General features: G+C 42.3%; 2 protein-coding genes, 1 long non-coding RNA gene, 2 other non-coding genes and 1 pseudogene across 5 annotated transcripts in view; 3 read left to right on the plus strand and 3 right to left on the minus strand.

Moving 5' to 3' along the window:
* Positions 1 to 24,754: 24,754 nt before the first annotated feature.
* LOC107523600 (zinc finger protein 709-like) lies at positions 24,755 to 34,715 on the minus strand. Its single transcript, XM_060205019.1, has 4 exons — positions 34,596 to 34,715; positions 28,907 to 29,033; positions 27,412 to 27,469; positions 24,755 to 26,188 (listed from the first exon to the last, which is right to left on the minus strand). Exons 1-4 carry the CDS (start codon positions 34,608 to 34,610, stop codon positions 24,772 to 24,774), a joined length of 1,617 nt encoding a protein of 538 aa, XP_060061002.1. The 5' UTR covers positions 34,611 to 34,715; the 3' UTR covers positions 24,755 to 24,771.
* LOC132532514 (U6 spliceosomal RNA) lies at positions 31,472 to 31,573 on the plus strand. Its single transcript, XR_009544468.1, has one exon. It is a non-coding gene; the product is annotated as a U6 spliceosomal RNA (small nuclear RNA).
* Positions 34,716 to 43,182: 8,467 nt separating the features above from the next.
* On the plus strand, positions 43,183 to 120,940 carry LOC103128301 (heterogeneous nuclear ribonucleoprotein A1-like; annotated as a pseudogene).
* LOC132542449 (uncharacterized) lies at positions 83,522 to 91,581 on the minus strand. The gene is made up of 3 exons (XR_009553462.1): positions 91,360 to 91,581; positions 86,072 to 86,129; positions 83,522 to 83,746 (listed from the first exon to the last, which is right to left on the minus strand). It is a non-coding gene; the product is annotated as an uncharacterized LOC132542449 (long non-coding RNA).
* On the plus strand, positions 88,640 to 88,746 carry LOC132532496 (U6 spliceosomal RNA). The gene has a single exon (XR_009544450.1). It is a non-coding gene; the product is annotated as a U6 spliceosomal RNA (small nuclear RNA).
* Positions 120,941 to 130,538: 9,598 nt separating the features above from the next.
* Positions 130,539 to 138,924, minus strand: part of LOC132542419 (zinc finger protein 709-like) — a 14,300-nt gene continuing 5,914 nt past the window's right edge. Inside the window, exons 2-4 of the mRNA XM_060205015.1 lie at positions 135,529 to 135,655; positions 134,574 to 134,631; positions 130,539 to 132,035 (exon numbers count right to left, since the gene is read on the minus strand). Coding sequence (XP_060060998.1) covers positions 130,619 to 132,035; positions 134,574 to 134,631; positions 135,529 to 135,655 — 1,602 coding nt within the window. The 3' untranslated portion in view covers positions 130,539 to 130,618. The remainder of the gene's footprint in view (positions 132,036 to 134,573; positions 134,632 to 135,528; positions 135,656 to 138,924) is intronic.

The following is a 138,924-nucleotide window of genomic DNA, read 5'->3' on the forward strand; positions in this document are numbered from 1 at the left end:
AAGTGTCTTCCCCTTACTACTACCTCCCAGTCAATTTCTCTCTGGCTTACCAAATAAAATACAAGTATTTTAAATACAAAGAATAAAAAGAGAAATTTAGAGAGAATATGTACTTTTCAACTAGACAGATACAATTTCTGCAAAAAGAAAATAAAGATTCACATATTGTAGCATCCATTATTATTCCACTGTTTAACATTCACTGGTCTCTTCAGTACAAGTTCCTTACTAGGTCTGTAATGTGATTCTACAATGTCTACACTGATAAGAATTGTTTTTCTAATGCCAGTGACTTTATATGTGCAAAAATGTCTTATTGATTTGAATACATCTAAGCATTGTTGACATCTAAGTTTTCAGTATCAAGTGGATTTTTTTCATATATTAGGACTTATGATAAAGAGTCAAAATACTTACTCATATTCTGTATATTTATAGAATATTCAGAGGTATAGGTTCACATGACCCTCTGATCCCTACAATTATTTAGATATATTTTTTATATATTAACACAAGATGGGGACATGGAGAGATACAGAGACAATAAAAAGAGAAGATATCTCTAGCTGCTATAGTGCAGAGGCTCACACCTGAGAGCTATTATTATACTGAACCACAAGCCTCTGCATCATGTCTCAGGTTGCATCACTCTAATCTTTAGTACAGTTTATGCTCGAAAGATTTAATTTCCATTGTGAATATTTTCATGTGCTTGAAAATTAGTGGAACATCTGATAGCTTGATAATTTTCTTGGGGTTTTGTTTCACTGAATTCTTTCATGTCTACAAAGAGGACTAGAATAACAGAATGTTTTCAACACTGCTTACATTTATCAAATTTCTCTACATTCTGAGTTATTTCATGTTGACAAAGATAACTGGCCTGAATTAATGTTTTGCTGTTTACTTTCACTGGGTTTCTGTCCACTGTGAGATCTATCATGTCTCCAAGGTACATTGACTTAAATGAATGTTTGACTGGATTGTTCACATTCATGAGGTTTCTTTCTCTCCACTGTGAGTTCTATCATGTAAGTGAAGAACTACACTCCATGAATGCTTTACTTCATTGTTTACATTCATAGGGCTTCTCTCTACTGTGATTTCTTTCATGTTTCTGAAGATTACTGAAACAACTGAATGTTTTACTACACTGTTTACATCCATAGGGCTTCTCTCCACTGTGAATTCTTTCATGCCTCTGAAGACCACTGGAATAACTGAATATTTTACTACATAGTTTACATTCATAGGGTTTCTCTCCACTGAGTTTCTTCACGTTGCTGAAGATGACTGGATTGCCAGAATGATTTACTACATTGTTTACATTCATAGGGTTTCTCTCCACTGTGCATCCTTTCATGAGTCCAAAGATTACCAGAAGAACTGAATGTTTTACTATATAATTTACATTCATAGGGTTTCTCTCTACTGTGAATTATTTCATGTGCCCGAAGACTTCTGGATTGCCTGAATGTTTTACTACACAGTATACATTCATAGGGTTTCTCTCCACTGTGAATTCTTTCATGTGCCCAAAGACTGCTGGAACAAATGAATGTTTTACTACATATTTTACATTCATAGGGTTTCTCTCCACTGTGAATTCTTTCATGTGTCCGAAGACTACTGGAACAACTGAATGTTTTACTACACAGTTTACATTCATAGGGTTTCTCTACACTGTGAGTTCTTTCATGTGCCCGAAGATTACTGGACTGCCTGAATGTTTTGCTACATAGATTACATACATAGGGTTTCTTTCCACTGTGAATTCTTTCATGTGTCTGAAGATGACTACAACTACAGAATGTTTTACTACATAGTTTACATTCATAGGGTTTCTCTCCACTGTGAGTTCTTTCATGTGTCCGAAGACTACTGGAATAACTCAATGTTTTACTACATAGTTTACATTCATAGGGTTTCTCTCCACTGTGAGTTCTTTCATATGTCTGAAGACTACTGGAATAACTGAATGTATTACTATATCATTTACATTCATAGGGTTTCACTCCACTGTGAATTCTTTCATGTGGTTGAGGATGAATAGAATAAGTGAATAATTTGTTGTACACTTCATATTCTTGAGATTTTCTACCATTCTGACTATCTTTCCCCTCAGAGATTTTCACTGTTGTTTTACTGTAAAATAGTGAACAATTAATTAATAACATTTCAATGAATACAGTTGATTCTATTACCAGAATGCAGGACATTATTTTACTCAATAAGTCACAAAATCAGATATTAACAATATATTTCATTAAAAATGTATAATGAAAAAAATCACAAATATTCAAAATTATACAAAGATCTTCAGGGAGTCGGGCAGTTGTGCAGTGGGTTAAGCATAGGCAGCACAAAGTGCAAGAACTGGTTAGGATCTCAGTTCAAGCCCCCGGATCTCCACCTGCAGGGGAATCACTTCACAGGCAATGAAGCAGGTCTGAAGGTATCTCTATTCCTGTCTATCTCCCTGTGTCTCTCAATTTCTCTGTCTCTATCCATTAACAAATAAAAATTTTTTTAAACCTCGAATTAAAAGTTAAAAAATTGGTAAAAAAAAAAAAAAAAAGGCTGGGATTGGGAGTCAGGAGGTAGCACAGCAGGTTAAGCACACAAGGCACGAAGTGTAAGGACAGGGTGAAGGATAACAGTTTGAGCCCCTGGCTCCCCACCTGCAGGGGAGTCTCTTCACAGGTGGTAAAGCTGGTTTTCAGGTGTCTATCTTTCTCTTCCCCCTCTCCATTTTCTCTCCTGTCCAAAATCAATGACAGCAATAACGACAACAATAAAACAACAAGGGCAACAAAAGGGAATAAATAATTATTTAAGTGCACATGCTACAATGAGCAAGGAACTGGTTTGAGCCCCCACTCTCCACCAGCAGGGGGAAAGCCTTGAAAGTGGTGAGGAATGACTGCAGAAATCTCTCTCTTTCGCTCTGCCTTCATTTACATTCTGGCTGTCTCTATCCAATAAATAAATGAGAGAAAAACTGGTAAAAAAGTAAATACTTTCATATAAATATATTATGCCAAAACTAATGATTTCTTTACAGCTATTTTGTATGTATTAATTGAACCACAATTTGTTAATAGCAAGTTTTGGCTTTGTGTTGAAAATTTTCACTGAAAATATCGATCTTTTCTGAATTATATATAAGTATAGAAATTATATATAATTTCTAATTATCATAAAAATAGATATTCATACATTAGACTTTTTAAAAAATATTTTATTTATGAGAAAGAGAGGAGAGAGAGAAAGAACCAGACATCACTCTAGTACATGTGCTGCCAGGGCCTGAATTCAGGACGTCATGTTTGAGAACCCAATATTTTATCCACTCCGCTATCTTCCGGTCCACACGTTAGAGATTTTTAAAAAATATATATTTTCCCTTTTGTTGCCTTTGTTTTTTTTTATTGTTGTAGATATTATTGTTGTTGTCATTGTTAGATAGGACAGAGAAATGGAGAGAGAAGGCGAAGACATAGGGGGAGAGAAAGATGGACACCGGCAGACCTGCTCACAAGCTGTGAAGCGACTCCCTTGCAGGTGGCGTAATGGAGACTTGAACTGGGATCCTTATGCTGGTGCTTGTGCTTTGTGCCACCTATACTTAACCCACTGCGCTACCACCCAACCCCTAAGATATTTGTATTGTTTCTAAGTGTACTATTTTATAAATACTAAGTATCTTTACTCCCTTTTTAAGACTTCCATTTTCTTGTTACATGTGAGAAAGATTTCCCTATAAAGAGAAGAAAAGACAGATAATGTAGAACATCATTATGGTACTTTTGTTGCCAGTGACTCAGATGGGAACTTCAGTCATGTACGTGACGTCACATACATATTTCAGTCACTTGTCCAAGTATTCTATAACTTAGTCATGAAGTATTTTTGATGAGATTAGTTAAAAATTAATATATTTGTGGCAGTGTTTATAAATTTTATGCTTTTATTATAAATATTATTTTCTTAATAAATTGTATTAAAACAGCTGCTATGCAATTAAGTCAGGAGAGAGCACACAATTAAGAACCCATAAGTTGGGAGTCAGGCAGTAGTGCAGCGGGTTAAGCAAAGGTGCCACAAAGCACAAGGATTAACCTAACTTTCTGGGTTCGAGGCTACGGGACCCCATATGCAGGGAAGACGCTTTACAAGAAGTGAAGCAAGTCTGCAGGTGTCTACCTTTCTCTCCTCGTCCTCTCTCCATTTTTCTCTGTTTTATTCAACAATGACATCAATAATTACAATAATAAAACAAAGGCAACAAAAAGGAAGAAATAAATAAAAATAATTTTTTTAAAAAGAAGTCTACTACAGCGAAACCAAACAGGCACCAGATCTCGGTAAATTAAACAGAATCAAAATATTTTAAAACATAGTAGCTTTCTGGGTGGTACATCACATAGTAGTGTAAATTTAAATCTCACCTTTGTTTACTCCCATGCAACTTAGGCTGCTCTTTGATGGAATGTTCTTGTACTTTTTCTAAAATTACAAAATATATAAAGTATTAGAAATTACACAAATAGTGGTCTGGGAGATGGCACAGTAGCTAAGGCACTAGACTCTCAAGCAAGAAGTCCTGACTTTGATCTCCGGCAGCACATGTACCAGAGTGAGGTCTGGTTGTTTCTCTCATCCTGTCTTCCACAAGAAGTAGTAATTAAACAACAGAAAGAAATTATATAAATAGATCAATTTTTTTTTCACCAGAGCACTGCTCAGCTCTAGTTTATGATGTTGCAGGGGATTTAACCTGGGACTTTAGACAGATCCTTAGGCATGAGAATCTGTTTGTATAACCATTGTGCTATCTACCACTACCATGATTTTTTTAAAGAATTTATTTCTTGGGGACTCAGGCAGTAGCACAGCAGGTTAAGTGCATGTGGTGCAAAGTGCAAGGACTGGCCTAAGGATCCCAGATCGAGCCCCTGGCTCCCCACCTGCAGTGGAGTGGCTTCACAGGCAGTAAAGCAGGTCTGCAGGTGTCTATCTTTCATTCCCACTCTCTGTCTTCCCCTCCTCTCTCCATTTCTTTCTACCCTATTCAACAACATCAATAACAATAATAAAATAAGGGCAACAAAAGAGAATATTTTTTTAAAATTCTGATTTCTTTATTCTTGAGAAAGATGGGCAGAGAGAGAAAAAAAACAGAAATCAATCTAGTACATGTGTTGCCAAAGACCATACTCAGGACCTTATGGCTGAGATTCCAATGCTTTATCCACTGCACCACAACCTGGACCACAAGATTGAATTTGTGGTCCATCATGAGCCACAATCAAACACTGCTCACTTAACACTGTCTCCATTTACACAATGGTGGACAAAATGCCATTTGTTTTCTAGTTGAAAAATTAAAGCTACCTATTGAAAGAAAGTTCCTCAAGTTTTCACACATCACATCTCTGTAGAGTTTCTTCTCTGAAGGATTCAATAGTGCCCACTCCTCTTTAGTGAATATCACAGTTACATCTTCATAGGTCACTGAGCCCTAAAATATGTGCAATGTGTTCATGGGAGAAAATGCAAGTAACAGCAGATTAGCCATTCAGTCTCTACTTTAGGAAGCCTGTGAAGGATTGTCTCATCTGCAAACATGTCTTTGGTGACTTGAGAATCAAATACCTCTTAATTATGGTCTAGAAGTTGGTACAGTGATTAAAACAATGGCTTCTCACAAGGCCAAGTTCAATCCCTGGTATCTCATATGACAGAGAAATATCCCCATTCTCACTCTTCCCTTCTTTTTTTTTTTAAATTTTATTTATTTATTTATTCCTTTTGTTGCCCTTGTTGTTTTGTTTTTGTAGTTATTATTGATGTCGTTGTTGGATAGGACAGAGAGAAATGGAGAGAGAATGGGAAGACAGAGAGGGAGAGAGAAAGACAGACACCTGCAGACCTGCTTCACCACCTGTGAAGTGACTTCCCTGCAGGTGGGGAGCTGGGGGCTCGAATCGGGATCCTTTCCTCTGGTCCCTGTGCTTAGCGCCACCTGCACTTAACCCACTGCGCTACCGCCCAACTTCCTCACTCTTCCCTTCTATACTTTTGTAATTAGTTCATGATAGAACCTTAAGGTTGTGTGGGAGTACAACTGATAGGATGCTCACATTAACATATAAAAGGACCAAGATTCTATATATCCTAGTTCTCACATGCATGGGGGGGGGTGGGGGTAGCACAACATTCTTCACAAGTGGTGAAGTTTTGGACATTTCCTTCATTATTTATAATGTAAAGTTTATATAGGTAAAGAGAATTTGATAGGGAGAATGGAGTAGAAGGTAACTGAAATTGAACCTATATCGCCTGGGGACTTAGAGCTCAAAGTTCTTTCTCTCTCCTCCTATATTTCTCATAAATAAATAAAATATTAAAAAAGAAAAAAGGAAATGAAAGATCTCAAGCCATACAACTCTTTATTATTAACAGGTGCAGGGCAGGGTGCACCTGGTTAAGGGTACATATCACCATGACACAAGACATAGGTTTGAGACTTCCTTCCCTCCTGATTGGGGGACACTTCATGAGCAGCGAACAGGCCTGCAGGTGTCTCCTATCAAATAAAATGGAAAGAAAAAAATGGCATTCTGCAGGAGTGGATTCAAAGTTCTCACAATGAGCTCAGGAAATAAACCTGGTTTAGGGTTGGGCCATAGTGCAGGGAGGGACACCAGGGGACATAGATCTAACCAGGAAATACAGGAGAAGACCTATACCTTGGTGGCATAGCTGTGGGGCTGTGAAAGTCTCTTTTCATAACCACCGGACTATCTCTGCCACACCCTGCCTTATCTCTTGGTTAGGAGTCAGTGATTAAGTTAAAAGCCCTCAGGCTCCCATAGCCTACAGAGAAGTAAAAAAAGAGGCTTTTAAATCACTGAGCTCCAGATCAGGGATTAAAATACTATTGAAACAACTGTTAACTTCCACCAATGTGGAAGTTAATTACCTTACTTAGACACAAGTCAATCCAGGAAATAGTGATCAGTAATTTGAAAAGTACTAAGAGAGCACTAAGAACTTATAATATATAAAATGGGTAAACCAACAAGAATATTGGAGAAACTAACCAGGAGAACAGTCCAGCTAAAAGGCCCCCAAAGGGTGAAGCACAAAATAACGAGTTCAACATCAAAACATTAGCTAAGGAAATAATCACAGGAGTTAGTAAAGAGTTTGAAAGAATTTAAATCAGAAATACAGGAACAACAAATGGGACTCTGGAAGAAAACAGGAAGAAAACACTATCTCAAAGTTATTAGAGAGCTGAAAGCTGAAATAGCTGAGCTAAGAACACAACTAGCTGAACAAGCTAAAACAGTATCAGAACATGGAAACAAAATAGATGAACTCCAGAAAACAGTAGAGGGCAGAGATAATAGAATCAGTGAGGCTAAAGATAGAATTAGCAAGATTTAGGACGAATTAGAGACAACTAAAAAAGAAGTAAGAGATCTCAAAAAGAGATTAAGAGATGCTGAAAACAACAACAGAGACCTATGAGATGACTTCAAAAGAAACAATATATGCATTATTGGCTTACCAGAGGAAGAAAGAGAGGGAGAGGAAGAAAGAATTATTCAGGCCATAAGAGCTGAAAACTCTAGTCTAGACAACATCAAAGATGTAAAGATTCAAGAAGCCCAGAGGGTCCCAAATAGAATTAACCCAGACTTAAAGACACCAAGACACATCATGTTTAGAATGGAAAGGAATAAGGATAAAGAAAGGATCCTGAAGGCTGCAAGAGAAAAACAAAGAGTCACCTACAGAGGAAATCCCATAATATTAGCAGCAGACTTCTCCATACAAACACTACAGGCCAGAAGAGAATGGCAAGGTATCTATTGAGTGCTCAATGAGAAAGGTTTTCAACCAAGATTATTATATCCTCCTAGACTGTCATTCAGACTAGATGGAGGTATCAAAACCTTCTCAGACAAGCAACAGTTGAAGGAATCAACTATCACCAAGCCTGCCCTGAAAGAAGTTCTGAAAGGTCTTCTATAAACAGACCATCATAAATATGCCATCTATCAGAACACTCTAAAACTCTGCAAGAATGGCGTTAAAATATCTTCAAACTTTGATATCCATAAATGTAAATGGCCTGAATTCACCTATTAAAAGACACAGAGTAGGAAAATAGATTTAGAAAACACAACCCAACGATATGCTGTCTACAGGAAACACAACTAACTCAATAAGACAAACACAGACTTAAAGTAAAAGGATGGAAAATGATCATACAAGCCAATGGCCCACAAGGGCAGGAACAGCTATTCTCATATCTGACATGACAGACTTTAAAATAGATAAGATTGAAAAAGATAGGAATGGACACTACTTAATGCCCAGAGGATCAGTCAATCAAGAGGACTTAACAATTATTAATATCTATGCACCCAATGAGAAGCCATCTAAATACATCAAACGTCTACTGAAAGAGCTACAGCAATATATTAACAGCAACACAATCATAGTAGGGGACTTCAACACCCCACTCTCTCAATTTGGCAGATCATCCAGGCAGAAAATCAATAAAGACATAAGGGAGTGAATGTTATGCATGAACAAACTATTGTATTTACTGTTAAATGTAAAACATTAATTCCCCAATAAAGAAATAAATTTTTAAAAAGGCATAAGGGAGCTAAATTAAGAGGTAAACTAGAACTACTGGACATTTTCAGAGTCATTCATCCCAAGAAACTGGAATACACATTTTACTCAAATCCACATGGGTCATTCTCAAGGATAGACCATTTGTTAGGCCACAAAGACAGCATCAGCAAATTCAAGAGCATTGAAATAATTCCAGGCATCTTCTCAGACCACAGTGGAATTAAATTAACACCTAACAATCAACAAAAGATTAGTAACAGTCCCAAAATGTGGAAGCTCAACAATACACTTCTTAACAACTTCTGGGTCAAAGAGAAAGTCAAGGAAGAAATCAAAATGTTTCAAGACTTCAATGAAAATGAAGACACAAGCTATCAAAAAATTTTGGGACACAACTAAGGCAGCACTGAGAGGGAAGTTCATAGCTATACAAGCACACAATAGGAAACAAGAAAAATCACAAATAAACAGCCTGATTGCACATCTTAAAGACCTAAAAGAACAACAAAGGAACCCTAAAGCAACCAGAAGGACAGAAATCACTAAAGTTAGGGCAAGAAAATATCTAAAAGATCAATGAAAGTAAATGTTTGTTTATCAAAAGAGTGAACAAAATCAACAAAGCTTTAGCCAGACTCACAAAACAAAAAAGTGAGAAGACCCAACATTCTTTTTCTTTTATTCTTCATTTTTCTTTTCTTTTTTTTTTTGGTCTAGTTTAGATGATGCAAAATCTTACCCTGTATTAAAAGTTTTTTTTCCTCCCTGCCAGCTTCTATAAAGCAAACATCACACTGATACCAAAAGCAGACAGGGACACAACCAAAAAAGAAAACTACAGACCAATATCTCTGATGAACATAGATGCGAAAATACTGAACAAAATTCTAGCCAACCGGATACAGCAGTTCATCATGACCAAGTGGGGTTTATCCCAGGCATGCAAGGTTGACTTAATATATGTAAATCAATCAATGTGATCCACCACATCAACAAAAGCAAGACCAAAAACCACATGGTCATATCAATAGATGCAGAGAAAGCCTTTGACAAAATACAACATCCCTTTATGATCAAAACACTACAAAAAATGGGAATAGATGGAAAATTCCTGAAGATAGTGGAGTCTATATATAGCAAACCTACAGCCAACATCATACTCAATGATGAAAAAATGGAAGCATTTCCCCTCAGATCAGGTACTAGACAGGGCTGCCCTCTATCACCATTACGATTCAACATAGTGTTGGAAATTCTTACCATAGCAATCAGGCAGGAGCAAGGAATTAAAGGGATACAGATTGGAAGAGAAGAGGTCAAACTCTCCTTATTTGCAGATGACATGATAGTATACACGGAAAAACCTAAGGACTCCAGCAAGAAGCTTTTGGAAATCATCAGGCAATACAGTAATGTGTCAGGCTATAAAATTAACATTCAAAAGTCAGTGGCATTCCTCTATGCAAACACTAAGTTAGAAGATATTGAGATCCAGAAATCAATTCCTTTTACTATAACAACAAAAACAATAAAATATCTAGGAGTGAACCTAACCAAAGACGTGAAAGACTTGTATACTGAAAATTATGAGTCACTACTCAAGGAAATTGAAAAAGACACAAAGAAGTGGAAAGATATTCCATGTTCATGGGTTGGTAGAATTAACACCATCAAAGTGAATATACTACCCAGAGCCATGTACAAATTTAATGCTTATCCCAATAAAGATCCCAAGCACATTTTTTAGAATAGAACAAATGCTACAAATGTTTATCTGGAACCTTATAAGACCTAGAATTGACAAAACAATCTTGAGAAAAAAGAACAGAACCAGAGGCATCACACTCACAGATCTCAAATTGTATTATATTGCCATTGTCATAAAAACTGCTTGGTTCTGGAACATGAATAGACACACTGACCAGTGGAATAGAATTGAGAGCCCAGAAGTGAGCCCCCACACCTATGGACATCTAGTCTTTGACAAAGGAGCTCAGACTATTAAATGGGGAAAGCAGAGTCTCTTCAACAAATGGTGTTGGAAACAATGGGTTGAAACATGCACAAGAAGGAAACTGAACCACTGTATTTCACCAGCTCCGTGGGCCCCAAAGCGGGGCGAGGAGAAGCGGGACCCAGACCAACAGGGAGGCTGCGCACCTCCCCGACACACGCAGAGCCCCTTATCTTTAAGGCCAGTCACGCCGAGGCCTCGCCTGGCTCCCGCTGCCACCCGACACCCACCAGCTGCGACTGACCTGACGCTGCCATGAAACCGACTCGCACAGCAGACTCGCAGACAAATTGAGAGTCTGGGCAGGGTAATGGCGCACCTGGCTGAGAGCACATGTTACAGGCATGAGACTTAATTTATCTTCATTTATTTTTTGAAAAGAGACAGCCAGAAATCAAGAGGGAAGGGGAGACAGGGAGGCAGAGAGACACCTGCACTGCTGGTGGAAATGTCAATGGGTCCAACCTCTGTGAAGAATGGTCTGGAGAACTCTCAGAAGGCTAGAAATGGACCTACCCTATGACACTTCAATTCCTCTCCTGGGGATATATCCTAAGGAACCCAACACATCCATCCAAAAAGATCTGTGTACACATATGTTCTTGGCAGCACAATTTGTAATAGGCAAAACCTGGAAGCAACCCAGGTGTCCAACAACAGATGAGTGGCTGAGCAAGTTGTGGTATATATACACAATGGAATACTACTCAGCTGTAAAAAAGGTGTCTTCAGCCGATCTTGGATGGACCTTGAAAAATTCATGTTGAGTGAAATAAGTCAGAAACAGAAGGATGAATATGGGATGATCTCACTCTCAGGCAGAAGTTGAAAGAAGATCAGAAGAAAAAAACACAAGTAGCACTTTAACTGGAATTGGCGTATTGCACCAAAGTAAAAGACTCTGGGGTGGGTGGGTTATGCATGTACAAATTACTGTATTTACTATTGAATGTAAAACATTAATTCCCCAATAAAGAAATTTAAAAATTGAAAAAGATAGTGGGCGTGTGTCATCTGGAGACTCCACCAGAGCTAGAGGCCACATTCCTGAGAGTTTTGTCCCCTGGATCTGGCTGCTTGCAAAAGTCTCAATTCTGGGGGCCAGGTGGAGGCACACCTGGTTTAGCACATACATTACAGTACATAAAGACCTGGGTTCAAGGCCCTGGCCCCCACCTGCGGGGGGAAAACTTCACGAGTAGTGAAACAGGACTCAGGTGTCTCTCTGTCTCTATCCAATAATAAATCAATAAAATATTTCTGAAAGAGAGAGGCAGAAACTGCCTTCAGAGTCGCATATTCTCATGTCTGCTGTATCACTGGATATATAAGTCAACATTTTCTGCATGAAAGAAAACCACACACAAGAGAAGTGTGAATGCCAGGGATTGGGGGCCGGAGGGGAGGTGGTGATCTCCATGGGTGGCTCAAGCTGGGACAAGCCCTGGTCTTAGAGCTTCAGAAAGGCAGATGTCTTCGGCCATACCACCCTGAACACGCCTGATCTCGTCTGAAAGGCAGACATTCCAGTATGGCCGCAGCTTCAGCCATGGGGTCCACAAGGTTCCTCAAGGCACTGCCAACAATGACAATGGGGTGGACCTCGATTTGGGGGGTGGAGCCGAGGGGACAGGAGGCCTGTGTATCTCAGACCCTGCCGACACATGAACTGTCCCCTTGTCCCCCGGCTCCTATCCACCTGTCCGGAGCGGTGACCTCAAAGCAGGTCCAGAGACCCACCCTGGAGCACTTGCCTTCAAAGCCGCCAGCTGGATGCCCATGCTTGGCAGGAGGCAACCACGCCAGTGAGACCCACGTGGGAGTGCTGGGACCCACCCAGGGGAGCATGGGAGGCCACAGGGACCCCACCGGGTATCTGTGTGCTCAGTCTGGGTCCTACCTCCTTAGACCTGCTGTTCCTCAGGCTGTGCAGGCCTCCTGTTATTGGGATGCCAGGCAGCACCTGTGCACAATTCTATCACACTCTGTTAATGTGTAAATACCATTAAGTTAGATAGATCTTCTCATTAATTCTCAGTCCCAGTGACACCCCAGGAATTAACACAATTGATTTTCCAGTCCCTACTCATTATCCATCACCCACCAGAACTTGGTCACATTTCATCTGTTCTACCTGGGCCCCGGCATCATTTGGTGACTTCAGCATATATTCAAGTAATAAAGAGCAGTGGGCACGGCTGTGTCAGTCCTGGAAATTGGCTGGGAGGAAAGAAGAAACAAATACTAAGCAACGAGTCATCCTAGTGGCTTCTGGAGGGGAGGGATCAAAGGATGGGCCACCTGCAGGTCCAACCCTGCCCCAGGGGGCTGGGCAGTACATCAGTCATGGATCACTGTGTGACAAATACTCCAGAACCCAGTGGCTTGGGGGAAATGTTCATTTTCCTGTGGTTCTGCAGGTAGATAGAGCGGGGGTATCTCGGGCCTCAGCTTGTGCAGCTTGTGTCTACTTCGTGTGACTTTTCCTTCAGGAAAGTGGAAGGAAGGGATGGGCTGGAAAACAGCCTAACAGTTGTGCAAAAAGACTTTCATGCTCGAGGCACCAAAGGTCCAGCATCAATAGCCAGCACCACCATAAACCAGAGCTGAGCAGTGCTCTGGTTTTGGTATCTCTCTCTGTGTTTCTTTCTCTCTGTATCTAACTCATTAAAAAAATGAATAGAGGGAGTCAGGCGGTAGTGCAGCGGGTTAAGTGCATGTGGTGCAAAGCACAGACCAGCATAAGGATCCCGGTTCAATCCCCTGGCTCCCCACCTGAAGGGGAGTTTCTTCACAGTCGGTGAAGCAGGTCTGCAGGTGTCTCTCTTTCTCTCTCCCTCTCTGTCTTCCCCTCCTCTCTCCATTTCTCTCTGTCCTATCTAACAATGACAACATCAACAACAATAACAACTAAAAAACAACAATAAAACAACAAAGGCAACAAAAGGGAAAATAAATATAAAAAAAATTAAAAAAAATGAATAGAAGGAATCAGGCAGTCATGCAGTGGGTTAAGCACACATGTTGCAAAGTGCAAAAGGACCGGCAGAAGGACTCTGGTTCGAGCCCCAGCTCCCCATCTTCAGGGGAGTCGGCTTCACAGGCGGTGAAGCAGGTCTGCAGGTGTCTCTCTCTCCCCTCTGTCTTCTCCATCTCTCTCCATTTCTCTCTGTCCTATCTAACAAGGACAACATCAATAACTACAATAATAACTAAAAAAACAAAACAAGGGCAACAAAAGGGAAAATAAAGAAATAAATAGGGTAGTCCAGTAGGTGGCATAGTAGATATAGCATTGTACTCTCAAGCATGAGTTCAATTCCTAGTGGCATGTGTATCAGAGTGATGTCTGGTTCTTTCTGTCTCCCTCTTCCTATATTTCTCATTAATAAATAAATAAATAAGGGGTTGCTGGGTGGTGGTGCACCTGGTTGAGCGCACAGGTTATAATGCACAAGGACCCAGGTTCCAGCACCCGGTCCCCACCTGCAGGGGGAAAGCTTTGCAGGTGCCTCTCTGTCGCTCTTCTTCGCTATTTCCCCCCTTACTTCTAAATTTCTCAGTCTCTATCCAATAAATAAAGATAATAAAATAATAATAAATAAATAAATACTATCTTTAAAAATAAATAAATAAGTAAGCGCCAGGCAAAGGTACACTTGCTTAAGCACACACACTACAATGTGCAAGAGCCCAGGTTCAATCCCCTAGTGTCCACCTGCAGGGGGAAGCTTCACAAATGGTGAAGCAGAGCTGTAGCTGTCTTTCTCTCTATCACCCTTCTCAATTTCTATCTCACTCAATAATAAAATTTTTAAGTAATTAATTAATCAAAATTTTGATAGAGGAAGAAGTGGAGGGACTTCTCTGGTAGTCAGACATGGTTCCAAGTGGCAGGAACAAGGCCCTTCTGGACTTGGCTAGGAAGTTAGACAGCATCACTCCTCCCACATCCTATTGGTCAGAGCAAAGTCAAATGCCAACCCACGTTCAAGGCACTGGGAAAGGACTCCACGTCTGGTGAGGAGACTGGAGTGAGAGGCACAGCTGCCCCAGTCGAAGGCCCCAGCCCTTCAGCCAACACCAACCACCACAAGTGTGTGAGCCCAGTTTTTGAACTTCCAGACCTGCCACTAATGACTGCAGCCAGTCACGTGGGCCCAAGAGATATTGCAAAGCACAGTGTGGGGTGCTCAACACAGGTGCCTCAGCTGCCCATCTGGAGCCAGGCTCCCTGGTCCTCCAACAGTGGGAAGTTTTTCTCTCTTGTAGGGAAGTGGCTCTGTGGCCTGGGAGACTCTGCAGGGGATGATGTGCCGGACTTCCTTTCATAAGGTCCCAGTTCAATTCCCATCACCCAATGTACTTTAGTGATGCCTTGGTGTGCTCTTTGGCTGTTCTCTTCATAAATATGAAGAAGAGAAGGAAATGGAGCCTGAGAGATGGCTCACATGGAGCTTGACTCAGTACCCCACACAGGAGAGCCATAGCTCCAGAGCTAGGAACCCATCCATTCTTCGGTCTCTCTGCCTCTGTATCTAAAAGTCAGCCAAAGCAGTGAGACACTTGCAACAATAAAGAGAAAAGTGGCTTTCACAGAAGACCTGATTGTGGAGGGAACTGTGTGTCTGCATGAGCACCTCACTCTGAGGGAATTTTGTGTCAACTGAGCACCTCTCTGAAATGGAAACTGTGCGCCTGTCTGAGAACCTGAATGTGAAGGAACTGAGTGTCTGTTCGAGCATCTGACTGTGGAGGGAACTTTGTGTCTGTCTGAGAACTTGACTGTGGAGGGAATTGTGTGTCTGAGCACCTGACTGTGAGGGAACTGTGTATCTGTCTGACCACCTGACTGTGAAGGAACTGTGTATCTGAGCACCTGACTGTGAAGGAACTGTGTATCTGTCTGAGCACCTGACTGTGAAGGAACTGTGTATCTGTCTGACCACCTGTGAAGGAACTGTGTGTCTGTCTGAGCACCTGACTGTGGAGGAAACTGTCTGTCTGATCACCTGACTCTGGAGAGAACTGTGTCTCTGTCTGAACACCTGACTATGGAGGAAACTTTGTTTTTCTGAGCACCAGACAGTGAGGGAACTGTGTGTCTGACTGAGCACTTGACAATAGAGGAAACTGTGGGTCTCCCTAAGCACCTGACTGTGAGGGAAACTAGTGTCTCTCTGAGAAAGTGACTGTGGAGGGAACTGTGTGTCTGTCTGAGAACCTGACTTTGGAGGGAATTGTGTGTCTGGCTGAGCACCTGTATGTGGAGGAAACTGTGTGTCTGATTTGTAAACTCAGCCTAGCACAGGGGAGTTTACAGGAGAGAGGAGGGGAAGACAGAGAGGGGAGAGAAAGATAGACACTTGCAGACTTGCTCCATTGCCTGTGAAGTGACTCTCCTGCAGGTGGGGAGCTGGGGGCTTGAACCGGGATCCTTAGGCCAGTCCTTGTGCTTCACGCCATGTGTTCTTTTTTTTTATATTTATTTATTTATTTATTCCCTTTTGTTGCCCTTGTTGTTTTATTGTTGTAGTTGTTGTTGATCTCGTTGTTGCTGGATAGTACAGAGAGAAATGGAGAGAGGAGGTGAAGACAAAGAAGGGGAGAGAAAGATAGACACCTGCAGTCCTGTTTCACCGCTTGTAAAGCGATTCCCCTGCAGGTGGGGAGCCAGGGGCTCAAACCAGGATCCTTACACTGGTCCTTGTGCTTAGCGCCACCTGCGCTTAACCCACTGTGCTACCGCCCGACTCCCCACACCATGTGTTCTTAACCTGCTGCACTACTGCCCGGCTCCCCCAACAATGGGTTTTAATGTAGATTTTTTTCACCCATGTTGTTGATTGCTAAATGTAAGTCTGATCATCACACTGAATAAATGTGTCTTTAAAAAAACAAAACACTGTGCTACTGAATATGAATAAATATGAACACTGGACACAGAGCTGGCTCACACAGGAGAGCATTTGCCTTACTGCATATGAGATTTCAGGTCTGAGCACCCCACGGAAACATCACAAGGAGGGAAAGTTCCACTTTGGGTGGAGCACTGTGGTGGAATTCTGTTGGCCATTACACCACATCCATTGCATTGCTGTGGCCTATTTACATAATCACTGTTTTGCCTGAGTCCCGCCCTGCCTGCAGGGTATTGGTTTTATCCCCACTGCTTAGATGGAAGCTTGGTATCTTGAAGCTCTTTTTCTTCTCTCCACCCACTCTCCTGCCAATTTCCATTTCCGACCTGCCACTCCCATCTCAGAAGATATAAAAGGCAGTTTTTGTAATCAATAAACATTGCGTTGTGTTCCCACTCCAAGTCCCAGAGTTTCTCCCACGATGCTAGCCTGGCACGAGTTCCTGGTTCCTCTCCAGCATTTCTGAGTAAGCAGCAGCCCAGGTTGGCTCTGGTTGAGTTCTCTCCAACCCAGAGAGCACATGCCCGGGAAGAAATACCCTCAGGTTAGCCCAGCAGAATTCCTCCTCTCTCAACCTCTCAGAAACATAAAACAATGAAAAAGTCAACAACACATGAGTCCCGGGATCAGGCAAGCCCCAATTTTCTGGAGACCCCTCCCCCTGAAACTTAAAAAAAAATTATTTCAAAAAAAATAAACACTGAAAAAAACATAGGAAAGACAATTCCACACAATTCCCACCCCCCAGAACTCTGTATGACAGCTTTCCTAGTCTTTATCCCTCTGGGAGTATGAACCCAGAACTGTGGGATGCAGAAAGTGGAGGCCTGGCTTCTGGAATTGCTTCCTGCTGAACATGCACGTTGACATGTGGATCCATACTCCCAGCCTGTCTCTCTTTTTCCCTAGTGGGGCAGGGATCTGGGGAGGTGGGGCTGCAGGACACACTGGTGGGTTCCTCTGCCCAGGGAAACCTGTTGGCATTATGGCATCATCTGGAACCTGGTGGCTGAGAAGAGTTGACATATAAAGCCAAACAAATTATTGACTAATTATGAACCTAAAGAATCATGCGGATGAAGATTTGGAAGTCTCCACTGTGTAGCTAGTTAGTAGGCCTATTTTTGTTATATTCCAAAGGGCCCATGATTATACTAGGTTTTTTTTCTGAGCCTGAAATCTGATATGCAGGTGGACCCAAGTTATTGTCTGGGGAGATGATGTCATGGCTGGAAAAAGAGCAAGAAAGCTGGATCAGGGAAGCGTAGCTCCCAAATATGGGAAAGGTGTATAAATATTGTCAACCGTAAACCCCATCAATTTGATCTGGGGCCCATATTCAAAACAATTTTGAAGTGAAACCATATGTCTGGGGCATATTTGTGGTCAGTGAGTTAGCATAGCAGTTATACAACTAAAGTTCATGCTTGAGACTCAGTGTAACATGTTTCAGTCCTCAAAGTCACTATAACTCAGAACTCAGCATAGTTTTGGTAAGAAAACAATCAAACCCCACAACACTTCATCTCCACTATTCCTACCTTTGGGTCCATGATTCTTCAACAATTTGTTTGGCTTTGTATGTTAACTCTCTTTTCAGGCGCCAGGTTCCAGATGCCAACAGAATGCTGGCCAGGCTTCCCTGGACTGAAGACCCTACCAATGCGTCCTGGAGCTCAGCTTCCCCAGAGACTCACCCTTTCTAGGGAAAGAGAGAGGCAGACTGGGAGTATGGATCAACCAGTCAATGCCCATGTTCAGCTGGGAAGCAATTACAGAAGCTAGACCTTCCACCTTGTTGGTACGCTTTACATTGGTTTGGTCTCACTCCTCCCTGGCTCGGGGAGATTGTGGTTTAGCCCTTGCTAGTTTTGCGTTTCTCCCTTCTCCCCGTGCCCTATCCTATGTACTTTCTGAGTTCCTCTCCACTGCAGGAGGAGAAAGATGGCAGAGCACATTGCCCAGTCGTGAATAAAGATTAAACTGTGTTCTCAGCTCAGCTGTGTGTTTCTGGTATCTGTTACCCACCCATGAACCCAGCCCTAGCAAAACAACACCACCTTCTACAACCCACAACGACCCTGAGTCCATGCTCCCAGAGGGATAGAGAATGGGAAAGCAATTGGGGGAGGGGATGGGATATGGAGATAGGGTGGCGGGAATTGTGTGGAGTTGTACCCCCCATCCTACGGTTTTAATGTCTTCTTCCTTAAATAAATATTTTAAAAAGGGGAAAAAAAATCAAAAACACAGTGCAGGTAAATAGCTCTCCTTATGATTACTCAGTCTGTTTACTTTGCCCTAGTCGATATATCCATTTCTCCACTGTTCCTGAGTTAGAAATAGAGGCAGAGAAGGTGGTGACTAAGATCTTCCATGTGATCAGGCTTCTAGAGTTATTGGTGTGAAGTAACCTGTTGGAGCATTTTCTGTGGAGTCTCAGGGACAGCTGCTTATGCATAGGGGCAGATGAAGGAAGTAAGAGAATAGAGCTGTGGGAGCTGTTCTCTTTGATGTCTACCACACCTGGCATTGTCTAGAGACAGCCTGGGCAGCAGGGTAGGTGGGGAGTCAGCCATGCCAGAGGAGACAGGCAGTGGGGAAGCCCAGTAAGTGGCCTCAGCTCAGTCAAATGTGAGGCAATTGGACTAGTTAATGGGGCTGCTGGGAGGCTGTTGAGAGGAGTGTTGATGGCATCCAAGTTGAAGACAGTTTCACTATAAAGGAGAGAAGAGGGGCTCGGGGTGTTAGTGTAGTGGAGCCAAGAATAAGGACTGGACTAAGGATCCTGGTTCCAGTCTCCGGCTCCCCACTTGTACAGTGTTTGCCTCAAGCGGTGAAGCAGGTTTGCAGATGTCTGTCTTTCTCTTCTCCAGTCTTTCCCTTCTCTCTCCATTTCTCTGTTTTATTCAACAACTACAGCAATATAAACAAGGGTAACAAGAGGGAAAAAATGGCTTCCAGGAGCAGTGGATTCCTAGTGCAGTCACTGAGCCCCAGCAACAAGCCTGGAGGGAAAAGAAAAGAGAGAATAGAGCTCTGTGGTGACCCCAGCAGGAGTTTGGGGTTATTAGCACACAAATGACCGCAGCCTGAGGATGTGCTTCAGAGAAGGGAATGTATAGAAGCAAGGGACTTAGAGAATGTGAGTCTCTTTGGCTGAGGCTTCTTCTCCAGGTCAGATGCATCTCGGTGGAGGTGCTCCAAGCATCCATCTGCAATGTCTACTTCTCTTGGGAACTGAACACGTGTGACTCTGCTAGCTGGTAAACTTCTAGAACCCTCCATAGCCATGAGCAACCTTTCCCAGAGATTATAATTGTTTATCTTATGGGACTAACCTTTTGATAACTATATTCGGATGTTACAGACTTAACGTACGCTTAAGCCTTGATGATGAGGGTATTTTGCCTTTCACCTATTTCACCCTAATAAACATTGTATTATTTAAACCAGTTCCCAGCTCCTGCCATGAATCCTTTTATGCACCTCAGCAGCAGCCACAAGCAGCCCCAACCCCCAAACCCATTATTTAAGTTAATTTACAACAGAGCTGTGTTCTGAGGAGGGAAGTCTTTGATAGCATGTAAGGGAGCAACAATCATGGTTGTAGACAGTGAATCTTTGTTTTCATAGAGGAGTGGGGACCATGAAGCCAAAGGAGTTAAGAGAGAAAAGGCTTCATTCAGGGAAGTAATATGAGTGCTTCACTCAACTCAGGGCTTTGATATGAAAGGAAAATGAAAGATGAGACTGAAGAGTAAGAGTGGGCTTAGATGTCATCAAGTCAGTGACATTAAGCGTCGCCTTCTATTTAAGATTAGAAAAAGTTATGGTGTGGGAGGTAATGCAGTGGATAAAAATTGGGCCATTAAAACATGAGGTTCTGGGGACGGGTGGTGGCGTGCCTGGTTGAACGCATATGGTACAGTGAGCAAGGACCCAGGTTCGAGTCCCTGGTCCCCACCTGCAGGGGAAAACTTCACAAGCAGTGAAGCAGTGCTTCAGGTGTCTCTCTTCCTCTCTGACCCCCTTGCCTCTCAATTTCTGGCTGTCTCTATCCAATAAATAAAGATAATTTTAAAAATTAAAAAGAAAAACCATGATGTTCTGAATTCAATCCATGGAACAGTCTTTTACTTTGGTGCAAGACAACCAGACTGTAAATAATTAATCCTCCTAATAAATTAAGAAAGAAAAAGATTAAGTAGATGTCAACTGCTAGCAGAGAGATGGAAAAGAGGAACAGCCTTATTGACCAGAGGTGGGATCTTCATCAGATGGTCGAGGTCCCTCCAGGGTAGAGGGGCTTCAATCCTGTGCAAGGACAGAGCCATGTTCCTTCGCCAGATCATGTCCTGGTCATCTGCCTGCGATCCCCTCTCATTCCAGTCACTCACCAGAAGAGCTCCTGTTGTATGCTTTACATTGGGTAGTTCTCCCCCACCAAGAGAATTGGATCAATCCAGTTAGTTTCGCGGGCCTGCTTGGCACCGCCCCGAAGGAACCCCGCCAGAGTTCCAGAGTGACAGAGTTCAGGGGGTTCCTGAGTTCCAGAGTAAGAGAGAGTGCTTGTGCCGCCGCAAAGAGACAGCAGAGTTCTGTTTGGTGATTAGTTTGGTTTAGTTTATGAATCGTTGTTCTTGAATAAAGAAATACAGCTTCCCTGCCCAGCCATTGTCTCCGTGTCTCTGTTACCCGCCCGTGAAGCCAGCCCGGCCAGCTAGAGCCTCCGAATTTTTAACAAGCTCCCATCCTCAAATTCCTCCAAAGATTTGTTACTCAGAGGTGTGTCTCCTTCCTCCTTTAGCTCAAGAGACTCCTAAGTAATAGTGACACTGACAACCCCATAGTGCATGAAGTGCTGTGCACCCCCTACACAAACACACACAGTGACTGTATCCTACAACTTCAAGGTTGGTCTTATGGAGGGACCCATCCACCTACTTAAACAAGATAATCCTGGGTGGTTGTGGACCACATAGAAAGCAAACATTGTAGTGAACAAATCAGAGTTTGAGTCTCTACATGCAGGAAGAAAGCTTCACGAGTGAAGTAGAGCTGCAGGTGTCTCTCTTCCTGTTTTTCCCACTCTGTCGCTTTCTGGACACTCTATGCAATAAATAAATACATATAATTATGTGTAAACAAATGATCCTGTGGCAGTCAGTTGGGCAGAAGTGCAGCAGGTAAAGCATACGTGGCGCAAAGTACAAGGACCAGGGTAAAAATCATGGCTCGAGCCCCCGGATACCCACCTGCAGGGGAGTTGCGGTGAATCACATCTGCAGGTGTCTATCTTCCTCTCCCCCTTATTGTGCTCCCCTCCTCTCTCCAGGTCTTTCTGTCTGATCTAACAATGATGACATAATAACAGTAACTACAACATCAATAAAAAACTACACGGGCAACAAAAAGAAAAATGTTAAATATTTAAAAAATTAAAATACATAAATAATAATCCTGGCAAGTGTGGACCAATTTAGGAGAATTTGAAGAAGTCGCATGGCCTTTCTGGGCTTCAACTGTCCTTATGTTGAAGTAGGTACTGGACCTGCATTCTTCCAATTCTGATGGCATATTCCTGGCCTGTCCACTGCACATACAACACTCCAAGTGTCAAAGAGGTGGGAACAGCTCAAGGTGTGGATACTGGACTTTGGGACATAATTCCCATATGGCTGACGTCAGACTGGGACTATAGTAAGACTCACACAAACCCACAAGGGTGTGGTGTGTGGGAAGGGACTTAGTGTCTGCTGGACTCTAAGTCGACCATTGGAAGGTGACAAGAGACCCCTAAGGTTCCCCAGCCTCCCGCGTCAGGGGCCTAGGCTAACAGAGCTGTGTGGAAGAGACTGCGAGAGGGTCATGGCTAAGCCAGTCTGAACAGCTTAAGGGCGCAGCCCGCTCCTGCAGACATGCCAGGAACTGCTAGATGGAGCTCAGCCCTGGGGCCTGGATGAGAAGATGGCGCTTATCGTCGGGGAGCTGCCTATCCTGCATTGGAGCAGGACAGTCTGTGAAATGCATCAGCAGAAGAGAGCCTTGTCCAGTTACTGCAGTGTGAGGAACAGCAATCCCACCACCTGTGACATTTTGTTCACACAGGGAAGCACCCCTATGCAACATAGTTCAGGAGTTCTTGGCACGGCCGCGAGAGGAGGATGCAGGACAGAGCTGTGTGGTGATTAGTTTGGGTGAGTTTAGAATCGTTGTTTGTGAATAAAGAAATACAGCTTCCCGGCCCAGCCGTGTGTCCTCGAGTCTCTGTTTACCGCCGTGAAGCTAGCCCGGCCTGCTGGAGCCCCGAACTTTAACAACACAGCTGTATTCATTTATTTTTGCTTTTGGTTTCCTTGCAACTAAGTTTGTAGTGATGAACATGTTGACAAACCTATATGGAGGAGAGTTCTACATGTTTTTATCTAAATATTTGATGATTTTTAGCTATGAAATCATTTATCCATCGGGAGATAATTTTTTAAGTATTTTCTTTAATAGAATAGACAAAAATCAACAGAGAAGGGGGGAGAGGGGGCAAGACACTTGCAACCTGATAATCAAAATTAGATCTCATAAACTAGGACATGGGTAAAAGCCCCCAGTGTCCACATGCAGGGCACAAGCTTTCAGACTGGCAGTGCTGAAGGTGGCTCTTTCCCTCCCTTACTACCACCTCCCAGTCAATTTCTTTGTCTTACCAAATAAAATAAAAATATTTAAATAAAAAGTATAAAATGAGAAATTTAGAGAGAATATGTACTTTTCAACTAGACAGATACAATTTATGCAAAAAGAAAATAAAGATTCACATATTGTAGCATCCATTATTATTCCACTGTTTTACATTCACTGTTCCCACTAGTTCAAGTTCCTCTCTAGGTCTGTAAAGTCATTCTAGAATGTCTACGCTGGTAAGAATTGTTTTTCTGCCAATGATTTTATATGTGCAAAAACTGTTACTGATTTGAATACATCTAAGCATTGTTGACATCAGTAAGTTCTCAGTACCAAGTGGATTTTTTCATATATTAAACTAAGATAAAGAATCGAGGGAGTCGAGCTGTGGCACAGCAGATTAAGCACAGGTGGCAAAAAGTGCAAGGACCTTTCTAAGGATCCTAGTTTGAGCCCTGGCTCCCCACCTGCAGGGGACTTGCTGCTTCACAAGCAGTGAAGCAGTCTGCAGGCCTCTATCCTTCTCTCTGTCTTCCCCCTCCTCTCTCCATTTCTGTCCTATCCAACAACAATAATAATTACAATAAAACAAGGGCAACGAAATGGAATAAATGAATAACATAAATATTAACAAAAAAAGGATAAAGAATCAAAGTACTTACTCATATTCCTTACATTTATATTCAGAGGTACAGGTTCACATGGCACTGTAATCCCTATAATTTTATATTTACTTATATATTTACACGAGATGGACAGAGAGACCATAAAACAGAACATATCTCTAGCCCATGTAGTGCAGAGGCTCACACCTGAGAGCTATTATTGAACCACAAGCCTCTGCATCATGTCTCATGTTGCATCTCTCTTTAATCTATAGTACAGATTATGCTCAAAAGACTGATTTCTGGGAGTCGGGTAGTAGTGCAGCAGGTTAAGCACATGTGGCGCAATGCACAAGTACCGGGTCTGCAGGTGTTTATATTTCTCTCCCCATCTTCCCCTCCTCTCTCCATTTCTCTCTGTCCTATCAAATAACGATGACATCAGTAACAATAATAACTACAACACTAATACAAGGGCAACAAAAGGGAAGTTTAAAAAAAATTGATTTCCATTGCGAATATGTTCATGTGTTTCAAAATTAGTGGAACATTGGAAAGCTTTATAACTTTCTTGGGGTTTTGTTTCACTGTGAATTCTTTCATGTCTACATAGAGGACCAGAATAACAGAATGTTTTCAACACTGCTTACGCTTATCAAATTTCTCTCCGTTCTGAGTTATTTCATGTTGACAATGATGACTGGCCTGAATCAATGTTTTGCTGTTTACTTTCACTGGGTTTCTCTCCACTGTGAGATGTTTCTCGTCTCCAAAGAACATTTACTTAAATGAATGTTTGACTACACTGTTTACATCCATGAGGTTTCTTTCTCTCCACTGTGAGTTCTATCATGTGAAGAGAACTAGACTCCATGAATGCTTTACTTCATTGTTTACATTCATATGGCTTCTCTGCACTGTGAGTTCTTTCATGTTTCTGAAGATGACTTGAAGAACTGAAAGTTTTACTACACTGTTTACATTCATAGGGTTTCTCTCTACTATGAATTCTTTCATGTTTTTGAAGACTACTGGAACAACTGAATGTTTTACTACATAGTTTACATTCATAGGGCTTCTCTCCACTATGAGTTTGTTCATGACTCTGAAGATGATTGTATTGCCTGAATGTTTTACTACATAGTTTACATTCATAGGGTTTCTCTCCACTGTGAATTCTTTCATGTTTTTGAAGACTACTAGAACGACTGAATGTTTTACTACATTCTTTACATTCATAGGGTTTCTCTCCACTGTGAATTCTTTCATGTTCCCGAAGACTATTAGGATGACTGAATGTTTTACTACATTCTTTACATTCATAGGGTTTCTCTCCACTGTGAATTCTTTCATGTGCTCGAAGATTACTGGACAGCCTGAATGTTTTACTACATAGTTTACATTCATAGGGCTTCTCTCCACTGTGAATACTTTGATGTCTCTGAAGACTACCGGAACAACCAAATGTTTTTCTACACTGTTTACATTCATAGGGTTTCTCTCCACTGTGAATTCTTTGATGTGCCTGAAGACTAGCAGAACAACGGAATGTTTTACTACACTGTTTACATTCATAGGGTTTCTCTCCACTATGAGTTTGTTCATGACTCTGAAGATGACTGAATCGCCTGAATGTTTTACTACATAGTTTACATTCATAGGGTTTCTCTCCACTGTGAATTTTTTTATGTGTCTGAAGATAAGTGGAAGAACTGAATGTTTTACTACACTGTTTACATTCATAGGGTTTCTCTCCACTGTGAGTTTGTTCATGACTCTGAAGATGACTGTACTGCCTGAATGTCTTACTACATAGTTTACATTCATAGGGTTTCTCTCCACTATGAATTCTTTTATGTTTCGAAAGAGTACCAAAATCACTGAATGTTTTACCACACAGTTTACATTCATAGGGTTTCTCTCCACTGTGAGTTCTTTCATGTACCCGAAGATGAGTGTATTGTCTGAATGTTTTACTACATAGTTTACATTCATAGGGTTTCTCTCCACTGTGAATTCTGTTATGTGTCCGAAGATAAGTGGAAGAACTGAATCTTTTACTACATAGTTTACATTCATAGGGTTTCTCTCCACTGTGAGTTCTTTCATGTGCCCGAAGATGACTGGAACAACTGAATGTTTTACTACATAGTTTACATTCAGAGGGTTTCTCTCTACTGTGAATTCTTTCATGTTGTTGAAGATGAATAGAATAAGTGAATAATTTGTTGTATATGTCACATTCTTGAGATTTTCTACCATTTTGACTTCTTTTGCACTCAGAGATTTTCACTGCTGTATTACTGTAAAAATAATGAACAATTAATTAATGACATTTTAATATATAAAACTGTAATTGATTCTATTATCAAGATGCAGGACATTATTTTACATAATGAGCCACAAAATCAGACATTCACAATAGATTTCACTAAAAACATATACTGAAAATAATCATAAATATTCAAAATTATATAAATATCTTAAGGGAGTCAGGTAATAGCACAGCGATTTAAGCACAAGTGGTGCAAAGAGCAAGGACCGGTTAGGATCGTGGTTCAAGCTCCTGGCTTTCCACCTGCAGGGTAGTCGCTCTACAGGTGTTAAAGTAGTTCTGCAGGTGTCTCTCTTTTTCTCTTCCTCTCTACCTTCTCTCTCAATTTCTCTCTGTCTCTATCAATTAACAAATGAAAAAAAATTTTAAAAGATCTCAAATTAAAAGTAAAGTTAAAAAATTGGTAAAAAGTGGCTGTGCTTGGGATTCAGGAGGTAGCACAATGGGTTAAGCACACTTGGCGCAAAGCATAAAGACAGGTTTAAGGATCCCCGTTTGAGTCCCTGACTCCCAACCTACAGGGGAGTCACTTCACAGGTGTTAAAGCAGGTCTTCAGGTGTCTATCCTTCTCTCCCCCTCTCTCCATTTCTGTCATGTCCAAAATCAAGGACAGCAATAATGACAACAATAAAAAACAAGGGCAACAAAAGGGAATAAATAATTACATATTGAATAAAAGACTTTAAAAAAAGGAGGCAGTGATTATAAATTTTGTTTTTCTGTTTTTAATATTATTTTCTTAAAAATTGTATTAAAAGAGCTGCTATGCAATTAAGTCAGTAGAGAGCACACAATTAAGAGCCCATAAGTTGGGAGTCGGATGATAGCGCAGCAGGTTAAGCGTAGGTGCCACAAAGCACCAGGACCAGACTAAGAATCTAGGTTCGAGCCCCCAGGTACCCACATGCAGGGAAATCACTTCACAAGCGGTGAAGCAGGTGTGTGTCTTTCTCTCCCCATCCTCTCTCCATTTCTCTCTGTCCTATTCAACAATGAAAACATCAATAACTACAGCAATAAAACAAAGGCCACAAAGGGGAATGTATAAATAAATAAATAAATAAAGTAATTCTACAACAGGGAAACCATGCAGGCATCAGATCTTGGTAAATTACACAGAGACCAAGTATTTGAAAACACAGCAGCTTTCTGGGTGGTACATCATGCTTTACAGTAAATGTAACTCTCACCTTTGTTTACTCCCATGCAAGTTATGCTGCTCTTTGGTGGAATGTTCTTGTACTTTTTCTAAAATTACAAAATATATAAAGTATTAGAAATGATACAAATAGTCTGGGAAGTGGCACAGCAGATAAGGCACTAGACTCTCAAAAGATGAGGTCCTGAGTCTGATCCCTGGCAGCACATGTAGCAGAGTGATGGCTGGTTGTTTTTCTCCTCCTATCTTGCACATGAATAAATTAATTAATTTAAAAAGGAAAGAAATAATACAAATAGATTTAATTATTTTTATTTTCTTTACCAGAGCACTACTCAGCTCTGGTTTTTTTTTTTAATTTATTTTATTTTTATTTATTCCCTTTTGTTGCCCTTGCTGTTTTATTGTTGTAGTTATTATTGTTGTTGTAGGATAAGACAGAAAGAAATGGAGAGAGGAGGGGGAGACAGAGAGGAGGAAAGATAGACACCTGCAGACCTGCTTCACTGCCTGTGAAGCGACTCCCCTGCAGGTGGGGAGCCGGGGTTCGAGCCAGGATCCTTATGCTGGTCCTTGTGCTTTGCGCCACCTGCGCTTAACCCGCTGCACTACAGCCCGACTCCCTCAGCTCTGGTTTATGATGTTGCAGGGGATTGAACCTGGGACTTGACAGAGCCTCAGGCGTGAGAGTCTGTTTGTATAACCATTGTGCTGTCTACCCCAACCCTGAAATTTTTCTTAAGAATTTATTTCTTCAACAAGGGCAACAAAGGGAATAAATAAATAAAAATAAATATTAAAAAAAAAGAATTTATTTCCTGGGGAGTCAGGCAGTAGTGCAGCGGGTTAAGCGCACCTGGCGCAAAGCTCAAGGATAGGCCTAAGAATCCCAGTTCAAGCCCCTGGCTCTCCATCTGCAGGGGAGTCACTTCACAAGTGGTGAAGCAGGTCTGCAGATGTCTGTCTTTCTCTCCCCCTCTGTTGTCTTCCTCTCCTCTCTCCATTTCTTTCTGTCCTATCCAACAACAACATCAATAACAACAATAAAACAAGGGCAACAAATAGGAATAAAAAAATATTTCTTTACTCATGAGAAAAATAAAGACCCAGACATCAATCTAGTACACGTGTTGCCAAAGACCAAACTCACGACTTCATGGTCGAGAAATCCAGTGCTTTATCTACTCCGCCACCTCCTGGACCACAAGATTGAATTTGTGGTCCATTATGAGTCACAATCAAACCCTGCTCACTTAACACTGTCTCCATTTACACAATGGTGAACAAAAAGCGAAAAATAGAGAAAGACCCAGACACCAATCTAGTACATGTGTTGCCAAAGACCAAACTCAGGACTTCATGGTCGAGAAATCCACTGTGCCACCTCCCGGACCACAAGATGGAATCTGTGGTCCATTATGAGTCACAATCAAACCCTGCTCACTTAACACTGTCTCCATTTACACAATGGTGAACAAAAAGCCATTTGTCTTCTAGTTGAAAAATTAAGGCTATATTAGAGTTACCTAGTGAAAGAAAGTTCCTCAAGTTTTCACACATCACATCTCTGTAGAGTTTCTTCTCTGAAGGACTCAATAGTGCCCACTCCTCTTGAGTGAATATCACAGCTACATCTTCATAGGTCACTGAGCCCTAAAATATGTGCAATGTGTTCATGGGAGAAAATGTGACAGCAGATTAGCCATTCAGTCTCTACTTTAGGAAGCCTGTGAAGGATTGTCTCATCTGCAACCATGTCTTTGGTGACTTGAAAATTAAATACCTCTTAATCATGGTCTAGAAGTTGGTACATTGATTAGAACACAGCTCTCTTTCACGAGGCCCTGAGTAGAATCCCTGCCATCTCACATGACAGATAGATATCCCCGTTCTCACTCTTCCATACTATACTTCTGTAACTAGTAAATGATAAAACCTTAGGGCTGTGTGGGAGTACAAATGATAGGATGCTCACGTTGCCATATAAAAGGACCGAGATTCTATATATCCTTGTTCTCACATGTATGGCGTTGAAGGGAGGCACGGCACTCTTCACAAGTGGTGGAGCAGTCATGAACATTTTCTTCCTTCTTTATAATTTAAAGTTTATATGGGTAAAGAGAATTTGATAGGGACAGTGAAGTTGAAGGTAACTTGAATTGAACTTATAGGTATTTGGAGCTCAAAGTTGGTGTGTCTTCTATCTTCAGTTCTTCTCATTAAAAGGAAATAACCATTAATTTCATTTATTATATATGAATAACAATTTCATGTGACACACAGAGAAATAAAGATATCTCTACTTCACTTTCTACCCCACTTTTTCTTATTAAATTATCTTCACCTACATAAAACTCAAAAATATAGCTAAGAAAGAAAATGGCCAAAAACAACAAGGGCAACAAAAGGGAATAAATAAATATATTTAAAAAAAATAGAAAAAAAAAAGGGAGTCGGGCGGTAGCACAGTGGGTTAAGCGCATGTGGTGCAAAGCACAAGGACTGGCGGAAGGATCCTGGTTCAAGCCCCCGTCTCCCCACCTGTAGAGGATTCCCTTCACAGGCGGTGAAGCTGGTCTGCAGGTGTGTCTTTCTCTCCCCCTCTGTCTTCCCCTCCTCTTGATTTCTCTCTGTCCTATCCAACAACAATGACATCAATAATAACTATAACAAAAAAAAAAAAACAAGGGCAACAAAAGGGAATAAATAAATATATTTTTAAAAATTTAGAAAAAAAAAGAAAATGGCCACTGGGTGTAAAGAATTCATAATGAAGACACAGTGATCAAAAAAAAAAAGATGGGGGGAAAAAAGAACACATATGATGATTATGATAAGTTTGTTAGAAATGAAACATCTCATGGTCCAGGATGTCGTGCAGTGGTAAGTCTTTGGACTCTCAAGCATGAGGTGCCGAGTTCGATCCCCAGCAGCACATGTACCAGAATATCTGGTTCTTTCTCTCTCCTCCTATCTTTCTCATAAATAAATAAAGAGGGGGAGAGAAATAACCCTCGTGGCAGAAGAAAGTGGAGGCCAAGAAAGAGAACTGTTCCCCAGTAATCTACATTCTCCTCAATTCCGCTCTATCATAGGAAGTAAAATATAATTTATAAATACAAAAATATGCTATGAGGAGGAGGGAGCCGTTATGGAAAGTCTGTGGCAGTGAAAGGGTCTTATATCCCTTAAGATGTACTTGGATGTTACAACAGTAAACAAAAAAACCTATAGAAGTCATCCTCAGTACAGTACTTAAATTTCTGATTTGGAAATGTCTTCAGAGACCTGAGCTCAACATCAGTGATAGATAAATAAAAGGAAAAATGAACCACAAAGACTACATCAAACTGAAAATATTTGGTATAATGGCAAAACCTATCACCAAGACAAAGAGATGCAGAAGAAAAAAAAAACATATTTACATGCTGTACATCAAAAGGCTAATCAGCAATATATGTACTCACACAACTCAGTAGAGTAACATCAACAGCCACAGTAAATGTGCAGAAATACATTTATAATCTTTTAAATCAAGAAGATGTTTAGTCACAGGGCAATTAAAAATCGCTCACAATCCCTGTCAGATACATGTATATTACAACTATAAAGTTTCATTTTTAAAAAAGGAGTAATTTTGGGGTAGCTCTCTCCCTCTCCGTCTCTGGTGGGGTGGTCTCCAGGGAAAAGGTAACGGGCTGTTTTTTTCTCACTCACGACAGGGGTGACACGAAATAAAAGACACCAGGGGACTCTTAGCATGCCTAGAATCTGAGTCCTAGAGTCCCAGAATCCTAGCAAAGATGGGGGTGGTTCTCCCTAAGCTCTATCAGGCTTACACATGTTCCCAAAAGAGTAATTCTGGTTTAATAATCTTTTGTAGATTTACTTTGACAAAGGTTAGGAAAAGTACACGTGGAAACTAAGCAGAATTTTGTTAGGTCTCTGATATCTTGGGACAGACATCTTTTTCAATAGGAATAGTGGATTAATGCCATTACTTTTATCTGCAAAAATTAAAACATTTTCAACAGTTCTATGACACTAATCAACATAAGAATTATTCATCCCATATAGAATACTGGGTAGATGTGCTCGCTTTGGCAGCACATGTACTAAAATTGGAACGATACAAAGAATTGTATGGCCCATGCACAAGGATGACACAAATTCATGAAGTATTCATAAAAAAAAAAAGTGCTGGGTAGAGAGAAAAAGGCTAGGGGGTCAAGTGGTGGCACACTTGGTTAAGTGTTCACTTTATAGTGTGCCGAGACCCAGTTCAAGTCTCCTGTCCCCACCTACAGAAGGAAAGCTTCTTCATGAATTGTGAAGCAGGGCTGCAGGTTTCTCTCTATCTCTCCCTTTCTATCTCCCCTGCTCCATCCATTTCTCTTGGTCTCAATCCTTTATTAAATAAATAAACAAATATTATTTTAAAAATCTACTTTAAAAAAAGAGAAAATTCCTTCTAGCTCCATCCAAGATGAGTCAGAGAAGGTGGGTTCACTATTCTTAATAGCTGCGCAGTATTTTGTTGTGCATATATACCACAACTTTCTCAGCCACTCATCTGTTGTTGGGCACCTGGGTTGCTTCCAGGTTTTCACAATCACGAATTGTGCTGCTATGAACATAGGTGTACACACATCATTTTGGTTGGGTGTTATGGTGTCCTTGGGATATATCCCTAGGAGAGGAATTACTGGGTCATACGTAAGGTTCATGTATAGTCTTGTGAGAGTTCTCCAGACTGTTTTCCACAGAGGCTGGACCAGTTTATATTCCCACCAGCAGTGCAGATGGGTTTCTATTTCTTTGAATACTGACTCAGTTTTCAGTATACAAGTCTTTCACTTCTTCAGTCAGGTTTATTCCTAGGTATTTTTTTTTTTTTAATCTTTTTTTTTTATTTTATTTTATTTATTTATTCCCTTTTGTTGCCCTTGTTGTTTTATTGTTGTAGTTATTATTGTTGTTGTCGTTGTTGGATAGGACAGAGAGAAATGGAGAGCGGAGGGGAAGACAGAGAGGGGGAGAGAAAGATAGACACCTGCAGACCTGCTTCACCGCCTGTGAAGCGACTCCCCTGCAGGTGGGGAGCCGGGGTTCGAACCGGGATCCTTATGCCGGTCCTTGTGCTTTGCGCCACCTGCGCTTAACCCACTGCGCTACAGCCGGACTCCCTATTCCTAGGTATTTTATTGATATTGCTGCAACAGTGAATGGCAGTGTATTCTGGATATCCTCTTCTTTGGATTTAGTGTCTGCATAAGGAAATGTCACTGATTTTTGTACATTGACTTTGTAGCCTGATATTTCACTATATTGCCTAATAACTCCCAGTAACTTTCTACTGGATTCTTTAGACTTTTCTTTTTCTAAAAAACCATTTTTAAAAATATTTATTTATTCTCTTTTGCCCTTGATGTTTTATTGTTGTCCTTGTTGTTGGATAGGACAGAGAGAAATGGAGAGAAGAGGGAAAGACAGAGAGGGGGAGAGAAAGACACCTGCAGACCTGCTTCACCACCTGTGAAGCAACTCCCTTGCAGGTGGGGAGCCGAGGGCTCGAACTAGGATCATTGTGCCCATCTTTGTGCTTTGCATTATGTGTGCTTAACTGCTGTGCTACCGCCCAACTGCCTTAAAAAACATTTTTTGTATAATTTATTTTCCCTTTTGTTGCCCTTTAAAAAAATTTTTTTGTTGTAGTTATTATTATTGTTATTGATGTTGTCATTGTTAGGACAGAGAGAAATGGAGAGAGGAGGGTAAGAAATGGAGAAAGGAGGGGAAGACAGGGAGGGAGAGAGAAAAATAGGCATCTGCAGACTTGCCTTACTGCATATGAAGTGACTCCCCTGCAGGTGGGGAACTGGGGGTCGAACTGGGATCCTAACTCCAGTCCGTGCGCTTTGCACCACATGCGCTTAACCCTCTGTGCTACAGCCTGACTCTCTTCTTTTTTTTTTTTTAAAGAATTTATTTATGCATTCATAAGAAAGATAGGAGTAGAGAAAGTACCAGCCATCACTCTGGGACATGTGCTGCTGGGGTTTGAACTCAGAACCTAATGCCTGAGAGTCTAGTGCCTTAGCCACTGCATCACCTCCCAGACCACTGTTTGAAAAGAGACAGCTGCAGCTCTACTTCATCGCTTGTGAAGCTCTTCCCTTGCAGGTGGGCAGCGGAGGCTCAAACCCGGATCCTCGCACATTGAAACATGTGCGCTCAACCAGATGCACCACCAACCCGGCTCTTTTTTATGCTTATCTATGTATACTATCCTATCAATTGCAAATAGTGAGAGCTTGACTTCTTCCCTTCCGATCTGTATTCCTTTGATTCCTTTCTCTTGTCTGATTGCTATGGTGAGAACTTCCAATACCAGTCATCTCTATCAGGAACAACAAAATAGACCCCTTTGTGGGCCCCCATAAGGCCTGCCTTCAACTTGGATCTAAAATGGTAGAGAATGTTCCATCCTCCGAAGAGATGCTGGGTCCGGAGGCGGAGCTACGAGCAGCAAATCGCTTTCTCTCCTCTCCTCTCCTCTCCCGGATCAACTAGGAATACCAAAGGAGACCACCCGGACCGAAACAAGACAGGACTAGAATGACCACAGAAACCCAGTAAATCACCCGTGAGTACAAACACGCGTGGCTGGTGACAGAGAGGAGAGAGGGGCCTAAGGAGAGATTAAGTGACTGCTAACAGTTCGACAGTCGGTCAGTGGAGACACCACCTCCAGTCTGCTCCACCAACAAGGGGACAGCTGAAGGGAGGAAAGGACTCCCCAGAGACTCACCAAGTACAACTCTGAGTCTCCATTGCTACTACCCTCAGAATCTGGAGGAGCAACAGGGAGGGACACCAGGGCACAGAGATCTAACCAGGAAACTCAGGAGAAGACCTATACCTCGGTGGCATAGCTGAAGGGCTGTGAAAGTCTCTTTGCATAACCACTGGATTATCTCTGCCACACCCTGCTTTATCTCTTGGTCAGGAGTCATTGATTAAGCCAAGAAGCCTATTGATAGTTTAAAAGCCCTCAGGCTACCATAGCCTACAGGGGAAAAAAAAAAGGCTTTTACACCGAAGAGATGCTGGACAACATACTCTATCTGAGGAAGATGGGGCCTATTATAAATTAAAATACAACTTATTTAAGAGGAAAAAGAAAAAGATTCTGATGTGGGGCAAGTCACTTACCCAAGAAACTGCCATCTCTTCCTCATTCCCTGAAAGTCTTTCAGGCCAGAAAATGGAAGGTCAATCACAGCAATAGCTTGAGACTGTTTTAAATCTAGGAGCACAGCCTCTTCACTGGACAGTATGCCCCTAGATGGAAGATACTGTTGTGAATACAAGGTACAATACGCTGCTGTGTAATGTGAACAGAAAGAGATTATGGAAACATTTAGTGATTTACCCTGCCTATTAGGATCACTACAAAGCCCACAAATTCTACTGACATCTCTTTCCAACCTTTTACTTTTTCTTCAACAAAAGCATTCACAAAAATCTAGTAAAATGGAAGTCAGGAGGTAGCGTAGCAGGTTAAGTGCATGTCGCAAGGATCTCAGGGACCAGCCTAAGGATCCTGGTTTGAGCCATCTGCTCCCCACCTGCAGGGAGTCACTTCACAGGAGAAGCAGGTCTGCAGGTGTCTATCTTTCTCCCCCCCTCTGTCTTCCCCTCCTCTCTCCATTTCTCTCTGTCCTATCCAACAGCAACAACATCAATAATAACTACAATAAAAAAACAGGGCAACATAAGGGAATAAATATTTTTTTGGAAATAAATATTTTTTAAAGTAAATAAATAAATATCATTAAAAGGTAAGTTGTTTTGATGCATAGAATCCTACAGCACATAGACACAATCATGAAATCACCCATTTGGCAAGGTCTGTAAGTATTATAAACAGAGACCTCTTGACTCATGGCTCCCAAACCACAACTGCTGTTCCCAACACACACAAAAATAAGTGTCTATTGGAAGAATTGCTTATGGGAGGAGAAAGAAACAAAAGTCAAAGACTGGAGTTGCTATTCGTATGATTGAGTCCTCGAGCTCCATGACTGGAAAAACAAGATCAGAAAAGAAAACACAAGTAGAACCTGAAATGGAATTGGTGTATCACACCAAAGTAAAAGACTCTGGGGTGGGTGGGTGGGGAGAATACAGGTCCATGAAGGATGACAGAGGACCTAGTGGGGGTTGTATTGTTATATGGGAATCTGGGGAATGTTATGCATGTACAAACTATTGTACTTACTGTTGAATGTAAAACATTAATTCCCCAATAAAGAAATTAAAAGAAAAAACTAGCACAACGGGAATTGGGCATGTGCAGCATGTTAAGCGCACATGGCGTAAAGCTTAAGAGACCAGCCTAAGGATCCCAGTTAAAGCCCCTGTCTCCCACCTGAAGGGGAGTCGCTTTACAGGTGGTGAAGAAGGTCTGCAGGTGTCTATCTTTCTCTCCCCTCTGTCTTCACCACCTCTCTCCAATTCACTCTTTCCTATCTATCTACACATCAATAATAAGAATATATCTACAACAGCAATAAAAAAACAATGGCAACAAAAGGGAAAATAAATAAAATACATTAAAAAAAGTTTAATAAGATCTAGGAAAACGTCCATCAGACTTCTTAATTAATTCAAGCCTTACTTAAATACTGCTCAGAGATTTGTATTAAAACAGTGATATAGGGAGTCACTTTACAGGCGGTTAAGCAGGTCTGCAGGTGTCTATCTTCCTCTCCCCGTCTCTATCTTCTCCCCTCTCCATTTCTCTCTGTCCTATCCAACAACATCAATAACAACAGCAATAGTAACTACAACAATAAAACAACAAGGGCAACAAAAAGGGAATAAATGAATATTAAAAAAAAAACCAGTAAGATAGGGGCAGGCTGTGGATAAAGCCAAGATAATAGCTTGAAGCCTCTCCTGGCATGAGCTCTGCAAGGAGGCTACTTTAAATTGGGAATTTCAGGTGAGCGGAGGATTTCTAGGACAGTGGCACAGGAAGAATGGAGGAGAGCTCTAAGGAACCAAGGAAGAGCCCTATAACCCTGCCACCCCAACTCTGAGCTTATACTTTTAATAGGAATATTTTAACCCAGGGTGCCTGCCCCCAGCTAACACTCCTAGTAGGAATATTTTAACCCTGGGTGCCTATGCCCCAGCTAACACTTCTAATAGGAATATTTTAACCTGGGGTACCTACCCCACAGATAACACATTTTAGGAATATTTTAATCCAGAATGCCTGGCCCCCAGCTAACACTTCTAATAGGAATATTTAATCCGGGTGCCTGTCCCTGAGGTAACATTTATAATAGGAATTTTTACCCCGGGGTGCCTGCCCCACAGCTAACACTTTTTTAAATACTTATGTATTCTCTTTTGTTGCCCTTGTTGTTTTATTGTTGCAGTTATTATTGTTATTGATTTCATTGTTGCTGGATACGACAGTGAAATGGAGAGAAGAGGGGAAGACAGGAGGAGAGAAAGGCAGACACCTGAAGACTTGCTTGCTTCACAGCCTGTCAAGCGACACCCCTGGGGGTGGGGAGCCGGAGGGCTCAAACTGGGATCCTTACACCTGTCTTTGCACTTTGCACCACCTGCGCTTAACCCACTGTGCTACCATAACACTTCTAATAGGAATATTTTAACCTAGGGTGCCTGACCAACCAGCTACAACTTTTTTTTTTTTACCAGAGCACTACTCAGCTCTAGTTTATGGTGGTGCAGGGGATTGAACCTAGGACTTTGGAGCCTCAGGCATGCGAGTCTCTTTGCATAACCATTATGCTATCTACCCCTGCCCAGCTAGCACTTCTAATAGGAATATTTTAACCTGGGTGCCAGCTAATACTTCTTATTCCTTTTTTTGTTTTTTAAGGATGGCGTTGCTGCCATCTTTTTTTTAAAAAAAATTTTTATACTTATTTATTCCCTTATGTTGCCCTTGTTTTATTGTTGTAGGTAACAACAATATTATTATTGTATTATTGATGTCATAGTTGTTGGATAGGACAGAGAGAAATGGAGAGAGGAAGGGAAGATGGGGGAGAGAAGGACAGACACCTACAGATGTTCCTCACCACTTGTGAAGGTGGGAAGCCAGGGACTGAACCTGGATCCTTCAGCTGGTCCTCGTGTATCACACCACGTGTGTTTAACCTGCTATGCTTCTGCTTGACTCCCAGCTAACATTTCCTATAAGAATATTTTTAAGCTGTGCAGACATCCATATTAAATTAGAGTAAAATTACTTACAAATATTTCTAATTCTTTGTGCCTGCTTTCAAAGCAGCTTGGAAAAATTCATAGAAAGTTGCACAGAAGGGTGGAGGCAAATAGCATAATGGTTATTCAAAGAGACTCTCATGTCTCAGGCTCTGATGCAATCCTTACACCACCATAAGCCAGAGCTGAGCAGTGCTCTAGTAATAAAAAAGAAAGAAAGAAAGCATGCAAGGAATAAAGTAGCACATAAAAGGGCCATGTTCACATGAACACTAAGTCAGGGAATCTCACCATAGCTGATGGGGGGGGGGGGGGAGTAATTCGGAAAAAAATTAATCCGAAGAAACCGTCCAGAGACAGTTCAAAGTGTCTAAAGCTATGAAAGGACTAGAGAGCAAGTTGAGAGGACAGAGCACACAGCTGACTTTTCTAAGAACGCGACAGTCTGCAAGATGGGTCATGGCAACGACCACATCTCTGTGACAACATGAGGCTGCCAGCAGTGTGTTCTCCGCCTCTGTGCGTCTGACACAAGTCACTAACTGCAGTGGCTGCTGAGCTCTCAGAACCTCATCAGCTCAAATGCTTCTGCCTGAAGTGTCAACCAAATGCCAGACTTTGACAATTATGCTAGCTACTTTTTTCAATGTCTAAAGCTGTAAAATCGACCCCGTAATTTCAAATTGACATGTTGAGATGGTAAGATCTGGACGCAGTGGGCTGAATCAATAGTTAAAATTCATTGTTGACTTGCAGCTAAGGAAAAGACTCTGGGGTGGAGGGCAGGGCTCCTCCGGTCCTGGAACATGAGGCTGAGGAGGACTTAGTGGGAGTCGAACTGCTATGTGGACAGCTGAGCATGTTGCATATGTACAAACTATTATATTTTACTGTCGACTGTTACCATTAATATCCCAATAAAGAAATTAAAATATTAGTTCAAATTCACTCAAGCAATTTTTTTTACTTCCTTCCTGTGGGCACTAGTAAACTTAGACTCATGTGGGGACTGACAGCTATATTATCCTTTATTGGTGAGGCCGGGCAGTGGCGCGCCAAGCTGAGCAACATGGCAGAGTGCTGGGGCCTTGGGTCTCAGTCCTTCCTTCTCCCATCCCCGTTGCAGCGGAAGCTTCACGGGCAGAGACAAGGCTGCAGTGTCTCTCTCCCGCTCTCCCCACTGGGTAGCTTTTCCTTTGTTTTGATTTTATTTTTAATATTTTCTTTATTGGGGGCCGGGCGGTAGCGCAGTGGGTTAAGCACAGTTGGCGCAAAGCGCAAGGACAGAAATGAGGATCCCGGTTCAAGCCCCAGTATCCCCACCTGCAGGGGGGTCGCTTCACAGGCGGTGAAGCAGGTCTTCAGTTGTCTGTCATTCTCTCCCCGTCTGTTTTCCCCTCTTCTCTCCATTTCAAACTGTCCTATTCAACGATGACATCATCAACAATAAAACAAGGGAAACAAAAGGGAATAAATAAATATTAAAATAATCATAATGACCAATCGTCTGCCCCAGACCGGCGGCATGGCAGCACGTGACACGGCAGCAGTGTCGCTGCACAGGATCCTGCAGCGGGACCAGCTCCAGCAGGCCAGTCCCGCCTGGCCGCAGACACGCAGCTGGCGGCCACCTGCAGCCGCACAACCGCGCAGGCGCCGCGCGCACTCGGGAACCGCAGCTCCGCGCCTGCGCAGACGCGCCGGTCCGCCAGCGGCCAAGGCCAGAGGCCACCGCGCTCAGCGCCGCTCCCGGCCGCGGGTCCGCGCCCCCGGTCGCCCGCCAGAGCCCAGCCGGAGCCCAGCCGGACCCTGCCCGGGACACCCTGCGCCCGCCCCAGCGGCTCACGCCGCGCCCCCCCGCGGGGCCCCAAAGCGGGGCGAGGGGAAGCGGGACGCAGACCAGCAGGGAGGCGGCGCAGAATGGCCAGAGGCGAGGCTGCGCACCTCCCGACACAGGGAAAGCCCCAGGTCTTTAAGGCCGGTCACGCCGAGGCCTCGCCCGGCTCCCGCTGCCACCAGACAACCACCAGCTGCCACTGACCTGACGCTGCCGTGCAACAGAGTCTGCACGGCTGACTCGCAGCTACAGCACCGCGAACCTGCCGCCCAGCCGCGCGTGTGCAGGACCCCGCTGGCGCCGCTTGGCCTGACGGGAGCTGTAGTCCGCCTCCTCGCCGTCAGGCGCTTAATAACATCCACAGGAACTACTAGTGCCAACAGCCCATGCGGCTGGCCTAAGCTCACCATCTGGAAACAGAGATGTCTCTGCCCTGGAGCCCAGTGCTGCCTCTCTAACCTGGTGGTTCAGGGTTGGCTTCTTGTGGTTTTTAAGGAGCCGGAAGCTCTAGATAATGAATGAGTGAGCTACTCTGGCCCCGATGGTGACTTAGTGAGAACAATCAAAGCTGTTTGCTTTTTTATTGATTTGATTTGTATTTATTTTCTGTCGAGAAAGAGAAATTGAGAGTGGGAGCCCGGTGATGGCGCACCTGGTTGAGAGCACATGTTACAGGCACGAGACTTGAATTATCTTCATTTACTTATTGAACAGAGACAGCCAGAAATCAAGAGGGAAGGGGAGATAGGGAGGGAGAAAGACACCTGCAGCCCTGCTTCTCCACTTGCAAAGCTTTCTCCCTGCAGGTGGGGCCCGGGTGCTCGAACCTGGGTCCTTGCACTGTGACTTATGCGCTCAGCTAGGTGCACCACCACCCAGCCCAGCTTTTTTTTTTTCTTAGCAAAGTGTGAGAAAATGGAATTCCCCAATTTTGGGCTAGTTCATTGAAGTAGAGAAGATGTCTTAGAAACTAGGTAAGAGGAAACCACACTAATGCACTAATTGCTTCACCTCAGCACCTGGTGGATAGGAATGTTTGCCTTGAAACTGCGCACCCTGTGACCCTGCTCTCTCAGCTCTATGTTAACTTGACCATTTGGCTTCTGCAAACACTGCTGGCTTCCTCCCTGGAAGATAAGAATGGAATGTTGTCCTTGAAACTTTTACCCCAAAGATAAATTAGCAAGGACATGCAGACCCCCCTTCACTTTTCCCTTTAAAGGAACGTGAATTTCAAGCCTGGTTGTCTCAGAGCAACGGGACCAGATTTGGTACTGGCCTGGGATCACTCAGCTGAGGTTTGTCTTAGTCTTTTGTCCTTTGGTGTTGTCTCTTTGTAAGTATGTGGACTGGCCTTATTTTCACTCTTTCAAACTTAAGAATAAATTCCTTATACTTCACTTATATACTGGAGTCATGGCTGTCGGGAGCCATAATGACACTGTACATCACACCCCTAAGATGGCGCCAGCCATGTGGTGGCTAAACCAGTAAAGTGGTAAACAACTTTGAGGAAGTTGGACGATCCAACTGAACAGACTGCGTGCTGTACACATGAACTGTTTTATGATTGGTAGAAGGCTGCATGATCTATGAATGCTGTATGCTTGCTTAATGCCCATTGGCTGACTATGTAACAGTGAAAGGTACTTAAGGTGGCCATAAGAAGGAAATAAAGGGAATTGAGGAAGAAGACTCTGGTGTCCGTGTCGTTGTTGTGGGCCGACAGCGACAATGTCAGTTTGTGTGGATTCGAGTTAGTTGGCCTCGGTTTGTCTAACTTTGTAATGGGTATGGTCAGAAAAAAAACTTAAGGGCACTGCTCAGCTCTAATGATGCTGGTACAAAGGATTAAACCTGAGACTTGGGAATTAAATCACTAGAATTTCTTTGCATAAATAACCATTAATGGTCACTTCCCTACCCATTGTATTTATTTATATATTTCTTTGTTTTACTACAACACTGCTCAACTTTGGCTTCTGGTGGTACAGGGGATTAAACATGGCACTTTGGAGGCTCGGCATGAGAGTCTCTTTGTGTCACCATTATGCTATCTATCTCCCCTCCACCCCCACTAATAGCCATCTTGTTAAATGCAGAGCCTGGTGCATGGAAATAACACACTTGTTAAAGAAAAATTTTAAGCCAGAGATATCATGGTTTGAAGGTCAATCACTGGCACCATTGGCAGTGAAAGCCAATAAGTGCTCCTATGAAAAGAAGAAAAAGAAGGGAGTCGGGCTGTAGCACAGCGGGTTAAGCGCAGGTGGCGCAAAGCACAAGGACCAACATAAGGATCCCGGTTCGAACCCCGGCTCCCCACCTGCAGGGGAGTCGCTTCACAGGCGGTGAAGCAGGTCTGCAGGTGTCTATCTTTCTCTCCTCCTCTCTGTCTTCCCCTCCTCTCTCCATTTCTCTCTGTCCTATCCAACAATGACAACAACAATAATAACTACAACAATAAAACAACAAGGGCAACAAAAGGGAATAAATAAATAAGTTAAATATTTTAAAAAATTTAAAAAAAAGAAAAAGAAATAGAATAAAGTGTCATGAAGGGGCCAGCAGAGGAGCAGAAATGTTTTTTTTTCTTTTTTAAAAATTATTATTATTAGCTTTACTTCTTGGCTAGAGACAGCCATAAATAGAGAGGGAAAGGGTGAGAGAGAGGGAGAGAGATACCTGCAGCACAGCTTCACCATTTGCAAAGTTTCCCCCATACAGATAGGGACCGGGAGCTTGAACCTGGGTCCTTGTGCCAGAAATGCCTTAATGCCAACAGTCTATGCTGACCCTGCCCACCCACCCCTGGGGCAACTCCACACCCTCTGGGTAGAGTCCACTGGCCCACATATCTAGAGGTGTGTCAATGGCTGCTCACTGTGGAGAGCCGCTGGTCTGTCCCCAGAATCAGCAGAAGTGTTGGATAGTATGCCAGCTCCCCCTGGCTTCTGCTTAACCATATGCCTATATAGGGATAGATTTAATCCCATTCAAAGCTTTGGTCTATTTACATAAATCACTTTTACATTTACATAAAGCACTCCCTCCAGGGCATTGGTGGTTCAGTGATAGGATTCTCGCCTGCTCCGCCCCTTCCTTGTCACACTGATTTTCACCAGTCACTTTTCTCTCCACCCTCTCTGTATCACATCCTGTTTCCACCCTACTTGGAGAGTATAAGAAAAACAGCTGCTCTTCTGATTAAAGACACTTGGAAATTGCTTTCCGGCTCCAAGAGTTCCAGAGTGTATCTCCTGCGAAGTTAGTGCGGCACGAGTTCCTGATCCCTCTCCCACGCAGCAGCCTAGATCGGCTCCAGTTGAGTTCTCTCCAACCCAGAGAGCACTAGCTCGGGAAGAAGTACCCTCAGGCTATCCCGGCACAGAAGCACTTCTCCAGGACTCCCATCTCTAACAGGCTCTGAGAAGAGGCTGTGAGATGCTCTGCACTGGAAGCCCTAGGTAAGCAAGGCCCTCTATCTGTAATGTGGGTTTGGGCAGGGAGGATGTTGTCTAAATTTTGACATCCTGAGATTGCTGACATCTGCATTCCCGGAGAAAGGAAATCTGGCATCCAAAGGGATGTGCTCCTATAAACTCTGAGCTACAGACGTCAGCTAGATCACTGCTTTTTGCCCGTGGCCTTCGCCGAGTGAGCTTCCTGAGCTTGTCTCCTTCAGTTGCCACCATGTAGAAATCTGAGTCTCCCAAGGAGCCAGAACAGCTGTGGAAGCTCTTCATTGGAGGATTGAGCTTTGAAACAACTGGTAAGAGTCTGAGAAGACATTCTGAGGAGTGGGGAACTCTCACAGACTGTGTGGTTATGAGACTCAAACACCAAGCACTCCAGGGGTTTTAGTTTTGTCGCATATGCCACCGTGGAGGAGGTGGGTGCTGCCATGAATATGAGGCCACACAGGGTGGATGGGAGAGTTGTGGAACCAAAGACAGCCGTCTCCAGAGAAGATTTATCAATGACCTGGCACCCAATTAAGTGTGAAAAAGATTTTTGTGGATGGCAAAAAGAATCACCATCTAAGTAATTGTTTTGAACACTATGGGAAAATTGAAGTTATTGAAATCACGACTGACGGGGAGAGTGGCAATGGGGGGCTTTGCTTTTGTAACCTTTGTTGACCATGAGTCTGTCAACAAGACTGTTATTCAGAAATACCATACAGAGAGTGGCCACAACTGTGTAGCAAGGAAAGCCTTATCACAGCAAGACATGGCTAGAGCCTCATCCAGACAATGAAGACAAAGTGGTTCTGGAAACTGCTAGTGGCTTTGGTGGCAATGACAACTTTGGCGCAAGAGGAGACTTTAGTGGTCGAGGTGGCTTTGGTGGCAGCAGAGGTGGTGGCCGAGGTGGTGGCAGTGGGGATGGATACACTGGATTTGGCAAAGATGGAAGTAATTTTGGAGGTGGCAGAGGCTACATTTTGTCAATTACAATAACCAATCCTCAAATTTTGGGCCTATGAAAGGAGGAAACTTTGGAGGCCAAAGCTTTGGCCCATATGATGGTGGTGGCCAGTATTTTGCCAAACCACAAGACCATGGTGTACATGGAGCTCCAGAGCAGCAATAGCTGTGGCAGCAGCAGAAGATTTTAATATCCAGGAATCAAAGCTTAGCAGGAGAGCAGAGCCAGAGAAGTGACAGGGAAGCGACAGGTCACAAGAGATTTGTGAACTCAGCCAAGCACAGTGGTGGCAGGGCCCAGCTGCTACAAAGAAGACTTGTGTTAGACAACACTCTTGTGTATGGGGGAAATCTTTGGAGGACTGTATTTGTGACTAATTGTGTAACAGGTTGTTTTAGTTTCTGTTTTGTGGGAAGTGTAAAGCATTCCAACAAAGGGTTTTAATGTAGATTTTTTCCACCCATGCTGTTGATTGATAATATAAAAATCTGATCATGACACTGAATAAATATGTCTTTAAAGAAACAAAACACTGTGCTACTAAATATAAATAAATACGAACACTGGACACAGAGCTGGCCCACATGAGAGAGCATTTGCTGTACTGTATATGAGATTTCAGGTCTGAGCACCCCACAGGAGCACCACAGGGAGGGAAAGTTCCACTTGGGGTGGAGCAGTGTAGTGGAATCCCTCCTCTCTCAACCTCTCAGAAACATAAAACCATGAGAAAGTCAACACATGAGTCCTGGGATCAGGCAAGCTCCAATTTTCTAGAGAGCAGCTCCCCCTGAAACTTTTAAAATTTTTATTTATAAAAAAAGAAACACTGAAAAAAACATTGGAAAAACAACTCCACACAATTTTCACCCCCAGAACTCTGTATCCCATGCTCTCCCTTGACAACTTTCCTAGTCTTTTTCCTTCTGGTTGTATGGACCCAGGAACCAGAACATATTTAGCCAAAAGTTGGGAATTAATCCTATGGACTCATGGCCCCTGCCATGAGTCCATAGGATTGGAGGGTGGCAGGAGCCGCCCAAGGTTCCCCAGCCTCCCTCCCAGGTCAGGGGCCTAGGCTAACAGAGCTACATGGAAGAGACTTCGAGAAGGTCTTGGCTAAGCCAGCCTGGACAGCTTCTGGGCACAGCCTGCTCCTCCAGACATTCCAGGAACTGCTAGATGGGGCTCAGCCCTGGGGCCTGGATGAGAAGATGCCGCTTATCCTTGGGGAGCTGCCTTTAGGAGTTGTGAAGTAGGGCTGCACGTGTCTCCCTCTCTGCCTTCCCCTTCCCTCTTGATCTCTGGCTGTCTCTATCCAATAAAGAAATAAAGATAATAAATTTTTTTTAAGGAACGTAGAAATAACCACTGTGGTTTTTGCTCCACACCGCCCCCTAGAGCTTCTCTGTAAGAATTGTAATTACAGGCACTGAGCACATACAGGGTGTCTGTCACCCAGCTTGTCAATCAGGCACGTCATTTCCACCTCAACCAGAGATGCAGACTGTTTCCCTCTCTATATATTGATTAAAAACCATAAAATACTTTGTAACTCGAGAGTCACTCTACAGAAACCCCCCTGAGTGTATGTCTGCTTGCTAATTGAAAATTTCTTTGCTTCAAACTCCTGTGTTTCACTCTTCAGTTCTTTGCTGATTGTCCCAAGAACCAAAGAAATGGGGGCTCTTGAATTGTTTGACCTCATGACAGGGCCAGGGCTGGCTGCACCCGGAGCAAGGCAGACATTTCACTCAGTGACCCAACTCCAGACCTGGCTACATTCCTTTTTTAATTTTTAAAAATATTTATTTATTCACTTTTTGTTGGCCTTTTTATTGTTGTAGTTATTATCATTGTTGTTATTGATGTTGTCAATGTTGGATGGGACAGAGAGAAATGGAGAGGAGGGGAAGACAAACAGGAGGAAAGATAGACACCCACAAACCTGCTTAACTGCTTTGAAGAAACCCACCGTGCAGGTGGGAGCCAGGAGCTTAGGGTCTCTTAGGGTTCAAGGAGACAGTGGATAGTTATGTGGGTTAAGCACAGGTGGTGCAAACTGTAAGGATGCTGGTATGAGCCCCAGGCTCCCCACCTGCAGGGGAGTTGCTTCACAGGCAGTAAAACAGATCAGTAGGTGTCTATCTTTCTCTCCCCCTCTCTGTCTTCCTCCTTTTTCCATTTGTCTCTGTCCAAACAATGACAACATCAATAACAACAACAATAATAACTACAACAACAATAAAAAACAAGGACAACAAAAGGGATAATTAAGTATTTTTAAAAACATTTCAAGTTAAAAGGAAAGTTAAAAAATGGTAAAAAGGGCTGGGCAGTGGTGTATCTGCCTGAGCGCACATGCTACAACAAGCAAAGAAGAGGGTTCAAGCGCCCATCCTCACCTGCAGGCGGAAAGCTTTGCAAGTGGTGAAGTAGGAATGCAGGAGTCTTTGTCTCTCCCCTCTCTACTTCCCCATTCCTATTGATTTCTGGGTGTCTCTATCCAATACATAAGTAATAAATAAAAATAAAAACTCATAATATCTAAATACTTTCATATAAAGATATTATGCCAAATATAATGATATCATTACAGGTATTTTGCATGCATTAATTGAACTTCTATTTGTTAGTAACAACTTTTAGCTTTAAGTTGAAATATTTTTCACTGAAAATATTGATCTTTTCTAGAAGGGTTACCTCTAAGTATCATAAAAATATAGATATTTGCAAGGATCCCGGTTCAAGCCCCCGGAACCCCACCTGCAGGGGGATTGCTTCACAGGTAGTGAAGCAGGTCTGCAGGTATCTTTCTCTCCCCCTCTGTCTTCCCCTCCTCTCTCCATTTCTCTCTGTCCTATCTAACAATGACTACATCAATAACAATAATAACTACAACAACCATGAAAAACAAAGAAATCAAAAGAGAAAGTAAATAAAAATATTTAAAATATATATATAGATATTGATAGTCATAAATTGAAGATATTCTTATTGCTTCCAAGTGTACTATTTTATAAATACTTATCAACTTTGCTCCCTTTTAAAAATTTCCATTTACTTTTTACATGTCAGAAAGATTTTCCTATAAAGTGGAGAAAAGACAGATAATGTCCGGTTTGAGCCCCCGGCTCCCCACCTGCAGGGGAGTCGCTTCACGGGCGGTAAAGCAGGTCTGCAGGTGTCCATCTTTCTCTCCCCTCTCTCTCTGTCTTCCCCTCCTCTCTCCATTTCTCTCTGTCCTATCCAACAAAAAAGCAACGTCAACAATGGCAATAATAACTGCAACGAGGCTGCAACAACTAGGGCAACAAAAAGGGGGAAAAATGGCCTCCAGGAGCGGTGGATTCATGGTGCAGGCACCCAGCCCAGCAATAACCCTGGAGGAAAAAAAAAAAAGACAGATAATGTCGAACACCCTTATGGTCCTCAGTGACTCAGATGGGAACTTCAGTCATGTACATCACATTGGAGTCACTTGTCCAACTGTTCTATAACCTAGTCATGAAGTATTTTTGGTTTTCTTATTTAAAAAACTGATCTATTTGTGGCAGTGACTATAAATTTCATTTTCTGAATGAACTGTAATAAAAGGGGCCATATGCAATTGCTAAGTCAGTAGAGAGCACACCATTAAGAACCCATGAGTCTCCTTATACAGGGAAACCATGCAGGCACCTGATCTCAGTAAATTACAGAGACAACACTTTTGAAAACACAGTAGCTTCTTAGGTGGTACATCACGCTTTATTGTAAATGTAAGTCTCACCTTTGTTTACTGCCATGCAAGATATACTGCCCTTGGTGGAATGTTCTTGTATCTTTTCTAAAATTACAAAATATAAAAGTATTAGAAATTATACAAATAGATTGAATTCTTGATCCCTCATGAGTCACAATAAAACCTTGCTCACTGAACAGTATAGCCATTTCTACACTGGTGAACAAAAAGTGATTTGTCTTCTAGTTGAAAAATTAAGATGATTAGAGTTACCTATTGAAAAAAAGTTCCTCAAATTTTCACACATCACATCTCTGTAGAGTTTCTTCTCTGAACAATTTAATAGTGCCCACTCCACTTGAGTGAATATCACAGTTACATTTTCATAGGTCAGTGATCCCTAAAATATGTGCAATGTGATCATGTGAGAAAATGCGAGTGACAGCAGATTAGTCATTCAGTTTCTACTTTAGGAAGGCTGTGAATGATCATCTCATCTGCAAACATGTCTTTGGTGACTTGAAAACCAAATACCTCTTAATCATGCTCTAGAAGGTGGTAAATTCATTAGAACATTGGACTCTCTTTCACGAGGCCCTGAGAACAGAGAGATAACCCTATTCTCACTATTCCCCCTCTATAGATTTTTAATTAGTAAATGAAAAACACCTTAGTGGCTGTGTGGGAGTAAAACTCATAGGGTGCTCAAACTGCCATATAAAAGGACCAAGATTCAATATCCTAGTTCTCACATGCACAGAGGTGAGGCACTCTTCACAAGTGCTGAGTAGTTGTGGATATTGTCTTCCTTATTTATAATGTAAAGTTTATATAGGTAAAGAGAATTTGATAGGGAGAGTGAAGTAGAGGGTAACTAGAATTGAACCTATAGCCCCTGGGGACTTAGAGCTCAATGTCTGGTGTGTTTTCTTAGTACCTGCAGTTATTCTCATTAAAAGAAAATAAACATTAATTTAATTTATCATACATGAATAATAATTTCAACTGATACACACAGATAGAGATATCTCTACTTCAATAACTATTAAATTCTCTTCACTGATATAAAACACAAAAATAAAAATAAGACAAGTAGAACCTGAAATGGAATTGGCATATCGCACAAAAGTAAAAGACTCTGGGATGGGTGGGTGGGTGGTGAAAATACAGGTCCATGAAGGATGATGAATGACATAGTGGGGGTTGTATTGTTAAATGGGAAACTGGGGAATGTTATGCATGTAAAACTATTGTATTTACTGTTGAATGTAAAACATTAATTCCCCAATAAAGAAATAAATTATTTTAAAAAATGACATAGTTGGGGTCGTATTGTTAAATGGAAAACGGGAATGTTCTGCATGTAAAACTATTGTATTTACTGTTAAATGTAAAACATTAATTCCTCAGTAAAGAAATTTAAAAAATATAAATAAGAAAAAAATGGCCACTGGATATAATAATTTTTTAAAAATATTTTACTTATTTATGAGAAAGATAGGAGAGAGAAAGACCCAGACATCACTCTGGCACATGTGCTGCCAGGGATTGAACTCCGGACCTCATGCTTAAGACTCCAAAGCTTTATCACTGCACCACCTCCAGGACCACAGGTGTAACAAATTTATAATGAAGCCACAGTGATTAAAAAAAAAGGTGGGAAAACAAAACAAACAAACAAAAAAACAAAACAAACAAAAAAAAAGGTGGGATACAAAAACACATGATGACTATAAGTTTGTTAGAAATGAAACATCTCTAGCCACACATGGCTCTTTATAAAATTAACATTATTATGGAAGCATGGAAATATTATACTTTTAGAGGCTCTCTGTAGTGTCACTGTCCAAAAAAAAAAAAAGGAAAACATGCAAGAATGTTAAACACATAAATAAGAATTATCAGGTGCAGGGCACTGTTGCACCTACTTAAGTGTACATATCACCATGACACAGGACCTAGGATTGAGAACTGCTTCCCACCTGAGAGGGGGACACTTCATGAGTAGTGATACAAGCCTGGAAATGTCTCTCTCTACCCCTGTTCCACTCTCCATTTCTGTATGTCCTGTCAAATAAAATGGAAAGAAAAAATACATTTCTTGAGCAAAAGTTCTGACACTGAGCTCAAGAAATAACCCTGGTGGCAGAGAAAAGAACTGTTATCCAGTAATCTACATCCCTCTCAATTTCCCTCTATAATAGGAAGTAAAATGTAATTGTTAAAAAAATTATGTTATTGTATTTATTTATTTTCCCTTTTATTGCCTTTGTTGTTTTTATTGTTGCAATTGTTATCGATCTTGTTATTGTTGGATAGTACAGACAGAAATGGAGGTTTGAGGCTTGCTTCCCTCCTGTGTGAGGGACACTTCATAAGCAGTGAACAGGCCTGCACGTGGCTCTTTCTTGACCTCTGTTCCACTCTCCATTTCTTGTTATCCTATCAAATAAAATGGAAAGAAAAATGGCTTTCTTGAGTATTGGATTCATGCTCTAACTCTGAGCTCAAGAAATAACGTGTTGGCAGAAAAAAAATAAGAGAGCAAAAGAAAACTGTTTTGCACCACATGCACTTAATGCACAGTGCTACTGCCTGACTCCCATACATTTGCAACAAAAAATTTTCAAGAAATAATCTTCAAAAACTATAAATTGGGGGGTCGGGCGGTGGCACAGTGGGTTAAGCGCATGTGGCGCAAAGCGCAGGGACCGGCGTAAGGATCCCGGTTCGAGCCCCCGGCTCCCCACCTGCAGGGGAGTCGCTACACAGGCGGTGAAGCAGGTCTGCAGGTGTCTATCTTTCTCTCCCCTTCTCTGTCTTCCCCTCCTCTCTCCATTTCTCTCTGTCCTATCCAACAACGACAACAACAATAATAACTACAACAATAAAACAACAAGGGCAACAAAAGGGAATAAATAAATAAAATAAATATTAAAAAAAAAAAAGAAAGAACATGGTGGCAGAAAAAAAAATAAGAGGGCAAAAGAAAACTGTTTTGCACCACATGCACTTAACCCGCAGTGCTACTGCCTGACTCCCATACATTTGCAACAAAAATTTTTCAAGAAATAATCTTCAAAAACTATAAATTGCTGTGAAATAAAGACATAAGGCAAACAAAAATGTTGATTACTGGTGGATTATTAATGATTTTGTAAACTAAATGACCATTTTAAAAGTGGCATATACATGCTATGCAGTCTCCATCAAAATCCCTAAGAACATGTTTAGAGCAAGAAAATGATGCTGAAAGTAAATAGGTGAAGTCTCTATAAAAAATTATGTTGGGGGAGTCGGGCTGTAGCTCAGCGGGTTAAGCACAGGTGGCACAAAGCACAAGGTCGGCATAAGGATCCTGGTTCGAGCCCCCAGCTCCCCACCTGCAGGGGAGTCGCTTCACAAGCAGTGTGTTCATGCCTCTGTGCGTCTGACACAACAGTCACTAACTGCAGTGGCTGCTGAGTTCTTGGAAACTCATCAGCTCAAATGCTTCTGCCTGAAGTGTCAACCAAATGCCAGACTTTGACAATTATGCTAGCTACTTTTTTCAATGACTAAAGTTGTAAAATCGGCCTCATAGTTTCAAATTGACATGTTGAGATGGTAAAATCTGGGCGCAGTGGGCTGAATTGATAGTTAAAATTCATTGGTGTCTTGCAACAAAGGAAATGACTCTGGGGTGGAGGGCAGGGCTCCGGTCCTGGAACATGAGGCAGAGGAGGACTTAGTGGGAGTCAAACTGCTATGTGGACAGCTGAGCATGTTGCATATGTACAAACTATTGTACTTTACTGTTGACTATAACCACTAGTACGCCAGTAAAGATACTTTAAAAAATTAAAACATATTCAAGCAATTTTTTTTTACTTCCTTCCTGTGGGCAATAGCAAACTTTAGACTCATGCGGGGACTGACAGCTATATTATCCTTTACTGGGCAGTGGCATGCCAAGCTGAGCGATATGGCACATTGCTGGGGCCTTGGGTCTCAGTCTGTCCTTCTCCCATCCCCGTCTGCAGCAGAAGCTTCACGAGCCCAGACAAGGCTGCAGTGACTCTCTCCTGCTCTCCCCCCCCATAGATCTTCCTTCCTTTTATTTTTAATATTGTATTTGTTGCGCTGCGGGCGGTAGCACAGCAGGTTAAGAGCAGGTGGCACAAGGACTGGCGGGAGGATCCCGATTCAAGCCTCCGGCTCCCCACCTGCAGGGGAGTCACATCACAGGCGGTGAGGCAGGTCAGCAGGTGTCTGTCTTTATCTGCCTTCCCCTCCTCTCTCCATTCCTCTCTGTCCTATCCAACAACAACATTAATGACGACAACAATAATAATGAAAACAAGGGCCACAAACTGGGAAAAAATCCTCCAGGAGCAGTGGATTCATAGTGCAGGCACTGAGCCACACTGATAACCCTGGAGGCAACAAAAAAAAAAGCTTATTTATTAATGAGAAAGACAGGAGGAGGAGAAAGATCTAACCCACTCTGGCACATGTGCTGCTGGGGATCCAACTCAGGACCTCATGCTTGAGAGTCCAAAGCCCCATCACTGCGCCGCCTCTAGGACACTCCCTTTGCGTTTCTATCTCTATCCACAAAAAAAGTGTTTGGGGAAGTCGTGAAAGCTAATAATCATTTTATTTCTGTGAGCACAGTTCCGGAGCCTTAGAAAACGATGACCAAACCTCTCTGATGCTGAGACCTGGCCCAGACTGGTGGCACAGAAGCACGTGAGGCAGCCACAGAGTCGCTGCACAAGATCCTGCAGCGGGACCAGCTCCAGCAGGCCAGTCCCGCCAGGGCACAGACATGCAGCTGACGGCCACCTTTGAAAGAGTAAACAAAATCGACAAACCTTTAGCTAGACTCACAAAACAAAAAGGGGAGAAGACACAAATAAATTGGATATTAATGAAAGAGGAGATATCACAACAGACACCACAGAAATTCAACATATCATGCGAGGCTTCTATGAACAACTATATGCCACCAAGCTAGAGAACCTGGAAGAAATGGTCGATTTCCAAGACACCTACCAACTTCCAAAACTAAGTAAATAGGATGTGGATAACATGAACAGGCCCTTCACAGCCAATAAAACTGAAACAGTTATCAAAAACCTCCCCAAAATTAAAAGTCATGGACCAGATGGTTTACATGGAAAAACCTAAGGAATCCAGCAAGAAGCTTTTGGAAATCATCAGGCAATAGAGTAAGGTGTCATGCTATAAACTTAACATTCAAAAGTCAGTTGTCGTATGCTTTACATTGGTTTGTCCTAGCCCTCCCCCCGCCAAGAGAATTGGATCAGTCCAATTAATTTCGTGGGCCTGCTTGGCCCCGCCCCAAGGAACCCCGGGAGAGGGTTCCTGAGTTCCTGAGTGAGAGAGTTTCAGAGTTCGAGAGTAAGAGAGGGTTCCTGAGTCCGAGAGTTCCTGAGTTCGAGAGTTTCAGGGTTACAGAGTAAGAGAGAGTTCCAGTGGGCCAGAGTTTCAGAGGGCTCTCAAGTACCAGAGTTCCAGAGTGCCAGAGTTGCTGAGTTCCTGAGTTCGAGAGTAAGGGAGAGAGGGTTCCTGAGTTCGAGAGTGACAGAGTTCCTGGGTTCCTGAGTTCGAGAGTAAGAGAGTGCTTGTGCTGCCGCAAAGAGACAGCAGAGTTCTGTTTGGTGATTAGTTTGTCTTAGTTTATGAATCGTTGTTCCTGAATAAAGAAATACAGCTTCCCTGCCCAGCTGTTGTCTCCACGTCTCTGTTACCCGCCCGTGAAGCTAGCCCAGCCAGCAAGAGCCTCCGAATTTTAACAACAGTCAGTGGCATTCCTCTATGCAAACACTAAGAAGATTGAAATCCAGAATTCAATTCCTTTTACTATAGCAACAAAAACAATAAAATATCTAGGAGTAAACCTAACCAAAGAAGTGAAAGACTTGTACACTGAAAATTATGAGTCACTACTCAAGGAAACTGAAAAAGACATAAAGAAGTGGAAAGATATTCCATGTTCATGGGTTGGTAGAATTAACATCATCAAAGTGAATATACTACCCAGAGCCATCTACAAATTTAATGCTATCCCCATCAAGATCCCAAGCACATTTTTTAGAATAGAACAAATGCTACAAATGTTTATCTGGAACCATAAAAGACCTAGAATTGCCAAAACAATCTTGAGAAAAAAGAACAGAACCAGAGGCATCACACTCGCAGATCTCAAATTGTATTATAGGGCTGTTGTCATAAAAACTGCTCGGTAGTGGAACATGAATAGACACACTGACCAGTGGAATAGAATTGAGAGCTCAGAAGTGAGCCCCCACATCTATGGACATCTAATCTCTGACAATGGGGCTCAGACTATTAAACGGGGAAACCGAGTCTCTTCAGATACTTAGAATTCTGTTACGCATAAATTTTAAGACACCTTCAATGAAACAAATCCACTTACAAAGAAGACTAAGGCAAGCATAAACCTATGTGACTACATCAAATAAAAAGCTTTTGCACAGCAAAAGAAACTACCACCCAAACCAAGAGACCCCTCACAGAATGGGAGATCTTTACATGCCATACATCAGACAAGAGTTTAATAACCAACATATATAAAGAGCTTGCCAAACTCAAAATACAACAAATAAACCCATCCAAACATGGGGGAAGGACTTGGACAGAATATTCACCACAGAAGAGATCCAAAAGGCTGAGAAACACATGAAAAAATGCTCCAAGTCTCTGATTGCCAGAGAAATGCAAATAAAGACAACAATGAGATACTACTTCATTCCTGTGAGAATGTCATACATCAGAAAAGGTAGCAGCAGCATATGCTGGAGAGGGTGTGGTGTCAAAGGAACCCTACTACACTGCTGGTGAGAATGTCAATTGGTCCAACCTCTGTGGAGAACAGTCTGGAGAACTCTCCAAAGGCTAGAAATGGACCTACCCTATGATCCTGCAATTCCTCTCCTGGCGATATATCCTAAGGAACCCAAAATATCCATCCAAAAAGATCTGTGTACATATATGTCCTTGGCAGCACAATTTGTAATAGCCAATATCTGAAAGCAACCCATGTGTCCAACAACAGATGAGTGGCTGAGCAAGTTGTGTTATATATACACAGTGGAATACTACTCAGCTGTAAAAAATGGAGACTTCAACATTTTCAGCCGATCTCAGATGGACCTTGAAAAATATCATGTTGACTGAAATAAGTCAGAAGCAGAAGGATGAATATGGGATGATCTCACTCTCAGGCCAAAGTTGAAAAACAAGATCGGAAAAGAAAACACAAGGAGAACCTGAAATGGAATTGGCATATCGCACCAAAGTAAAAGACTCTGGGGTGGGTGGCTGGGGAGAATATAGGTCCAAGAACAATTCAGAGGACCTAGTGGGGGTTGTATTGTTAAATGGGAAACTGGGGAATGTTATGTATGTACAAACTATTGTACTTACTGTTGAATGTAAAACATTAATTCCCCAATTTAAAAAGAAAAAGAAAAGGAGAGACAGAAAGACACCTGCAGCTCTGCTAAGCCACTTGTTAAGCTCTCCACTTGTGAAGCTCTCCGCTTGCAGGTGGGGACCGGGGCTTGAACCTGGATTTTTGCACACTGTAGCATGTGTTCTCAACCAGGTGCACCACCACCAGACTCCTTTTTATGTTTTTCTATGTATACTATCCTATCAACTGCAAATACTGAGAGCTTGACTTCTTCCCTTCCCATCTGTATTCCTTTGATTCCTTTCTCTTGCCTGATTTCTATGGTGAGAACTTCTGATACCAGTCATCTCTGTCAGGAACAACAAAATAGACCCCTTTGTGGGCCCCCACAGGACCTTGCCCTCAACTTGGATGAACAATGGTAGAGAATGTTTCATCCTCTGAAGGGAGGCTGGACAACATACTATATTTACCACCTGAGGAAGATGGGTCCTGATATTAAGCTAGCTTGGAACCTTCCTACTCATGACCACAGAATGTGAGCTCAGATCTACAGGCATGCAGATGTCACATAGGCTCCTAAGCTGACTGAGGGCCCTACATCACGTCAAATTGATGGGGTTTATAGTCAACAATACTAAAACACCTTTTTAAAAATCTTTTTTATTTATTCCCTTTTGTTGCCTTTGTTGTTTTACTGTTGTAGTTATGATTGATGTCGTTGTTGTTGGATAGGACAGAGAGAAATGGAGAGAGGAGGGGAATACAGAGAGGGGGAGAGAAAGACACCTGCAGACCTGCTTCACCAATTGTGACGCGACTCCCCTGCAGGTGGGGAGCCAGGGGCTCGAACCGGGATCCTTATTCGGATCCTTGCACTTTACCTGTGCTTAACCTGCTGCGCTACCGCCGGACTCCCCAACACCTTTTTCATACTTCCGAGCTATTCTCTGTCCTGATCCAGCTTTATGATCCTTTTTTCCAGCCATGACATCATCTCCCCAGACAATAACTTGGATCCACCTGCATATCAGATTTCAGGCTCAGAGGGAAAAAAAAAAAACTAGTATAGCCACAGACTATGAAATATAATGAAAATAAACAAGTTCAACAATGTGTCCTGGAGCATGGATTCCACAGAACACCAACCCACTAGGGATAGAAAGAGGCAGGCTGGGAGTATGGATCAACCTGCCAATGCCTATGTACAGAGGGGAAGTAATTCCAGAAGGCAGACTTCTGCATCTCACAATGACTTTGCATGGGAACTGTGTGGAGTTGTACCCCTTTTATCCTAAGGTTTTGTCAGTGTTTCCTTTTTATAAATAAAATTAAAAAATAAATTAAAAAAGAGAGAAAAGTGAAGACTCTCAACCTTAGGAAGTATTTATTCTATTGCAGCTTATTTGTGCATGATTCCAATATTCCTGATGGAACAATTTTATTTATTTATTTTCTCTAGATAGAAGATTAGACCAAAAAACAGGAAAGATGCCAGCATGACACCCATGAAGGTTCCCTTTTCATGTCTATCTGTGTTGTCAGGGCTTGAAACTCAATATCTGGGTGTGACAAAGTTGCACTTTACAACACAATATGTGTTAGTATTCAAGAATTATTTCACAGGGTCTTTATGGTAGCATACCAAGTGGAGACCACAAATGATCACCTGTGAGAACTAAGATGTGTTCAAGACCCAGCTCTCCAACAGCTGTAAAGAGAAGTCTTCACCCCGCACCTTTTCTTGTATCTATTTATATCTGTATCTATATATATAATGACATTCAACAATGGTGACACTGGGTCTCAGTGATAATACTAAATGAAAAGTTAGAGATTTAAGAGTAAGTGGCTGGGGAGATAGCATAGTGGTTATGCAAAATACTTCCATACTTGAGGCTCTCAACCCCAATTATCAAGGTACGCCAAGTTGAGCACTATGCTGGTCTCTCTCATTGAAATAATTAAAAAAAAATAAAATAAGAGAGTCCTGCTTCCCTAGAGCTCAGGACCTCATGCTTGAGTGTATAGTTCCTTAACCACTGTGATATCTCCCGTAACACAGCATTAAAATTTTATAAATAAAAAATGTAAAAATAAATAGTAGGGCAGGGGAGATAATGTAAAGTTTCTGCCTGATCTGTCAGGTTCCAGTTCTATTCCCTGACCCACCATAAGCCAGAAAAGAGCAGTGCCCTTTCAGAAAGAGAAAGAGACAGAGATACAAAAAGAAATATAATGGAAATAAAGAAACAGTAAATGAAATATGTATCAATTAAAATTCAACTTATTTAAGAGGAAAAAGAAACATAATTTTGATGTGGGAAATTCACTTACCCAAGAAACTGCCATCTCTTCCTCTTTCCCTGAATGTCTTTCAGGCCAGAAAAGGGAAGGTCAATCACAGCAATAGCTTGAGACTCTGTTTAAATCTATCAGCACAGCCTCTTCACTGGACAGTATGGAAGATACTGTAATGAATACAAGGTACAATACCCTAGCTGTACAATGGAAACAGAAGAGGTTATGGAAACATTTAGCAAGTGATCCTCCTATGAGGACCATGACAAAGCCCACAAATTCTACTGACATCTCTTTCAACCTTTTAATTTTTCTTCAACAAAAACATCCACAAAAATCTAGTAAATGAAAGTCAAGCAATTGTGCAGCGGGTTAACTGCAAGTAGCGCAAAGCTCAGGAACCAGCCTAAGGATCCCAGTTTGAGCCCCTGGTTCCTATGAGAGGCAGTAACTCTAGAATAGTTTTAAGTAGTTTTAAGTATAGTTGCTTTTGCCCTCCTGCCCACTGAGGTGGAAAATTCCTTGCCCTTTTCCCTTGACAAACAGAACCTAAATAGTGAGGGCCATCAGTTATTTTTGTCTGAAAGACCCTGCATCTGGCAAGCATTATCAGAGCCTTTGCATAGGGTCTGAGGAATGCTGTAACCCAATAAGTTACAGCATATGGCCAGATAAATTGCAAACAGAAGGCCAGGTGGTCCCAGCAGAGGACAAAAGAATGTGGTGACCCTACTCTGGCTAGGTCCTATTGGTTGTATATGGTGTGATGTTTAAAATGATTGGATTCCGCACTTTTTATGTCATGTTATTGGCTGTAGAGTGATAAGGTTATACATTCCCCCTCCCTGAGTGTACTCTGAAGTCCTATAAATTGTGTGGTTTGAGCTTTGTTCAGGGTTGAGCTGGCAGACTTCTGTCTGTTGCCACTCGGCCCGGATTCGAATTCGTTAATAAACATCTTTTGCTTCCTGGCAGTGGATGGTGGTTTGATTTTGCTCTTTAACATTTGGAGGCCCCAGCAAGATCTCCTCAGACGGAGGTTCCTGAGGACACCCCATCCCGGGTCCGGACCCTAGGAAAACCTTGGAAGCTTTTGCCCAGTGCCGGTAAGTCAGGCCTGATTTTTGTGCATGGTACCATTTCGTTTGTGTGTTTGTGTGTCCCTGTGGGGCTTGGGAGTCTGTAGATTGCGGGATGCCATGTTAGAATCCCAGACCGCAGCGCTGGGAAGTGACGACTTCCAGGCTGCTTGGGTTGGGTGATAACTGGATCTGAAACAGGGTCCGTGCCCTAAGGATCTGAAATAGGGTCCGACCTCCCAGGATATTAGTTCTATTGTGGCCACTTGTTGTGTCTGTATTCTCTCCTCTTTGGTGATTCGTGAAAAGGTTGACCTTGTTAGTGCAACTGATGGGTCTGGTGACTCCTGAAGGCCTAACTTGTGACACCTTAGTAGCAGCGGCCGGACAGGTAATCACCCTCTCTTGGCTGAGTGAATGGTTTGATGTGAATGCTAGTGTGCATGCTGCGTGCCTCATGGTCGAAAGACTACGGGGCCTGATTGGGCTCCAACCTGCGTGTCTGTGGAGTCGTTTCAGCTCAGTGGAGATTCACAGTCTACTGAGACTGAGGCCGGGGTTTATATGGCTACTCCTAAGCTAAGACTCCTTAAGGTCCCGTGAGGGGCCTGGCCAGGTGAGCATAATTGGTTGTCTGACATCTTTCGGATGTCAGTTCTTTTTCCAACACTCACTGTTTGTCTCCTTCTATGTCTAGGCGCCAACAGGTTCTAAAAAGAACCCTTGGGTAGGGAAACTGGAGTCCTCATTTATAGAAGCCCCACGTAACCCAGATAAGGGAGAAGATCCCAGGTGGACACCCTTTGGGTCAGTAGGAAAAACGGTTGAGAGTGAGAGAACGTGTGAGAGTGTATGGTGTGCTGGCCAGCGAATACAAGATAGAGTGAGAGGAATCCTTGATTTAATCGCTGTGAGTATTGTTGCAGCGTTTGTCTCCCTTCTGTTCCACTTTGACGAGGATATGGGACAGTCAGTCCAAAACCAGCTCACTCACCCCCCTTGAATGTTTGACTAAAAAATTTTTCAGATTTTTAAAGAAAGCCACTGGGTTTGGAGCCCAGGTGGACGTCTTCACACTGAGGAAGTTCTGTGAAAGGGAATGGCCAACCTTTGAGGTTGGTTGGCCTGAGACGGGAAGTCTCGACCTTGAAAGTGCACAGCAGTGCACGATGTGATCTTTGGGAATCCCGGGCACCCTGATCAAATGACATATATTGAGATCTGGATGAGTATTGCTTATGACAAACCAAAGTATCTACGGGAGTGTCAGGGCCACCACAAAGGAAAGAAGAAGGTCAAAAGCAGGTTGAGAGTGTTGGTTATTGAGGGCATGAGGGGGGATAGGTTCCCTAGGAGACCTACAGCTCCTGTCCTCCCCACTAAGCCCGAATCCCCCCTTCGACTGAGGAAGAGGAGGGATGAGAACCCTCCACCGTAAACTTGGCACTTCAGGGGCTACTGCTCCTGAACCCGATTCCACTTCTGGGTTGCCATCAGGGGTCCTGAGCCCACCTCATACCATAACGGGAACTACATTCGGGTCAGAGTCTACGCCGGTCAGGAATTTTCCTTTGTGGGAGGTGGGGGAGTTAGATGTGGGACGATGGCCCCTGAGAACTTATGTCCCATTTAGCACTTCTGACTTGTATAATTGGAAGAACCAGAACCTCCTTTTTCTGTAGACCCAGAGGGGGTGGCAACCCTACTTGAGTCAGTTTTCTACACTCATCAACCTACTTGGGATGATTGTCAGCAGTTGCTGAGTACCCTATTCACTCTAGAGGAAAGGGAAAGAATTAAAATAGAGGGAAAGAAGCAGGCCGGGATAAAAGGGGAGAACCTGCCACTGACCAGGACATGGTGGAGGGAGTATTCCCCCAATCCCAACCTAAGTAGGATCCCAAAACAAGCGCCGGATATGAGGCCCTCACTAGGTACTGCCAGACTCTATTAAGGGGTATCCGAGCTGCGGGTCAGAAACCCACCAATCTGTCTAAGGTGACCGAGTGTAAACAGGGTGCAGATGAGAGTCCGACTGCCTTCTTGGAGAGGTTGTACCAGGTATATCGAACCTGGACACCCATAGATCCCAAGGCCCCTGAGAATGTGCAGGCAGTCACCCTTCAGTTTGTGGCCCAATCCGCCCCAGATATTAGGAAGAAGTTACAGAAGTTAGAGGGTTTTGAGGGGAAGTCCCTCTCTGAGCTGTTAGCTGTAGCCCATGTTTTTGATAATAGAGAGGACCCTGCAAAAGCCACTCTGGAACTGAATAAGAAGATGGCAAAGGTCCTTATGGCAAAGGAAACAGGAAGTAGAGAGGAAAGAGGGAGGTATGCAAGAGATAAAGGGCAGATGAGAGGAAAAGGTAAGCCCCTAAGAGGACTGAGAAAGATTCAGTGTGCCCTATGCAAGGAAGAAGGGCACTGGAGGAAGGAATGTCCAAAAGGAAAAGGAGAGAAAGAAGATGGAGGAAGCTCCCCTCTTAGTTTTAGACTGAGGAAGTCAGGGCTCCTCCAGCCCCCAGGAGCCTAGGGTAAAACTCTCGGTAGGAGGAAAGGTAATTGATTTTTTGGTGGATACCAGGGCCACCCACTCAGTAATTCAGCAACCAATTGGACCGACTGGAAAGGATAAGGATAAAATTATAGGAGCCACTGGGGAAGCTAGGAGTTACCCAAAGTCCATAGGAAGAGTTGCCGGTCCCGGCCTGAAGACTTACTCACTCTTTCCTGGTGATCCCCGAGTACCCTGAGCCACTGTTAGGTAGGGATCTCCTTCATAAGCTACAGGCCACCATTTCCTTTGAGACAAACGAGGGGCCAATAGTACAAGCAGGCAGCCAAATTTTGCTCACCATGCCAGCAAGGGAAGAATATCACCTCTATGAAGAACCACAGGATGCAGGTAATCAGGACCTATTAGCAAGGTGGAAGCAGGAGATTCCAAGAGTTTGGTCCAAGACAAACCCCCCAGGATTGGCTAAGCATGTGGCCCCCATAATAGTTCAATTGATTAGCACTGCCACCCCAGTTTGCGTCCGGCAGTATCCCATGAGTCGGGAAGCCCAGTATGGTATCAGGAGCCATATTAGACGCCTAAAAGAAGCCGGTATCCTAGTATCGTGCAAGTCAGCTTGGAACACACCCCTTTTCCCGGTTCGGAAGCCTGGAACAAGTGACTTCAGACCAGTGCAGGATCTACGAGAGGTAAATAAGAGGGTGGAGACTATTCATCCTACAGTCCCCAACCCCTAAACTCTTCTCAGCCTCCTGTCACCTGATTGAACCTGGTACCGTGTCCTAGATTTGAAGGATGCCTTTTTCAGCCTTCCTCTAGCCCCACAAAGCCAACCTATCTTTGCCTTTGAATGGACAGACCCCGAGGAAGGTGAGTCAGGGCAACTAACTTGGACCCGACTCCCCCAGGGTTTTAAAAACTCTGTTGTTGTGGTGGTCTGGTGTTGGGCTGCACCGCAGAGAAGAGAGCGGACGTCCAGAGCAAAGGGGTACACAAATCTTTATTATAGGATGGGGGGGTTTGGTTCAGACCACGTGGAGCCAGCCGGCAATGGCCGCCCCCACTATCTGACCACGGGGGGAGAGCAGGGAGTGAGACCTCAGAGAGGGAGAGCTGAGAGCCCAGAGAGGGGGGAGTGAGGGGGCTTTTTATTGGGCAACAACCAGGGGTGACGTGTAGGGCCAGGATTGGTTGAAGGGGGCAATGCTAGGGTTTCGCGCGGCGTAGTAAAACTTGGGGGCGGAGACTGCATCAGAATAACTCCTCAGCAACATCTCCTCCTATCCCTTTATATCTAAATGGACACAGTAAAGAAAAATGGAATGGAGCAGGCTTAAATGTTTTAGAGGAATGCCATGCTCAGGTGGGAAGATGTAGGACTTTCTGTGGAGGAGGGAAGGCTTAAATGGCTGCGAACCTTGTGAGATTTATGCGTCCTCCTGTGCTCAACCCCTCTTTAGAGAGAGAGACTTACCTGGAGAGACTCATCTCATAGGTTTAAGCGCAGCCTGCTCAACCATCTCTTCACAATATCTCTACATCTTTTCTATCTTTCTATCTAGTAATTGCATAAGATGTACAAAAGACTATCATGGGGCAGAAACCTTTTGGGCATAAGCCTAAATGATATAACAAAATTGGAAGGGACAAGTAGGGGAGTAGTAAAAGCCAGTGTGGTGTGAAGGGAAGGATTGGTGTGTAAAGGAACATTCCCCGCTTGGGTGGGGAAAGGGGCAAGGGTACATAATGAGGGGGAGGCGGGAGGCATGACCCACCAAACAGAGGGGCTATTTGGCATTGTATAGTCCTCAAGGCAACAGTCTGTAAAGTCTATGAATTACTCAGGATCAGTCTATGAAAAACCAGCAGCGTGAAGGGAAATAAGCTGCTTCAAAATTGTGTAAAATGTATATAGGGTATGTCAGAAAGTCCGATACAAGTCTCAGTCCGAAGTAGATGGCTAGGGGAAGAAATTGGCAGGGGATGCAACGCTGCATGAGGGAGGTCAGCCACTGGAATGTTGCTTTTCTGTAGATAGCCAGCTGGAACTGCCAACACGTGACAAGCAGGTCAGAAGCAGGAATGGTAACCAGGCATGAAGAAAGTTCTGTCCTTGGAGTCTGTGTATCAGGTTCTTCAGAACGCGTTGAGTGACATCTAGGGTTTCGGGGGGTGTGCCACGGTAGTCGTGCCATCTAGTGGGTGACGTCAGGGTGTGCAGGGGTTCAGATGGTTTTTCTGGGATTCCTGTGAAAGAAACACAAACAATCTGCTTCTCGTGGTTAATTTGAACTTGTAACAAGTTATAGGTTTGTTATAGTTGATACCTCGATGATTATAATTGGTTTAGAATCTCTATGATTTTATTTAAAGGTCATCTAATGTGACTTCCTGTAGCAGCCTCTACCGCAGGATCTTGAGACCAATTTTAGCTAAAATATGTATTTTAAACAGACTCAAATTGCTTAGAGAGTTAACGCATATTCGTGACAATGATTTTAACGTTTACAGTGCCAGATTGATGCCAGATCTGTTGTGGATTAATTTCCACAAGATAGTTTACAGGGCACCTTTGGGGGCCCTTCAAAGGTGTCCTGTATATAAAATTTATATAGTTTAGTTTTGTGAATGAATAGTCACGTTGAACATTTAGACTTTTGCCTAAATAGTAAGTTACCTTAACAAATTAATTTTTACCTTGTCTGGTAAAAGTGTAGCTGTAGGGTTACACTTTTGACCGTTAAGTTAGTGTTACCAAACTTGAGACATACCCATAAACATTTAGTTATAACAAACTGGAGGAAAAAGAACTTTTGTTATAAAAACACATTATTTAAAAACAAATTTAAATCCGTCATTAGTCACACAGTTTAAGACTAAACACATATATACCAAAACTATATATAAAATTCATAAGAGGGAGAAAGAAAAAAAATTTTGGAATGTTTCTGGACGTCTCCAGAAACTTTGGCTGCGTCCAGCATTTTTATATAAAGCCAATTACCTTTTAGAGTACTCCAAGCAGATGGGTCATGCAAAAAAAAATTTTTTTGTCATTCAACACACTCACTCACAAAAACAACTGGCCAGTTATAACATAAGACATACAGGGAAAGGGTAGGAGAGAGGTCTCTGTGAGCCAGATTTTGCAGGTTCTGCTATGTCGTATTACGGGTCCTGGGATGTATCCTGCATCTGGTCCTCTTGTAGTATTTCTTGTTCTTCAGGAATAACAGCGCCATCCTGCAGGTATTGTCGGACATGGCGGGCAGGAACCCAGACAGGTTTAGAGAAATTTTGAGGGAAAATGCATGCGAAACCCCTTCCCATGGTCAATAATGGGTCAGGCCCTTTCCAAATTTTATCGAGTGGGTCTCTCCATTTGACCTTAATAGATGGGAGGGTAGATGGTGTTTGCCAGTGAAGAATAATAGGGGGTAAGGCCGAGTTATTGTAAATATTAAAGAGATTTAATGTAGTTAAGGCTTTTGCTAGCTGGATATTGGGGGGATATGTTCTTTTTTATCTTTATTTAGTTGAGCCTTCAGAGTTTGATGGGCCCTCTCGACAATGCCTTGTCCCTGTGGATTGTAGGGAATGCCCGTGGTATGAGTAATATTCCAGAGGGAACAAAAATCTTTAAATTGTTTGCTTGTAAACATAGGTGTATTGTCTGTTTTCAAAAATAATGGGACCCCCATAACGGCAAAACAAGAGAGCATATTGCTTACAAGCTTTTTAGCACTTTCTCCTGTCTGAGCTGTAGCCCACATAAATTGAGAAAAGGTATCAATTGAGACAAACACATATTTTTATTTGCCAAAGTTTGGTATGTGGGTGACATCAATTTGCCAAATAGCATTAGCTTTTAAACCTCGGGGGTTAACCCCAAGGGTCTGGATAGCAGGTGTCTTTATGAGACTTGCACAAGAAGAGCATGTAGCGAGGATATGTTTTAACTGTGGTACAGGAACATCAAGGAATCGAGCTCGAAGGCCTTTAAGATTAACATGGGTTAGAGAATGAAAATTAGCAGGATCAGAGACAGAGACTGGGAAAGTTCCTGTGGAGGCAAGGCGGTCAACTGCGGCATTCCCTTCGGACAGGGAACCAGGAAGAGGGCTGTGGGAACGAAGGTGTTGAATATACAGTGGTTGGGTTCGAGAACAGAGCATAGAGGCAATTTGAATCAAGAGAGGGGAAAGTGGGTTGTCATCAATTTTCACATAAGAACGAGCAAGCCATGGAAGTAAGTTAACAGTATACACACTGTCAGAAAAAAGGTTGAAGGATTCTGGTACAGCTTTTAGTGCAAGAAAAACAGCATAAAGTTCTTTGTACTGAGGGGAATTATCAGGAAGCTCAGTAAAGAGAGGTTTAGGAGATTGTTTGTCTGGGTAATATATAGGGGCAGTAGCTCCCCTTTTTCCGCCATCAGTAAAGATTGTAGGAGCAGAGGGAATGGGATCCCGAGAGAAAAGTTTAGGTGCTAGTAGAGGCAAAAGAGGTAAAGAAGCTATCAATTTATTAGAAGGAAAATGGTTATCTATTTGTCCTGGAAACCCCACGAAGCTTATGGCAAAGCGGGAATGATGGCGTATAAGCCACTCTGTATCTGTGAGAGAAAAGGGCAGAATGATTAAATCTGGTTCTTTCCCTAAGACCTGCACAGACCTATTTCTCCCTTGGCGAACCATGAATGCTAACGCGTCTATCTCAGTGAGGAGTCTTGGAGCTCCTCCTACTGGCGTGTGAAGCCATTCGAGAACCCCATGGTCTTGCCACAGTGCCCCTACTACTGTGGGGGTGGAGTTGAAGATTAGAAGGTTTACCGGAGAGGAGGGGGAGAATTGAACAAGGTGCATGTCCTGGAGGGCCTGGTTAACCCTTTCCAGTGCCAAGGAGGCCTCAGGAGTTAACTTACGTTTTGAAAAGGGCTGTTTGTTTCCTTTCAACAGGTCAAACAGTGGTTGGAGGCAGCTTGTGGGCAGACAGAGATACTGCCTAAGCCAATTTAAATTTCCTAGAAAACTGACAGAATTGTGGTGTCATGCCTTCCCAGACAATAGAGCACAGGAGTAGTTTGCGGACGTCAGGATTATAAACCTTTCTCTCTAAGCTTCTCTTCACCCTTGAGATGAAGCTCGCCAATGATTCATCAGAGCCTGTGTCTGGGCGGTTTCGGAGACCTCAGGCCGGGCGTGGTGTGGGTACGGAACACGATGGGCGCCAGATGTTGTTGTGGTGGTCTGGTGTCGGGCTGCACCGCGGAGAAGAGAGCGGACGTCCAGAGCAAAGGGGTACACAAATCTTTATTACAGGATGGGGGGTTTGGTTCAGACCACGTGGAGCCAGCCGGCAATGGCCGTCTCCACTATCTGACCACGGGGGGAGAGCAGGGAGTGAGACCTCAGAGAGGGAGAGCTGAGAGCCCAGAGAGAGGGGGGGTGAGGGAGCCCCCTCACTCGCCTTTTATTTGGCGACAACCAGGGGTCACGTGTAGGGCCAGGATTGAAGGGGGCAATGCCAGGGTTTTGCGCAGCGTAGTAAAACCTGGGGGCGGAGACTGCATCAGAATAACTCCTCAGCAACACTCTAGCCCCACAAAGCCAACCTATCTTTGCCTTTGAATGGACAGACCCCGAGGAAGGTGAGTCAGGGCAACTAACTTGGACCCGACTCCCCTAGGGTTTTAAAAACTATCCTACCTTGTTTGATGAAGCCCTAAGCAAAGACCTGCTGACCTTCCGAGGTGAGCACCCTGGGTGCAGCCTCCTACAATATGTGGATGACCTGCTGATCGCTGCCTCATCTCGAGAGGACTGCGAAATGGCAACCTGCCTGAGGTACTGGGGAACTTGGGGAACTGGGTATCGGCCAAAAAGGCTCAGCTGTGTACCCAAGAAGTAACCTATCTGGGATACCAAATTAAAGAGGGACAGCGGGCCCTGAGGGAAGAATCTAGGCTATCCTAAAGATCCCGACCCCCACTACCAAGAGACAGGTCTAGGAATTCCTGGGAGCTGTAGGCTATTGTAGGCTATGGATCCCAGGGTTTGCTGAACTAGCAAAGCCCCTCTACACTGCCACTGGCAGAGGAGACACTCCTTTGAAATGGACTGAGACGGACGAAAGGGCTTTCCGGGCACTGAAGGAGCCCCTGGTAAGTGCCCCAGCTCTAGGCCTCCCAGACCTGAACAAACTGTTCCAGCTGTTTGTAGCAGAAAGTGCCAGTGTGGCTAAGGGAGTACTCACTCAAACCCTGAGACCCTGGAAGAAGCCTGTCACCTACCTGTCTAAACGATTGGACCCAGTAGCAGCCGGATGGCCTGGGTGTATGAGGACAGTGGCGGCAGTCGCCCTACTGGTGAAAGAGACTACCAAACTGACTTTTGGGCAGACCCTAGAAATCGCCACAGCCCACAACCTGGCCAGCTTACTTCACTCCCCTCTGGACCGATGGATGACCAATTCTCGGGTCACCCATTATCAGGTACTGTTGCTGGGCCCACCTCGCATTACTTTTAAGCAGACTGCAGCCTTAAATCCAGCTACCCTGTTCCCCAACCCAGAGGAAGACACTACCCATGACTGTGGAGAGATCTTGGAAGCCCTGACCTCGTTGAGAGCTGACCTAACAGCCGTCCCACTACTGGATGCACAGGAAACCCTCTACACGGATGGAAGCAGCTTCATGGAGGATGGTGTATGGTATGCAGGTGCTGCGGTGGTCACAAACTGGGAGGTCCTGTGGGCTGCATCCTTGCCACAAGGGACTTCAGCCCAGAAGGTGGAGCTGATAGCACTCATTCAAGCACTCAAGTGGGGAAGAAATGTGTACACCGACAGCAGGTATGCTTTTGCCACTGTCCATGTCCATGTCCATGGGGCTCTGTATCAAGAGAGAGGACTGCTGACGGCTGGAGGGAAAGCTATCAAGCATGCCCAGGAAATACTGGCCCTGCTAGCAGCTGTTTGGGGGCCAGAGAAGGTTGCTGTCATCCACTGTAAGGGACACCAGAAAGATGACTCAGAAGTCTCGCAGGGCAATCGGTTGGCGGACCAGACCGCCAGGGAGGCGGCCCAAAGACTAGTGGGGACCCCGACACAGTTGGTGGTGACTACACCAGAAGAAATAACAAAAGGACAGAAGCCAGAATACTCGAGACAGGAAGAGGAGATGAGCCAGAGACTTAGGGGAAAACCCAACGCGGAAGGGTGGATCATCCTCCCGGATGGAAGAATTTTACTACCTCAGCCACTGGGAAGGCAGGTGGTCACTCAGACACATCAAGGTACCCACTTTGGGAGAAACAAATTAGCTGAATTGATCAGTAAATTTTATTTGATAGTTGGTTTGCACAGGATCTCCCAGAGTGTGGCAGGTCACTGTGCAACGAGTGCTAGAGTCAACGCTAACCCAGTACTAGTGAAAGGACCAGGAACCAGGTGGCGGGAAGAGAAACCCAGAGAACATTGGGGAGGATATAAGTATCTCTTAGTTATGGTAGATACCTTTTCAGGATGGGCTGAAGCTTTCCCCACTAAGAGGAAGACTTCCCAGGTAGTGGTGAAACAATTGGTATTTGAAATTATCCCTAGGTTCGGACTACCTTACTCACTGGGGTTGGATAATGGCCCGGCATTCATTGCCAAGGTCACCCAACAATTGGCAGAAACATTAAAAATTAAGTGGAAGTTACATTGCATTTACTGCCCCCAGAGTTCGGGGCAAGTAGAAAGGATGAATTGGACTATTAAGGAAAGTTTAACTAAATTAAAAATAGAGACTGGCGGGGACTGGGTCTCTCTTTTACCTTTTGCTTTGCTTAAAAGTAGGAATACCCCATATGTGTCTGGATTTACCCCATTTGAAATTGTGTATGGTAAACTGCCAACCTTGGTGCCCCGGGTTGAGACTGTAAAGTTAGCCAAGGTGACACGGGGCAGTCTCCTTAAGCCTCTACAGGCCTTACAGGTAGTACGGGGAAAAGCCAGAGCCACTGTCCAGAATGCAAAGCCTGGGACCCGGAGGGAGGAGAACCGAGATCAAGCCCCCTTGTTTGAGCCTGGTGATTCCGTACTGGTAAAGAAGCTGCATCCTGACCATCTTGAGGCATGGTGGGGAGGACCATACACCGTGATCCTGAGCACGCCGACTGCCACTAAAGTCGCTGGGAAGCAACACTGGATTCATCACACTTGCCTGAAGAAATCCGTGGCGGACCCCCCTGGAAGTAGAGAATCTGAAGAGACGGTGTGCCGTACCCACCCCAGACTCGTTGAAGGTCTGCTTGGTTTCCTGCTGACCTGTGTGTGTGTTTTGCCCAGTGTGCTCCTGCTTTGCCTCTGCCACTGCTCGAGCTCACATGCCTCTCATCCCCGAGTGTCCTCTCTGTACGTATGGGAGTTGAAAAACAAAGAGGGGAACCCACCTTCTCTGACCCATCTTGGACAGAGCTAGAAGGAATTATGTTAAGTGAGCTAAGTCAGAAAGATAAAGATGAGTATGGGATGATCCCCACTCATCAACAGAAGTTGATTAAGAAGATCTGAAAGGGAAACTAAAAGCAGGACCTGATCAAAATGTAAGTAGGGCACCAAAGTAAAAACCCTGTGGTGAGGGGTAGACATGCAGCTTCCTGGGACAGTGGGGGGTGGGAGTGGGTGGGAGGGATGGGTCACAGTATTTTGGTGGTGGGAATGGTGTTTATGTACACTCCTAGCAAAATGTAGACATATAAATCACTAGTTAATTAATATGAGAGGGGGGAAAAACAATTGTATGTCTCAAAGTTTTCAAAACACAAACTGAATCTTTTTAATATATAGGGTGTGTATTTGATATGCAGACTCTCTCAAAAGCCTAGACCAAGTAGATTAGAAGCATCCAATAGCACAGCTATATACAAGATACTGGATACTGTACAGTAAACCATAACAAAAGGACTTTTCAAAGTTAACCCAATTACCAAATAATGTGATAACATTAACAATGATTGTCTTTTTGAACCCTAAGACAGCAGGAACCTCACATCTTCACTATAGAGCCTCTACTTCCCCCAGTCCTGGAACCCTTGGATAGGGCCCACTTTCCCGTATGCCTCTCCCAATCCGTACCAAATAATATTGCATCCGCCGATCACAACCTAACCAATGCAACGATTGCCACCTCAACATGCCTCACCTCAGACTGTGTCCAGAGACTTCACGTGTGGAATGACAACCCTTCAGCTTCATTACTCGGGTGAGACCTTTCCTTTTATAGTACACTCTAATTTCATCTCAGGTGGTTCACTTTCTAACAAAGTCCCAAAACCTATATATATACCAGTTTCTGTGGGAGAGAGCTTATGTTCACACGTATCCATAAACTAGTGCAAAATATATACCTGAAAGCAGAAGTACACTAGAGTTTGCAGTGAGTACCTCCCTAACACTTCCTCTCCACTATTCCAAGCTTTGGGTCCATGATTGCTCAACAATTTGTTTGGCTTCGTATGTTAACTCTCTTTTCAATCACCAGGTTCCAGATGCCATCAGGATGCTGGCCAGGCTTCCCTGGATTTAAGACCCTACCAATGTGTCCTGGAGCTCAGCTTTCCCAGAGACACACCCTACTAAGGAAAGAGAGAGGCAAACTGGGAGTATGGACCGACCAGTCAACGCCCATGTTCAGTGGGGAAGCAATTACAGAAGCCAGACCTTCTACCTTCTGCAACCCTCAATGACCCTGGGCCCATGCTCCCAGAGGGATAGAGAATGGGAAAGCTATCAGGGGAGGGGGTGGGATATGGAGATTGGGTGGTGGGAATTGTGTGGAGTTGTACCCCTCCTACCCTATGGTTTTGTTAATTAATTCTTTCTTAAATAAAAAAAAAGAAAGAAAAACAAAGAGGGGAAGGTGGTCGCCAACCAACCAACTGCCGGGCAGCCTACATTCAACCTTGATCTGTGTGACCTATTTGGTGCCAACTGGACCAGGGTGATCTATGCTGGTCAGGGGAGACTACCATAGATGGGGGGTGCGGCTACATTGATCTGGAGGCTCGCCTTTGGGACAGACCTTATTATGTCTGTCCCAAAGAAGACAACCCCACTAAATGTAGAGGAGAACCATATTTTTTCTGTGGACTGTGGGGGGAATATATGACAGCTTCTCCAGTGAGGGACATTGATAAGTACCTGAAAGTCACAGAGTGATTTGACCAGGCGCCCCGACCGAGCCAGGTACTTGCTACATTGGGGACTGTAACCCTGTGGAAGTGAAGGTCAAGACTTGGAATGAGACTGATTCATGGACGGGAGGGAGAATGTGGGGCATTAAGATTCCTTTTCTGAAAAGGACGCTGGGACATTATTCACTATTCAACTGCGGGTGCTGCCATGGACTCAGAATCCTATTGGGCCCTTGAGACCCATCATCTTGGAAGAAGACCCCTGACCTCCTTCCCTTCATCTTTAGAGATGGGGGAGAGAATGAGACTGATAGGGATCAGACTGACATTGTACCAAGTGGCACTAAGCCGACTGACGCAGAACCCTTGCATCGCAGGGTGAAGCCACTAGTGAGAACTGTGGAATTAATGTATTACCTTTTGAATGAGTCTGACCCTAACATAACTAGAGACTGTTGGCTGTGTTTACAACCTGAGCCCCCTTATTACATAGGTGTGGCCACCTCTGCAGGAATAAGTAGCCAAAAGGGAGACATAAGGAAGCTGGCTCTATCCTCTAGCAACTCTAAGGGCCCAGAATGTAAGTGGGGAGTACAGCCCCACATGACACTGGGAGATATCCAGGGAACAGGAACTTGTATTATCACAGCCAACTATAAACTGGACTCCTCCACATACAGGGGAAATTGCAACCTAACCATTAAAGTTAGTTAGACTCAAGAGTGGGCAACCATCCTCAAAGCCCCTGAGGGAACTTCGTGGGCCTGTACTTCAGGCATGACCCCCTGAAACACCCCCTACGGAATGAACAAGGAGGACCTCTGTGTCCTGGCCCATATTCTGCCCCATGTATACTATTCCCATGGTGAAAAACGGTGGGTACACCTTGAACGGCAAAGAACAGACTACCTCGGGCCAATAAGACAGAAGAGCGTCCCGATAGTAGTTCCCATACTCGTGGGGGCAGCCATTGCGGGGATGGCAGCAATGGGAGCTGCTGCCCTAGCTAAGGAGACTACTCTAGTAAAATTAGATCAGCAGATCAGGATATGGCCACACTAGAAGGCACTATTGAATCTCTCGAAGGGTTGCTATCCTCGTTGGCCGAGGTGGTCCTGCAAAATCGTAGGCAACACCTCCAGTCTGCTCCACAAACAAGGGGACAGCTTAAGAGAGGAGAGAACTCCCCAGAGACTCACCAAGTGCAACTCTGAGTGTCCATTGCTACTACCCTCAGAATCTGGAGCAGAGGCAGGGAGGGACACCAGGGGACAGAGATCTAACCAGGAAACTCAGGAGAAGACCTATACCTCGGTGGCATAGCTGAGGGGCTGTGAAAGTCTCTTTGCATAACCACTGGAGTATCTCTGCCACAACCTGCATTATCTCTTAGTCAGGAGTCAGTGATTAAGCTAAGAAGCCTATTGATAGTTTAAAATCCCTCAGGCTCCCATAGCCTACAGGGAAGAAAAAAAAAGAGACTTTTAAACCACTGAGCTCCAACTCAGGGATTGAAAAAACTGTTAACTTCCACCACTGTAAACCCTTTAATTAATTTACTTAGACACAAGTCAATCCAGGCAATAGTGATCAATAATTTGAAAAGTACTGATAAAGGGAACTCATAACATAATATATAAAATGGTTAAAACAACAAGAAAAAATATTGGAGACTCGAACCAGGACAAGAGTCCAGCTAAAAGTCCTCCAGAGGGTGAAACACAAAACAACGAGTTCAACATCCAAACATTAACGAAGGAAATAATAACAGGAGTGAGTAAAGAATTTGAAAAAATTGTAATCAGAAATGCAGGAACAACAAATGAGAATATGGAAGAAAATTCTAATTATCTCATGGTTATTAGAGAGCTGAAAGCTGAAATTGCTGAGCTAAGAATGCAACTAGCTGAACAAGCTAAAACAGTATCAGAGCAGGGCAACAAAATAGATGAACTCCAGAAAGGAGTAGAGGGCAGAGAGAATAGAATCTATGAGGCTGAAGACAGAATTAGCAAGATTGAGGATGAATTAGAAACAACTAAAAAAGAAGTAAGAGATCTCAAAAAGAGACTAAGAGAGGCTGAAAACAAAACAGAATCCTATAGGATGACTTCAAAAGAAACAATATATGCATTATTGGCATACCAGAGGAAGAAAGAGAAGGAGAGGAAGAAAGCATTCTCCAGGCCATAATAGCTGAAAATTTCTCTAGTCTAGACAACATCAAAGACATAAAGATTCAAGAAGCCCAGAGGGTCCCAAACAGAATTAACCCAGACCTAAAGACACCAAGACATGTCATACTTAGAATGGAAAGGAATAAGGATAAAGAAAGGATCCTCAAGGCTGCAAGAGAAAACAAAGAGTCACCTACAAAGGAAAACCCATAAGATTAGCAGCAGACTTCTCCATACAAACACTACAGGCCAGAGGAGAATGGCAAGACATCTATCGAGTGCTCAATGAGAAAGGCTTTCAGCCAAGAATACTATATCCTGCTAGACAGTCATCCAGACTAGATGGAGGAATCAAAACCTTCTAGACAAGCAACAGTTGAAGGTAGCAACCATCACCAAGCCTACCCTGAACGAAGTTCAAAAAGGTCTCCTATAAACAACAAAACCACCACAAACAGGACATATATCAAAACACTCTAAAACTGTACAAGAATGGCGTTAAAATATCTTCAATCTTTGATATCAATAAATGTCAATGGCCTGAATTCACCTATTAAAAGACACAGAGTAGGATGATGGAACAGAAAACACAACCCAACAATATGCTGTCTACAGGAAACCCACCTAACTCAACAAGACAAACACAGACTTAAACTGAAAGGATGGAAAACTATCATACAAGCCAATGGCCCACAAAAAAGGACAGGAACAGCATCTCATATCTGACATGATAGACTTTAAAATAGGTAAGATTAAAAAAGATAGGAATGGACACTACTTAATGCACAGAGAATCAGTCAATCAGGAGGACTTAACAAGTACTAACATCTATGCACCCAATGAGAAACCATCTAAATACGCCAAACTTCTACTGAAAGAGCTACAGCAATATATTAACAGTAACACAATCATAGTAGGGGACTTCAACACCCCACTCTCTCAACTTGACAGATCATCCAGGAAGAAAATCAGTAAAGACATAATGGAGCTAAATGAAGAGATAGATAAACTAGAACTATTGGACATTTTCAGAGTCATTCATCCCAAGAAACTGGAATACACATTTTACTCAAATCCACATGGATCATTCTCAAGGATAGACCATATGTTAGGCCACAAAGACAGCATCAGCCAATTCAAGAGCACTGAAATCATCCCAAGCATCTTCTCAGACCACAGTGGAATAAAACTAACACTTAACAATAACAAAAGATTAGTAACAGTCTGAAAATGTGGAAGCTCAACAGTATACTTCTTAACAACTTCTGGGTCAAAGAGGAAATCAAGGAATAAATCAAAATGTTTCGAGAGTTCAATGAAAATGAAGACACAAGCTATCAAAATATTTGGGACACAGCTAAAGCAGTCCTAAGAGGGAAGTTCATAGCTATACAAGCACACATTAGGAAACAAGAAGAAGCACAAATAAACAGCCTGATTGCACATCTTAAAGACCTAGAAGAAGAACAACAAAGGAACCCTAAAGCAACCAGAAGGACAGAAATCACTAAAGTTGGGGCAGAAATAAATAACATTGAGAATAGGAAAACCATACAAAAGATAAATAAAAGTAAATGTTGGTTCTTCAAGAGTGAACAAAATCGACAAACCTTTAGCCAGACTCACAAAACGAAAAAGGGAGAAGACCCAAATAAATTGGATAGTAAAGGAAAGAGGAAATATCACAACAGACACCGCAGAAATTCAACATATATGCAAGGTTTCTGTGAACAACTATATGCCCTGATACCAAAAACAGACAGGGACACAACTAAAAAAGAAAATTACAGACCAATATCTCTGATGAACATAGATGCTAAAATACTGAACAAAATTCTAGCCAACCGGATACAGCAGTATATTAAAAAGATTGTTCATCATGACCAAGTGGGGTTTATCCCAGGCATGCAAGGTTGGTTGAATATACGTAAATCAATCAATGTGATCCACCACATCAACAAAAGCAGAACCAAAAAAACACATGGTTATATCAATAGATGCAGAGAAAGCCTTTGACAAAATACAACATCCCTTTATGATCAAAACACTACAAAAAATGGGAATAGATGGAAAATTCCTGAAGATAGTGGAGTCTATATATAGCAAACCAACAGCCAACATCATACTCAATGGTGAAAAACTGGAAGCATTTCCACTCAGATCAGGTAATAGACTGGGCTGCCCACTATCACCATTACTATTCAACATAGTGTTGGAAGTTCTTGCCATAGCAATCAGGAAGGAGCAAGGAATTAAAGGCATACAGATTGGAAGAAGTCAAACTCTCCTTATTTGCAGATGACATGATAGTATACATGGAAAAACCTAAGGACTCCAGCAAGAAGCTTTTGGAAATTATCAGGCAATACAGTAAGGTGTCATGCTATGAAATTAACATTCAAAAGTCAGTGGCATTCCTCTATGCAAACACTAAGTTAGAAGAAATTGAAATCCAGAAATCAATTCCTTTTACTATAGCAACAAAAGCAATAAAATATCTAGGAGCAAATCTAACCAAGGAAGTGAAAGACTTGTATACTGAAAATTATGAGTCACTACTCAAAGAAATTGAAAGTCACAAAGAAGTGGAAAGATATTCCATGTTCATGGGTTGGAAGAATTAACATCATCAAAATGAATATACTACCCAGAGCCATCTACAAATTTAATGCTATCCCCATCAAGATCTCAAGCACATTTTTAAGAATAGAACAAATGCTACAAATGTTTATCTGGAACCAGAAAAGACCTAGAATTGCCAAAACAATCTTGAGAAAAAAGAACAGAACTGGAGGCATCACACTCCCAGATCTCAAACTGTATTATAGGGCCATTGTCATCAAAACTGTTTGGTACTGGAACATGAATAGACACAGTTACCAGTGGAATAGAATTGAGAGCCCAGAAATGAGGCCCCACACATATGGACATCTAATCTTCGACAAAGGCGCTCAGACTATTACATGGGGAAAGCAGAGTCTCTTCAACAAATGGTGTTGGAAACAATGGGTTGAAACATGCAGAAGAATGAAACTGAATCACTGTATTTCACCAAATACAAAAGTAAATTCCAAGTGGATCAAGGACTTGGATTCTTAGACCACAAACTATCAAATACTTAGAGGAAAATATTGGCAGAACTCTTTTCCGCATAAATTTTAAAGACATTTTCAATGAAGCAAACCCAATTACAAAGAAGACTAAGGCAAGTATAAACCTATGGGACTACATCAAATTAAAAAGCTTCTTCACAGCAAAAGAAACCACTACCCAAACCAAGAGACCCCTCACAGAATGGGAGATCTTTACATGCCACACATGAGATAAGAGTTTAATAACCAACATATAAAAAGAGCTTGCCAGACTCAACAAGACAACAAATAACCCCATTCAAAAATGGGGGGAGGACTTGGACAGAATATTCACCACAGAAGAGATCCAAAAGGCTGAGAAACACATAAAAAAATGCTCCAAGTCTGATTGTCAGAGAAATGGAAATCAAGACAACAATGAGATATATGGGACAGCCCAGTTTTCTCTCAAGCTCCCCCTAGACCACTGGATCTTTCGGGCCTTCTAGGCCCTCGGGACCAAGGGGATGGAATATCACCAACAAGAATATTCAAGCATTCAGTTAAGTGTCCCTTACATATAGCAGATGAAAAATACATGACCCCTTCAACACAAGGGCTGAGACCTTGGATTCCTGAACAAATATGTTGTAACTTATGCCCAAACTTAGGATAGAATAATAGTAATATATAAGGAGTGTGAACCTAGTGCTGTGACTTATGCCCAAACTTAGACTAGAAAACACAAGTAGAACCTGAAATGGAATTGGCATATTGCACCAAAATAAAAGACTCTGGGGTGGGTGGGTGGGGAGAATACAGGTCCATGAAGGATGATAAATGACATAGTGGGGGTTGTATTGTTAAATGGGAAACTGGGGAATGTTATGCATGTACAAACTATTGTATTTACTGTTGAATGTAAAACATTAATTCCCCAATAAAGAAATAAATTTTTTAAAAAAGAAGTGTGGCCTCCAGGAGCAGTGGATTCGTAGTTCCGGCACTGAGCCACACTGGAGGCAAAAAAAACAAACAAACAAAAAGTTTACTTATTAATGAGAAAGACAGGAGGAGGAGAAAGAACCAGACAACACTCTGGCACATGTGCTGCTGGGGATCGAACTCAGGACCTCATGCTAGAGAGTCCAAAGCCCCATCACTGCGCCGCCTCCTGGACACTCCCTTTGTGTTTCTATCTGTATCCACAAATAAAACGTTTGGGGAAGTCGCGTCAGGTACTAATCATCTTATCTCTGCGAGCACAATTCCGGAGCCTTAGAAAACGATGACCAAACCTCTCTGATGCCGAAACCTGGCCCAGACCGGCGCAAGGCAGCACGTGAGGCGGCCGCAGAGTCGCTGCACAGGATCCTGCAGCGGGACCAGCTCCAGCAAGCCAGTCCCGCCCTGCCGCAGACACGCAGCTGGCTGCCACCTGCAGCCGCACAACCGCATAGGCGCAGCTGGCACACAGGAACCGCAGCCCCGCGCCTGCGCAGACGCGCCGGTCCGCCCGCGGCCAAAGTCAGAGGCCGCCGCGGGTCCGCGCCCCCGGTCGCCCGCCGGAGCCTGGCCGGATCCTGCCCGGGACACCCTGCGCCCACCCCAGCGGCTCACGCAGCGCCCCCACGGACCCTGCACCTCCCGCAGCTCCGCGGGCCCCAAAGCGGGGCGAGGGGAAGCGGGAAGCAGACCAGCAGGGAGGCGGCGCAGAATGGCCAGAGGCGAGGCTGGCGCACCTCCCCGACACACGCAGAGCCCCAGGTCTTTAAGGCCGGGTCACGCCAAGGCCTCGTCCGGCTCCCGCTGCCACCCGACACCCACCAGCTGCGACTGACCTGACGCTGCCTTGCAAGAGACCTGCAAGACAGGACTCGCAGCTACAACAACTTTAACCTGCAGCCCAGCAGCGTGTGCAGGACCCCGCTGGCGCCGCTTGGCCTTAAGGGGAGCTGTAGTCCCCCTCCTCGCTGTCAGCCGTAGGAGACGAGCCGTGCGAACTACAAGTCCCAGCAGCCCTTGCGGCTGGCCTAAGCTGATGCTCTCGGAAATAGAGATGCCTCTGCTCTGGAGCCCAGTGCTGCCTCTCTAGCCTGGTGGTTCTTAAAGAGCCAGGAAGCTATAGATAATGAGTTAGTGAGCTGCTTTGGCCCCGGTGGTGACTTACTGAGAACAATCTAAGCTGCTTGCTATTTTATTGATTTGATTTGTATTAATTTTGGATGGAGAAAGAGAAATTGAGAGTGGTGGGGCCCGGTGATGGTGCACCTGGTTGAGCGCACATGTTACAGGCATGAGACTTAAATTATCTTCATTTATTGAACAGAGACAACCAGAAATCAAGAGGGATGAGGACATAGGGAGGGAGAGAGACAGAGAGACACCTGCTGCCCTGCTTCTCCACTTGCAAAGCTTTATCCCTGCAGGTGGGGCCCGGGTGCTGGAACCAGGGTCCTTGCGCTGTGACATGTGTGCTCAGCTAGGTGCACCAGCACCCAGACACGGAGAGGAGGGGAAGTCAGAAAGGGGAAGAGAATGATAGACACCTGCAGACCACCTTCACTACCTGTGAAGTGATGTCCCTGCAGGTGGGGAGCCAGGGGGCTCGCACCCAGATCCTTATGCTGATCCTTGCATTTGCACCGCCTATGCTTAACCCACTGCACTACCGCCCGACTCCCTAGTGTTTCTTTTATATAAAAAATTTAAATTCAAGGCACAGGAGGTGGGATAGTAGGTAGGTTTTGGCTTCTTCAACAGTTGGTGTTTCTGTCTCTTCTAAAGCATGACAATCTCATATTGTTGGTTTTACCTTCCCTTATAAACAGTGATTTTGAGAATATTTTCAGATGTCTACTTTCTGGGAAATCGTGCAGATGCAGTCACATCTGCCATGTTGTCCCCTCAGGCTACGCTAGTTCCTGCGAGAGTCTCGGAGTGCCTATTTAGCCATGTTGTGCCCTCAGGGCATTGTCTATTTCACCCGATATTTGGAGTGCTTTGGTTACTCCTCCCCCTCGCATTCTCACGAGACTTATTATCCTATCCTGGAGTGCTATGGTTACTCCTCCCCCTTCCCATTCTCGTGAAAGCTGCTCCTATAAAATCCCTTCTTCCACACCTCGCTCTCTTGCCAGAGCTCCACTTCCGTGTTCAGACGCAGGAAAAGTTACTGCATGAGGCGGCCATTTTGGCTACCTCCACGTGGCCCAACCTGCTTCTCTAGCACTCAACTCTGAGGTGCCAGCGCAAATAAAGATTTGTGTTCCCGCTTTGCTCCGGACCTCCTCTCTCTCATCTCTGCGGCCCGCACAACAACATCTACTGTCCCTGTGGATCTACTGAGAATATTCTGGGCATATATTTCATCTATTTTTGAAGAGCTGTCTTATCTTTTTTAAAAAAAATATTTTGTTGTTTTTATTTTTGAGAGATGCAGAGATAGAGAAACACCATAGCAATGCCTAGCTCTGGCTTGGGGGGTTGAACCTGGGACTTTATAGTCTCAGGCATGACAGTCTCTTTGCATAACCATTGTGCTATCTACCCCTGCCCAATGGATTGTTTAATTATTTAAATTTATTTATTTTCCCTTTTGTTGCCCTAGTTTTTTTTATTGTTGTAGTTATTATTGTTGTTATATTGATGTCATCAATGTTGGATAGGACAGAGAGATACGGAGAAAGGAGGGGAAGACAGAGAGGAGAGAAAAACAACTGCAGACCTGCTTCACTGCCTGTGAAATGACTCCCCTGCAGGTGGGGAGCCAAGGGCTCGAACTGGAATCCTTACTCCAGTCCTTGTGCTGTTTAATTTTTTTCATTGATGGAAATTATGTATTTTTCTTATCAATACTCTCTGATGTAGGGCAAAACTTTTTCTCACAATCTGTGAGAAGTATCTGTTAGGGTAGACCTCCTTTGCTTTATAAACTTTTCAATTTGATGTAACTGCATTCATTTATTTTTACCTTTGGTTTCTATGCAATTAAGTTTGCAGTGATGAACATGTTGACAAACTTATATGGAGGAGTGTTCTGCCTATATTTTTATCTAAATATTTGATTATTTTTAGCCTATCAAATCACTTATCACTCTGGAGCAAAATTTTAACAGTCTTTATTTTCTTCAGTAAGATAGAGGAAAATCAACAAAGAAGGGGGGAGAGGGGGCAAGACATCTGCAGCAATGTTTTACAACTTGCAACTTGATAATCAAAATTAGATACCATGAATTAGGACATGGGTAAAAGCCCCCAGTGTCCACATACAGGGCAAAACCTTTCACAGGCTGGGAGGCAGTGGTGAAAGTGTCTCTCTTTCCCATACTACTACCTCCCAGTCAATTTCTCTCTGGCTTACCAAATAAAATACAAGTCTTTGAAATACAAAGAATAAAAAGAGAAATTTAGAGAGAATAGGTACTTTTCAACTAGACAGATACAATTTCTGCAAAAAGAAAATAAATATTCACACATTGTAGCATCCATTATAGTTTCACTGTTTAACATTCACTAGTCTCTCCAGTACAAGTTCCTTACTAGATCTGTAATGTGATTCTACAATGTCTACACTGATAAGAATTGTTTTTCTAATGCCAGTGATTTTATATGTGCAAAAATGTCTTATCGACTTGAATACATCTAAGCATTGTTGAGATCTAAGTTTTCAGTATCAAGTGGATTTTTTTCATATATTAGAATATATGATAAAGAATCAAAGTACTTACTCATATTCCATATATTTATAGAATATTCAGAGGTATGGGTTCACATGGCCCTGTGATCCCTACAATTATTTAGATATAATTCCTTATATATTAACACAAGATGGAGACATGGAGATACAGAGACAATAAAAACAGAACATATCTCTAGCCTGTGTAGTGCACAGGCTCACACCTGAGAGCAATTATTATATTGAACCAGAAGCCTCTGCATCATGTCTCAGGTTGCATCCCTCTAATCTTTAGTACAGTTTATGCTAGAAAGATTTGATTTCCATTGTGAATATTTTCATGTGTTTGAAAATTAGTAGAACTTCTGAAAGCTTAATGACTTTCTTGGGCTTTTGTTTCACTGTGAATTCTTTCATCATGTCTACAAAGAGGACCAGAATAACAGAATGTTTTCAACACTGCTTAAATTTATCAAATTTATCTCCATTCTGAGTTATTTCATGTTGACAAAGATGACTGGCCTAAATCAACATTTTCTGTTTGCTTTCACTCGGTTTCTCTCCACTGTGAGATCTGTAACGTCTCCAAAGAACATTGACTTAAATGAATGTTTGACTGGATTGTTCACATTCATGAGGTTTCTTTCTCTCCACTGAATTCTATCATGTAACTGAAGAGAACTAGAATCCATGAATGCTTTACTTCATTGTTTAATTCATAGTGCTTCTCTCTACTGTGAGTTCTTTCATGCCTCTGAAGACCACTGGAACAACTGAATATTTTACTACATAGTTTACATTCATAGGGTTTCTCTCCACTGTGCATCCTATCATGTGTCCAAAGATTACCAGAAGAACTGAATATTTTACTACATAATTTACATTCATAGGGTTTCTCTCCACTGTGAGTTCTTTCATGTGCCCGAAGATTACTGGATTGCCTGAATCTTTTACTACATAGTTTACATTCATAGGGTTTCTTTCCACTGTGAATTCTTTTCATGTTTCTGAAGATGACTGTACAGAATGTACAGTTGAAGTACAGAATGTTTTACTACATAGTTTACATTCATAGGGTTTTTGTCCACTATGAGTTCTTTCACGTGTCCGAATAGTACTGGAATAACTAGACGTTTTACTACATAGTTTACATTCATAGGGTTTCTGTCCATTGTGAGTTCTTTCATGTGTCCGAAGAGTACTGGAATAACTAAATGTTTTACTACACTGTTTACATTCATAGGGTGTCTGTCCACTGTGAGTTCTTTCATGTGTCCAAAGAGTATTGGAATAACTAAACGTTTTACTACATAGTTTACATTCATAAGGTTTCCTTCCACTGTGAACTCTTTCATGTTTCTGAAGATGACTGGAAGTACAGAATGTTTTACTACATAGTTTACATTCATAGGGTTTCTGTCCACTGTGAGTTCTTTCATGTGTCCAAAGAGTACTGGAATAACTAAACGTTTTACTACATAGTTTACATTCATAGGGTTTCTGTTCACTGTGAGTTCTTTCATGTGCCTGAAGATTACTGGATTGCCTGAATCTTTTACTACATAGTTTACATTCATAGGGTTTCTTTCCACTGTGAATTCTTTCATGTTTCTGAAGATGACTGGAAGTACAGAATGTTTTACTACATAGTTTATATTCATAGGGTTTCTATCCACTGTGAGTTCTTTCATGTGTCCGAAGAGTGCTGGAATAACTAAACGTTTTACTATATAGTTTACATTCATAGGGTTTCTGTCCACTGTGAGTTCTTTCATGTGTCTGAAGAGTACTGGAATAACTAAACGTTTTACTACATAGTTTACATTCATAGGGTTTCTCCACACTGTGAATTCTTTCATGTGTCTGAAGACTACTGGAACAACTGAATGTATTACTATATCGTTTACATTCATAGGGTTTTTCTCCACTGTGAATTCTTTCATGTTGTTGAAGATGAATAGAATAAGTGAATAATTTGTTGTATACTTCATATTATTGAGATTTTCTACCATTCTGACTATCTTTCCCCTCAGAGATTTTCACTGCTGTATTACTGTAAAATAGTGAACAAAATTAATTAGTAGCATTTCAATGAATACAATTGATTCTATTACCAGCATGCAGGAAATTATTTTACTCAATAAGCCACAAAATCAGATATTAACAATAGATTTCACTAAAAATGTATAATGAAAAAATCACAAATATTCAAAATTATACCAATATTTCCAGGGAGTCAGGCGGTAGTGCATTGCATTAAGCATGGGCAGCACAAAGTGCAAGAACCAGTTAGGATATCAGTTCAAGCCCCCGGCTCTCCACCTGCAGGGGAATCACTTCACAGGCAGCGAAGCAGGTCTGAAGGTATCTCTCTTCCTGTCTATCTCCCTGTCTCTCGATTTCTCTGTCTCTATCCAGTAGCAAATAAAAAAATTGTAAACCTCAAATTAAAAGTTAAAAAATTGGTAAAAAGGGGCTGGGATTGGGAGTCAGGAGGTAGCACAGCAGGTTAAGCACTCACGGCATGAAGTGTAAGGACAGGTTGAAGGATAACAGTTTGAGCCCCTGGCTCCCCACCTGCAGGGGAGTCGCTTCAAAGGTGGTAAAGCTGATCTTCAGGTGTCTATATTTCTCTTCCCCCTCTCCATTTTTCTGTCCTGTCCAAAATCAATGACAGCAATAACGACAACAATAAAACAACAAGGGCAGCAAAAGGGAATAAATAAATATTTAAGTGCACAATGAGCAAGGAACTGATTCAAGCCCCCGGTCCCCACCAGCAGGGGGAAAGCTTTGAAAGTGGTGAAGAAGGACTGCAGATATCTCTCTCTTTCACTCTCCCTTCATTTACATTTCTGGCTGTCTCTATCCAATAAATAAATGAGAGAAAAACTGGTAAAAAAGTAAATACTTTCATATAAATATATTATGCCAAAACTAATGATATCTTTACAGCTATTTTGTATGTATTAATTGAACCACAATTTGTTAATAGCAAGTTTTGGCCTTGTGTTGAAAATTTTCACTGAGAATATTGATCTTTTCTGAATTATATATAAATATAGAAATTATATATAATTTATAATTATCATAAAAATATAGATATTCATACATTAGACTTTTAAAAAGTATTTTATTTGTTTATGAGAAAGAGAGGAGAGAGAGAAAGAACCAGACATCACTCTAGTACATGTGCTGCCAGGGCCTGAATTCAGGACCTCATGCTTGAGAACCCAATGATTTATCCACCCCGCTATCTCCCGGTCCACACGTTAGAGATTTAAAAAATATATATTTTCCCTTTTGTTGCCTTTGTTGTTTTTATTGTTGTAGTTATTATTGTTGTCGTCATTGTTAGATAGGACAGAGAAATGGAGAGAGAAGGCGAAGACAGAGAGGGGGAGAGAAAGATAGACACCTGCAGACCTGCTTCACCAGCTGTGAAGCGACTCCCTTGCAGGTGGGGAACTGGGGACTCGAACCGGGATCCTTATGCTGGTCCTTGTGCTTTGCGCCACCTGCACTTAACCCACTGTGCTACCACCCAACCCCTAAGATATTTGTATTGTTTCCAAGTGTACTATTTTATAAATACTAAGTATCTTTACCCCCTTTTTAAGACTTCCATTTTCTTTTTTTAAATATTTATTATTTATTTATTCCCTTTTGTTGCCCTTGTTGTTTTATTGTTGTAGTTATTATTGTTGTTGTCGTTGTTGGATAGGACAGAGAGAAATGGAGAGAGGAGGGAAAGACAGAGAGGAGGAGAGAAAGATAGACACCTGCAGACCTGCTTCACCGCCTGTGAAGTGACTCCCCTGCAGGTGGGGAGCTGGGGTTCAAACCGGGATCCTTATGCCGGTCCTTGTGCTTTGCGCCACCTGCGCTTAACCCGCTGTGCTACAGCCCGACTCCCAAGACTTCCATTTTCTAGTTACATGTGAGAACGATTTTCCTATAAAGAAGAGAAAAGACAGATAATGTAGAACATTGTTGGGACCATGTGTAAACCTGATAGAGCTTAGGGAGAACCACCCCCATCCTTGGATTGAGGTCTGAGAAGATAACCTCTTGTTAAGTCTCTCTCAACCGAGGTGAGTATAAGGGGGGAAGCTCAGACTTGGTTCTTTCCTTCTTGACTCTCAGGCCCACAGTAACTCCAGTACTTCCCTCCATTAACTGCAGGCCACATGGCCACAGATTCACTTATTCAAAGTCACCTTCTGATCACAGAAGAACACACCTTATCACACACTTCACAAACCTCAGACCCCAGACAAGAGGAATTCCAAACTATATGGCTTTTTGATATTCATCTTCTCTCTGTCTCACCCTATGGGTTTAACCCCTATGCTTCTTTCAAATACCTTTGGATAATTAAGTTGCTTGTGTCATGGAAAATAACTGTCTTGTATCTCATCAATTCCTGTCATACCAGCCCCCTACCTTAGGGGCATGCTGACTGTTGAGAAACCTGTAATTTCTGTCATATTTCAACAATAATTAACTTCATTGCTTTTCTATTTAACTCATGTCCACTTTGCTAATAAATGGACTCTAGGATTCTGGGATTCTAGGACTCAGATTCTAGGCATGCTAAGAGTCCCCTGGTGTCTTTTACTTCATGTCACCCCTGTAGTGAGCGAGAAAGAACCAGCCTGTTACCTTTCCCCTGGAGACCACCCCGCCGGAGAGGGAGAGAGACACCCCAAAAGAACATCATTGTGGTACTTTTGTTGCCAGTGACTCAGATGGGAACTTCAGTCATGTGCGTCACATACATATTTCAGTCACTTGTCCAAGTATTCTATAACCTAGTCATGAAGTATCTTTGATGAGATTAGTTAAAAATTAATCTATTTGTGGCAGTCTTTATAAATTTTATGTTTTTATTATAAATATTATTTTCTTAATAAATTGTATTAAAACAGCAGTAGCTTTCTGGGTGGTACACCACATTTTAGTGTAAATTTAACTCTCACCTTTGTTTACTCCCATGCAACTTAGGCTGCTCTTTGGTTGAATGTTCTTGTACTTTTTCTAAAATTACAATACATATAAAGTATTAGAAATTATACAAATAGTGGTCTGGGAGGTGGCACAGTAGCTAAGGCACTAGACTCTCAAGCATGAAATCCCAAGTTTGATCTCCGGCAGCACATATACCAGAGTGAGGTCTGGTTGTTTCTCTCATCCTGTCTTCCACAAGAAAAAATAAATAATTAAATAAAAGAAAGAAATTATACAAATAGATCAAATTTATTTTTTATTTTTTTTCACCAGAGCATTGCTCAGCTCTAGTTTATGATGTTGCAGGGGATTGAACCTGGGACTTTACATAGATCCTTAGGAATGAGAGTCTGTTTGTATAACGATTGTGCTATCTACCACCACCATGAATTTTTTTTTCTTTAAAGAATTTATTTCTTGGGGAGTTGGGCAGTAGCACAGCAGGTTAAGTGCATGTGGTGCAAAGTGCAAGGACTGGCCTAAGAATCCCAGATCAAGCCCGGCTCCCCACCTGTTATGGAAAGTCTGTGGCAGTCAAAGGGTCTTACATTCCTTAAGATGCACTTGGATGTTACAACAGTAACCAAAAAACCTATAGAAGTCATCCTCTGGGAGTCGGGCTGTAGCGCAGCGGGTTAAGCGCAGGTGGCGCAAAGCACAAGGACCGGCATAAGGATCCCGGTTCGAACCCCGGCTCCCCACCTGCAGGGGAGTCCCTTTACAGGCGGTGAAGCAGGTCTGCAGGTGTCTATCTTTCTCTCCTCCTCTCTGTCTTCCCCTCCTCTCTCCATTTCTCTCTGTCCTATCCAACAACGACAACAACAATAATAACTACAACAATAAAACAACAAGGGCAACAAAAGGGAATAAATAAATAAAAATAAATATATAAAAAAAAATTAAAAAAAAAAAGAAGTCATCCTCAGTACAATACATAATTTCTGATTCGGAAATGTCTTCAGAGACCTGAGCTCAACATCAGTCGTAAATAAATAATGGAAAAATGAACCACTGAGACTACATCAAATTGAAACTATTTGGTATGACAAAAGCTATCACCAAGACAAAGAAATGCAATAAAAAATAATAAGAAAACAGATTTACATGTCAAAAGGCTAATCAGCAATATATGTACTCACACAACTCAGTAGAGTAACATAAACAACCACAGTAAATGTGCAGAAAGACATTTATAATCACTTTAACCAAGAAGATGTTTAGCCACAGGGCAATTAAAAATTGTTCACAAAAAACCTGTATATTATAACAATAAAGTTTTATTTATTTATTTATTTATTTATTTTTTCTCCAGGGTTATTGCTGGGCTCGGTGCCTGCACCATGAATCCACCGCTCCTGGAGGCCATTTTTCCCCCTTTTTGTTGCCCTAGTTGTTGCAGCCTCATTGCGGTCATCATTGCCATTGTTGACGTTGCTTTGTTGTTGGATAGGATAGAGAGAAATGGAGAGAGGAGGGGAAGACAGAGAGAGGGGGAGAGAAAGATAGACACCTGCAGACCCGCTTCACCGCCCGTGAAGCGACTCCCCTGCAGGTGGGGAGTCAGGGGCGTGAAGCGGGATCCTTACACCGGTCCCTGCGCCTTGTGCCACGTGCGCTTAACCCACTGTGCCACCGCCCGAGCCCCTAAAGTTTTATTTCTTAAAAAGGAGTAATTCTGGTTTAATAATCTTTTGTAGATTTACTAATTTTGGGGGGTTTTTTTGCCTCCAGGGTTATTGCTGGGGCCCAGTGCCTGCACCATGAATCCACTGCTCCTAGAGACCATTTTGTCCCCTTTTGTTGCCCTTGTTGTTGTACGGACCCTTGTTGTGGTTATTATTGTTGTTATATAGGACAGAGAGAAATGGAGAGAGGAGGGGAAGACAGGGGGGAGAAAGACAGACACCTGCAGACCTGCTTCACCGCCTGTGAAGTGACGCCCCTGCAGGTGGGGAGCCGGGGGCTGAACTGGGATCCTTATGCCGGTCCTTGCACTTGGTGCCACATGTGCACTACCGCCTGACCCCCAGACTTACTAATTTTTTAAATATTTTCTTTCTTTCTTTATTCCCTTTTGTTGCCCTCGCTGTTTTATTGTTGTAGTCATTATTGATGCTGTTGTTGTTGGATAGGACAGAGAGAAATGGAGAGAGGAGGGGAAGACAGAGAGGGAGAAAGAGAGACATCTGCAGACCTGCTTCACCGCCTGTGAAGTGACTCCCCTGCAGGTGGGGAGCCAGGGGCTTGAACTGGGGTCTTTATGCCGGTCCTTGCGCTTTGCACCACTTGCACTTAACCCCAGACTTACTCCCCCCAGACTTACTAATTTTATAATATCTTAGACAAAGGTTAGGAGAAGCACACATGGAAACTAAGCAGAATTTTGTTAGGTCTCTGATATCTTGGGACAGATATCTTTTTCAATAGGAATAGTGGATTAATGCCATTACTTTTATCTGCAAAAATTAAAACATTTTCAACAGTTCTATGACACTAATCAACATAAGAATTATTCATCTTATATAGAATGCTGGGTAGATGTGCTCGCTTTGGCAGCACATGTACTAAAATTGGAACGATACAGAGAAGAATAGTATGGCCCCTGCACAAGGATGACACACAAATTCGTGAAGCGTTCATATAAAAAAGTTAAAAAAAAAAAAAGAATGCTGGCTAGAGAGAAAAAGAAGGCTAGGGGGTCAAGTGGTGGCACACTTGGTTAAGTGTTCACTTTATAGTCTGCCAAGACGCAGTTCAAGCCCCCTGTCCCCACCTACAGGAGGAAAGCTTCATGAAGTGTGAAGCAGGGCTGCAGGTTTCTCTCTATCTCTCCCTTTCTATCTCCCCTGCTCCATCCATTTCTCTTGGTCTCAGTCCTTTATTAAATAAATAAACAAATATTATTTTAAAAATCTACTTTAAAAAAAGACAGAAAATTCCTTCTAGCTCCATCCAAGATGAGTCAGAGAAGGTGGGTTCACTATTCTTAATAGCTGCGTAGTATTTTGTTGTGCATATATACCACAACTTTCTCAGCCACTCATCTGTTGTTGGGCACCTGGGTTGCTTCCAGGTTTTCACAATCACGAATTGTACTATGAACATAGATGTACACATATAATTTTGGTTGGGTGTTATGGTGTCCTTGGGGGATATCTCTAGGAGAGGAATGACTGGGTCATATGGAAAGTCCATGCCTAGTCTTGTGAGAGTTCTCCAGACTGCTCTCCACAGAGGCTGGACCAGTTTACATTCCCACCAGCAGTGCAGATGGGTTTCTCTGTCCCCAGAGTCTCTGCAGCATTTGTTGCTGCTGTCCTTTTTGATGTTTCCCATGCTCACAGGGGTGAGATGCTATCTCAGTGTTGTCTTTATTTGCATTTCTTTGACAATCAGTGACCTGGAGCAATTTTTCATATGTTTGTTAGCCTTTTGGATTTCTTCTGTTGTGAATATTCTGTTCATACCCTCTGCCCATTTTTTATAGGGACATTTGCTTTTTTAGTGCTAAGTTTGCTGAGCTCTTTGTATATTTTTGGTTATTCATTTCTTGTCTGATGTATGGCATGTGAAGATCTCCCATTCTCTGAGGGGTCTCTTGGTTTGTGTGATAGTTTCTTTGGCTGTGCAGCTGTGAGGCACCTGCAGCTCTGCTTCCCCACTTGTGAAGCTTTCCCCCTGCAGGTGGGAACTGGGGACTCAAACCTGGGTCCTTGTACACTGTAACATGTGCACTCAACCAGGTGTGCCACAACCCAGCCCCTATCACTTTCTATTTCTTTGAATACTGACTCAGTTTTCAGTGTACAAGTCTTTCATTTCTTTAGTCAGGTTTAGTCCTAGGTATTTTATTGATATTGTTGTAACAGTGAATGGCAGTGAATTCTGGATATCCTCTTCTTTGGATTTAGTGTTTGCATAAGGAAATGCCACTGATCTTTGTACATTGACTTTGTAGCCTGATACTTTGCTATATTGCCTAATAACTCCCAGTAACTTTCTGCTGGATTCTTTAGACTTTTTTTAAAAAAATTTTTATATTTATTTTTATTTATTTATTCCCTTTTGTTGCCCTTGTTGTTTTATTGTTATAGTTATTATTGTTGTCATTGTTATTGGATAGGAGAGAGAGAAATGGAGAGGGGAGGGGGAAGACAGAGAGAGGGAGAGAAAGATAGACACCTGCAGACCTGTTTCACTGCTTGTGAAGTGACACCCCTACAGGTGGGGAGCCAGGGCTTGAACCAGGATCCTTATGCGGGTCCTTATGCTTAGCGCCACCTGTGCTTAACCCACTGTGTTACAGCCCGACTCCCTAAAATATTTTTTATATATTTATTTTTTCCCCTTGTTTTAAAAAAATTTTGTTGAAGTTATTATTACTGTTGTTATTGATGTTGTCATTGTTAGGACAGAGAGAAATGGAGAAAGGAGGGGAAGACAGAGAGGGGGGAAAGAAAAATTGACACCTTCAGACCTGCCTCACTGGCATGCGAAGTGACTCCCCTGCAGGTGGGAAACTGGGGGTCGAACTGGGATCCTGACTCCAGTCCATGCGCTTTGCACTACATGCGCTTAACCCTCTGCGCTACAGCCTGACTCCCTTCTTCTTCATCTTTTTTTAAAAGAATTTATTTATGTATTCATGAGAAAGATAGGTGTAGAGAAAGTACCAGCCCTCACTCTGGGACATGTGCTGCCAGAGTTCGACCTCAGAACCTCATGCTTGATAGTCTAGTTCCTTAGCCACTGCGTCACCTCCCAGACCACTTTTTGAAAAGAGACAGAGAGACAGCTGCAGCTCTACTTCATCGCTTGTGAAGCTCTCCCCTTGCTGGTGGTGACCAGAGGCTTGAACCTGGATCCTTGCACATTGTAACATGTGTGCTCAACCAGGTGAGCCACCACCCCAGCTCCTTTTTATGCTTATCTACGTATACTATCCTATCAACTGCAAATAGTGAGAGCTTGACTTCTTCCCTTCCAATTGTATTCCTTTGATTCCTATCTCTTGTCTGATTGCTATGGTGAGAACTTCCAATACCAGTCATCTCTATCAGGAACAACAAAATAGACCCCTTTGTGGGCCCCCATAAAGCCTGCCCTCAACTTGGATTTAAAACGGTAGAGAATGTTCCTTCCTCCAAAGGGAGGCTGGACAACATACTCTATCTGAGGAAGATGTGTCCTGATATAAATTAAAATACAACTTATTCAAGAGGAAAAAGAAACAGAATCTGATGTGGGGCAAGTCACTTACCCAAGAAACTGCCATCTCTTCCTCTTTCCCTGAATGTCTTTCAGGCCAGAAAATGGAAGGTCAATCACAGCAATAGCTTGAGACTCTGTTTAAATCAAGCAGCACAGCCTCTTCACTGGACAGTATGGCCCCTAGATGGAAGATACTGTGGTGAATAAAAGGTACAACACCCTAGCTGTGCAATGGAAACAGAAGAGGTTATGGAAACATGTAGTGAGTTATCCTGCCTGTTAGGACCATTGCCAAGCCCACAAATTCTACTGACATCTCCTTCCAACCTTTTACTTTTTCTTCAACAAAAGCATTCACAAAAATCTAGTAAAATGGGAGTTGGGAGGCAGCGTAGCAGGTTAAGTGCATGTGTCAAGAAAATCAGAGACCAGCCAAAGGATCCCGGTTTGAGCCATTGGCTCCCCACCCGCAGGAGTCACTTCACAGGTGGTGAAGCAGGTCTGCAGGTGTCTATCTTTCTCTCCCCCTCTCTGTCTTCCCCTCCTCTCTCCATTTCTCTCTATCCTATCCAACAACAATGACATCAATAATAACTACAACAATAAAAAACAGGGTAACATAAGGGAATAAATATTTTTAAATGGTAATTTCATTATAAAGATACCAGAGCCATCTAACAAAGATGATATCAATAAAAACAACCATGACTACAACTACAGTAAAAGAACCAAGAACCAAGGACAACAAAAAGGGAAAATAAAAAATATATATTTTAAAAAACGTTAGACACACCTGGCATAAGCTCTGCAAGGAGGCTGCATTAAACCTGGGAATTTCAGGTGAGGGTAGGATTGCCAGTCCAGTGGCAGAGGAAGAATGTAGGAGAGCTCTAAGGAACCAAGGAAGAGTCCTATAACACACACTTAATCCAGGGATGAGCAGTTTCCTGGCAGATAGAGAAAGAGACAGAGATACAGAAAGAAATATGATGGGCAAAAAAGAAACAGTAAATTAAACATGTATAAATTGAAATACAACTTTCACCCTCTGGCAGTCAGAGGATGAAAAGGACAAAGGGAACATAGGGTTGGCCCACTGCACCCCAAGACCAACTCCCACACTAGAGGAGTAAGAGAACCAGCTACAGACAAGAGATCACTAAAGATAATTTCTTTGTAATTTTTTATGTTTATTTATCTTCTCTTTTGTTGCCCTTGTTGTTTTCTATTGTTGTAGTTATTGTTATTATTGATGTCATCATTGCTGGATAGGACAAAGAAAAATGGAGAGAGGAGGGGAAGACAAAGAGGGGGAGAGAAAGATAAGACACCTGCAGAGCTGTGGGTCGACTCACCCGCAGGTGGGGAGCCGTAGGCTCAAACCCGGATCCTTAACCTGGTCCTTGTGCTTCACAACACATGCGCTTAACCTGCTGTGCTACCATCCAACTCCCTAGATAATTTATGTATCCTGTTCACAAACAGTGAAGCAGGTCTGCAGGTGTGTTTCTCTCCCTCTATCTTCCCATCCTCTCTCCATTTCTCTCTGTCCTATCCAACAACATCAATAATAACTCCAACAATAAAACAAGAGCAACATAAGGGAATAAAGACAAGAGATCACTAAAGAGTTTCTTTTTAATTTTTTAAAAATTTATTTTCCCTTTTGTTGCCCTTGTTTTTTATTGCTGTAGTTATTGGTGTCGTTGTTGTTGGATAGAACAGAGAGAAATGGAGAGAGGAGAGGAAGGAAGAGAGGGGGAGAGAAAGATAGACACCTGCAGACCTACTTCACTGCCTGTGAAGCAACTCCCCTGCAGGTGGGGAGCCGGGGGCTCGAACTGCGATCCTTAGGCTGGTCCTTGCTCTATGCACCACGTGCGCTTAACCCACTGAGCTACCACCCCACTCCCTATTGTTAGGGTTTTATTAATCTGGATTTTTTTCTTTTTACAGGTTTTCTTCCTTGTATTTTTTAAATTAACTTTATTGAACTCAGAACCTCATGGTTGAGAATCCAATGCTTTATGCATGGCACCACCTCCCAGACCACTGTTTTCTTTTTGTTTTGTTTTTGTTTTTTTGTCTTTCTTTCTCTCTGTGTTGACCAAAATTATCTGTTGTTGCTTTTTCCATTGATTGGGTGTACTTTCTTTTTTTTAAATTTTTATTTATTTTCCTTCTTATTGTCCTTGTTGCAGTTATTAATGTTGTCGTTGTTGGATAGGACAGAGAGAAATGGAGAGAGGAGGGGAAGACAGAGAGGAGGAGAGAAAGACAGACACCTGCAGACCTGCTTCACCACCTGTGAAGCGACTCCCCTGCAGGTGGAGAGCCGGGGTTCGAACCGGGATCCTTATGCCGGTCCTTGTGCTTTGCGCGACCTGCGCTTAACCCGCTGTGCTACCGCCCGACTTCCAACTTTCTTCTTTTTAAAGAATAGTTATTTCTCTCCATCAAGACCCCAAGCACATTTTTTAGGAGAATAGAAAAAATGCTACAAATGTTTATCAGGAACCAGAAAAGACCTAGAATTGCCAAAAACAATCTTGAGAAAAAAGAACAGAACAAGAGGCATCACACTCCAAGATCTCAAACTGTATTATAGGGCCATTGTCATCAAAACTGCTTGGTACTGGAACATGAACAGACACACTGACCAGTGGAATAGAATTGAGAGCCCAAAAATGAGGCCCCACACGTATGGACATCTAATCTTTGACAAAGGGGCCCAGACTATTATATGGGGGAAGCAGAGTCTCTTCAACAAATGGTGTTGGAAACAATGGGTTGAAACATGCAGAAGAATGAAACTGAATCACTGTATTTCACCAAATACAAAAGTAAATTCCAAGTGGATCAAGGACTTGGATGTTATACCAGAAACTATCCGATACTTAGAGGAAAATATTGGAAGAACTTTTTTCCGCATAAATTTTAAAGACATTTTCAATGAAACAAATCCAATTACAAGGAAGACTAAGGCAAGTATAAACCTATGGGACTACATCAAATTAAAAAGCTTCTTCACAGCAAAAGAAACCACTACCCAAATCAAGAGACCCCTCACAGAATGGGAGATGATCTTTACATGCCACACATCAGATAAGAGTTTAATAACCAACATATATAAAGAGCTTGCCAGACTCAACAATAAGACAACAAATAACCCCATCCAAAAATGGGGGGAGGACTTGGACAGAATATTCACCACAGAAGAGATCCAAAAGGCCGAGAAACACATGAAAAAATGCTCCAAGTCTCTGATTGTCAGAGAAATGCAAATCAAGACAACAATGAGATATCACTTCATTCCTGGGAGAATGTCATACATCAGAAAAGGTAACAGCAGCAAATGCTGGAGAGGGTGTGGGGTCAAAGGAACCCTCCTGCACTGCTGGTGGAAATGTCAATTGGTCCAACCTCTGTGGAGAACAGTCTGGAGAACTCTCAGAAGGCTAGAAATGGACCTACCCTATGACCCTGCAATTCCCCTCCTGGGGATATATCCTAAGGAACCCAACACATCCATCCAAAAAGATCTGTGTACACATATGTTCTTGGCAGCACAATTTGTAATAGCCAAAACCTGGAAGCAACCCAGGTGTCCAACAACAGATGAGTGGCTGAGCAAGTTGTCGTATATATACACAATGGAATACTACTCAGCTGTAAAAAATGGTGACTTCACCGTTTTCAGCCGATCTTGGATGGACCTTGAAAAAATCATGTTGAGTGAAATAAGTCAGAAACAGAAGGATGAATACGGGATGATCTCACTCTCAGGCCAAAGTTGAAAAACAAGATTAGAAAAGAAAACACAAGTCGAACCTGAAATGGAATTGGAGTATTACACCAAAGTAAAAGACTCTGGGGTGGGTGGGTGGGTGGGGAGAATACAGGTCCATGAAAAATGATGAATGAAATAGTGGGGGGTTGTATTGTTAAGCTTGGCCGGCATCCTGATGACATCTGGAACCTGGTGACTGAAAAGAGAGTTAACATACGAAGCCAAACAAGTTGTTTAGCAATCATGGACCCAAAGCTTGGAATACTGGAGAGGAAGTGTTAGGGGGATACTCACTGCAAACTCTAGTGTACTTCTGCTTTCAGGTATATATTTTGCAGTAGTTTACGGATACATGTGAACATATGCTCTCTCTCACAGAAACTGGTGTATATCTAGGTTTGGGGACTTTGTTAGAAAGTGAACCACCTGAGATGGAATTAGAGTATACATAAAAGGAAAGGTCTCACCCGAGTAATGAAGCTGAAGGGTTGTCATTCCACACGTGTAGTCTCTGGACACAGTCTGAAGTGAAGCATATTGAGGTGGCAATCGTTGTGTTGGTTAGGTTGTGATCGGCAGATGCAATATTATTTGATATGGATTGGGAAAGGCATACGGGAAAGTGGGCCCTATCCAATGGTTCCAGGACTGGGGGAAGTAGAGGCTCTATAGTGGAAATGTGAGATTCCTGCTGTCTTAGGGTTCAAAAAGACAATCGATAGTTAATGTTATCATCACATTATTTGTTAATTGGGTTAACTTTGAAAGGTCCTTTTGTTAGGGTTTGCTGTACAGTACCCAGTATCTTGTATATAGCTGTGCTATTGGTTGCTGGAATACACATTCTTTTCAAATCCACACAGCACACCCTCAAGGATAGATAGACATATGATTTATACAAGAGTTGTTCCCACCAGAGGCATGCTGGTTTCAAGTTCAATCCCCAGCACCCTAACTGAGAATGGAGCAGTGATCTGGTAAAAAAGTAAAAACAAAGAAGCTTTAGTTTATTCACACACTAAGCATGGAACTTAAACAAGTTAGAGAGACATGAAACTTGTTAGGTATGAAGTTAGGTAGCCACGGGGCCTGCAGAATCTGACTACTGTTCAGCTTTCAATGCCCACTTGCAATAATATCTGAAATCATCAAGTACACTTAGACTTTTTCTCTCGATCATCCCACAGTACTTTCTTTTTAAAAATGTTTTACTTATCTTACTATTGGGCAGAGACAGAGAAATTGAGAGGGGAGAAGGAGATAGAGAGAAACAGAGACACCTGCAGCCCTGCTTCACCCCTCATGAAGCTTTCCCCCTGCAGGTGGAGACCAGTGGCTTGAAACTAGGTACTTGCACACTGTAATATGGGTGCTTAATGCAACCCCACAGTACTTTTTAAGGGCCCTTTAGAAAGTGCTATTGTCTTTAAGATCACATACTAGTGATTTGCCTAATAACAGTAAGATTCTGGAGATTGGAGGTTCCAAGTAACATGTCATGACTTGTGGAAAAATAACAAGTACTATAAAATAAAGCAGATACAAGATGATGGATTTTGTAAGTCACAATAATTTCCTCAGAAGAAAGTTTCAGTTCAGCAGAAGGGCTGCTGGCACTGGCAACACACACCCAATGTAAAGCACTGTGATAAACCAAAATTTGGAGTGAAAATAAAACTTACTCAATGAGGAAAATCAGCAGTGCTAAGGACATTTTTATTTTGTGCTTTTAAATATGTCAGAATAACCACTTCATCTTTTCTTTAAAAAAAAAAGAAAAATGTTTATGTATTGATGAGAAAGATGAGAGAGAGGGAGAGAAAACAGATATCACTCTGGTACATGTGCTGCCAGGAATAGAACTCAAGATCTCATGTTTGAGAGTCCAATGCTTTATCCATTGTGCAGCTCCCAGGACCACCATTTCATCTTCTCAAGGAGTCAATGCCATTATTAATTTTTGGTTTTGAACAAAGTAATGTTTTGGGGACAAGGGAGACAATGCTTGTTTCCCCAACATTTAAAAAGTTCATCACATATTACCACAGCAAAAAAATTGAGTGGGGGAGGGGGAGAGTTGGGCAGTAATGCAGTGGGTTAAGTGCACATGGTTCGAAGCACAGGACCAATGTAAGGATTCCGGTTCCAGCCCCCAGCTCCCCACTTGCAGGAGGATCACTTCAAGGGTGGTGAATTAGGCCTGCAGTTGTCTATCTGTCCTCAAGCTCTGGCACACACTGGCCTAGCCTCCTAGCAGGCTTCCCTCTGCCTCTACCCAGTGCCATGGCAGCAGCAGCAGCCTGAGTGCATCAATATTTCTCCTTTCTTTCTTTCTTTCTTTCTTTCTTTCTTTCTTTCTTTCTCTCATTTTTAACTAGAGCACTGCTCAGCTCTGGTTTATGGTGGCAAGGGGGATGGAACCTGGGGCTATGGAGCCACAAGCATGAGTCTGTTTGCATAATCATTCTGTTATCTACCCCTGCCCAATATTTCCCCTTACTTACCTATAAGGATTGTAGGTAGGTTTCCTGAGAAACATGCAGAAAGTATCATATTTAAGCCTGCATCAGAATCTGCATTTACATTAGTATGCAGCTACTGACATTTTTTTCACAATGAATCACATTCCTATTTGTGATTAGTAGTAGTTTACAAGATTGTAAGATTATAGAGCACAGACTCACACCACTGCCACCATCAGTCTGGGGTTGACACATTCCTGGGCAGGACAGATGAGGAACAAGCAGTCAGGGGCAGCACCATGGGCCATAGGTGAGTTTGGGAGATAAGCTCACACCATACTCTTCAGCTTTAGTGACTGTGGGCAAGAAGGGATAGGATGAGAGAAGTAGACAGATTTAAAAAGAAAAAAAGCTGTTGGCAGCTGAGGTAGAAGCAGAGGTGACAGAATGCTTGAAGAAGTCTGTCTCTCCAGTCAGCTTACTAGCTGAATACTAACAGCCCTTTAGGAAAAAAAGAATAATAAACACACAGACACTCAACTTTATCATATGTGTGCCACATCCTCTTCTACCCAAGCTGCATGTCAAGGTCTCAGCAGGAAAAGGACTACTTCAAGGAAGGACTCCTTCTGGGAAAGGATGTGGCATAATAGGGGAAATGTTATTCTTACTAGGAATGACTGGAACACTGAGTTGTATCTTTTATAAGAACCCAGTGTCAAGTCCAACTCCCATTGAAGTACCTACACTGAAGCAATTGCAGAACCCATCCTGTGAAAATTGTAATCCATCACTCTTATCAGAAATTGCCAGGCAATATCCCCCAAACAAACCCAATGGAGATTTTATGAAAGCATTACAAAGGGCTGAGCTGTTTGCTCCTTGGCCTACTCAAGCACCTAAACCCTAACGCTACAAGAATAAGAAAACTAATAACAGAAAGATAGTTCCCACAGCACAGGGACCCCCATGGATAGCTTACAAGTTTAATGGGAAACTCTGGTATCCACCTAGGTCTAGAGGGTTACAGAGAGTTCCTGACCCTCCATTGCCCCATACAGGAGCATATGATGAGAAAGGCACTCATTGGATAAACATTGGTGGAGTAAGAACAATGTACTCTCAGCTGGGGTTCATGGAAAGATTGGCTAGACAAGGTCCACCTTGGTGCATAGGCACTAAGGAACAAAAACAAGCTATAATTAAGCAGTTAAACCAGTATTATAAAAAATGTTGCCCAGAATGGGTATGTAGTAAGGAGGATATAGAAAACATAATACATAGAGAAGATACTAACCAGAGATATATAATAAAGGTTATTGTGCTCTGTTACAATATAATCTGTTTATCACCTTTTATCTAACCCATAAACAAAGTACACCCATAAAGGAAATTATAGGAAAAATTTAAAAGGTTACTTTTGTTTTACTGTAACTCTTGCTGCAAACAGCTTTACTGCACAGTATAAAAGAATCTTGCTTGCTTGAATAAATCAGACAAGCAGACCTTGAGTCTGGTTGCGCTTGTCTCATTCCTCTTTGTGGCTGCCCTGACACACCTTCGGGGACCCTTACCCACTGCAGCTGGACTGCGGCAAATGTGCACTTCTATAATAGTGTCTTTTCTGTTACTTTTACAAACATAGTGACTGAATTTTAGTCTCCATGTCTGAGCACAATTATGCCACTTTGAGGTTTGAAATTTGACTTAATGATTTTTTCAGAGCCAGGTAATAAGAGGGAGTTTAGGAGAATATCCAAGCAGTTCTGGGATCCTAGACCCTGTCTTTTTGGTTCAGGATCATGGGTGTACAGCCCTTGCTTGCTAGTACCCATTCTCACCAGCACTGGACTGCACTGAAGATGCAGGACACATGACTCCTCTGTTGGCAGATGGAGCAGGGCACCTAGTTGATGAGCTCCTGTCTGATCTTTGGTTAAACATCTGTAAAGACAGGGCCTAGCAGATCCATGCACACCGTGTCTACACAGATCTCCAGGAAAGATGGAGAAGGGGCCTGAGATGGCCATGGGGACACTTCAGTGACCTCATTCCTAGGCATCCAGGATGTCTTGGTGAGTGATGACAGGATCATCAGGTTACCAATAGCCCAGCAACTTGAGCTTGCCTAGGACATCCCTTCCATGATTTCTCTTGGACCTCCACATTGAAGAGGCTGGGGTGTGGAGCACCACAAGGCAGCCTAACCTAGAAGAGTCTAACTTCCTTGAGCCACTGATTCACCTTGCAGACACTTTGTTTTAGCAGACTTCCGGGAATGTGGTGACAAATGGCCAGATACAAACAACTTTTATAGCATCTGAAAGCCTGTCACTGAGGTTCCCACAGGACAGAGTCCCCATAAATTGGGATGTCAGGAGAACATATTTTTCTATTTTTTAATTCTTTTATCTATTTATTTATTATTGGCTAGAGACAGAAAAATTGAGAGGGGAAGGAGAGATAGACAGCGAGAGAGACAAGTAGAGATAGAGAGGCAGACACTTCCAACCCTGCTTCACCAACTCATGAAGCTTTTCCCCTACAGCTGGGGACTAGGGGCTTGAACCTGAGTCCTTGTGCCCTGCAATGTGAGCATTTAACCAGATGCGCCACCACCTTGCCCCAAGAGACCATATTTTATACCACATACTATATCTGTGTAGTGGTTGCCAGGTTACAGGTATTGCAAGTTCTGCTGGGGACTATGGCTAAGGAATCTATTTCACTTCCCAAGAGTCCCCTACATGCTGTTTTCTATCTTCACTATGGACATATTTCTATCAACACAGTCACCGCAACAGCTCCCTGCTAATGATATATCATGGACCCAAGACAGACAATGACACTGAGCAACTTCTGTTGTCCAAATCTTTCTGAGACAGAGTGAGTATAATGCAGGCACTCAATGAAAGGAGAACCTCTGACGCAGTCATTAGTAAAAGGCAATCTCTGATAATTGACATAATCACATTTCTCTCTTTTATTACTATACCTTTTAGATAATTTTATGAGGTCCACAAATAGCTTGTCTCTGTGTGGTTTCTTTTTACTTTCTTTATTAGTGATTTAATGTTATTTCCCATAAGTATGCGACTTTGGGGGTATATTGTGGTCTGGGAGGTGGCACAGTGTTAACGCTTTGGACTCTCAAGCATGAGGTCCCAAGTTTGATCCTTGGTACCACATGTGCCAGAGGGATGTCTGGTTCTTTCTCTCTCCTCCTATCTTTCTCATAAATAAAATCTTTAAAAAAGGGGGGGGGTCAGGCAGTGGTGCTGTGGGGTAGGTGCATGTGGCGCAAAGTGTAAGGATCCCGGTTCGAGCCCCCAGTTCCCTACCTGCAGTGGAGTCGCTTCACAGGTGGTAAAGCAGGTCTGCAGGTGTCTGCCTTTCTCTCCCCCTCTCTGTCTTTCCCTCCTCTCTCCATTTTTCTCTGTCCTGTCCAACAGTGAACAACATCAACAATGGCAATAATAATAACCACAGCGAGGCTACAACAACAAGGGAAACAAAAGGGGGGGAAAAAGATTTTGGGGGTATAATTTCACAGGCACACATGCTTATAAATCACCAGACTCTGCACCAGTTTTTTTTAATTTTACTTATTTTAACCTTTGTTGCACTTGTCTTTTTATTGTAGTTGTAGTTATTGTTGTTGTTATTGATGTCATCGTTGTTAGATAGGACATAGAGAAATGGAGAGAAATGGGGAAGACAGAGAGGGGGAAAGAAAGACACCTGCAGACCTGCTTCACCACCTGTGAAGGAACTCACCTGCAGGTGGGGAACCAGGGGCACGAACCAGGATCCTTATTCTGGTCCCTGCTCTTTGCCCCAGGTGCTCTTAACCCACTGCGCTACCGCCGGACTCCCTCTACATCAGTTTTGTTGTCCTCTACCTGATAACCCCCAGAGTTCTCACAGGAGGAAAAAAAAGGCTGCCAAGTACAGTGGATAGGTACCATCGGTGGCAATTACTCTGGTGGCAATTAAAAAAAAAAAAAGGAAAGAGGGTGAGGGAGATAGCATAATGGTTATGTTAATAAACTTCCATACCTGAGGCTTCAAAGTTCAAGGTTCAGTCCCTCAAACACCACAAGCCAGAGCTGAGCATATGTTTTAAAACAGACAATTTATAAACAGAAAATTCTATAAACCCCTCTCTCTTTTTCTTCTGAGTATATATGTCTGAATCGTGTATTTGCCTCTTTTCTCGCTCTCTGATTTGTCTCAGTAAGTGCTTGCCTCCCTGAGACATGACTGATTCTCTGGTGATTCCTCATGTAGAAATCAGCTTATAACCACACCAGTGGAACTTTATGGTGGGACCTCTGTCATCTTCCTCTTGGTCCCCCACTACAACCTGAACACGGGACTCCACAGCTTCAGCCAGGCAGAGAAAAGTTTTGGAACATGAATGGTGTTTCCCACACCCTGCCCAAAGAGTACACTGAATCTAGGATGGATCAGGAGGCTGAGATCCAGGGGGCTGCAGCCCAGGTACAATGTGCAAGTGGCAGGATGACCGGGGGAGGAGCACCCTGGCCACATGGCTGCTTCCCACAGCAGCACAGCGGCTCTCAGGCACAGCTCTCCCCATCTCAGTCCAGGTGAACTGCACTCACCACTGGCTGTCCAGGCTCGGGGCTGTCTGAAGACTCCTCTCCAATTCCAAATGGCAGGAAAGCGAGGGAGAGCTGAGAAGTAAGTGAGGACCCCAGGAGTGGGGTCACTAGTGTGCTTTACTTCCTGGCTTGTCTTCTTTCACCACCACCAGCCAATTGGAATGGGAGGTGGATGTGAGAAAATGGAATTCCCTAAATTTAGACTAGTTTACAGAAGATGTCTTAGAAACTAGATAAGATGAATTTACACTAATGCACTTGTGGTAATTGAGCAAAACTTGGTAACTGAAAGATAAATAGGTATAAATTCTAAAAACACAAGGGTTAAGTAAGTAATTACAGGACAGACCTGAGTTCTCAGATAGAAGAATGACTCTCGGAATTTAGGGCTGTTACCAACAGCAGGCCCTTGAGTCTGGTTATCTCCAAGTGATGGTAGGCTTGGGATCACTCAGATGAGGTTTGTCTTTTGGTGTTGTCTCTTTGTAAGTATGTGGACTGGCCTTATTTTCACTCTTTCCAACTTAAGAATGAATTCTTTATACTTCACTTATATACGGGAGTCCTGTCAGTTTGTGTGGGTCCAGATCAGAAGTGCTTACATTTGGTGAGCCAGTCAGCTTTAAAGCCTTCTGACCAACCACAACAGCAGACTCAGGTTCTGCTCTCTGTCAGATCTCGAAATGATTCTCCTTGGTCTTGTGATAGCTTTGATCCTTGTTGTTCTATACGGAGTAGTTTTTTTGACTATCCACCCCAGAGATAAGCTATAACCCACTTCTACAGCCTTAGCAGTGGTCTGAGTCTTTGTATATTTGTCTTTGTGTGTGTTAATTGCCCTCCCTGTTTTACTCACAGGTCCTCCTCTTAATACTGTTCTATCCCTTTCAGCTAAGTCCTCCGTGAGGAGATTGGTATGGTCTGAGATAACTGAAGGTTTCTGGTCAGGACACCCCCTGACATAATAAATCTGTAAAAATCTATAAAATAAAACTGTCTTACTGCCCTAAATTCACTACTAGCTTGAATTTGATGTATCTATCCAATAAAGTCTCTTACTCATAGTCCTCTGTGTCTGTGTCTATTGTGGAAGTCAGATTAAAAATGTGCTTACACATCTTCCTCTATGTCCTGTGTTGGCCTCAGTCTGTCTTAGTTTGCAATGGGTACTGTCAGAAACAAAACTTAACAGTGGACACTTCCAATAGCTTAAAATATAATTGGATGAAGTGCTTGTTGCCAACACACCTCCCCTCCTGACTGGACAATACTCAGATCTCCCCAACACAGAAACATGGCCCCAAACTAATAGCAGAGCATAACCAGAGATTTTTGAATGGCAGAAACACTGTCCAATTGGCTTCCCAGACATGCTGTGACTGGGGAACTAGCCAAGCAGGAAACTGAGCTACAATGTCACTCAAGAAGCACCTGCAACTAAAAACCTAGACTTACTCCCAGCAGCCACTTCAAGCTGGCTGGCTCCAGCTCACTCAGATCCACAGCTACCCCTGCCCTATCCCCACCCAACACGCACTAGGGTATTTGGCCCACAGTCCCGAGACCCCAGACGCTGTCATCACGATGCTTTTTGATGCACAGGTGTACAGGACACATTCTGTTGTTGCCTGAAGCCTTGACTGGGATGCACAGTGCTCTCCACAGCCCTGAGGCAGGGGGGAGGGGAACATGGCAATACCCTCTGGACACTGAGCATGGGTCTCATTTTGCTATCATTGAGTAAGTTCACAGACTCACATGGATTGCTAACAATAGAAAATGGAAGAGTGGAAATTAGCTATTTTGCACAGGCCATGGGAGATGTTGTTTCCTATATTCTGCATGAAGTTGCTATAAACTTGGACAAATGAGATGAATTTGCTGCTTTGGAAACAGTAAGAGCTGCTAGTGACCTGTACTCTACTCTGTCAGGAGAAGGAATTAAAATTAATGAAGTTCTTGTAGAAATCCTGGACTCATCAACAAATCATGTGTGCTTAACCTAGTGTGTCACCACCTGGTGCCTAGTCTTACCACCTCCTGAACCACCACAAATCACGCACTTAAAAAATGAATGAATCGGGAGTCAGGCAGTGATGTATTGGGGTTAAGTGCACGTGGTACAAAGAACAAGGACCAGCATATGGATCCAGGGTCGAGCCCTCGGCTCCCCACCTGCAGGGGAGTCACTTCACGAATAGTGAAGCAGGTCTGCAGGTGTCTATCTTTCTCTCCCCCTCTGTCTTCCCCTCCTCTCTCCATTTCTCTCTGTCCTACCCAACAACAATGACAAAATCAACAACAATAATAACTACAACAATATAAACAACTAGGGCAACAAAAATAAATAAATAAATATTAAAAGGAAAAAAATGGACGAATTGTGGTCCAGGAGGTGGCGCAGTGGATAAGACTTTAGACTCTCAAGCCTCGTGAGTTTCAAGCCTCGTGAGGTCGTGAGTTCAATTCCTGGCAGCACATGTACCAGAGTGATGTCTGGTTCTTTCTCTCTTTCTCCTATCATTTCTCATGAATAAATAAAATCTTTTTTAAAAAATGGACAAAAGGGTGGAGGGTAGATAGCAAAATTGTTATGCAAAATAACTCTCATGCTTGAGGCTCCAAAGTCCCAGGTTCAATCCCCCACACCATCATAAGCACAACTGTTAGCCACAGCTGAACAGTGCTCTGGTGAAAAAAAAAAAAAAAAAAAAAAGCAGCAAAACCAAAAGCCTCCTGCAAACTGATGAAATCACCACTAGGGCGCAGTCTTGACCCATCAATGGGCTGAGCTCCAAGGATGTAACCCATGCCCAGAGGTTTCTGGTATATTTTCAGGTTTTATTTTAGTCTTTCCCTCTCTATCTCTCCCTTTCTCTGTCTCTCCATATATATTTTTTTCCAGAGAGGGAGAGAAACAGAGACAATTACAGATCTGCTTCACTGCTTACAAAGCTTTTCCCCTACAGGTGGGGACCGGAGCCTCAAACTTGGGTCCTTATGCACTGTAAAATGCACACTACCACCTGGCCCCACAAATGTTTATTCCCACATCCCCCCTCCTCCCACTCCCAAGATATGTATCAGTAACTTCCCCCTCTCTTTTCTTTTTACTCTTGAAATGTTTTTCAATTTTATTAGTGACTTAATATTGATTTACAAAATTATATGATAACAAGTGTATAATTTCACATTGTTCCCTGAGTCCTGTGCCCCCATTCCCTCCACTGGAATTGACAGCAGTTCTCACAAGGTTGCAGATATGGGTTAATTATTGTTTCTACAATTAACCATTTATATTTTCCTTTTTTTTTTTTTTTTCTTTTTCTCATGGTCCCATTTTCTCTTCCATTCCACAGGAAATTTCATTTTTTCTTTTCTTTTTTTTTTAATTCTTGAAGAAGATAGGAGGATAGAGAAAGAATCAGACATCACCCTGGTACATGTGCTGCCAGGGATCAAACTCAGGACCTCACACTTGACAGTCCAATGCTTTATCCACTATGCCACCTCCTGGTCCACTCTTGCTCTTTCTTTATTTTTTTCCCTCTCCAGAGCACTTATTAGTTCTGGCTTATCATTAGACTGGGGACTGAACCTGGGACATCTACTGTCTCAGGCATGAAGGTCTTTTTCCATAACCATTATGCTGTCTCCCCAGCCCTTCTCTTCCTCTCCAAGCCATACCTACACCTATATATATTGACTATATCCAAATGCTCTTCCTTTCTTCCTTTTCTCTGTCTGGGTCCTGATGGAGTTGGAGTCCAGATCCCTCTGGTCATCTTCCCTCTATCATGGACCTCTGGGAGAATGGACCAAAATTCTTTTTGGGGTGCAGAAGCTGGGATCAATAACCTCTCTCTCTCTGTAAAGGCTCGGCTCTAGAATACAAAACAGTGTGGTCAAACATGTCCTGAGCAGTGAAAAAGACTGTTAAAAAATTCTAATAAAAAACAGGATGTAGGGCTACCTGCAGGTGGGTTGCTTCACAGGTGGTGAAGCAGGTCTGCAGGTGTTGGCCTTTCTCTTCTCTCCATTCTCTGTCCTATCCAACAATGAGAGCAATGGCAACAATGACAACAATAACCACAACAAGGGAAACAACAACAAAAAAAAAGGAGGAAAAACTGAAAAAAGGGAAAGGAGCGATGAATGGAACACATGAGGTGAGACTTTAATTAGCTGTGGTCTATCACAGCTGATCCAGGAACTAAAAGGGGGCAGGTAGGAGGGTCGGAAAGCAGTGAGGACTCGGCATGACTGGAGGCTGTGGGGTGCTGACACCAACTTGGTACTCTGGAGCCACAGAAACAAAAATCTCTCTGCAGAACCATTATGCTGCACACACTAGTTTTGTAAATCAACACTCCCTTGACTAAATGACTTTTTTGTTTTGTCATTCATTCACTTATTTATTTTTTTATTAGTGGTTTAATAATGATCAACAAGATCATTCATTCCCACCACCAGAGTTCCTTGTCCACCAGAGTGCCCTCCACTGGAAGCTTCCATATTCTTCATCTCTCTGGGACTGTGTATTTTTAAAGTCTAATTTTTTAAAAGATTTTAAAATTTTTATTTATTCATTCTTTTTCATTGCCCTTGTTGTTTTATTGTTATTATTATTGTTGTCATTGTTGGGTAGGACAGAGAGAAAAACATGGGGTGGTTCAGGAGGTGGCTCAGTGGCTAAGGAACTGGTCTCTCAAGCAAGAGATTGTGAGACTGATCCCTGGGAGCACATGTACCAGAGTGATGGCTAGTTCTTTCTCTCCTCCTTTTTCATGAATAAATAAATAAAATCTTTAAAAAAAAAAAAGAAAGAAAAGAAAAAGATGGAATAAAAAAAGAACAGATAATGATGATTATGTAAGTTTGTTAGAAATGAAACATCTCTAGCCACACATAGATCTTTATAAAATTAACATCATTATGGAAGCATGGAAATTATACTATTTAGAGTGATCATACCACATTAGGCTTCTCTGTAGTGTCAGTAACCAAAAATGTTAAAAATGCAAAAATGCTATACCAATAAAATAAGTATTATCAGGTGCAGGGCAGTGGTGCACCTGGTTAAGTGTACATATCACCATGACACAGGACCTAGGTTTGAGGCTGGCTTCCCTCCTGAGTGGGGTGTGAGGAGCCACATGTGCAACTCAGGCATCAAAGTTTGACATCCTCGAGGAAACACTCACGAAAGACATGTCTCTGATATCTGACTACTGTAAAAAATGGTGACTAATCCCTAGCACTGCAAAAATGGTATCATCTGTTTTCCATGTACACCATGCCTCGGCCTCGCGTAAGGTTAATGTGCAGCTTGGCGATACGAGAATCCGCCATGAAGCCCAGCCAGTCTATCTTGGCGTTACTCTCCATCGCACTCTGTCATTTCACAAACATCTCATAAAAAGTGCAGCAAAGGTGGGCTCGAGGAATAACATCATTGCAAGACTGGCCAGCTCCTCCTGGGGCGCGAGCGCTTCCACACTACGATCATCATCTCTGGCATTATGCTATTCCACTGCAGAATACTGTGCCCCAGTATGGTTCCATAGCCCCCATGTCCACTTGGTCGATTCCAAATTATATTCCTCCATGAGGATAATTTCTGGAACCATCTGTTCCACCCCGGTTCCATGGCTGCCAGTTCTTAGCAACATTGCCCCGCCAGGTATTCATCGGGATGCGGCATCATCTAAGTTCATTTCCCACATCTACACTCGACCGGACCTGCCAATATACGCGGATATCTTCGCCCACCCTGTCCAACGCTTGATGTCTCGTCACCCAATCTGGTCCCCTATGCCTACACTGAACTTCTCTGTTTCAGTCTCTTGGAAACAGAGTTGGCAGTCAGCTGAGGTAAAGAACAAACACCTCATCACAGACCCCTGCAAGCGTCAACCCGGCTTTGACCTAGCACGTTATGACTGGGCCCTCCTCAATCGCTATCGAACAGGCCATGGCCGGTGTGCGCTATGTTCCATCGCTGGGGAGCCAGAGTCGACCCGAACTGCCCCTGCGGCTACAGACAATGACCCACATAGTCAACGACTGTCACCTCTCCAGATTCAAAGGAGGTCTCGAAACTTTACATCAGGCTCAACCTGACGCTGTTGACTGGCTACAGAAGAAGGGCAAACGCTAGAAGAAGAAGGCCAGAAGAGAATGGCAAGATATATATTAAATGCTCAATGAGAAAGGCTTTCAGCCAAGAATACTATATCCTGCTAGACTGTCATTCAGACTAGATGGAAGCATCAAAACCTTCTCAGACAAGCAACAGTTGAAGGAAGCAACCATCACCAAGCCTGCCCTGAAAGAAGTTCTGAAAGGTCTCCTATAAACAATCAGACCACCACAAATAGGACATATATCCAAACACTCTAAAACTCTACAAGAATGGCGTTAAAATATCTTCAATCTTTGATATCAATAAATGTCAATGGCCTGAATTCACCTATTAAAAGACACAGAGTAGGAAGATGGAGCAGAAACACAACCCAACAATATGTTGTCTAAAGGAAACTCATCTAACTCAACAAGACAAACACAGACTTAAACTGAAAGGATGGAAAACTATCATACAAGCCAATGGCCCACAAAAAAGGGCAGGAACAGCTATTCTCATATCTGACATGATAGACTTTAAAATAGATAAAATTTAAAATGATAGGAATGGACACTACTTAATGCTCAGAGGATCAGTCAATCAAGAGGACTTAACAATTATTAATATCTATGCACCCAATGAAAAGCCATCTAAATACATCAAACTTCTACTGAAAGAGCTACAGCAATATATTAACAGTAACAAAATCATAGTAGGGGACTTCAACACCCCACTCTCTCAACTTGACAGATCATCCAGGAAGAAAATCAGTAAAGACATAAGGGAGCTAAATGAAGAGATAGATAAACTAGAACTATTGGACATTTTCAGAGTCATTCATCCCAAGAAACTGGAATACTCATTTTACTCAAATCCACATGGATCATTCTCAAGGATAGACCACATGTTAGGCCACAAAGACAGCATCAGCCAATTCAAGAGCACTGAAATCATCCCAAGCATCTTTTCAGACCACAGTGGAATTAAACTAACACTTAACAATCAACAAAAGATTAGTAACAGTCCCAAAATGTGGAAGCTCAACAGTACACTTCTTAACAACTTCTGGGTCAAAGAGGAAATCAAGGAAGAAATCAAAAAGTTTCGAGAGTTCAATGAAAATGAAGACACAAGCTATCAAAATATTTGGGACACAGCTAAAGTAGTCCTAAGAGGGAAGTTCATAGCTATACAAGCACACATTAGGAAACAAGAAAAGGCACAAATAAACAGCCTGATTGCACATCTTAAAGACCTAGAAGAAGAACAACAAAGGAATCCTAAAGCAACCAGAAGGACAGAAATCACTAAAGTTAGGGCAGAAATAAGTAACACTGAGAATAAGAAAACCATACAAAAGATCAATGAAAGTAAATGTTGGTTCTTCAAAAGAGTAAACAAAATCGACAAACCTTTAGCCAGACTCACAAAACAAAAAAGGAAGAAGACCCAAATAAATCAGATAGTAAATGAAAGAGGAGATAGCACAACAGACACCGCAGAAATTCAACATATCATGCGAGGCTTCTATGAACAACTATATGCCACCAAGCTAGAGAACCTGGAAGAAATGAATGATTTCCTAGATACCTACCAACTTCCAAAACTAAGTCAAGAGGAAGTGGATAACATGAACAGGCCCATCACAGCTAATGGAATTGAAACAGTTATCAAAAATTTTCCCAAAAATAAAAGTCCTGGACCAGATTGTTTTACAAATGAATTCTACAAAACTTTCAAAGAAGAACTAATACCTCTACTTTTAAAAGTCTTCCAGAAGATTGAAGACACTGGAATACTCCCTGCCAGCTTCTATGAAGCCAACATCACCCTGATACCAAAAGCAGACAGGGACACAACCAAAAAAGAAAACTACAGACCAATATCTCTGATGAACATAGATGTGAAAATATTGAACAAAATTCTAGCCAACCAGATACAGCAGTGTATCAAAAAGATTGTTCATCATGACCAAGTGGGGTTTATCCCAGGCATACAAGGTTAGTTTAATATACGTAAATCAATCAATGTGATCCACCACATCAACAAAAGCAAGACCAAAAACCACATGGTCATATCAATAGATGCAGAGAAAGCCTTTGACAAAATACAACATCCCTTTATGATCAAAACACTACAAAAAATGGGAATAGATGGAAAATTCCTGAAGATAGTGGAGTCTATATATAGCAAATCTACAGCCAACATCATACTCAATGGTGAAAAACTGGAAGCATTTCCCCTCAGATCAGGTACTAGACAGGGCTGCCCTCTATCACCATTACTATTCAACATAGTGTTAGAAGTTCTTGCCATAGCAATCAGGCAGGAGCAAGGAATTAAAGGCATACAGATTGGAAGAGAAGAAGTCAAACTCTCTCTAGTCAATTCCTTTTACTATAGCAACAAAAACAATAAAATATCTAGGAGTAAACCTAACCAAAGAAGTGAAAGACTTGTATACTGAAAATTACGAGTCACTACTCAGATAAATTGAAAAAGACACAAAGAAGTGAAAAGATATTCCATGTTCATGGGTTGGAAGAATTAACATCATCAAAATGAATATACTACCCAGAGCCATCTACAAATTTAATGCTATCCCCATCAAGATCCCAAGCTCATTTTTTAGGAGAATAGAAAAAATGCTACAAATGTTTATCTGGAACCAGAAAACACCTAGAATTGCCAAAACAATCTTGAGAAAAAAGAACAGAACAAGAGGCATCACACTCCAAGATCTCAAACTGTATTATAGGGCCATTGTCATCAAAACTGCTTGGTACTGGAACATGAACAGACACACTGACCAGTGGAATAGAATTGAGAGCCCAGAAATGAGGCCCCACACGTATAGACATCTAATCTTTGACAAAGGGGCCCAGACTATTACATGGGGAAAGCAGAGTCTCTTCAACAAATGGTGTTGGAAACAATGGGTTGAAACATGCAGAAGAATGAAACTGAATCACTATATTTCACCAAATACAAAAGTAAATTCCAAGTGGATCAAGGACTTGGATGTTAGACCACAAACTATCAGATACTTAGAGGAAAATATTGGCAGAACTTTTTTCGCATAATTTTTAAAGACATTTTCAATGAAATGAATCCAATTAAAAAGAAGACTAAGGCAAGTATAAACCTATGGGACTACATCAAATTAAAAAGCTTCTTCACAGCAAAAGAAACCACTACTCAAATCAAGAGACCCCTCACAGAATGGGAGAAGATCTTTACATGTCATACATCAGATAAGAGTTTAATAACCAACATATATAAAGAGCTTGCCAGACTCAACAACAAGACAACAAATAACCCCATCCAAAAATAGGGGGAGGACTTGGACAGAATATTCACCACAGAAGAGATCCAAAAGGCCGAGAAACACATGAAAAAATGCTCCAAGTCTCTGATTGTCAGAGAAATGCAAATCAAGACAACAATGAGATATCACCTCACTCCTGTGAGAATGTCATACATCAGAAAAGGTAACAGCAGCAAATGCTGGAAAGGCTGTGGGGTCAAAGGAACACTCCTGCACTGCTGGTGGGAATGTCAATTGGTCCAACCTCTGTGGAGAACAGTCTGGAGAACTCTCAGAAGGCTAGAAATGGACCTACCCTATGACCCTGCAATTCCCCTCCTGGGGATATATCCTAAGGAACCCAACACATCCATCCAAAAAGATCTGTGTACACATATGTTCTTGGCAGCACAATTTGTAATAGCCAAAACCTGGAAGCAACCCAGGTGTCCAACAACAGATGAGTGGCTGAGCAAGTTGTGGTATATATCCACAATGGAATACTACTCAGCTGTAAAAAATGGTGACTTCACCGTTTTCAGCCGATCTTGGATGGACCTTGAAAAAAATCATGTTGAGTGAAATAAGTCAGAAACAGAAGGATGAATATGGGATGATCTCACTCTCAGGCCGAAGTTGAAAGACAAGATTAGAAAAGAAAACACAAGTAGAACCTGCAATGGAATTGGAGTATTACACCAAAGTAAAAGACTCTGGGGTGGGTGGGTGGGTGGGGAGAATACAGGTCCATGAAAGATGATGAATGACATAGTGGGGGTTGTACTGTTAAATGGGAATCTGGGGAATGTTATGCATGTACAAAGTATTATATTTACTGTTGAATGTAAAAAATTAATTCCCCAAGAAAGAAATAAAAAATATTTTTTTATTTAAAAAAAAAATAATAATAATAAAATAACAACAATAGGGGAGTCGGGCTGTAGCGCAGCGGGTTAAGCGTAGGTGGCGCTAAGCTCAAGGACCGGAGTCAGGATCCCGGTTTGAGCTTTTTTTTTTTTTTTTTTTTTTCATGCTGTAGGGGAGGGAGTTGAGAAAGTCTAATGTCAGTTTGAGCTTCTTTAAGAGAATAGAACAAACACTACAATCATTTATCTGGAACCTGAAAACACCTAGAATTGCCAAAACCATCTTAAGGAAAAGAAACAGAAATGGAGGCATCACACTCCCAGACCTTATTATAAAGCCATCATCATCAAAACAGCATGGTACTGGAACAAAAATAGGCACACAGACCAGTGGAACAGAATTGAAAGCCCAGAAGTAAATGCCAACACCTATGGGCATCTAATCTTTGATAATGGGGCCCAAAGTATTAAATGGAAAAAGGAGGCTCTCTTCAATAAATGGTGCTGGGAAAACTGGGTTGAAACATGCAGAAGAATGAAATTGAACCACTTTATCTCACCAGAAACAAAAATCAACTTCAAATGGATCAAAGACCTAGATGTCAGACCAGAAACAATCAAATACTTAGAGGAAAACATTGGTAAAACACTTTCCCACCTACACCTCAAGGACATCTTTGATGAATCAAACCCAACTGCAAGGAAGACCAAAGCAGAAACAAACCAATGGGACTACATCAAATTGAAAAGCTTCTGCACATCCAAAGAAACTATTAAACAAACAGAGAGACCCCTCACAGAATGGGAGAAGATCTTCACATGCCAGACATCAGACAAGAAACTAATCACCAAAATATATAAAGAGCTCAGCAAACTTAGCCGCAAAAAAGCAAATGACCCCATCCAAAAATGGGCAGAGGAAATGAACAAAACATTCACCACAGAGGAGATCCAAAAGGCTAACAAACATATGAAAAAATTGCTCTAGGTCACTGATTGTCAGAGAAATGCAAATTAAGACAACACTAAGATACCACCTCACTCCTGTAAGAATGGCATACATCAAAAAGGACAGCAGCAACAAATGCTGGAGAGGATGTGGAGACAGAGGAACCCTTTTACATTGCTGGTGGGAATGTAAATTGGTACAGCCTCTGTGGAGAGCAGTCTGGAAAACTCTCAGAAGGCTAGACATGGACCTTCCATATGACCCAATAATTTCTCTCCTGGGGTTCTACCCCGAGGACTCCATAACACCCAACCAAAAAGAGGTGTGTACTCCTATGTTCATAGCAGCACAATTCATAATAGCTAAAACCTGGAAGCAACCCAGGTGCCCAACAACAGATGAATGGCTGAGAAAGCTGTGGTATATATACACAATGGAATACTATGCAGCTATCAAGAACAATGAACCCACCTTCTCTGACCCATCTTGGACAGAGCTAGAAGGAATTATGTTAAGTGAACTAAGTCAGAAAGATAAAGATGAGTATGGGATGATCCCACTCATCAACAGAAGCTGACTTAGAATATCTGAAAGGGAAACTAAAAGCAGGACCTGATCAAGTAGGGCACCAAAGTAAAAACCCAGTGGTGAGGGGTAGACATGTAGCTTCCTGGGCCAGTGGGGGGTGGGAGTGGGCGGGAGGGATGGGTCACAATCCTTTGGTGGTGGGAATGGTGTTTATGTACACTCCTAGCAAAATGTAGACATATAAATCAGTAGTTAATTAATATGAGAGGGGGAAATCAATTGTATGTCTCAAAGTTTCTCAAAAGACAAACTGAATCTTTTTAATATATAGGCTACGTATTTGATATGCAGACTCTCTCAAAAGCCTAGACCAAGTAGATTAGAAGCTTCCAATAGCACAGCTATATACAAGATACTGGGTACTGTACAGCAAACCATAACAAAGGGACTTTTCAAAGTTAACCCAATTAACAAATAATGTGATAATAATATTAACTATTGATTGTCTTTTTGAACCCTAAGACAGCAGGAACCTCACATCTTCACTATAGAGCCCCTACTTCCCCCAGTCCTGGCACCCTTGGATAGGGCCCACTTTCCCGTATGCATCTCCCAATCCAAACCAAATAATATTGCATCCGCCGATCACAACCTAACCAAAGCAACGATTATCATCTCAACATGCTTCACCTCAGACTGTATCCAGAGACTTCACGTGTGGAATGACAACCCTTCAGCTTCATTACTCAGGTGAGACCTTTCCTTTAATAGTACACTCTAATTTCATCTCAGGTAGTTCACTTTCTAACAAAGTCCCATAACCTAGATATACACCAGTTTCTGTGAGAGAGAGCTTATGTGCACACGTATCCATAAACTACTGCAAAATATATACCTGAAAGCAGGATTACACTAGAGTTTGCAGTGAGTACCCCCCTAACACTTCCTCTCCACTATTCCAAGCTTGGGATCCATGATTGCTCAACAAATTGTTTGGCTTCATATGTTAACTCTCTTTTCAATCACCAGGTTCCAGATGCCACCAGGATGCTGGCTAGGCTTCCCTGGATTGAAGACCCCACCAATATGTCCTGGAGCTCAGCTTCCCCAGAGACACACCTTACTAGGGAAAGAGAGAGGCAGACTGGGAGTATGGACCGACCAGTCAACGCCCATGTTCAACGGGGAAGCAATTACAGAAGCCAGACCTTCTACCTTCTGCAACCCTCAACTACCCTGGGTCCATGCTCCCAGAGGGCTAGAGAATGGGAAGGCTATCATGGGAGGGGATGGGTTATGGGGATTGGGTGGTGGGAATTGTGTGGAGTTGTACCCCTCCTACCTTATGCTTTTGTTCACTAATCCTTTCTTAAATAAAAAATTTAAAAAAAAAATAAAAAAAAGGGGAGTCGGGCTGTAGCGCAGCGGGTTAAGCGCAGGTGGCGCAAAGCACAAGGACCGGCATAAGGATCCTGGTTCAAACCCCGGCTCCCCACCTGCAGGGGAGTCGCTTCACAGGCGGTGAAGCAGGTCTGCAGGTGTCTATCTTTCTCTCCTCCTCTCTGTCTTCCCCTCCTCTCTCCATTTCTCTCTGTCCTATCCAACAACGATGACAACAACAATAACAACTACAACAATAAAAACAACAAGGGCAACAAAAGGGAATAAATAAATAAAAATAAAATATTAAAAAAAATTTAAAAAAAAAAATAAAAAAAATAAAAAATAAAAAAAAAAGAAAGGAAAAAAATAATAATAAAATAACAACAATAGGGGAGTCGGGCTGTAGCGCAGCGGGTTAAGCGCAGGTGGCGCTAAGCTCAAGGACCGGAGTCAGGATCCCGGTTTGAACCCCCAGCTCCCCACCTGCAGGCAGGTCCCTTCACAGTCGGTGAAGCAGGTCTGCAGGTGTCTGTCTTTCTCTCCCCCTCTCTGTCTTCCCCTCCTCTCTCAAAAAAAAAAAAAGAATCCTGGTTGGAGGCCCCAGCTCCCCACCTGCAGGGGAGTCCCTTCACAGGCAGTGAAGCAGGTCTGCAGGTGTCTGTCTTTCTCTGCCCCTCTCTGTCTTCCCCTCCTCTCTCCATTTCTCTCTGTCCTATCCAACAATGATGACATCAACAACAATAATAGCTACAACAACAATAAAAACAAGGGCAACAAAAAGGAAATAAACAATTAAATTTTTTTTTTAATTTAAAAAATAAAAAAAGAGGGGGAGAGAGTTAACTCCACTTGAGAGGCTGGATAAACAGGCTCAAGGAGAACAGTTTGAGGTCTGAGAGATCCACCAGTGAACAAATTTAATTTATTTTTACTTTCTATGCTTTCACCAGTGGAACTTTATTCCTTAACGTTATATTTTTCAGAAAGAGAAAGGCAGAAAGATACCCCAACACTTAAGCTACCTGTTGTGTGGTGGGGCTCTGTCTCAAATGAACACTGTACACTTACACTGCTAAGAGTTAAAACTATCTGAGTGAGGGCGCGGGAGACAGCATAATGGTTATGCAAACAGACTCTCATGCCTGAGGCTCCTAAGTCCCAGGTTCAGTCCCCTGCACCACTATAAGCCTGAGCTGAGCAGTGCTCTAGTGTTTCTGTCTCTTTCTCTCTCAAAAATAAAATTAATTAAAAAAAATTAAAAAACTATCTGAGTGAGATACTTTGCTGTTTGTGGACCCTTTGATTTTAACCGCTTTTTTATTATTAATAAAACACAGATACAGGGGATACAGAATACTGCTCAACTCTAGTCTATGATGGTGCTGGGGATTGAATTGAAGACCTTAGAGCCTCAAGCATGAAAGCCTTTTGCATGAAAATGATGTTGTCTCCCCAAATCCACTTTCTTATACAATGAAGTGAGTTATTTACAGCCTGCAAGGACCAGAGTGAGGAAAGCACTGCTTGATGTAAACACAGCCTGAAGTTTGTATCAACACCTAAGGGAGATGACAAAGTATCTTTCTCTTTTAGATAGAGGGGGAGAGTGGCAGAGATATGTGGAGGCCGAGAAAATAGGAGAGACATTACAGAACCACACAATCACCTGTAACATTTCTTTGTTCTGTGTAACACACCCATGAGGTGGTAGGGAATTGTAACTTTAGGTCCTTACTGTAAAGTATTTCTATTTTTTTTTAAAGATTTCTGATATTTATTGGACCCAGGTTGTCAAAATGAAAGACCAGTAATGATTTTGATTGTCAATGGTAAAAAGTTTGTTGGGCTGATAGATACAGGAGCAGATGTTTCAGTCATTTCCATGGAATGTCGGCCTTCTTCCTGGCCCCTTGTTCCCTCACATTCCTCCTTGAGTGGAACTGGGACTCATTCCCGTGTTGATAAATCAGCCTCTACCTTAAGGTGGGCTGATGGAAGAAGTAAACAAAGATATTTTCAACCTTTTATTGTCTCAAATTTACCACTTAATCTCTGGAGAAGAGATGTTTTACAATCTCTGGGCTTAATGCTACATTATTCCGAGGCTGATTTAGCCCTCCAGCCTTTTTAGCAAGGGCCACTGTGAGGCGGCATGCTCACAGATGAGCCTGTATGGGTGGATCAGTGGCCCTTAACTGAAGAAAAATTGAATGCCGCCAGAAAGCTAGTTTTGATGAACAGTTAGAAGATGGACATATTTGTCCCTCTAATTCTCCCTGGAATTCTGCAATTTTTGTGATAAAAAAAGAGATCAGGCAAATGGAGATTATTACAGGATCTTCTCAAAGTCAATATGACCATGCAGTCTATGGGGACCCTACAATTGGGTCTACCATCCCCTTGTGCTATTCCAAAAGGTTCTTTTATAATTATTATCGACCTAAAAGACTGTTTTTACACCATTCCCCTGGTGCCAAAAGACTGCCAGAGGTTTGCTTTCAGCATTCCTAGTACAAATGATACTGCACCCCATGACAGATATCAGTGGATTGTTCTCCCTCAGGGTATGAAAAACAGTCCTACTTTGTGTCAGAAATTTGTATCCCAGGCCCTTAAGCCTGTTAGGAAGGCTTTTCCTAATACACACCTGGTTCATTATATAGATGATATTCTTATAGCAGCTGACAACAAAACTGACCTTTTAAGGCTTTTAGCCAATTAAAGGCTAGTATGCATGAGAATGGACTATTAATAGCACCAGAAAAGGTACAGGTTAGAGAACCATATGAATACTTGGGTTACAGGCTATTAAGATTCAGATAATTCCCCAGAAGCTAGAAATACGCAGACATAAGTTAGTCTCTTTGAATAATTTTCAAAAATTACTGGGAGATATTAACTGGCTTCGTCCATTAAAATTAACTACTGGGGAACTAAAACCCCTCTGATATTTTAAGGGGTGATTCTGATCCTTCCTCACCCCAAATTTTAAATTCTGAAGTTCTTGTATCCTTAAAAATGGTGGAAGTGGCTATTCAGGCCTCCACTACACATTATTTAGATTATGCTAAGCCATTCCTGTTGTGTATCATCAATACTCATTATCTTCCAACTGCTGTGTTGTGGCAGGATGGCCCCCTAGAATGGCTGCACCTTCATGTACAGCCTAGAAAATCTTTATTAACTGCACATGAAGCTATGGCTCAGCTAATTGTATAAAGAAGAAAAAGGAGCAGAAAATTATTGCTAAAGAGCCTGACTTCCTTGTGGTTCCCTTTAAGACAAAAGTACTTGATTGGCTAATACAAACTAGCACTTTTTGGGCTATAGCTATTTCTGGATTCTTAGGTGCTATAGATAATCACTATCCCTCCCATAAAATTCTTCAATTTGCACTGACCATTGAATTTATCTTTCCTAAAATCATTAAAAGTTCTCCCATCCCTGGAGGGCTCCTGGCTTTTACTGATAGATCTAGCAATGGTGTTGCTACATATAAAGTGGGTACTAAGCTCTAAAAATCAGCACAGATGATGGAACTGGCAGCCATTATAGCAGTTTTATCTTCCTTCCCATCCTGCCCCTTCTTATTCTAGCGTTTGCCCTTCTTCCATAGCCAGTCAACAGCGTCAGGTTGAGCCTGATGTAAAGTTTCGAGACCTCCTTTGAATCTGGAGAGGTGGCAGTCATTGACTATGTGGGTCATAGTCTGTCTGTAGCCACAGGGGCAGTTCGGGTCATCTCTGGCCCCCCAGCGATGGAACATAGCGGCGCACCGGCCATGGCCTGTTCTACAGCGATTGAGGAGGGCCCAATCATAACATGCTAGGTCAAAGCCGGGTTGACGCTTGCAGGGGTCTGTGATGAGGTGTTTGTTCTTGACCTCAGCTGACTGCCAACTCTGTTTCCAAGAGTCTGGAACAGAGAAGTTCAGTGTAGGCATAGGGGACCAGACTGGGTGACGAGACGTCAAGCATTGGACAGGGTGGGCGAAGATATCCGCGTATATTGGCAGGGCCGGTCAAGCGTAGACGTGGGAAATGAACTTAGATGATGCCGCATCCCAACGAATATCTGGTGGGGCGATGTTGCTAAGAACTGGCAGCCATGGAACCGGGGTGGAACGGATGGTTCCAGAAATTATCCTCATGGAGGAATATAATTTGGAATCGACCAAGTGGACATGGGGGCTATGGAACCATACTGGGGCACAGTATTCTGCAGTGGAATAGCATAATGCCAGAGATGATGATCGTAGTGTGGAAGCGCTCGCGCCCCATGAGGAGCTGGCCAGTCTTGCAATGATGTTATTCCTCGAGCCCACCTTTGCTGCACTTTTTATGAGATGTTTGTGAAATGACAGAGTGCGATGGAGAGTAACGCCAAGATAGACTGGCTGGGCTTCATGGCGGATTCTCGTATCGCCAAGCTGCACATTAAGCTCACGCGAGGCCGAGGCATGGTGTAGATGGAAAACAGATGATACCGTTTTTTGCAGTGCTAGGGATTAGTCGCCATTTTTCACAGTAATCAGATATCAGAGACATGTCTTTCGTGAATGTTTCCTCGAGGATGTCGAACTTTGATGCCTGAGTTGCACAGCAGATGTCATCAGTGTAGATGAACTTCCTTGAAGAAGTTTCTGGGAGGTCATTGATGTAAATATTAAATAGTGTAGGAGCCAGAACAGAGCCCTGCCCCTTAAATATATTCTCTGACAGTAAGTATGTGGTGTTTTCCTGTACTGTGATTGAAACTGCTGATGAAATCTGAGTCTCCCAAGGAGCCAGAACAACTGTGAAAGTTCTTCATTGGAGGATTGAGCTTTGAAATGACAGATGAGAGTCTGAGAAGCCATTCTGAGCAGTGGGGACCTCTCACAGACTGTGTGGTTATGAGACTCAAACACCAAGTGCTCCAGGGGTTTCAGTTTTGTCACATATATCACCATGGAGGAGGTGGGTGCTGCCATGAATGCGAGGCCACACAGGGTTGATGGGAGAGTCTTGGAACCAAAGACAGCCATCTCCAGAGAAGATTCTCAACATCCTGGTGCCCACTTAACTATGAAAAAGATTTCTGTGGGGGGCATTCAAGAAGACACTGAAGAACATCATCTAAGAGATTATTTTGAACACTATGGGAAAATTGAAGTTATTGAAATCATGACTGACCGGGGCAGTGGCCAAAGAGAATGAAGTGGTTCTGGAAACTTTGGTGGTGGCTGTGGAGGTGGCTTTCATGGCAATGACAACTTTGGCAGAGGGGGAGACTTTAGTGGTCAAGGTGGTTCTGGTGGCAGCCAAAGTGGTGGCCGATGTGGTGGCAGTGGGGATGGCTACAATGGATTTGGCAATGATGGAAGTAATTTTGGAGGTGACAGAAGCTACAATGATTTTGGCAATCACAATAACCAGTCCTATGAACCTATGAAAGGAGGATACACTGGAGGCCGAAGCTCCAGCCCCTTTGATGGTGGTGGCCAGTATTTGCCACAAAACCAAGGTGAATACGGTGGCTCCAAAAGCAGCAGTAGCTATGGCAGCGGCAGAAGGTTTTAGTTGCCAGGAAACAAAGCTTAGCAGGACAGCAGAGGCAGCAGGCCTAGCTGCTACAAAGAAGACTTGTGTGGCGCGTCCCGCATCCCCATGTCATGAACGCCAGGGAGCCTGACAGGGTCATCACCTCTGGACCTGCATTCAGACTTCAAGGAAGCTGGGCAGAAAGGACAAGAGTGGGACGATGCATTCTTCCCCTGTTATTGTTACAAATAATTATACTGTCACAATTGATTAATAGTGCTTTGGCAGTGCCTGGTGGAAATGGAGAGTCAGTGGCACCCCCTCTCCCTTACACAGGGGCATATTTGAAAGTTACATTATGAAAGTGGAGGTGGGTCAACATAGACGGACAAAAGAAGTCATGTTATGACCTGCTCCTCAAAGAAAGAATAAAGAGATTGAGGCCTCCCAGGTACAAGTTGACGTATTGAAACAAAGAAAGATTAATAGTTAAACTGTACCAGACCTATATGAGCAGTGGTCCACGACTAGGCAAAGATCTGTATGCCTGCCATAGAAGATTAATAGTAAAGATAGCCCTCAGCAAAAGTCTAAAACAATTCTGGGTATGACCTCCCCTGAGAACAGGACAATACTAAGCATTGTTCCATTCTTTACAGTTATAGGGGAGTAACATGTAGCTTGCCAAAGCCACAAGACTATGATGTTTATTCCTACTTCTTTATGAGCAAGTTGTCTAGGCAACCTGAATGTAACCTAAAAAAAGTATAAAAGCTAATGCAGTTTCATTATTAAAATGAGTCCAGATTCACCCTCCAATAGTGTGGTGTCTATCTGTTCTCCCTCACCCCGACTCCTGACCCACCTGGGAGGTTGCCTTCGAGACCCCTGACTCTCCTGCTGCTCCTCCACTGTGGTGGTCCGCGGCAGACTTGTGTGTTGGGTAGTATGCCAGCTCCCCCGACTTAAAGCTTCTGTCTCTAATCCTATTTAACTAAGCACCAGCATGCCTGCAGGGCATTGGTTTGATCAAATTTTGGCCCTATGAAAGGAGCAAACTTTGGAGGCCAAAGCTCTGCCCCTATGGTGGTGGTGGCCAGTGTTTTACTAAACCACAAAACCAAGGTGAATGTGGTGGCTCCAAGAGCAGCAGTAGCTATGGCAGTGGCAGAAGGTTTTAATTGCCAGTAAACAAAGCTTAGCAGGAGAGCAGAGCCAGAGAAGTGACAGGGAAGCGACAGGTCACAACAGATTTGTGAACTCAGCCAAGCACATTGATGGCAGGGCCTAGCTGCTAGAAAGACTTGTTGTGTTAGACAATACTCTTATGTATGGGGAAAAAAACTTTGGAGGACTGTATTTGTGACTAATTGACAGGTTATTTTAGTTTCTGTTTTGTGGGAAGTGTAAAGCATTCCAACAAAGGGTTTTTTTTTTTTTTTTTTTTTAAGAAATCTGTTTTAGGTACATTTCTTTTTTTTAATTTATTTTATTTATTTATTCCCTTTTGTTGCCCTTGTTTTATTGTTGTAGTTATTATTGTTGTTGTCGTTGTTGGATAGGACAGAGAGAAATGGAGAGAGGAGGGGAAGACAGAGAGGAGGAGAGATAGACACCTGCAGACCTGCTTCACCGCCTGTGAAGCGACTCCCCTGCAGGTGGGGAGCCGGGGTTTGAACCGGGATCCTTATGCCAGTCCTTGTGCTTTCCACCACCTGCGCTTAACCAGCTGCGCTACAACCCGACTCCCTCCAACAAAGGGTTTTAATGTAGTTTCTTTTTTCACCCATGCTGTTGATTGCTAATTGTCTGATCATGATGCTGAATAAATGTGTCTTTAAAGAAACAAAATAATGTGTTACTGAATATAAATAAATATGGACACTGGACACAGAGCTGGCTCACACAGGAGAGCATTTGCTGTACTGTATATGAGATTTCAGGTCTGAGCACCCCATGGGAGCACTACAGGGAGGGAAAGTTCCACTTGGGGTGGAGCAGTGTGGTGGAATCCCTCCTTTTTCAAACTCCCAGAAACATAAAACAATGAAAAACTCAACACATGTGTCCTGGGATCATGCAAGCCCCAATTTTCTGGAGACCCCCATCCCCATGAAACTTGTTTTAAAATTTTTATTTATAAAAAAGAAACACTGAAAAAAACATAGGAAAAGCAACTCCACACAATTTTCACCCCCAGAACTCTGTATCCCATCCCCTCTCTTGAGAGCTTTCCTATTCTTTATCCCTCTGGGAGCACGGACCCAGGATCATTGTGCGATGCAGAAGGTGGGAGGTCTGGCTTCTGGAATTGCTTCCCTGCTGAACATGGGCTTTGACAGGTGGATCCATACTCCCAGCCTGCCTCTCTCTTTCCCTAGTTGGGCAGGGATCTGGGGAAGTGGGACTCCAGGACAGATTGGTAGAGTCTCCTTCCCAGGGAAAGCAGTTGGCACTATAGTAGCATCTAGAACCTGGTGGCTGAGAAGAGTTCACATATGAAGCCAAACAAATTATTGACTAATTATGAACCTAAACTTTGGAATACTGCGGATGTAGATTTGGAGGTCTCCATTGTGTAGTTAGTAGGCCTATTTTTGTTGTATTGCAAAGGGCCCATGATTATACTAGGTTTTGTTTGTTTTGTTTTTTTCTGAACCTGATGTCTGATATGCAAGTGAACCCAAGTTATTGTCTGGGGAGATGATATCAAGGCTGGAAAAAGGGCTATAAAGCTGAATCAGAAAAGAGTAGCTCCCAAAAATGGAAAGGTGTATAAATATTGTCAACTGTAAGCCCCATCAATTTGATGTGGGGCCCATATTCACAAGAATACACAAGACCACTGAGCTCACAGACTGTAAACAGAACCACAGGAAAATCTATGCAGACTAATGGACCCCTTATACAGAGACAGAAAACTTTCTCTGCCCAAGACTTAACAGAAAAGTCTGTTAAAGCAAAGAGCACTGTTCCTGTCTCAGAGGACACCTGTCCAGAAATAGAGTTCTTTCCCTTTAATCCTCTAGATTTTGAGAGCTTTTCACCTGTTGAAGAACATCAGTTGCTTATTTGCCCTTGAGTGGTGTGCCCTTCATGATTCTTGAGGACAAGGAACTTGACAAGCTGCTGAACCTGTATCCCCCTTTCCCTGTGAAGATGCCCACCCTACTGTGGGAATCTGATATGTTCCAGTCTCCTTCAATCATTCTGTCAGCCCTGGATGTCGAATTGACGCCCATTTTGCTATTAATGACCTTCTTAAACTTGACACTTTGTGGTTTGTTTCTAACTTTGTATTAATAAAGCAGTTCTTGAACAGAAAGAAAAGAGAGAGAGAGAGAGGCTGGGAGTATGGAGCAACCTGTCAATGCCCACATTCTGCAGGGAAGCAATTCCAGAAGCCAGACCTCCCACCTTCTGTACCCCATAATGGCCATGGCTCCATACTCCCAGAGGGATAAAGAATAGGAAAGCTATCAGGGGAGGGGATGAGACCAGGAGTTCTGGTGGTGGGAACTGTGTGGTTATTTTATACTATGGTTTTTCTCAGTGTTTCCTTTTTTTTTTTTTTAATATTTATTCCTTTTTGTTGCCCTTGTTTTGTTGTTGTTGTTGTCATTGTTGTTGGGTAGGACAGAGAGAAATTGAGAGAGGAAGGTAGCCAGAATGGGGGAATGATAGACACCTGCAGACCTACTTCACCACCTGTGAAGTGACTCCCCTGTAGGTGGGGAGGCAGGGGCTTGAACCGGGATGCTTATGCGGGTCATTGCAATTTTTGCCTCCTGTGCTTAACACGCTGTGATACCGCCCGACTCCCTAGTGTTTCCTTTATATAAAATTTTACAAATTCAGGGCACAGGAGGTGGGATAGTAGGTGGGTTTTGGATAAAACCACTTCCTGGATCACTCAGTAGCTTCTTCAGCAGTTGTTGTTTCTGTCTCTTCTAAAGCATGACAATCTCACACTGATAGCTTTATTTACCTTTCCTGATAAAGTGATTCTGAGAATATTTTCAGATGTCTACTGTCCCTGTGGATCTCTTGAGAATATTCTGGCCATATTTTCCACCTATTGTTGAAGAGCTGGCTTATCTTTTCAAAAACATATTTTGTGAGAGATGCAGAGATAGAGAAACACCATAGCAATGCCCAGCTCTGCCATATGGTGGTTTGAACCTGGGACTTTAGAGTCTCAGGCATGACAGTCTCTTTGCATAACCATTGTGCTATCTACCCATGTCCAATGTGTTGATTAATTTAAAAAATTTATTTATTTTCCCTTTTGTTATCCTTGTTCTTTTTATTGTTGTAGTTGCTGTTGTTATTGATGTTGTTGGATAGGACAGAGGGAAATGCAGAAAGGAGGGGAAGACAGAGAGGGGGAGAGAAAGATAGACACCTGCAGACCTGCTTCACCACCTGTGAAGTGACTCCCCTGTAGGTGGAGAGCCGAGGGCTCGAACCGGGATCCTTACTCCAGTCCTTGATAGAATTCTTCATGTACTTTTCTTATACATGCTCTCTGATGTAGGACAAAACTTTTTATCACAGTCTGTATGGGAAATATCTGTATGGTAGACGTCTTTTGCTTGATAACCTTTTCAATTTGATGTAACTGCATTCATTTATTTTTGCTATTGGTTTCCATGCAATTAAGTTTGTAGTGATGAACATGTTGACAAACTTACATGAAGGAGAGTTCTCCCTGTTTTTATCTAAATATTTGATGATTTTTAGCTTATCAACTTATCACTCTGGAGCAAAATTTTTAAAAAATATTTATTTATTCCCTTTTCTTGCCCTTGTTGCTTTACTGTAGTTAGTATTATTGTTGTTACTGATGTTGTTAGATAGGACAGAGAGAAACGGAGAGAGGAGGGGAAGACAGAGAGGGGGAGAGAAATATAGACACCTGCAGATCTGCTTCACCGCCTGTGAAGTGACTCCCCTGTAGGTGGGGAGCCAGGGGCTCAAACCCGTATCCTTAGTTTGGTTCTTGCACTTTGTGCCACATGCACTTAACCCGCTGTGCTACCACCGGACTCCCTGGAGCAAAATCTTAAGTCTTTATTTTCTTTACCCTCTATAAATAAATAAATATTTTAAGAATCTACTTTAAAAAAGAGAAAATTCCTTCTAGCTCAATCCAAGATAAGTCAGAGAAGATGGGTTCATTGTTCTTAATAGCTGCGTAGTACTCCATTATGCATATACACCACAGCTTTCTCAGCCACTCATCTGTTGTTGGGCACCTGGGTTACTTCCAGGTTTTCACTATCACGAATTGTGGTGCTATGAACATAGGTGTACACATATCTCTTTGGTTGGGTATTATGGTGTCCTTGGGGTATATTAGGAGAGGAATTACTGGGTCATACAGAAGGTCCATGTCTAGCCTTATGAGAGTTCTCCAGACAGATCTCCACAGAGATTGGAGCAATTTACATTCCCACCAGCAGTGCAGAAGGGTTCCATTGTCCCCACCACCTCTCCAGCATTTGTTCCTGCTGTCCTTTTTGATGTTTGCCATTCTCACAGGGGTATCTCAAAATTGTCTTTATTTGCATTTCTTTGACAATCAGTGACCTGGAGCAACCAGAACATTTTTTGGTCCATATCAGACATAAAACTTCCATAATTGTTCACCTAGTCTCCCCCATATCTCAATATCTAAAGTTCTTTCTTGGGGGAAACCAGGGGCACACTTCTTGAATAAAATGAAAAAAGATATATAACTGCTTAGCTAAAGCATCTATACAGTTTTACATTAAACAGCCCCACATTCATTAGGTAAGTTTTACCTGAAAAAAATTTTTATATGTCCTAACAGATTCCCTTTGTGGCATCCTAGCCCATTCCCAGGGATGCAGCTTCCTTGAAGTCTGTCATCCTCATGGCCGTGGTAGTTGACCTTGTCAAGCTCCAAGGGGGGTCGAGGCATGGGGCGCCACATCTCCCTCTATTTAAGAAGCTCTGGATCCTCCTTCCCTAACTCATTAGTCAGGCAAGACTTATCCCCAGCCTTTAATTTTTTTAAATTCTTTATCTACTTATTTTTCTTCTCAATGATCTCTCTCTCTTACTATCTAAGGAATTCCTTAATCAAGCTCTAAATAGCAAAAGCTTCTACAGAGAACTAATAGTTTTCCCTTTATGGAACCAAGGACAAACTTCCTCTAAAAAAGTTTAAAAGTGCTTGAGTTGTTTAGAAGGGATTTTAATCCCTCTTCCTAGCAACATCTGTTGTAGGACTGAAAGAAAGAGTTCTCCTTTTGAACTGTCCTTACCCATTATCTTCCCGTATTTTCACTAAAACTGTCCTAATCTTATGACAGCGGAACTACAGCTCCCTTCACAAAGGGGGTCCTTATCCTGGTCTGATTGTAAAGAGGCGAGAAAGAGAAAGCTTACCCACTAGGTCTTCCTCCAATCCCTGTTCAGGCACCATCTGCGAGGAACCGCTCGAGGGGAGGAGCAGCAGGAAGGAGCAGAGTCCCCGAAAGTGACCCGTGGGTGGACCAGGAGTCGGCGCAAGGGAGAACAGAATTACACCACACTCATTTTAGGAGGGTGAATCTGAACTCAATTTTTATTCAGCCAGTGAAAGTTTATATATCTTTCAGTCTTACATAAACAATATCTGGAACAGAAAGTAAAGCTCATTTCTTGATTAGATTGCCTTGCAGTTTTACACGTAAGTGTCGTACTTTATGGGGTGATGCATTTCTGAGTAATAGGCTTAGCAGATAGTATTTTATGTAGTTTTAACATATTTCATAAGAATTTTTCACAAAACTTCATGTATTTGATGACCCATAACTTTGTCCACCTCATTGCTGTGTACATTTCCTGTTCATCTGCATCTAATCTGGGGACAGGGGCTGTTTGTCCCCAATTACTCGGCATCATGACCATGTACATAATGAAAACAATAATCAGAGTTTCCAATTTAGATCTGCTCAGAATGCCAAGACGCACTCCCAGAATTCTTCTTCCTTGAAGAGTTTTCCGGTGTGCTGACCCTGTCAGACCCATTGTTCTGGATTTGAGTGGGGTATGGCAGGCTTATATGTCATCAAGTAAGTGACAATAAAAGTGGCCTTCTAATTAAGATTAGAAAAAAATATGGAATGGGAGGTAGTGCAGTGGATAAAACTAGGGCCCTTAAAAACATGCCTATTTGGTGTGACTGACCTATTTAAACTTGATACTTTGTGGTTTGTAATGGCTATAGGTCCATACTACCAGAGGGATAAAGAATAGGAAAGCTGTCATGGGAGGGGATGAGATACGAAGTTCTGGTGGTGGGAACTGTGTGGAATTATCTTATACTATGGTTTTTGTGTTTCCTTTTTTTAAAAGTATTTATTCCTTTTTGTTGCCCTTGTTTTATTGTTGTTGCATAGGACAGGAGACAAACGGAGAGGGAAAGCCAGAAAGGGGGAGAGAATAAGATACCTGCAGACCACCTTCACTACCTGTGAAGTGACATCCCTGCAGATGGGGAGCCAGGGGCTCGCACCCAGATCCTTACGCTGGTCCTTGCATTTGCACCACCTATGCTTAACCCCCTGCACTACCGTCTGATTCCCAACTGTTTCTTTTATATAAAAAAACTCAAGGCACAGGAGGTGGGATAGTAGGTAGGTTTTGGATAAAACCACTTCCAGGACCACTCAGTAGCTTCTTCAACACTTGGTGTTTCTGTCTCTTCTAAAGCATGACAATCTCACATTGTTGGTTTTACCTTCCCTTATAAACCGTGATTTTGAGAATATTTTCAGATGTCTACTGCCTGGATCTATTGAGAATATTCTGGCCATATATTCTACCTATTTTTGAAGAGCTGGCTTATCTTTTTCAAAAAATATTTTGATTTTATTTTTGAGAGATGCAAAGATAAACACCATAGCAATGCTCAGCTCTGGCTTATGGTGGTTTGAACCTGGGACTTTAGAGTCTCAGGCATGACAGTCTCTTTGCATAAACATTGTGCTATCTACCCATGTCCAGTGGATTGTTTAATTCCTTAAATTTCTTAATTTTCCCTTTTGTTGCCCTTGTCTTTTTATTCTTGTGGTTATTGTTATGTTAATGTCAGTGTTGGATAGAACAGAGAGATATGGAGAAGAGGGGAAGACAGAGAGGGGGAGACAACTGCAGACCTGCTTCTCTGCCTGTGAAGTGACTCCCCTGTAGGTGGTGAGCCGAGGGCTCAAACCAGGATCCTTACTCCACTCCTTGTGCTGTTTTTTTCATTGATGAAATTCTTTATGTGGGCAGTATCTGTTATGGTAGACCTCCTTTGCTTTATAAACTTTTCAACTTGATGTAACTGCATTCATTTATTTTTGCCTTTGGTTTCCGTGCAATTCAGTTTGTAGTGATGAACATGTTGACAAACTTATATGGAGAGTTCTGCCTATATTTTATCTAAATATTTGGTGATTTTTAGCCTATCAACTTATTTATCACTCTGGAGCAAAATTTTAACAATCTTTGCTTTAATAGGATAGAAAAAAATCAACAGAGAAGGGGGGAGAGGGGGCAAGACATCTGCAGCACTGTTTCACAACTTGCACCTTGATAATCAAAATTAGATACCATGAATTAGGACATGGGTAAAAGCCCACAGTGTCCACATGTAGAGCAAAACCTTTCACAGGCTGGGAAGCAGTGGTGAAAGTGTCTGTCTTTCCTTACTACTACCTCCCAGTTAATTTCTCTCTGGCTTACCAAATAAAATAAATGTATTTGAAATACAAAGAATAAAAAGAGAAATTTAGAGAGAATAGGTACTTTTCAACTAGACAGATACAATTTCTGCAAAAAGAAAATAAAGATTCACATATTGTAGCATCCATTATTATTCCACTGTTTAATATTCACTGGTCTCTCCAGTACAAGTTCCTTACTAGACCTGTAATGTGATTCTACAATGTCTACACTGATAAGAATTGTTTTTCTAATGCCAGTGACTTTATATGTGCAAAATGTCTTATTGATTTGAATACATCTAAGTATTGTTGACATCTAAGTTTTCAGTATCAAGTGGATTTTTTTCATATATTAGGCCTTATGACAAAGAGTCAAAGTACTTACTCATATTCCATATATTTATAGAATATTCAGAGGTATGGGATCACATGCCCTGTGATCCCTACAATTATTTAGATATATTTCCTTATATATTAACACAAGATGGAGACATGGAGAGATACAGAGACAATAAAAACAGAACACATCTCTAGCCCGTGTAGTGCACAGGCTCACACCTGAGAGCTATTATTATATTGAACCACAAGCCTCTGCATCAGGTTGCATCCCTCTAATCTTTAGTACAGTTTATGCTCAAAAGACTTGATTTCCATTGTGAATATTTTCATGTGCTTGAAAATTAATGGAACATCTGATAGTTTGATGACTTTCTTGGGGTTTTGTTTCACTGTGAATTCTTTCATGTCTACAAAGAGGACTAGAATAACAATGTTTTCAACACTGCTTACATTTATCAAATTTCTCTCCATTCTGAGTTCTTTCATGTTGACAAAGATGACTGGCCTGAATCAATACTTTGCTGTTTACTTTCACTCGTTTTCTCTCCACTGTGAGATCTATAACGTCTCCAAAGTACATTGATTTAAATTAATGTTTGAAATTGTTTACATACATGAGGTTTCTTTCTCTCCACTGTGAGTTCTATCATGTAACTGAAGAGAACTAGACTCCATGAATGCTTTACTTCATTGTTTACATTCATAGGGCTTCTCTGCACTGTGAGCTCTTTCATATGTCTGAAGATGACTGGAACAACTGAATGTTGTCCTACATAGTTTACATTCATAGGGTTTCTCTCTACTGTGAGTTCTTTCATGTGTCCGAAGATGACCATATTGCCTGAATGTTTTACTACAAAGTTTACATTCATAGGGTTTCTCTCCACTGTGAATTCGTTCATGTGTCCGAAGACCACTGGAATAACTGAATGTTTTACTACATAGTTTACATTCATAGGGCTTCTCTCTACTGTGATTTCTTTCATGTGTCCAAAGATTACTAGAAGAACTGAATGTTTTACTACATAGTTTACATTTATAGGGTTTCTCTCCACTGTGATTTCGTTCATGTGTCCGAAGACTGCTGGAATAACTGAATGTTTTACTACATTGTTTACATTCATAGGGCTTCTCTCTACTGTGAGTTCTTTCATGTGTCCGAAGATTACTGAAACAACTGAATGTTTTCTTACATAATTTACATTCATAGGGTTTCTCTCCACTGTGAATTCTTTCATGTGTCTGAAGATTACTGGAACAACTGAATGTTTTACTACACTGTTTACATTCATAGGGCTTCTCTCCACTGTGAATTCTTTCATGTCTCTGAAGACTACTGGAACAACTGAATGTTTTACTACATAGTTTACATTCATAGGGCTTCTCTCCACTGTGAATTCTTTCATGTCTCTGAAGACTACTGGAAAAACTGAATGTTTTACTACACAGTTTACATTCATAGGGTTTCTCTCCATTGTGCATCCTTTCATGTATCCAAAGATTACTAGAAGAACTGAATGTTTTACTACATAATTTACATTTATAGGGTTTTTTTCCACTGTGAATTCTTTCATGTGCCCGAAGACTACTGGATTGCCTGAATGTTTTACTACACAGTTTACATTCATAGGATTTTTCTCCGCTGTGAATTCTTTCATGTTCCCGAAGATTACTGGAACAACTGAATGTTTTACTACACAGTTTACATTCATAGGGTTTCTCCCCACTGTGAATTCTTTCATGTGCCCGAAGACTACTGGAACAACTGAATGTTTTACTACAGAGTTTACATTCATAGGGTTTCTCTCCACTGTGAGTTCTTTCATGTGCCCGAAGACTACTGGAACAACTGAATGTTTTACTACATAGTTTACATTCATAGGGTTTCTCTCCATTGTGAATTCTTTCATGTGTCTGAAGACTACTGGAACAACTGAATGTATTAATACATCGTTTATATTCATATAGTTTCTCTCCACTACAAATTCTTTCATGTTGTTGAAGATAAATATAATAAGTGAATAATTTGTTGTATACTTCACATTCTTGAGATTTTCTACCATTCTGACTAACATTCCCCTCAGAGATTTTCACTGCTGTATTACTGTAAAATAGTGAACAATTAATAACATTACAATGTATACAACTGATTCTATTATCAGGATGCAGGGCATTATTTTACTCAATAAGCCATAAAAATCAGACATTAGCAATAGATTTTACTGAAAATGTATAACAAAGGGAGTTGGGCTGTAGTGCAGCGGGTTAAGCGCAGGTGGCACAAAGCACAAGGACCGGCATAAGGATCCCGGTTCGAACCCCGGCTCCCCACCTGCAGGGGAGTCGCTTCACAGGCGGTGAAGCAGGTCTGCAGGTGTCTATCTTTCTCTCCTCCTCTCTGTCTTCCCCATCTCTCTCCATTTCTCTCTGTCCTATCCAACAATGACAACAACAATAATAACTACAACAATAAAACAAGGGAAACAAAAGGGAATAAATAAAATAAATATTAAAAAAAAAGAAAATGTATAGTAAAAAAACCACAAACTTTCAAAATTATAGAAAGATCTCCAGGGAGTCGTGCGGTAGTGCAACGGGTTAAGCATGCATAGCACAAAGCGCAAGAACCATTTAGGATCTCAGTTCAAGCCCCCGGCTCTCCCCCTGCAGGGAAGGCACTTTACAGGCAGTGAAGCAGGTCTGAAGGTATCTCTCTTCCTCTCTATTGCCCCGTCTCTATCAATTTCTGTCTCTATCCAGTTAACAACAAAAAAAATTTTTTTTTTAAATCTCAAGTTAGAAAGTTAAAAAATTGGTAAAATGGGGCTGGGATTGGGAGTCAGGAGGTAGCACAGCAGGTTAAGCACACATAGCACGAACCTGCAGGGGAATCACTTCACAGGTGGTAAAGCTGGTTTTCAGGTGCCTATCTTTCTCTTCCCCCTAGGTGCCTATCTTTCTCTGCCCCCTCTCCATTTTCCTGTCCTGTCCAAAATCAATGACAGCAATAATGACAACAATAAAACAATAAGGTCAGCAAAAGGGAATAAATAAATATTTAAGTGCACATGCTACAATGAGCAAGGAACTGGTTCGAGCCCCCAGTCTCCACCAGCAGGAGGAAGCTTTGAAAGTGAGGAAGGACTGCAGATATCTCTCTCGTTTGCTCTCCCTTCATTTACCTTTCTGGCTGTCTCTATCCAATAAATGAGAATAAATGAGATAAAAACTGGTAAAAAGTAATACTTTCATATAAATATATTATGCCAAAACTAATGATATCTTTACAGGTATTTTGTATGTATTAATTGAACCACAATTTGTTAATAGCAAGTTTTGGCTTTGTGTTGAAAATTTTCACTGAAAATATTGATCTTTTATTAATTATATATATAGAAATTATATATAGTTTCTAATTATCACAAAAATAGATATTCATACATTAGAGATTTTTTAATAAATATTTTATTTATTTTTGAGAAAGAGAGGAGAGAGAGAAAGAACCAGACATCACTCTAGTACATGTGCTGCCAGGGACTAAATTCAGGACCTCATGCTTGAGAACCCAATGCTTTATCCACTGCGCCACCTACTGGACCACACATTAGAGATTTAAAAGAAAATTTATTTATTATCCCTTTTGTTGCCTCTGTTGTTTTTATTGTTGTCATCATTGTTAGATAGGACAGTGAAATGGAGAGAGAAGGCGAAGACAGAGAGGGGGAAAGATAGACACCTGAAGACCTGCTTCACCAGCTGTGAAGCAACTCCCTGGCAGGTGGGGAACTGGGGGCTCGAACCGAGATCCTTATGCTGGTCCTTGTGCTTTGCGCCACCTGCACTTAACCCACTCTGCTACTACCCAACCCCTAAGATATTTGTATTGTTTCCAAGTGTACTATTTTATAAATACTAAGTATCTTTACCCCATTTTAAAGACTTCTATTTTCTTGTTACATGTGAGAAAGATTTTCCTATAGTGGAGAAAAGACAGATAATGTAGAACATCATTATGGTACTTCTGTTGCCAGTGACTCAGATGGGAACTTCAGTCACGTACATCACATACAGCATATTTCAGTCACTTACCCAAATATTCTATAACCTAGTCATGAAGTATCTTTGATGAGTTTAGTTAAAAATTAATCTATTTGTTGCAGTGTTTATAAGTTTTATCTTCTTATTATAGATATTATTTTCTTAAATAAATTGTATGAAAACAGCTGCTATGCAATAATTAAGTCAGGAGAGAGCACACAATTAAGAACCCATAAGTTGGGAGTCAGGCAGTAGCGCAGCAGGTTAAGCAGAGGTGCCACAAAGTCCCAGGGTCCTCATATGCAGGGAACTCTCTTTACAAGCAGTGAAGCAAGTCTGCAGGTGTCTAGCTTTATCTCCTTGTCCTCTCTCCCTTTCTCCCTGTCCTATTCAACAATGACAACATCAATAACTACAACAATAAAACAAAGGCAACAAAAGGGAAGAAATAAATGAATAAAAATAATTAAAAAAAAAACATAAGTCTACTACAGGGAAACAATGCAGGCACCAAATCTCAGTAAATTACACAGAATCAAAATATTTGAAAACACAGTAGCTTTCTGGGTGATACATCACATTTTCGTGTAAATTTAACTCTCACCTTTGTCTACTCCCATGCAACTTAGGCTGCTCTTTGGTGGAATGTTCTTGTACATTTTCTAAAATTACAAAATATATAAAGTATTAGAAATTATACAAATAGTGGTCTGGGAGGTGGCACAGTAGCTAAACACTAGACTCTCAAGCATGAAGTCCCGATTTTTATCTCCGGCAGCACATGTACCAGAGTGAGGTCTGGTTGTTTCTCTCATCCCGTCTTCCACATGAACAAATAAATAATTAAATAAAAGAAAGAAATTATACATATAGATCAAATTTATTATTTTTTTTCATGAGAACATTGCTCAGCTCTAATTTATGATGTTGCAGGGGACTGAACCTGGGCCTTTAGATATATGTTAGGAATGAGCGTCTGTTTTTACAACCATTGTGCTATCTACCCCCACCCTGAAATTTTTTTTTTAAGAATTTTTTTCTTGGGGAGTTGGGCACAGCAGGCTAAGAGCATGTGGTGCAAAGTGCAAGGACCATTCTAAGGATCCCAGATCGAGCCCCTGGCTCCACACCTGCAGTGGAGTGGCTTCACAGGCAGTGAAGCAGGTCTGCAGGTATCTATCTTTCTCTCCCACTCTCTGTCTTCCCCTCCTCTCTCCATTCCTTTCTGCCCTATTCAAAAACAGCAACAACAATAAAATAAGGGCAATAAAAGAGAATAATTTAAAAAATTAATTTCTTTATTCTTGAGAAAGATAGGCAGAGAGAGAAAAAAAACAGACATCAATCTAGTACATGTGCTGCCAAAGACCAAACTCAGGACCTCATGGTCAAGAATCCAATGCTTTATCCACTGCGCCACATCCCGGACCACAAGATTGAATTTGTGGTCCATCATGAGTCACAATCAAACACTGCTCACTTAATGTCTCCATTTACACAATGGTGAGCAAAAACCGATTTGTTTTCTAGCTGAAAAATTAAGGCTGTATTAGAGTTACCTAGTGAAAGAAAGTTCCTCAAGTTTTCACACATCACATCTCTGTAGAGTTTCTTCTCTGAAGGATTCAATAGTGCCCACTCCTCTTGAGTGAATATCACAGTTACATCTTCATAGGTCACTGAGCCCTAAAATATGTGCAATGTGTTCATGTGAGAAAATGCGAGTGACAGCAGATTAGCTATTCAGTCTCTACTTTAGGAAGCCTGTGAAGGATTGTCTCATCTGCAAACATGTCTTTGGTGACTTGAAAATCAAATACCTCATAATCATGGTCTAGAAGTTGATATATTGATTATAACAATGGCCTCTCCCAAGGCCCTGAGTTCAATCCCTGGCATCTCACATGACAGAGAGATATCCCTATTCTCACTCTTCCTCTCTATGCCTTTGTAATTAGTAAATGATAAAACCTTAAAAATGTGTGGAAGTGCAACTGATAGCATGCTCACGTTGCCATATAAAAGGACCAAGATTCTATATATCCTAGTTCTCACATGCACGGGGGGGAGGGGGTGGCACAGGACTCTTCACAAGTGGTGGAGCAGTTTTGGACATTTCCTTCCTTATTTATATTGTAAAGCTTATATAGGTAAAGAGAATTTGATAGGGAGAGTGAAGTAGAAGGTAACTGGAATTGAACCTCTAGCCCCTGGGGACTTAAGAGCTCAAAGTTGGTGTTTCTTCTTCTGTCTTCAGTTCTTCTCATAAAAGGAAAATAAACATTAATTTTATTTATTATATATGAATAACAATTTCACGTAACACACACACAGATAGATATATCTCTACTTCACTTTCCTTATTAAACTATCTTCATCTATATAAAACTCAAAAATATAAATAAGATGCAGCTATCAAGAACAATGAACCCACCTTCTCTGACCCATCTTGGACAGAGCTAGAAGGAATTATGTTAAGTGAGCTAAGTCAGAAAGATAAAGATGAGTATGGGATGATCCCACTCATCAACAGAAGTTGAGGAAGAAGATCTGAAAGGGAAACTAAAAGCAGGACCTGACCAAATAGTAAGTAGGGCACCAAAGTAAAAACCCTGTGGTGAGGGGTAGACATGCAGCTTCCTGGGCCAGTGGGGGGTGGGAGTGGGTGGGAGGGATGGGTCACAGTCTTTTGGTGATGGGAATGGTGTTTATGTACACTCCTAGTAAAAGGTAGTCATATAAATCACTAGTTAATTAATATGAGAGGGGGAAAATTAACTGTATGTCTCAAAGTTTTTTAAAACACAGACTGAGTCTTTTTAATGTATAGGCTGTGTATTTGATATGCGGACTCTCTCAAAAGCCTAGACCAAGTAGAACAGGAGCAACCAGTGGCACAGCTATATACAAGATACTGGGTACTGTACAGCAAACCCTAACAAAAGGACTTTTCAAAGTTAACCAATTACCAAATAATGTGATGGTAACATTAACTATCCATTGTCTTTTTGAACCCTAAGACAGAAGGAACCTCACATCTCCACTATAGAGCCTCTACTTCCCCCAGTCCTGGAACCCTTGGATAGGGCCCACTTTCCCATATGCCTCTCCCAACCCATATAAAAAAATATTGCATCTGCCGATCGCAACCTAATCAACCCAACGATTGCCAGCTCAACATGCTTCACTTCAGACTTCACTTGTGGAATGACAACCTTTCAGCTTCATTACTCGGGTGAGATCTTTCCTTTTATAGTATACTCTAATCCTATCCCAGGTGGTTCACTTTCTAACAAAGTCCCATAACCTAGATATACACCAGTTTCTGTGAGAGCGTATGTTCACACGTATCCATAAACTACCGCAAAATATATACCTAAAAGCAGAAGTACGCTAGAGTTTGCAGTGAGTACCCCCCTAACACTTCCTCTCCACTATTCCAACCTTTGGGTCCATGATTGCTCAAAAATTTTTTTGGCTTTATATGTTAACTCTCTTTTCAATCACCAGGTTCCAGATGTCATCAGGATGCCGGCCAGGCTTCCCTGGACTGAACACCCCAACAATGTGTCCTGCAGCTCTGCCTCCCCAGAGACCCACGCTAATAGGGAAAGAAAGAGGCAGACTGGGAGTATGGACCTACCAGTCAACGCCCATGTTCAGCGGGGAAGCAATTACAGAAGCCAGACCTTCCACCTTCTGCAACCCTCAAGGACCCTGGGTCCATGCTCCCAGAGGTATAGAGAATGGGAAAGTTATCAGGGGAGGAGGTGGGATATGGAGATTGGGTGGTGGGAATTGTGTGGAGTTGTACCCCTTTTCCCTATGGTTTTGTTAATTTATCATTTCTTAAATAAAAATAAATTAAATTTAAAAATTAATAAATATATAAATATGAAAATAGCCACTGGGTGTAATGAATTCATAATGAAGCCAAGGTGATAAAAAATAAATAAATAAAAGAGGGGATAAAAAATAACACATGTGATGATTATGATAATATTTAGTATAATCACAAAGCCTATCACCAAGACAAAGAAATGCAGTAAAATTAAATAAGAAAGCATATTTACATGCTATACATTAAAGTGCTAATCAGCAATATATGTAATTCACACAACTCAGTAGAGTAACATGAACAACCATAGTAAATGTGCAGAATCTCTTTATAATCTCTTTAACAAAGAAGATGTTTAGTCACAGGGCAATTAAAAATCACTCAGTCCCTGAGTGTCAGATACCTGCATATTAGAACAATAAAGTTTCATTTTCTTAAAAAGAGTAATTCTGTTTTAATACCCTTTTGTAGATTTACTCCATTTTATAATATCTTATACAAAGATTAAGAAAAGCATACATAGAACATTTTGGGAGTTGGGCTGTAGCGCAGCGGGTTAAGCGCAGGTGGCGCAAAGCACAAGGACCGGCATAAGGATCCCGGTTCGAACCCCGGCTCCCCACCTGCAGGGGAGTCGCTTCACAGGCGGTGAAGCAGGTCTGCAGGTGTCTATCTTTCTCTCCTCCTCTGTCTTCCCCTACTCTCTCCATTTCTCTCTGTCCTATCCAACAACGACAACAACAATAACTACAACAATAAAACAACAAGGGCAACAAAAGGGAATAAATAAAATAAATATTAAAAAAAAACAGACTATTTTAATTAAAAAAAAAAAAAAAAAAGAAAAGCATACATAGAAACTAAGCAGAATTTTGTTAGGTCTCTGATATCCCAGGAAAGACATCTTTCTCAGTGGGAATACTGGAGTAATGCCATTACTTTTATGTGCAAAAATTAAAACATTTTCAACAGTTCTATGTCACTAATCAACATAAGAATAGTTCATCCCATATACAATGCTGGTTAGAGAGAAAAGAAGGCTAGGGGGTCAATTGGTGGCACACTTGGTTAAGTGTTCATTTTAAAATGTGCAAATACCCAGTTCAAGCTTCCTGTC

The sequence above is a fragment of the Erinaceus europaeus genome, chromosome 13 (assembly GCF_950295315.1).
Source record: "Erinaceus europaeus chromosome 13, mEriEur2.1, whole genome shotgun sequence".
Lineage (NCBI taxonomy): Eukaryota > Metazoa > Chordata > Mammalia > Eulipotyphla > Erinaceidae > Erinaceus > Erinaceus europaeus.

Coding starts and splice junctions, on each gene's coding strand:
- LOC107523600 (XM_060205019.1), bottom strand. Junction 27,470..28,906: donor GAGGAACTTTCTTTCACTAG/GTAACTCTAATA, acceptor TTGTAATTTTAG/AAAAAGTACAAGAACATTCC. Junction 26,189..27,411: donor TTGCATGGGAGTAAACAAAG/GTGAGAGTTACA, acceptor TTATTTTTACAG/TAATACAGCAGTGAAAATCT.